Below are 124,480 nucleotides of genomic sequence, written 5' to 3' on the forward strand. Positions count from 1 at the left end.
GAATCCATGTACCTGCCTTCCAGAGGAAATTAAAGATCCATGAATTCCTCACCCAATTAACCCAGAAGCCAAACTTGATAACAGACACCGTAGCCTTAGTTATAGGACCCATTTTTAGATAAGGGTCTGCAAATGGGAAAAGTATAGCTACGGTCACATGCCACCCAAACCAAGGTAAACTAGACCACATGGTGATGCTTAAGATGTTTTTACACACAACAAAAAAACCAAATTACTTAAGAACTGTTAGTCCTTTTTCCCTCTCAATGCCCTCGAGCTGCACGTTGATGCGCCAAAATCTGTCTTGGTTCGACAAGACAGGAGTCTGTGAAGGAGGGCTAAAGCCTCCTGTGCAATGGAGAAGGTAAACCCCCTCCCTCCGAATTTCTAGGAGTTTTAAATTAAAAGGCTCTCAGGCAAAAATATGGGTATGGGAGTAACAATTCTTTACTAGGAGAAAACTAGACAACAATTTAAAAAGGCAAATGCAATCGGTACAAACAAAACCAGTGAAAAAAGTCCACAACCTGAGGATTCGGGGTGCCAGTGGCAGTCCTGCTGGGACGATTGCTCCCCTTGCAGTGGCTGATGAACTGCAGCTGCAGTGGTGATCTTTAGAAGGGTATAGTTTTCCTCTGAAGATCTGGTGGCAGTGGGGCCGGTCTTCCTCTGCGCCGGGGTTGCCTCCGAGCTCCGCCGTCGCTGCCTCCCTGGCTGCTTCGCTGCAAGATCCCGCGAAGAGAGAGAGGGAGCTGCTTCTCTGGGAATCCCGCAAAGAGAGAGCGCGAGCTGCTTCTCTGGGAGTCCCACAAAGAGAGCTGCCTCGTCTCCCCAAAAAGCTACCCCTTTATACAATAATAGAGTGCTTGGCTTCCCCCTCTGGGTGGGACCCCTCACAATGGGATGGTGTTACATTTACCAGCCCGGCAGTGAGTCAGTCAATAGTGTATAAACAAACCATTGCCTCTACGGGGCAAACCATTGTCTTTGGGAGAGATAACAAACCTGCCCAACCTTTCGACAGATGGCAAATAGAATACAAGCTTATCTTACAACCCAGGACAGGAGACAAGAGACTTTAAAAGGCCTGGGGTGTCTGACACCCGGGTCTTTCCTGGGAGCTGGTTTCCTTGGAAACACCCCGAGGTTACATTTACTAAATTGTTGAAACAGTCTCTGGACTAGCCCAAGGCGTTTCCTTCCAGTTGTTCAATTTGTAATTAAATGCAAGCAAGCCTGTTTATTAACTGGCCTCCTTTTTTGTTAAAGTTTTCTTCGTAAGCCTGTCTACAACACGGGCCACACTATTCCTGATCCAGGCCAGGTGCCATTTGGCCTTCTTGGCCACCAGGGCACACTGCTGGCTCATGTTCAGCTGGCTGTCAACCAGTACACCCTGATCCCTTTCTTCCTGAGTACTGTCCAGACACTGTGTCCCCAGTCAACATGCAGGCCAATGTGAAGGACTCGGCACTTGGATGTTGCCTTCATGGAAGACAACGGCGACCTGGTTTCAAGGAACAGCACGGCAGCCCAGTCTCCCCTGGGCCTCTCGGTCTAACGACACACGCAGGCACCAATGTGGTGGACGGTCAAAAGCGTTTATTATCTTATCTCATGGGTTTAAATAGTCTTGGGGGACTCTGCTACGTCAGGAGGGGGTTGGCAGGGTCTCTAGGGTTAGTTAGGAGTGGAAGACTACTGGGTTAGGTGTGGTTACATTCTTTGGGGTAATGGATAACATGTTGCAGGGTGAGAGGGGGATGGGGGTCTTTCTTTCTGTCACATCCCGAAATCTTCCGTTCGCCTGTCCCTATCTACTACATCTCCCCCCTCCTTTTCATAAATAAAATGAGGTAGTCGTAGATATAGGCACTGGAGTGAGGTACAAACTTGTAACTTGGTAAGGAAAAAGGGGTTTGGTAAACCTGAGTAATTCTCGCAAGGTGAGTTTTGAAGGCTTTTGCAACTGACTGTGTTCACAGCTTTTGGTTTACAGCATTTGTTGCTGGCCCACAAACAGAATGTTCGCCCGTTCTAGACGGGCTTGAACAAACGAGACCAGCTTGTTCAGCAGGCATGGTCCTATGGTAACAGCTAAAAGCAGTATTGCCAGTGGACCTACCAGGGCGGAAATTAAAGTGGTGAGCCAAGGTGATTGATTGAACCAGGATTCGAACCAGCTCTGCTGGGTTTCCCTGTCTCTCTTTCTCTGAGCCAGTCTATCTTGGAGTTCTGCCATGGATTCTTTAACGACTCCCATATGATCTGCATAAAAGCAGCATTCCTCTTTCAAAGCTGCACACAGTCCTCCTTGTTGTATGAACAAGAGCTCCAGTCCTCACCTATTCTGTAAAACTACTTCTGAAAGCGAAGAGACTGATTTTTCTAGATAGGAGATGGATTTCTCGATCCTCTGCAGGTCTTCATCGATGGTCATTTGCAGCTGAGAGAGTCTGTGCTGTTGGGTTGCGATGGCTGAGACACCAGTGGCTGTACCAGCTGCTCCCAGGCCGAGCAGCATTGTGATAGTTATACCTGTGATTATTTCTCTTTTGTGGAGTCTGTCAGGTTCTTCGAAAAGGTGGTACACTTCTTCATCTGAGTGGTACAGGACCCTAGGAACAATCAGAACTTGGACACAGAAGTCAATAGAGTCATTAAATTTGGCAAGGAACACACAAGGACTCACTCCGGATCGCTGGCAAACTCACATCCCAGATGCGGATGGGACGATAAGCTTCTCCAGATCTCTTGGGGATTACAAACACGGGGGTGTTTTACGGGCTGGTGGAGGGCTCTATGTGACCCTTTTGCAGCTCGCGGTCGACCAGTTCCAGCAAGGCTGCCATTCGAGGCTTTGGCAGGGGCCACTGCTTGACCCATACGGGGTCTGGTGATTTCCAAGTCAGTTTGATTGGCAGCAGTGGGTGTACGGCAGTGGCCCTTATTATAAATTTGTAATCCTGACTCCTAACATAGCAAGGATGTCCCTTCCTATCAGGGGTGGAGAGTTTTGCAAAATGTAGGGGTGGATTGCTACTGTTTGTTCCACTCCCTTGCGGATGGGACCACCCACTTATTGGTCTTTCTGTTGGGCTTGACAACTTGAGTGCAGAAGTTGCCTTTCTGCTTTGCTAAAGTTGCATTGCCAGTGTTGGGGCCACAGCGCTTGGGGAAAAATCGAGCAGTCTGCTCCTGTGTCTGCCCAAAACTGAAGCCCTATGACATGGGGGTCCTGACTGCCATAAAGGCGGCACGTCCCCCATAGCATCAGGGGCTCCTTCCCTATTTTCATGGCCAGGGCCACCCAGGGGTCCCGTTCTGGGGCGTCCCCTGCTGACCCTGCGGCACGAGCGCTGCTTGTGGTGGTAGTGGGTACGAAGGTACTGCAGGCTGTGTTGCGAAATTCACTGGCAAGGGTATGAAGCTGGCTGCCTCCTGTGGGGGTATGGGGTATAAGGGCACCCCGTCCCACTGGGGGTTGGCATAGATGGGCCGCCTTGCATTCGCGGCGGGAGGAGCTGAGTGCGGCCCGCACGCCCCATCCCTCTCCCGTTTCCCTGGGGCTGGGACCTGCATTCCTTGGCGAGGTGCCCCTTCCTCCCGCAGCTCCAACAGGCTCCTCTCGGGCGTGCTTGGGGTGGAGGCGCCGCGGCGGGCTGCTGTGCCGGCTGGGGACAGCTCACCGCGATGTGACCTGCCTCACCACACTTGAAACACGCCATGGCACTGGTCAGGGTGTGGACGGCTGCCTGAATGGGTGTCAGGTGTTCTTCCCTCACTACATGTCTGATCATGTCAGCCAGGCTGGCTCCGGCTGGCAGGGAACGTAAGATATTTTTGGTGACAGAGTTGCACTGCTGGCGCAAGCAGTCAGCTACCACGGGGCCCTTTGCCTCTGCCGGCAGGGTAGAGGAGTCTATCGCTGCCTGCAGGCGATCTACGAACTGCGTGAAGCTTTCGCTCTCTGCCTGCCTCACGGTGGACCACGGCGACGGCTTGGCCACGACCCGGGAGGCTGCACGAATAGCCTCCCTAGCAGCCCGAGTGGTCGCCCTGACCTCCTCAGCCTGCATCTGCATGGCTTGTTGCTGAGGCGTGATCATATCATCATGCTTTCCCATAAGCCTGGATAACGTCGATCCGCATAGTGGCTGCATCGCGCCAGATGCTTGGGCTAATAGCTTTGTACAATTATCCTCCCATTCCTGTCTAAACACAATCATTCCGGCACCATCAAGTATCATGCGACCTATTCGCTCAATATCAAAGGGAAGCAGGTCGTCATTACTAAAAAGACCATTGATTAATGTGGAGACCATGGCCGAATTGATTCCTTTTTCTGCAATGGCTTTGACAATTGACTGTACATCATTTGGGTTTACCGGGGCATATACCCTCTGCTGGTTCCCTTCCGGGCCGGTGATCCTCACCGGGAAGGCTTGTACGGCAGCCGCTGGGGACCATTCAGCACAGGCTATTTTTATTTCTCCCCAGTTGGTAAACTGGGCTGGTTCGTATTGTGGCTGCTTTTCGGTGCGGCCTAAAGCTTTACTTGGTTTTGTTTTAAATTGCGTTGGCTCTATTCTCTTCGTCTCAGAGTCCCAGCCGGCTCCCGACAGCTCTTCCGAGCTGCCGGAGCTGCTGCTGGACTCAGAGTCGGAAGTCGAATGCCAGCGCACTTCCGGGGCTCGGTGCCGTTTTGCGCGGCTCCGACCCCGCTCCTCCCGCCGGGGGTGGCGCCGCTGCCGCCCCCCGGGCTCGCCCTGCCTCCTGCAGGGGGGGGGTTCCTCCCTTACATGGTAGTGGCGTCAGGCGTGGCTGCCAATTGGCTCCGAGCCCTCTGCCGCTCTCCTCCTCTTTCTCCCGCGCACGCGCATTAGCAAAACTCCGCGCCTCTGGGCTCTTCGCGCCGAGACTGCCCGCGCCCCGCCCCTCTCCTTGGCTGCCGGTGCCATTTTCAAAGGGATACGGGGGCGGCGTGGGTAGGATCTCCTCCCGAGCCGTGGCCTCCCTGTGTCTGGCTTCCCCCGCCAGGCTCTGCCAAAAGAACTCTGCGCGCTGCTGCACCTCCGGTACCGGGTCACTGCCCAGCGGTGGTGGGGCGGATGGGGAAGCCGCGGATTTTTGGGAGGTTTCCGCGGGGGGGTCCCGGACCCCGGCCCGGGGAGGGGGGCGACGTGCCGGGCCCCCCCGGATCCCCGCTCCCGGGTGGATCGTCCTCAGGGGCGGTTTGCGTTGCCACTCCTACCCCTAGCTTGGGTGTAACTAATAAACACGTACGCGCCGCGCTCCATGTCTCCTGCTCTTCTATTGCTCTGCGCAGAGCTTTCTCTACTTTGCCCCATGCCTTAAGGCATTTGCCGCTGCTTGAGGATTTTGTGTCCTCGGCCAGCACGGCTGTGCATTTTTCCCATATCTCCGGATGCAAAACATCCACAGGGCGTTAAATTGCCCCAAGCTCAAGCAGCCTTGCTATAGCAAGATAAAAGTCTTTGAGCTTACACTCAATTCCCCATTGCTTATGAACCTCACTTACGACCCTGGCGATGGCATCCATGACGACCGCGGGTCCTGGGACGTCTCCCCCGCCGAGAACACGGTTTCACCGGTCTGGCCGCTGCTCTTGTCCAGGCGACACCCGCTACCCGAGCGAATTATTCCCGGGCTTCAGCACCAGTTATGTTGCCTTCATGGAAGACAACGGCGACCTGGTTTCAAGGAACAGCACGGCAGCCCAGTCTCTCCTGGGCCACTCGGGCTAACGACACACGCAGGACACCAATGTGGTGGACGGTCGAAAGCGTTTATTATCTGATCTCATGGGTTTAAATAGTCTTGGGGGACTCTGCTATGTCAGGAGGGGGTTGGCAGGGTCTCTAGGGTTAGTTAGGAGTGGAAGACTACTGGGTTAGGTGTGGTTACATTCTTTGGGGTAATGGATAACATGTTGCAGGGTGAAAGGGGGATGGGGGTCTTTCTTTCCGTCACATCCCGAAATCTTCCGTTCGCCTGTCCCTATCTACTACACTTGGACTTGATAAACTCCATCTTATTGGACTCAGCCCATATATCCATCAAACAAGCTGACAACAATTTATTAACAATTGTTTATTAACAATGAATTTAAAATTATTTAGTAGGTAATTAAAGTTATAAGTATGTAGTTAGAAGATAAGCTGGAGGTGTTCACTGGAGCTTGGAAGGGTAGCTGCAGAGGTTTCCAGGTGGGAGACCATCAGCAGCAGGAGGCACGATGGTGCTGGCTCCAGGCGGATGCACCAGCTGACACAAATGGTGCTCCTTGGGTATTGGCTTCCAGAGCACCTCCTTCTTGAGTCCCTGGTCTTCCACTGTCTCCTCTAAAGTTTCACCAAGACTATTCTGCTCCTGGGCTCTGCCTTTCAGAATCACCTGCCCCATCTTCTGAGCCGGATTCAGGTTAGGAATCCTAGGAAGAGAGGGACTGGTATTAACCAGACAAACATTCCAGGCCAGCTGCTTTTCTGTCTCCTTGCAGAGTACATAGTGTTGCATCCTCTCTCTGTGCAAGCAGTGAGCAGCAGATTTAACAGCTGTACTCGCTGCATGGAGGACAGGAACAGGAAATTCCACCTGAACCTGAGGAAGAACTTTCCTGTGCAGGTGCCATGCTGCCAGAGAGGGTGGGGTGTGTCCCTCACTGGAATTATTCCAGAGCCCTCTGGACACAACCCTGTGCCATGTGCTTTGGGATGAACCTGCTTGAGCAGGGAAGTAGGACCAGATGACCTACTGTGGTCCCTTCCACCCTGTCCCATCCTGTGATCGCCCAGTGGTACCCATCAGAAGCATGAGATGGCAAGTGTGTCGATGTTTCCCACCTGCACAGCACGGTGGTCTGAAACATCCCCATGAACTTTGGAGAGAACTGCACATGAAAGGTCTGCTTCTGGCCAGGAGCAAGGATGCCATGGCAGGGGTTGATGGAGAACAGTGGCAGGCCATGAGTGAAATCTGTGAAGATTTCCAGGGCAGAACCAACACGCTTTGAGTAGAGTAGCCTCTTGGAACAGTCCTGCTCCTCGGGCTGCTGCAGCTCCTGCTTGAAATCCTGCTCCTGCTTGGCAGGCTGCTGCAGCCGCCGAGCCTCAGAAGGGTGAATTTGGAAAGGATGCTCCTGCTGCCACCTAAAACGATCCAGCAGCTTTCTGTAACGCTTTAAAGTAGCAGAGACGAACTGACCTGCATAGAGGAAGAGAACACCTTTCAATGACAAAATCCTGTGTTCCCAGCAACTCTGCCTCCTGTGCAGGTAGCTGGAAGAGAGCTGGGATGCACTTGGAGCATCCCTGACCAAGTACTTTTGGCAGGAAATAAGAGTGTCTGGGAGCAGAGTCTCTGCCTGCAGCACACACTCCTGTACCAAAGCAGGAGAGTTGGTTTTAGACAGTGACTTTGCATTTGCCCTGGAGTGGGGAACTGCGCACAGACAGTGGCTGCAGGGCAGCTCACTTGTTACACCATTGCTTTTCACAGTCTCAGACTTCTCAAAGAGATGACATGACATCCCCCTTCCCAGTCCTGACCCAGCACATGGCTCTCCCCAGAGCCTGGCTCAGCTCCTTTGCAGAGCAGAAGTGGCAGAGCAAGAACAGAAGGGGCTGAAAGGCAGATGGGGACAAGGAGAAAACTCTCCAGCTGCAGCTGGGAAGCTGCTGATGAAAGTGGACATGTGGACAAGGATGAAAAAGCAATTTATGTTGTGAAGTGGCAGTCTTCTCCCAGGCCCTCAGCTACCAAGTGAAATGCCCTTACTCATCTGACCAGTTGCGAATGGCTTCTTCACCGCTTCACTATCTGCAGCTTTCTCCCAGGAGTATTCCAGGGCTACCTTCCCCGTGTTGCATAGCCTGAAACTGAAAAGCAAGAAGGAGGAGTAACAAAAAATGTCCAATAAATATAAAGCAAATAGTACAGTAACACTGTCTGATGGACTCCTGGTACTGCTTTCTGCCGAGGAGCATCTTCTTCGCCAGGCAACTCTGCCATGCTTAGACTGCTGTCGTGAGTGGCCCCAAAAAGTATTTCAGAGTCTGGAAGTTTAAGAGGAAAGGGCCAACATGATGTCCAGGACACTGAAGCTAAGGGGCTTACTCTGGCCTTTAGGTCTTGGTTTGACTGCAAACTTATTCTTGAGCAGATGCAGACATGCAGTGAAAGCAAATCCATGGTTGTTCTCAGCAGAAAGGTATGGCAGCACTGAACCTCTCCTGACCACCACCAGCTGCTTGGCTTTGTGTGCACATAAATGGGCCTGTGCTGGTTTTGGCTGGGGCAGAGTTCTGGGAACACGGCACTGGGCCAGCCCTGGGCAAAGGCAGCTCCTGCTCGCAGGGCCCTGCGTGGCCTCCAGCACTCACGTGGTTGTCCTTGTCTGGAAGGGCAAGGTATCCTTGAACTGAACCACGGTCGTGTTCAGCTTGAACTGGGTGTAGGCAACAACGGCACTGAGGTACACCTCCAGCTCCTGGCTGCTCTCCTCCACCACAGTGTGAGCTGGCTCCGGGGCTATCTCGATCACCTGCAAACAGAGAAGGGAGGAATCACTGAGCAGAGCCCAGAAAGTCAGGCTGAGAAAGGAATCTTCTGGCCTCCAAGATCAGCCTCACGGAGGGACTAGAAAGGACCACTCACTTTTACTTCCCTGGAAAGATGACAACATTGAGACTGCTCTGCTACAGTAGTTGTTTCTACCCACGGATCAAAGCAGTCACTAGCACAGCTGTTAATATATCGACGGAGACTATAGCTGTGCTCTAGTCCTGTACTTCAACCTTGTAGAGGCACTGACTCTTTTCCTGGTCCCCTTGAAATCCAGCAGGTCTCAAAATTTGGTTTAAGTTCCCCTGCTGGAGTTCTGTGGATGGAGAACCCCAAGACTGAAGAGTTCTAGAAAGCACCTTTTTCTTCTTGTCTTAGGAGAAAGTGCTTTCCAGATATCTTGCTTGGAGCAACAGCTACGTTGCTGGGAGCTGAGGATGGGCATTTTGGGATGTGAAAGATCTCACTAGGAAAGTCTCCACCCTCACATGTTCTGGTAGAAAAGAGGATGGTATAGAGGCCTTAAAATGGTCCAGAAACTCAGAAAGAACCATCACCCAAGATGAGTGTGTTAGGCAATAATGACAATAAAAGCAAGAAGCTCTGGAGATGATCCTTCTCTGGACTCCTCCATACTGTCATTGGTGCCTGAGCTACTCCATGATGAGATATCCCACACAATACAGAGACAATCAAATTCTCTGGTATCCAGGCAGACAAAACTTGGGGTTCATATGCAGGAGAAGTGGATTTCTCTCCGCTTTGAAAGAAGGGGCAGAGTGCAGCAGACTTAACTCCTTGTTGGCAAAAAGGCACGAAATGAGGTGAAGAGATTTCTAACACCATAAAATGGGATAAACTAAGAAAACGTTCCCCATTCAACACGGGCTGCAACACTTGTGCTTGTGGCACAGACTGATGCAGTTTGGGTGTGGCTAAAGGTCTCTTGCCAAAAGGCTTCCCCCTCTCGTGTGAGTGTATCCAGTCACTGTGTTTCCACCTCTCCCCTGGAATGCACTGCTGGTGAACCTCACGGCTGTCCAATGTCCAGAGAAAGCAGGAGCTGCTCAGCCAACAGTGATGGTGTTATGGTGGTTCTTTGTGTAAAAGCTGGGTTGGCTTTTTTGGCCATTTTGCTTCTAACCTTTTCTTTTTGAGGCCAGCTGGCTGCCAGGTCTTTCTTGGTCGTTTCCTTCCATGTGACGATGCACATTTGGTCATCCCAATCAGGAACCTTCCTTTGTGGCAGCTCAAAGTTAATCTTGGTCACCTTACAGCTCACAAGGTGCCTCCTGAAGGTGGCTGGGACATCTGATTTCAAGATCACTGTGATGCCCTTGGCACAGCCAGGATGGAGGTGTCCCACCTAGGGAGAATCAGAGAGGGAGTCAAGACCAAATTGGAAGCCTGGTCCCTGCCAAGGTGTCCTGGTTTGACAAGGAAGTGAGTTTTCTCAGGAAGTTGGGGTCAAACCAATCAGTGGTCAGATTTGAATGCTGACACGTGGTGTGACCACTGAAGACACTGGAAACACGTCTGAGAACACAGGGGGGTTAAAAGCGGAGAACTCCAGGGCAACTCTCTCTTTTGTTCCAGTCAGTGAAGAGCTCAGACCTCCCCTGCCCAGCCACGGGCTGGGTGCGGGAGGGGAAGCCATGCGGCCTGGGAGAGGTCAGCCAGGGGGCAAAGGGACTGGAACTGGGCCAGCCCCTGCGGACGGTAGGCCAGGACTGACAGCAAAAGGGACTGATGTGGTGAACACCTATGCCAGGAATCTGCACCTCAGAGTGGATGTACACAAAGTTGGATATCCAAAAGTATGAACAGAAGGTGCCACCTCCCATAACATGAAGCCTTTTCTGCAAGGCTGGCAGCCATGGCCCAGCCAAGCCAGGGGCTGCATCTCCTCCGTGGCACTGGAACAGGCTATCACTGGTACGTGAGGACTCCCTGCCAGCTCCTGGGAACACCAGGGCAGGGCTTGAGCAATGGGGAAAGGCAGAGCAGTCCATGCTCACCTTGGGGGAGAACTGGAATGGGGCGTCTGTCTCCCACTCAAAGCGCATGACCTTTGTACGGGTGTGGTTGGTGATGGTGAAGGTCCTGCGGCAGGGCTTCCTGACAGGACAGTACCCAAACTGGAGGTGATTCACTCTGACAGCTGTAAAGGAGGAGAGCAAGGGATCTCAGCATGCAGGAAGCTCCACCTGCCCCCCTCACGTGCACAAACACCTGCATGTTCAATGCTTCCTTGCTCCAAGCCTTCCTCCCTCTGGAGGGAGTGCCCCAGGCAATTCCCCATCCCACCACTTCCAGGGAAACACCCTGACACGTCCCTAAGCCAGCGACATGCAGCACAGCACACGCTGCTCTGCACGCATGGCTGCCATGCCCACAGGCCACCAAGCCCTGTGGGTGACAGCCCAGGCCTGGATAGAGGGAGGACACACATGATCCGACATTTTCCTCTTCCTTGCTACACCTTGGCAGCCTGTCCTCTCTTACCATCAATGATGTCTTTCTTCAGACTGCTCTCAGCATTCCTCTCCTGGATGTCTTCCTCTAATCCACCGAGGGTGAATTCATCCCTGTGGCCTTCACCCACCAGCTCTATTTGGGTCATGCAGATGTCCCCCACTAACAGACAAATCTTCTCTTCCAGACGTTGAGCCAGAGTGGGTTTAAAAATGACATCAAACTTTGTCGATTGCCCAGAACACAGAAGGAAGAAAAGCTTCTTTGGGGGCTTGCTCTCTGCACAGCAACGGAAATCAGATTAAGTGATACAGCTGTACAGAGGAAATATTTCCACAGGATAGATGAGGAATAAGAGGTTGAAACCAGCTGCCTTCTAAGCACAGGTTCTACCCCCAGTGGCCCCAGAACCTCTTCCTCTGTTCACAGGACTGCCACCTCCAGACACAGCACCACTTAAGCAGCTTAACCTCAGGCTGATGCCCAGCCCTCATTCCATTTGCTTCCAGCCATATGCAAAGCTGAGCCAAAGAGTGCTTTTGGCTTCTGCTGGCTGTCTCTGTGCTCAAGGGCTGTGTGTGTTTAGGCTGGTACCTTCCCACATGCAGCAAATACTTCAGAGGGTCCACTGAGGTAGTGACAGCCCCCCACAACTCAACCCACCATGTCTAGAAGAACAGAAGAACTTCCTACAACTTGCTAGGAGGAGACCCTGCAAAAAGTCCCCAAGAAAAGCTTGGGAGACAGAGCCCAATAAAAGAAAGTGTGCCTAACATCTGGCTGCTGCTCGGAGAAGCCAAGAGCAGGGCACAGGCTTTCCCTCTTTGCATGATCACACTTCATGGTTAATGGATTTACCGTTTCCAACGGAGTTCTCTTCCACATCTCCAGTGCGGAATATCCTGAGTGTGGAGGCCCTCCTTCTCAAGAAGAACACTCCATGCTTATCCTCCAGGCATAACATAAACTGAGAAAAGGGAACCCAGAGCACAATGATACTGGTGTGAGTACAGGATGGCACAGGGAGACTGACACCACAGTGCTGCTGATCCTGCATGAGAGCCCAGCACCTCTCCCACTACAAACAGCATTTAGCACAAAAGTTAAGTCAAACCAGCAGGAAAAAAGGGTGTTCAGAAGCATCTGGATAGAACTGACACAGAACCAAACAGGACAGAAAGTAATGGGCAGAATGTAATTAAAGCACAACTAAGTTTACTTAAAAGGTAGTAAACTAGGATCAAATACAATCTAATGGAAGTGGGAAATCACACATGTCCATGAGAACAGACGGTGACCTGAGAGACGGGGGAAAACACCACTTTTCTTGTGTTCAACTTAGAAGAAGAAAGCCTGGATGGAAAATTTCCAAGAACTCTCTTCTTGGAGAACAGATGTCGGTCACTTGCTTAAAAAGAATTCTGACACCTCTTCCCAGGTGTGCCATGTTTTTTGGGACCCTTCCCCTGTGCCACAAGCACTTGCTCCCAAACCAGACCATTCCTCGAGCAGGTCCTCCTCACCTCCACAGGTGCGATGCCATTGTTACGGACGACCAGGGGCAGCGTCTCTGAATCCCCCACCTGGAGCCTCTTGAAGCGCAGCACGGCATTTCCCCTCTTGCTGCGAGCACTTGGGCACACGACTGTCAGCTGTGGCTCGAGCCCCTTCCCGCTGATATGGAAGGTCACGATCCGAGGTTCAATTCTCACAGAGCTGCAGGAGAGACGCAGAAACAATTTCAGCTGGCACTAACTCATTTCTCACGGGCAAGTTAAGCAGCAAGGGCCACCCACAGTGTTTTCCCTGCTTGGTGCTCATGTACCGCACAACACAGCCCCCACCAGCCTCTTCCCAATCCACTCGGGGCCATTCACAAGAGGAATCTGCTCCAAAGAGCCAGAGCCTTCCACAATAACAGTTAAAACTAATTTCACTTAATTGAATCAAGCAGTGCAGCAGGTAAATAACGAGGCATCAGATGAGATATGGCAAATCCCCTGGCTGCAGTGAGATGAGACATGCAACAAGCAAAAGCATAGCTTAATTGTTGTAGTGTGTTTTTATATTCCTGTAACAGTTGTGCAGCGGCTCGCCCCTCCACCCGCCATTTTCTCCCAGCGGCTCCGCCCCGCGTTTTCCCGCCGCCCCCTCAGCGCCGATCTCCCTCACAGCGCTCGGGCACTTCCCCGCTCCCCGCTCCCTGGTCCGTCACTCGGCTCCCAGCGCCTTCCTCCCGATCTGCTCCCTGGGCCTCGAGGGATTGGATGAGGGCCCGGGCTCCCTCCCTTCAGTTTCCCCATTGGTTTTTGTGTCTGTCTATCCTTTCACCTTCCACTGCCCCAAATCCCGCACGGGTCAATGGGCGTTCCCTTCCCCCTGCTACCGCCCCGCTATTTAAGACGTTGCAAAAGCCTCGAGGGCGCTTTTGGCTGCTGGATTCTCCGTGGCACCGGGTTCCCCGGAGCCTGGATTAAACCTGAAATTGTTTCCCTAGCCTTGAGTCGGCTCCCTCGTTATCTCCTCGGACGCCGCCTCTCCGCCACCCAAGGCAGACAGTGAAACTTCTGCCTCAGCCGCTCCCCGGCTCTCCTGGAGATCCAGGGGAGCGTTCCCCGCAGCTGGCCGTGCCTCTGCCGGGCAGGGGAAGCCCGGCGGCTGCAGCTTGGCACGGCGGCACTTAATGAATGCCAGGGAATCAGAGGATCATTTAATTGTACGGAAACAAAGAGCAAAATGTGCCTGCTGACCTGCTGGCACAGAAACTGCTTCATCTAAGCCTTTGTACTTGGAAACGGCCAGAGCTCAGCTGCAGCACATCTCAGTAGCTTCCAATTCGCTACGGAGTATTTCCCTGTCTTCATAGTTTCTCACAGAGAATAAATCATCAGCCTCGTTTTTCTGCTCTAAGAGTTACTCCTAGATCATCTGATGCCAAGAACTCTGCCTAAGGCTACCGAAAGCATTAGAGCTAACAAGAGGTCTGTGCCTTCCCAGGGGAGAGGCAGCTGTCAGCGAGGCCTCCCCCAGTATTTCACAGGGTTAGTTACCATTTTGGGATGACAAGGGAAGCCTTGATAATGCAGTCGTAGTCCTGTTCGTCTGGTGGGGTGAAGGTCACCTTCACAAGAGCATAGGATGAGGCGGCAATGGACATCTTGACTGGATCCACCTTGAAAATGCTTTCGATAGGGTTTTTTTCCTTGGGGGAACCCAGAGAGCAGTGTTAGGAGAAAATACCTTTCATCATGACACAGTTTTATTCATAAATGCATTACTGAGAACAGCCCCAGACAGTGTCTCCCTTCCTGCTTCCCTGGACAGGCTCCCTCCCTCCCAGGGCATGCTGACCTTGTGCTAAAGCATTGTGTGTTTTGAGTCCTGGCAGCTGCCCCAGCCTATATGGGAGGTGGGCACTGCATGGAAGATCCTGCAAATAACCTAGAACTGGCCTTCAAAGAGAAGGAAAAGCCAGGGACCCTGAGAAAATGGTCTGCTTTGAGCCCTGGCATGTCAATTCGTAACTGAGAAAATGCTCTCCTTTGAGCCCTGACATGTCAGTTCATAACAGCCCGTCTCCGAGTGTGCTTCCAAGAGAGGTTTAGAAGGATTCACTTCTCCCACTGAAGACCCAGAGGTGTGAGCCAAAACCTTGCCCCAGACATGCAGAATTCCACACAACTGTTCCCTGGCTCTGCTGCTCTCTCCTGCAGTTTGAGCTGCACTGAGCTAGCCTAGTCTGGGCCACAGGAAGCAATGCATCTGGAGAACAAAACAGGCTCTCACACGGCCTTTAGAGGACAACCACCACCTTGGCCTCAGTTCTTACCTCTCCAGGCAGGGGTTTGATGGAGAGGGCCACATCACATGGCAGACGGCTTGCATTGTAAATATTGAAATGAGCTTCAGCCTCTTGCCCAACCACAACCTTGTGGAAGACGAATTTGTTCTCATCTCTGATGAACAGGCCCGCGCCTTTCAATGACTGCAGCTCGTGGCAGAAGTTGGTGCTGCTGCAGATCGGGTACTCCTTGAAGATTAACTTGACATCTTTAACAAGTGCTGTGGACAGACCAGATGGGTGAGCATGGAGAAGCCTCCCTGATGACCCTGCTGGCCTCTCAGAAGCCTTGATAAGCCCTTTCTGCCTGGGTGACTGCTAAACCCAGCCTTGGGTGGGGGAGCTGGCTGTGAGGATGGAGCTCAGTCAACCTCAGTCTTAGAGAGCATTGCTTTCCTTTTATCCTTCCATGCATCCCTCTCAGCCTGGAAGGGATGAGTCCGCTGGTGGACTTGAAGAGGGCTGGAACCTCTGAGGATTTTAAGGTGGGACACCAGGGCTAGCATGCCTCTCTATCCAAGCAGCAAGTTTAGGTGTTGATCAGCAGCAGGTGTGACTGTGGGCAGTAGGTACCTGGGAAGTAGGACTCGGCCATCAGGGTAAAGGGAATGCCGAGGGGATTGTCCTTGGGGTCTCTTCCTGTGATGTCAATGTAGAGCTGCTCCTCATATATCCCCTCTTGCCTGGCGAAGCATTCCACTCTGATCACCTGCTGGCCCCACGGATGGACAGAGCCAGAGCAGGGGGACACCTTGAACATGCCAAGAATGAGGCGATCCTGCAGAAAAAGTTCCAGGAGAGGCTGATGGCTAATAGCTGTGCCTTCAGCACCCCAGCAAGGAATATGTCCTGCCTTGGCTTCCAGCTGGGCCCAAGCACCCAGTCCCAGGGCAGGGAAGGATGACTGCATGGCCCAAAGGCAGCTCCAGGCTGAGAGCAACAAGCCAAGAGGAGCTGCAAGTCTGTCCCAAGTGGCAGAGAGAAAGGAGTCCGAGTGTTAAGAATGAAGGTGGTAGCTGTGATCCTTCAATCTCCAGAGGTAACATAGGAGAGCAGAAATATCTGTGAGAAATGATGGGAGAGAGGTAGAGACTGGGAACAAGAAAAAGCAATGTTGTCTGAGCTCTGTGGACTGGGAGTTCAGTGGGGGATGTTTTTGCTTCTGTGGTGTTCACAGGCCTATGCTGGCTCACAGCTACCAAACACAGGACCTGCTCCCCCCTCTGTTGACCCTACAACTCCAGGTCAGAGCCAGAGTACAGAACGTTCAGTGGGACTGAGCAGATACTGGACTCCATCCTGCAGACCACGTCCCACCCTGTGGTGATGAGCCCCCAGGCCTGGGCACAGCAGCATCTTCTCACATCCCTTGCAGCAGCACTACTGGGGAGCAGGAGTCATTCACCTGTGTTGAGGAGCTTGATTTCCTTCCTGTTGAGAGCTCTGTAGCTGATGGAGCAGATTCCCCTTGCTTTGAACTGAGGGGAGAAAGCAAAGATATCTGTCATGCTGAGCTCCCCTGCCTTTCTCTGAGGCCAAAGCTGGCCTTCCTTCTCACAGAGGAAAGCCTTCTTGCTCCTGATGGCTCCCAGAGAGCAGCCTGTAGCACCCATTGCTGGACAGAGCAGCTTTATCACCAGCTTTGTACTACACATGGGGATACTGAGACATTTTTTTGTTCCCTCTCCCCTAGCCAGGGATGCAAATGGATGATAGCTGTGGCTGCCTGCCACATACCAGCTGTGGGGTGGTGCCTCCTCAGAGGAAGGGTGGTGCAGGGCTTCTCATACCTTTTGCTTTCCAATGCAGATGCAGCCTCGTCTGCTTGGCGGATGTGGAATTTGAAGTTGACCATGCCTTTGTTCTTCAGCACAAGAGTCCGGCTCTTCCTGGTGCCCTTGATCATGGTACCGAAGTCGGTGGGTGAGGCAGGCTCAATGCTGTACTTGCTGTACTCGGCTCTTGCTGACACCTTCAATGGGATGTTGGCGACAGCCTGGCCTCCTTCCCTTGAGCTGCCATCTATCACCTGTGTCCACAGGAAGGGAGGTAACCAAAGCAAAGAGGCCAGCCTCTACCCCAGTCCCAGCCTCCACCTCCATCCATTTACCCTCCCTGTTTAAGCACCTCCTCCAGAGTCAGATGCTCAGCTCCACTTAGGAAGCCTCCCAAATGGTTTTGAAAGGCTTTGTTTGTGTATGTAGGAGAGAGGATTCTCCAGTAAAGCCCTCCTTCCATTAGACACCTATCCTGTTTATGCTCCCAGAACACCGTGTGATAACACAGCCTGGTCCAGGCAGCTCACCTGGCAGTACAGGATGGGCTTGTTCTTGAGGACAATTTCACTTGTGGGGTGGAAGAGCATCTCAATATTCACACCAGACTGGGAGGCAGTCAGCATGCCTGACTGAGGCTCAACAGTGAAGTGGGATGCCAAGTCTTGCATCCTGGGACCTGCATCCTTCAGCATGAAACTGGGGAGAAAGGGAAGGAATGGAGATCTCTGCAGTTAAAAATATAGGTACCACCAGCACAGCCAGGACTTTGCATTGGACCAGAAAAAAAGGAAAGGGAGAGTCCAGCTCTGCTCAGGGAATCCTGGATCTTGACAGAGAGTGCAGTCAGTCACGAGGTTACTGCAAGAAACCTTAAGACAAAATTTTTCATTCACTCCTTTACAGAGTCTCAGAAAGAGAAAGGAGGTGACCATCAAAGAAAGGCAATGAATCTCAGCATTTCAGTGGCTGACATTTCTGGGGCTCTCCTTTGGGCTCCAGCTGAGCTGTGAAGAACTGCTGGTTTGTGGCTGGATTCTCTGGTAGAATAATTGAGATCAGAGAGCCCAAGTTTTTTATTTACCATGAGGCAGCCAGCATGGAAACAGTTCTAGCCATTGACAGAGGGACAACACAGGCTTGGGAGCCTGAGGAAATGCTCACTACCAGGCAGCTGGACTCACCTGTACTCAATGTTGTATATCCCTTTGCTCTTCAGACTCAGGACTTTCTTCACATTATCCAGGACATTAATGGTTCCAAATTCCAAGCTTCCATCTGGACCTGCAGAAAACCCACAGAGCAAAGTCAAACATGGTTGCAGAATATACCAGGTCACAAACTACATGGAGGTCTTGGCACAAAACCCTTTTCAGCAAGTTTCCATTCTTGGAAGTGTTTTCCAGCTACTTGTCTACCCTTTCTCTTCCCACTCAAAATATCTGCAGGCTTAGTACCTAAGGAGCTTGTCTCCCATTTCCTCGCTTCCAAACACAAATCCAATTGCTTTATATGCTGTGCTGGGCCTGTGGGAGTTGCAACTGCCTGTTCACATCACTGTTGTTTCAAAGCCCCAAAATCCAATCTGCACATGAAGCTGCACACTTCAGAGTTCAGAGGGGAGAGACTTAAGGCTGTCAGTGCGCTGACAATGCTTTATTCCATGCACCTTGCAGGGTACGTGCTTTATGTGTCCATGCCATCCTTGCATCCCATCCCATCCCATCCCATCCCATCTCATCCCATCCCATCCCATCCCATCCCATCCCATCCCAATGTGCTTTGGTTGCCCACCTCCCAAGGTAATGCAGTGCACCTGGACTGCTTTGTTTGGGAGGCATCCACTGACCTTCAGGGATGTCGATGCTCAGAGGAATGTCATAGACTTCTGCAGAGATTTTGATGTTTTCAGTCTGAACAATCCCCAGGATGTTTTCTGTATCTGAAACCTGAGGCAGCAAGAAACAGACACTGTTCATTAATTATTCTTTTGGTAGACAGCCTGACAGTCCTTGTCTCTGCTGGCTGCTTCCCCTACGGCCTCCCTGGCTTCACAAGCATTGGAGGACTCCCAAGCTTTGCTGTTTATCTCATGGGCTGCCCCAGTGGGATTCTGCTGCAGTAAAAAACCCTATCAGCCCAACTCTGCACTCCCACAGCAGGGAATGTTGCTGCTAAAGCATCCTTGAGAGGCACAGAGATGTAAGAACAACCACAAGAAGTGTGAGGTGTCTCAGAGCAGGTGGCATTGACAACCTTCTCCAATCACCTAGCACCCTCTCTGAAATGCAGCCCCTAATCCACGGGGAACAAAATCCCAGGGGGAGAGTTTGTTGCACTATGCAAGAGCTTCAGAGAAAGTCCAGGAGGAATGTAGAGGATCACGCTGCAGTCTGTACAACCACACAGCAACCTTCAACCACTCACAGGGACAAGGTGGTTGTGGTACAGGCTCAGGATGCAGTGTCTGGTTATCTGGGGGGATGTGGACGCACTGCACATTCTGGCAAACGCTGTGCAGAGGCAGAAGCTGGGGTCACAGCACCCTTGTGTCTGTCAGGTGCAGCTCTTCCTGGCTCTGTCCCTAGCAGCACACAGCTGCTCACTGTGCCCCGCTCTGCCAGGCAGGGCACAGCCCCTCTCACCTCTAATTGGAGGCTCTTCTCAATGCTGCCAGGCTGCCCGGCCTTGAAATGCACTGTCACTTCAAACTCTGAGCGGGGATCAATGGTGCCGTTATCTCGTGACAAGGAGAAGTCCTCAGCAAGGTCATCCAGCCCACTGAGCTGCCAGGCCACGGGCAGCAGGGTGTTGTTTCTCAGGACCAAGGTCCTGTTGTCAGTCCTGCAGAGACAGGAAGGCACTTGGTGTCAGCTGCCGGATGGTGACACCAGCCTGGCCACTGAATGCAACTTGGAGCAGCTCCATCCATGCCCTGGAAACCAGGGTCAAATATTTTCTCTTTGTCACAAGTTTTGGAGTGCTTGTGGGATGACTGACCTGTGCAGAAGCAGCTTGTCAAAAGACAGCTCCAGGGGGCTGACCTCCAGCTTCATGTGCACCCCATGGCAGCACAGGCTGAAGACCACTGGCTCTGGGTTCTTCCCAATGCTGCAGATGAGTTTGTCTTGCAGGAAGCCAGGGGAAGTGGGGTATGCCCAAATGGTCAGCTTCTGGACACGGCCCCACAGGAAGAAATTGAAAGTGTGTGAGCAGGAGGAGCAGCCCCTGGGCACTTCTATGGTGCCTGCTCTGCCTGCCCTTCTCCTACCTGCTTCTCCTTTGGTTTCAGCGCCATCCTGTGAGAGTCCAAGCGGAACGTCGCTGCTTTCCCAGCATTCTCAAAGGAGAACTGGACCTCTATGTTCATGGGGGAGTTGTTGAGGATGGTTATTTTCTCCGAGTTGCTGGGACAGTTCTGGCACTTGTACCTGTCCACAAAAGGGGAAAAGGCTGCAGAGCAGACTGCTGCCCTTGTCACACACAGAGGAGAGCACCGTGTGCACCTGAGGAAGCAGTGCTGGAAGACCCTACTCTAACAAACAAGTGAGGGAAATGGATCCCAGTCAGGGGCATGGCCGTGTGCTCAGCCTGGCCTTACTCTGATGCCTTCCCCCAGACTTGGTGCCTCCAGCCCAGAAGCCTGATGATGCTCAGGCCACTTTGAGAGTTTTTGATACAATGCAAATTCAAAGGTGCCCAGAAAAATAACAGTGCACCAGGCACATGCGTTCTTTCCCCTTCTTTCTTGGTGTGCCTTCCCTGCAGGGTATAAAAAAAGGCTTTTGGAAAAAGAGTTTAGTTAATCTTTTTCATCAAAGTCATGAAACTGGTTTGAATTTCATGGGTTAGCTCAAAGTCTGAGAAAGAAATATAAAGCATCAATTTTCAAGAGAAATGCAAAAATATAACAAATGACCCTTCTCTCAGGTGTGGAAATGACTTTGGAGTGAAAGGGTAAAAGAAGCAAACACAAATCCCAGACCATCCATCAATCTGGCTAATGATTGTCTGCTATTTTAAACTATTTTGATTTCATTTCCTTGGGCTGTCAAAATAGACTTAGCCCTCCAGAGTTCCTATGGAGACAAGATCTGAAATATTATTGAAAAAAAAGAGTGACAGTAAAAGTAGAAATACACAATAGCTTCAATGAGAGTGTGTTTAGGCAAACTTTATCCAGCAGTGAGGATGCAACGTTTTTACAGGAAAATGTAATTCCTGCTGTACGTTCCTCCCGATACCCATTGGCAGGTCAACCATAAAATCTTATTAATAATTCCAGATTAAGAAAAGGTTTACAAAACCATCTACAGAATAATTGCTTGATCAGGCTACTTGCAGAGCTCAAAGCATTTCAAAAATCACCATAAAGTTCATTTTCTAAGGGGTGAAGCTGAGATGTGGAGTGGAACAGAAGTTGCCCCCAAATCACTTTTGGACTTGGCAGCAGCTTGTGGCTCTGGCCACCAAGGTGGCCACCAAGGCACCCACTGGGCAGGCAGAGCAGCTCCTCCAAGGCTCATTTGCCTCTTACCTGCTCAAGTTCACACATCCGTGGTCCTTCAAACCCATGTGTCTCCCAGGACTCTGCTGGGGACTGCCCTGGATTGTGCCACCAGGACAGCCTGTTCTCCCTAGGTGTGTCCACAAAAGTGCAAAGCCCAGCAGGCAGAACATACCAGTCTCTTGATTTCCCACACAGCAGCGGTCCAAAATGGAATTGCTTTGTGCTCTCAACATATTCCTTGAAGATGATGTCATCTGCTTCCATGGTCTCCCTCCACTGTGGAAACACCAGCCTGGGCAGAGAAAGTGGGGAAGGAGGAGCTATGAGATGCTCCAAGTAGGAAATGTAGTCAGAAAGCCAAAACCCTTCCTGGTGGCTGAGGCACCATCTGCCTTGCCAGCTCCAGCACAGGAGGAGGTGCTGGGTGACCTCAGGCAGCACGATCTGCCCAGGCAGAAGCCCCAGGGGTCAGCCCTGGCTGTGAGTTCAGGGGCAGCTGTGCTGTGGGGGCTGCCAGGGGCCAGCCTTACCGTGGGTCCTGGCTGATGCTGGGGTACAGGCCAGTGCCACAGCAGGGCAGCTCGTACGGGTGCTTTGTCTGCACAAGCTCAAACCTCAGTGTCTGCTCAAATTTCCCTGGCTTTTTGGTGGAGAAGTGGACCTTCAGTTTCACCTCACCGTGGGCAGGCACTAGCCACTGGTACCGTTTCAGCCTGGCAATTAAAGAGGAGCCTTCAGACATTGCTGAGGAGCAAACGAAACAAGGAGGGTGCACTCGCCATCCCGTGGAGGCACTGGCACAGGGTCACTGTGGAGCTGGGGATGATGGGCCTTGTTTGGCAAGAGGACCAAAGAAGCAGAGGCATCACTTCATCCTGTGCGCCTCACCTGAGGAATTCTGTGGGGTTTGAGGCACTTTCCAGCATACTTTTGGACCTTGTTGCAGAGGAATCCTGGGGACTTCTCTGCTTCTCCTTTAGAGAGCTGTCTCTGCTGGCTGCTGTACCTGTCTTTGGTTGGCCCTCAGCAGAACTGCCCTTCACATTTGGGGCCTCGGCCTAAGGGGAGAGAGAAAAGGGAGGGAGAGGTGAGCCCTGAGACATCCCCATCCTGGAAAGCAAAATGAGGGTTTGTTCACCAACAGAAGAGAGAATAAATAAGTCAGTCCACCTGCCCATGGACTTGGTCTTCCTTATTGGTGTTTTGCCTAGGACACTCCTTCAAACTCAGGACTCTCCTCAAAGCAAGTTGATGGTTTTAAGTGATTTTTTACCTCTTGTCTTACAGAACTGCTCTGTCTCCACAGAGCTGTCTTTTTTGTCCCATCCCTGACAGAAAGGAGACCTGCAGACACGAGGCCCCATCACATCTTCACTACCTCTCCACAATGCTCTTTCCATCCAACCTGTCCCCCATGCCCCCATCCAGCCTGGTCCCTGCCCTGGCACCACTGGAGCACCCACCAGATTGTCTTCCACAGCAGCACCTCGCGGTGCCACAATGGTGAAGGGCTCCACACGCTCTGCCTGGCCCAGCCGCTCCTCTGGGTACTTGACCATGGAGAGCACAGCAGCAGGGGCAAGGGGAGGGCCGTCAGGATGCAGTCCCAGATGTTTCAGCATCTAAATCAGAAGAGAAAATCCTGCTTATACTTCTGTCTCCTTCATCCTTCTTCAAAGGCACTGGGCTTTTGGCAATGGGTTTTTTAACTTATATGAAGTATAAGTGCTTTGCTATGCCCAGTGGGGTGAGCAAGCTCCAGAGCAGAATCAAGAGCTACAAGTGGGACCAGGAGAGAAACCTCTCCCAAGTGACTCAGCGGAAGAAAACAATGACTATGAGCTGCCCTGTCCTGGGACTGTTTATAATGATTTCCGGGCTGGGAAACTCTGAACAGATGGGACACTTGTACACAAAGCACTCACACTTCCTGCCCATCTGAGGGATGGTGATAACCTCCCCATCCACACAGATGGTACAGAGCCATTGTGGAACATCATCAGGGGCCTGGACAAGGCTCTGTGCCATTATCACCTGGGGGTCACAATGCTCCAGGGCCCATGACCATGGCAAGCTCAAGATCTCAGCCTTGCAGGGTTTTACCTGGTCTTCTGTTGGCAGCTTCCCATCCCTCAGGATCTCCCTGATCATGGCCTTAGGATCTGAGACCTGGATGTCCAGGCATGGCACCCCAACATGCTTGTCACTGACTGCCCCTTCTGTAGCTTCACTTTGCATCCCCAGCTGAGATGACTGAAGACTCCTTTGGCCTACACGTTCACGTTCAGGCTTCTTCACCTTCTCCTGAGGCTTACTGGTTTTCTTTAGACCTTTGTTTTCACCTGAAGGCTGGGACTTGTTTCCCTTTTGGATCATAGGTAACTGCATAGTACCCTGAACTCTGTCCCAGGAGGAGAAAACCTCTGCGATGTTCTGCTGTGACGACTCGTAGATCTGAAACCTCAGGATCAAGTTCTCCATCTCAGCTGGGTCCCCTAGGATTTTGGCTTCCCCCTTCTCTGGGGCTTTGGTTTCCTCCTTCCCAGAGGTTTTGGTTCCCCTTTTCTGTGGGGCTTTGGAGTCCCCCTTTTCTGGGGCTTTGGGTGCCCCCTTCTCTGAGGCTTTGGTTTCCTTTTTCTCTGAGATTTTTGTTTCCTTCTCTTCTGGGGCTTTGGTTTCCTTCCTCTCTTGGGCTTTGGTTTCTTTCTTCTCTGGGATTTTGGTTTCCTTCCTCTCTGAGGTTTTGGTTTCTTTTTTCTCTGGGATTTGTGTTTCCTTCTCTGGGTATTTGGTTTTCTTCTCTAGGATTTTTGTTTCCTTCTTCTCTGGGGCTTTGGTTTCCTTCTTCTCTGGGGGTTTGGCTTCCTTCTGTGGTTTTTCAGGCTGCTTCCCCACAGAGATACGTATATTTTCCTTCTTCTGCTTCTCTTCCTCCTTCTGCCTCTCTTCCTCCCCTAAGTCTTTTGTCTCCTTCTCAAGCTTTTGAGCCACCTCCTTCAGCTCCCTTCAGCAAACAAAATAGAAAACATCACGGAGAGTCACCACCAGAAACTTGGGCTCACTAGTCCTGGCTGGCCCTGCAATTCATTCCTTGACCCCGAGGCCAGGCAGAATCATGAGACCATTTCTGTGGATTTTCCTCAACCCACAGAGGTTGGGAACATCCCAAGTGAGTGCCATAGTGGAAGAGGACCTCCAGGACCAGCCAAACCTACGCCTTGCTATCGTAAAGTCTCGACTGCAACCTCCCTCTTTAAGGCACACCCAGACACCTCCAGCCCAATGCCAAAGGCTGATCCACCAGCTCTCTGTGCTGATGCCTGAAAACGCTCTTTGTCTCTTGATTTCCCAGTTTAAAGCAGAACACAGATTGCTAACATCTGCTTATCCCTCCTACAATTCATCCTCCGCTCATTCAGCCCCCTTCTCCCTGGGCACAGCCTGCCCCTTCATGTGAATAATCCTATCAGTCAGAAAGCAAAGGCTGCAGGAATCCTCTCCTGCAAGACAGGCTCCTGTCAGCCAGGTTTCCTGCTGGAATCAGCTGTGACCAAGCAAACCAGTGCTATCTGCCATGCAAACAATTTGAAGCAGCTTTGTCTGTCACCTCGCCATGAAACCAACTTCAGCCTGGGCTGAAAGGAGCCCTGATACACAGGCTTGCTTCAAGCAGCCTCCACTCCCAGCTCCACAATTTTCCTGTGAGTCCTGAGCTGGGCTGCCTTGCTGGAGCAGAGCTTGCCTACTGCTGCAGCGGAAGAGGAGCCTAAAGGATGTGAGCTTTTATGGGTGGTGTCCCACCATAAGGAGAACCTTGGCAGCTCAGCATTGCAAGGACTTCATCTGTGGCAGGACCAGGACCCTGTGCCCCACACCTGCCCATAGCACAATCCCACCGTTTTGGTGAAGAAGGGAGATGATAAAGAAGGTATAAATCAACATCAGGGACTTGAAGAGACTTCTACAGGCAGTGCCAAGGCAAGCCCAGAGCCCAGCTCCCTGCAGGCAGCATGTAAGCCAGGAGGGCTCACCACTAAAATAGAGAAGATGATGTTCTAGCTCAACAGAAGAAGGTGCTTCCTCTCTTGGGAGCCAGGGAGCTAAGAGAGTGGCCATCCTTGTGTTGCTTCTGGCCTTTGCTATCAAATACCTCTGAGCTCAGAGTCCTTGGAAACCCTCTAGGGACCCTGAGCAGTAACCCATGGACGGCTTACTCACCCCTCCGTCTGTATAGTCTTCGTTTCCGGTATTATTTTATCCACTTCTGCTTTCTTCTCCTCAGGGAGGGTGTCATACTCATCCTCATCCATTTGCAAGACATGTTCTCTGTTCCTCTGAATAGCTTTTTTCTGCTGCCGTTCTTTAAACCAGAGGAGAAACCATGAGTGACTGCAAGCAGAGCTGGATGCTCTGTGTCAGCTGCAAGGATTCACAGCCTTTCCTGACCCAGCCTATCATACCAGGAGATATTGGGGAGCTCATATCCCTGCTCCAAAATTCAGACAATCCCCCAAACTATGGCCGGGCAGTGTGGTTCTTGGGCTTTGCCTGGCTTAAGTGCACCAAGGCTGAGGACAGTCGTTTGTCACTGAGCTACAGCAGCTGGCACTTGTGCCCAAGATTTAATGTTAGAGATTAAGGCGAGTCTTTAAACCTCAGATTTCCTGCAGCTCTGAGATGAGTGCTGGTTACACTGAGGCAGAAGGTAAAAAGATTAATAGGAGTACTGGTTACACTGAGGCAGAAGGTAAAAAGATTAATAAAAACATTTCTTACAAGCTCTGCTGCAAATCCAGATACACAGAGATATGGTTGAGGGCTTCAGAGAGATAATTTGAGAGGAGATATCTCACCTTCCTTCTCTGTTTGAGCTTTCTTCCTCTTTCTTTCAGCTTCCTCCTTGGCTTTCCAAGAAGCATAATCCTGATGCAGGTTCACCATGTAAATATGATGACAATTCTTGACAGCTCTGAGTACACAGAGCAAAGAAGATTCCAGGCTGCTTGCAAAGAGGGTCTCCAAGCCATCAAAGACCACTCCCTTGTAGCAGTCTTTACCCTGTGAATAAAGGGAAGAGTAAGTCAGCCATTGCACACAGGGGGCTCGCAGCTGCACTGCAAACCCAGATGTCACCAGCCATCCTTGTTCCAAGTGCAGTAGCTAAGAGCAGCTTGGATCTGTCCGTGGGCTCTGCCAATAAGGGCAGCTGCAGCTTCCCCCAGGGCTCCCTGCACACAGTCCAGCATCCTCCAGCAGCATGTACAGACCTCCTCCTCCTCCTCCTCCTCCTCTCCGAGTTGTACCCCAGTGCTGCCTCTCCGGAGCAGCAATGTCTCCTTTTCCCCCACCCCACACACCTTCAGCCTCTCACTGAGGATGTCCACCAGCAGGTCCTTGGGCAGCACACAGCTCAAGAAGTTCAGCTCTTCCCCACCACTGCTGGTAATGTTCAGCTGCTGCGGCGCAGGAGCAGTGGAAACTGTGAACTGCAATGTGGACCATTGTAAGGAAAAGAAACCACGGTGGAAAGCCCTGAACAACTCCCACTGCTGGGCTTGGAGCTGGGGTTCCTCCCTAGTGGAAACTAGAACAGCCCTGCAGTGCAGGCTGGGGGCTCCAGGGGATGGTCCTGGAGGGCCCATGCCTTGGCCAGCAGACACCCAAGGTTGCAAGCCTCCAGTGCAGCCTTCCAGCACTTTGTTCACTGCCTGCAGCCACACTAGCCAGGACTGCACTTTGCCAGCAAACCACTGAGAAGCAGTGGAGCTGTCTGCCAGAGCACATTCCCAGCCCAAGTCGTGGCACTATGGACCCACCTACCAGGCCGTGGCTGGCACAGAGCCTCCACTGTAAGCAGCCCCTGCTCATCTCAAAGACAATGCAAAGGTCCCAGGCATCAAACAGGGCAGATCATGTTTACCTTGGTGTCCTTTATGTTGGGTTTGCTGGCTGGCACCTTCTTTTGTGCTGGAGGATGCTTGCCTCTGGCATCCTTCTTGTTGATTTTTTCCCCAGGGGCTTGTTTATTCTTGGTCTGAGCAGTGAGGTGAGGCTTTTTACCTGCACAGGGGACAGATGGTTCAGAGGGGCTTTGAAAGCAAGCAGGCACCTTTCCCTACAACAGGCACAACCCTGGGAAGGAACATGGCACTTTTTCCCCAGTCTGCTGGGCACTGGGAGCACTGTTTCCCAGAAGCACCTCCTTCCCTGCTTTTCTTACCAGCAGGTAAAGCACACCATCCCATACTTGATTTTAAAGTCAGCACTATGTCCCTCCTAACAACTGTGCACACAGGTGACGCTGCTTGCACAGCAGTTCCCCTGCAGATCAAGCCAAAGATTCGTCCTCCAGGAGTAATTTTTCCATACACTGCACCCATCCAGCATTCTCCTGTGGAGACCTGCAGCCCTGCCACACTTGCATCACCTGTCTCCACTGAAGCTAAATCCTCCTATGGGAAAAGTCCGGCTGTGACCCAGATTCTTTTCCTTCCCACCAGCTCCCAACCCAGCCAGGTTCAACACTGAGCAGTGCAAAACTTCCCCCTGCACCGAGCCAGGTTTGGCCTCACCCTGCAGAGCTCAGGGTACCAAGTGCCCAGGAAGTTTCATGAAAGTCTCCAGTCTCACATGGGGAACAGCCCAACGAGCTGTGTAACCTGACAGTGGCCATAGGTAAATCTCTGGAGAAAAGAGCTCATCTGGAGCATGTCTCTCATTAGAAATTCCTCTGGGAGGCTGTCCTTCCCTTCCTCTCACTTGCAAGGTTACACTAACAGTCAGTCTTCCTGTGGCTTAATGAGCCACTTCAGAAGACTTTTCTTTGTTAAAGTGCAGGGCAGAACTGCTGCCCACGAGGAGCAAGCTCAATTCAGCTTTGAGGAAATATAAAATACTTGGGAAAGAGACAGGTGTGCTTCACCACCCCTAGAAAAACAACCACATGCCAAGAATGGCAGCAAAAGGGGCTATAAAAGAACCTCTGACTGAGCCCTTAAAATTGATTTTTTTTTTTTTTTAGACAAGCCAGAGATGCACTTCAGCCATGTTCCCTAAGAGACTCAAGGACTGCAAAACTGCTGCTCTGAGTAAGCAGAAGTGGACATTCAAGGTGGGGTTCTCAAGCTCTGGGTCCAGCATTTCTCCTTACCAGCATTACCTTTATCTTTGCCTTTTGGCTCCATGGCAGCGTTGGTGCAGAGCTCCCGGGCACTGAGCCCTGCTGGGCTCCCATCGTTGGCCATGGCCTCTTTCACCACGGTGTCAATGGATATGTAAGCAGCATCATAGTACTGACACAGGCCTGCTGCTATCTCTGTCTTTCCTGAGAGAGAGAGGGGGATGCTTGGTGACACTGGCACAGGAGGCATTGCAGGGACAGGCCCTGGAAAAATCTCCAACAAGATTTCAAAGTTAAAAGGGCAGTGGGAAATCAAGTGTCCCTCCAGGGGAGGCCATGGGGGAGGCAGCTAGAGCGTGGGTACAAGCTCTGAATTCTAGAGCCAAGAGGATCATCTCCACCTCCTGTTCAGCTGAGGACTTTGCCTTAAGCACCATGGCCCACCAGGATACGTTCCTCCTGCCCGCCCTCTCCCTGCAGCCCTGGGCTGCAGCTGACGTACCTGCACGGGGTGGCCCATGGATGATGACAACAATCCCTCTGGGCTGCCTCTCTGAAGATGCATCAATGCTCAGGTGGCGCATGACAGCCCGAGAGACAGGACTGCCAGTCCCTTTCACCATGGACTCAGGACAGAACGTGAGAGTCCTGTGATGTGCTGCAGTGCAAAACCAGGTCAGCCTCCGGCCTACCTTTGATCCTCACCATCCTCCCCATCCCCTCAGATCCCAGGAAAGGAAACTTGGTGAAAGCAACATGTTCTTGTTCTTTTGTTGCTAGGAAGGTGCAAATATCAAAGAGCCACTGATATTAGACTTGGTCCTACTGGCTGAGGAAGTCATTCAATCCTAGTCTTTGTGGCTAAGGGACACAAGGGAATATCCTGATTATTTCCCCAGTCTGTGGCAGGCAGATAGGAGTTTGCTTTGGCTACACACAGGGTTGGTAGAGGATGCCACAGCCCTTCACCCAAGAGCTCCTCTGCCATCTGTGGAACAGACAGCTGCTAAAAACACGGACTTTCCCTGGAGAGCAAGGTGACAGAGAGTTCAGTGTGTATGGACTGGAGTCCCAGCTGTAACCACAGTCAAAAGACACCGCCAAACCCTCACAGTTTTTCTGACCTGGTGCTGCCTTGCCCTTGGCCTCAGCCTCAGTCCTGGCCTTGGTCTTAGTCCTGGCCTTGAGCTCTGCCTGCTGGGCCTTTGTTCTCTTCTCTGTTTCATGGTCTTTTAGCACCTGTGGAGGCAGAGTCTTACCCACAGCACATGGAGGCATTAAAAAGCTCTTTTGATACTCAGACCCCACTGCCATCCGCAGGATCTGTGTGTGTAGGGAAGAGAAACCACACACAAGATTCCTTTTCTTGCCTTTTGATCACACAGACTCAACAAACCCGATTTCTGTCTTCTCCCTTCCTCCCAATAACAAAAACTATTTAAGTCCTTCCAAGGTATGTCAGCAGAGTTGCCTTTGCCCTGGGGATTGCCTCCATCTCCCTGGCACAAGCCTGGGAATGCTGGAGTGCTGTGAAGCTTGGGCAGCACGTACATGGGGACCAGACCTGCCTTCTCACCTTCTTCTCCTCAAGGTACTGCTCATCAAAATCCAGGGAGCAAAACTCAATGGGGAAGTCGCATGGGTTCCTCACCACTGCTGTGGCCTCCACCCCATCGCTGTCCACCAGCACCCATCCCATCTTTAGTGCTGGGGGGTTGAACTCCAACCGTGGCTCCAGACCTTGTCCTGAGAGGTGCAGCTTTAAGTGATTGCTGCTCCCACAAATGTTTAACTCCAGCTCATTCCTGTAAGACCTCTGAAAAGAGAAAAGTGGAGAAAACTCATCCAGGTGACAGGACCCCAAATACAACTCTTGCCCCAAGGTCAGGGTGTTATCAGTCCCTCCAAGGTGAATGGAAACCAGATATTTACTTCTGCTAGGGACTACAGCATCTGTGTCCTGGTCTGAGTAACTGGGATGAATCCTGGTGTGCACTGTAACTGGGTATTTGGTAGCAGATGCATGTACAATGGACTGTCAGACATTTTCCCCTAGTCATGCAGGAGTGCAATGCTCATGGGAAGGGCCCTCGGGGTTACAGTGTCCAGACACTGTCCTGGCACTGCTGCATCAGGCAAACATCAGCTCCAGGAGAGAGGCAAATCAGCTCTCGCTGGCCAGAAATAAGGGTCAACATCTCTGCTTAGTGTTTGGCTCTGGTCCAAGCCAGACAAAAGATGGTTACATCTCTTGAGCAATTAAAAGATCCCTGGGACTGTTTGTGAGCACAGAAGCACTTGTGTCCATGCTGTTACACACTACCAGTTTCCAAGACCCAGCGGCCACAGGCAAACTACTTTTGGGAATGCTCCATCCTTTAAGTTGAATCCCCAGATGCATGGGAGTGTACAGGCAGGCCAGAGCCCCAGGCACTGCTGGCAGCACACCACTACAGGTGACTGTCCCACCATGCCCAGGAAGGTGTGTGGTGGCTGTTCTGTCTGTCAGTCCTGCAGCAGGATGAGCCTTGACTGGCCATTCCAGGATTATCCTCTGCAAGTGGGCAGCTGCTCTGTACTGAGTGTTGCAGCTGCAAATACAGCCAGGCAAGGGGGAGGCTGAGGAGAGTTGGGCACATTGCCCCCATATGCTGAGAGGCAGCCCTGATGCTCTCTGTGCAAGGTCCCTGTGGGCATTTCAAAGCACATCTCATGGGAGTGCTCTGTGGGGTGAACTGAGCCACGCTGAGTATGGGCCTGGCAGAAAGCTCCCTGTGAAGGCAGAGCTCATACCACACCCTCTGCACCAAGCCCTCATTTCCAGACAGCCCTGACAGGCCTCCTGGGCCGACACCTGCCAATCTCACCTCTTCCTTGGGTGTAAACCGGATCTGCAAGTTCCGCCACTTTCCTGCACCAAGGATTCCTTTGGAGGGCTTCACTTCAAAGGGACAGGGCTCATCCTCCAGCGCCTGCTGCTTCTGAGGTACGGCTGGTGTCGTGTATTTGAGGTGATTGTTCTGGGCACAGAAATCAATTGTGTGAGGTCTCCTCGTGCTCTGAGACACTGATATGGTGCACCCACAGCCAAAGCAAGTGTGGCCCCAAAGCCTAGAGCTGGAATTCAAACCTGTAGACAGGGCAGGCAGATAGGGAACTACTGTCGTCAGAGGAGGAGGAATGGGCAAAGATGGCAGAAAAGCAAAGCATCAGCTAATGGAACAGGTCCAGGCAAACCAGCCTGGATCCAGACCCTCAGAAGCTTCCTCAAATGCACTGTAGACCCAAATGCTCAGGCAGCCACAGGAGCAGAAAGGGCAAGAGACAGAAAGAAAACACAACCAAGAAGTTACATGTTCAATGTCGCCTGTGCTTTACCTTCAGAACAGGCTTGGTGCCAGTAATGAACCATTTGCAGGGTACTCGGAACCAGTTGTGGAGTTGGATGGTCTCAACCTGGCACTGCCCAATGAGGATGTCAGAGAAGTGCAGTCTGTTCTTGGAGAGTTCGAGCGACAGTTCAGACACGGTGGCATGGAGGCGGATGTTATATGTGGGGCCTTTTGTCACCTGGAGAAGGACAGAGAATTCAGTGGAGGGTCCAAGTGACATCTGCTGCTGTGCCCAGCCTGCTGGCTGCCCCAAGAGCTGTGGTACCTCTATGGGCAGCAGCACATCCACGTCACCCTGGGGCTGGTGGGCACTTTCAAAGCGCACTTCAAGCACCACGGTGTGGTTGGGGGCCAGGCCCTGCACGTGGTCCAGGTCCACACTGAAACCTTGAAGAGGTGAAAACAGAGCAGCTGAGATGCATGAGAAACACAAAATGTGTCATAAGCATGTTAAGGCCTTACAGGTGTCCTGGCTGAGAGGTCTGGGGAAAGCCCCACACTGTGCTGTGACCTGGACAAAAACTTCAGACTGCACTGAACACACCTCAGATGCAGTGAGCCACTGTGTGATGGAAGTGCAGCCTTGCCTCAAGGCCTCTTTTGGAAGCCTCTTTTGATCCACCAGAGGATCTCACAGGCTGTTTCCTCAATAAAGGCTGAATACAGGAGCTGCGACAGTGTGAACTCCAAACAAAGCACTTCCAAAACACAGCAGACCCCACTGGTTGACAAAACTAGCCCATAGAGTGCCCAAAGAAACTTGCTGCTCGTGGGAGCCAAGGGCAGAAGATGCTGAGAGGTGACCAGGGTGATGAGCCCATCTGGCCCCTGCACAGAAGCATTTGGGCAGTCACAAGGCAGACCAAGTCCCTGGGCATGAGAGTTCTGCCTCTAAAGCTCCCAGCAGGGCCACTGAGAAGAAAAAGCTCAGAAACCTCCCCAGGTTCAGTGGCTTAAGCTAATCTGTCTGAGACACCTCCTTCAAGCTTCATGAAGTGTCTCTACACGCTTACCTGTGTCTGGCAGGACAGATACATCAACCTGGAAGGACACTGGGATCTGCCCTGGGTTGGTGATCTCCAGAGTGCTTCTCTCAATGTGACCCTTATGGACAGGGCCCATGTCCAGGACATACTCGGGCAGCTCAACTCTGCAAGGAGGAGTAAGGACAGTCCTTAAACCACAGCCTGGCTACACATCCAAGTGGATGGAGGATACAAAGACAGTGGCTATTTCTCTATTCACTGCTGTAAAAACTCAGCTCAAGCCCATGAAACCCATGGCCTGACCACCTGGCAATGACTTTGGGAAGTCAGGAGGAGTGCAGGTCCTAGGTTTTATCAACTTCTAATGGTACCTGAAAATAAAATTAGTTTAAAATGGACACTGGCCACAGCTGCTCTGCCATGAAAAGCCAGTGTGAGTACACTGGGTCTCCACTGGTCTCAGTGAAACTGCCTAGCCTGGTATATAGCCTGAGCCTGACATTGCTTTGGGGCCTAGGAACAAGATTTGCCTCCACAGGAAATCTTCATTGCTCTGCAACCAGATCACATGATCTGTTCTGCAGAGCATCTTCTTCCTGAATTGAAGCCTCCTGTGCTTGTGCTGCATCACGATGGTGCAAAGAGAGGGACCAAGTTACCTGGATAAGCCCTGCCACCCCACCAGGGTTCAAGCCATCTGATTTTGGGTTTTAAAGGATTTGCTGACATGTGCAGTTCCCTTCTCCTTTTGTTTAGTGTGCTCTGTTAGTTGGCACCAAGACATCAGCTGGGAGCTGTCTCTTTCAGAGCTAATCAGCAGGAACAGAATTTATGCTGTCTGGAAGGGCTTGAAGGTCTGCACTGGGTCCCCCAGCTCTAGGGACAGAACCCCACACCTGTGGGGAGCTGAGCAGTCCAAAGCTCAGCGTGGTGCTGGGGAAGGGAGAACACTCTGCTGTTCCCATGTAGCGTGTCACAGCCACCGGGACCAGACCCTTTCTGAAGTCCAGGCTATTCCCAGCTCTGCAGACACAAGGAGCTCTCAGGAGAAGGGGACATGGCTGGGTGTTCCCCATGGGGCACCTGGGGATGGGAGTCCCTACTCACTTGACAAGACTCTGGCACAGCTCCTTGTCAGGGAACCTGCTCTTCGGGGGATAGTATGTGAGCTTTTGCTGCAGCTCCAGATCAGCCTTCTCTATCAGCGTCCTCATCGTGTCTATCTGTAGCTGAGAGCTTGGCTAAGGAAAGGGAAGACAGTGGCTGATTAGCAAAGGTCCTTCCCAAGGCCCAGCTTGCACCTGAGAAAGGATCCCTCCCTGCTCTTGTTGAGAGGGGGTGTGGGGGTCCTCCTGGCTGGCTGCTCAGTGTCTGTGACACCTCCTGCTCTCTTAGCCAGGACCTCATCTCCAGGGACACAACTCCAGCATCTTTGCCTGCCCAGACACTGTTAGGAAAACTGATCTGGTCAGGCAGATATAGGATGTCAGATGGGAAGTTATGAGGCAGAAATGCCTTGGGAGGAAACAACTGTGTAGTTTAGGGAGAGAGAATGAACCTTTTTCCCATAGTTCCTTGTTTCAGATGCAAATACTGTTCTGTCCATCAAGTTGTAGTTCAATCCCCTGTTCCAGAAAGTTCAATGTTCTGTGTTCATTCATTGGTCCCTATTACTTGTCATTCATCCCTTGTTCCTCCATTGGTTGTTTTCCAATCACCCCATCCCTGCTCCTCCCATTACCCTTTCTCTGGCTGGTTTCTTTCCACAGTTACCCCGCCTATCCTTTCCCAGTTATATACCCTGGACCCTCCTTCACTCAGGGCTTGCTGCCTCTGAGCCTCTTCAACCTGCCACCCTGCTACCTGATCTCTTTACCTCGCTTCGCCTGGACCCTCCAATAAACAGAGTTGGACCCTCTTCAAGCAGCAAGCCTCTCTCCCTTTTACTGGTCTGCCATTATTACCACATCTAGCCCTCAGAGCATCTGGTGGTTTGTGGGAGCTATCCGCACTGACCAGAGAGCTCGCTCTCGGGAAGGCACCACCCCACCGACACCTGCCCTGTGGCCACAGGCAGACAGACCAGCCAGGAACCTTCCACAGCTCCAGGTGCTTGCCTGCCCACAGCTAGTACCAAGGCAGCTTGGACAAAAACTGCTTTGAAAAGGAACCAGAATGAAGCTGGTGCCTCTTGGAAATGAGCACCACCAGCACAGCCCCAGGGCACAATCAGGCAGCCGCTGTTCAGGTCTGTAAATCTAGCAGGGCTTGGGTCGGGACCAAGAAACTCCCCAGAAATGACCTGCATTTCCTTCAGAGCACCATCTGAACTCCATCCTTTGATCTCTCCCTGGGTTAGAGCTGTTGCAGCCCCAGAAGAGGCCATGAGCAGAGTGGCAGCCCTAAGGGCAATGCTGAGGTGACAAATGGTTGTAAGTGGGCAGGGAGGTCCCAGGTGCAGCAGGGAGCTGCTGTGGGCTGCAAGGGGCTCAGGTGACATGGGGAGGGTCGCATGTGCCAAACAAGGCTGTAGCTGTTCTTACTACAGTGCCAGCGCCAAGATAACGGGGCTTCAGGTCCCGAGTCTTTGGATTCAGAGTCTTCAAGGTCTCAGTCATCAGGGTCTGAGACTTCTTCCGAACAGCTGATATACTCCTCCGACTGTACTGATGCAGGGGTTTTACAAGCTGTTTCAGTGGCTTCTCATGTTTTTCATTTCCTGAAGGAAGAAAATATCCACAAAGAGAAGTGTGGGCAAAGTGCCAGTCCCATTTCAGCTGGGAAGTCCCTGCCTCCCAGCACTGGTTTCTTCCAAAAAGAAATCCCTGAAGCAATCTATGGGAAGTGGATGCTGCTGCTGCTCTCTGAATCCTCATGTTTGCTCCCACCCATCTCCCACCCCCCAAGGAGCATCTCATCCCCTGCAACGTCACAGAATTCCAACCCTGCCAGAAGCCCTGCCAGCCTCTCTTACAGCTTTCCCAAGCCCTTCAGTCTAGCCATCATCCTTCAGGACCCTGCCAGATGTGCTGGCAAGCTCTGCAGGTTGGTTCCCGGGACAAAGCCCACACGGCATCCTCTGCTCAAGACTCATGAAGCAACCAGGGGGCTTGACTTAGTCTGGGAGTCCTGCAGCCCTCCAGGCTCGGTAGAGGTGAGCATGAACTGCCCTACGGGCATATGGTAGGGAACAAAACCAGAGGAGCCCTTCCTGGGGCCAGACAGGCAGTGCCCACCTGTGATGTTCCAGGGCAGGTTCACGCTGATCATGGGACAGGACGCTTCTCCTTTCAGGAGGATATTTTCTGGGTCCAGGTCACCCACTTTAAGCTGGTAAGTCCTCTTGAAGGCTCCTGGTAATCCTGGCACGTAGGAGAATTTCAGCACTTGCTTCTCACCAGGTGCAATGGAGCCCTGCAGGGACAGGAGAAGAGGGAGGGAATGCATCAGAGTGATGGGGATGGCTCAGGGGACAGACAGGCTGAGGAGACAGGTTCTCATCTAGAAGAAGCCATCAGACCACATCACCTTTGTGACAAATACATTACAGTGTTGGCTTTCGCAACTGTTAGAATAAATACTACGTGTTTTATAATGTTGACTTTTGTAAAAGAAGTTTTGCTAAGGTTTAGAATTATTTTAATGCGAATGTTGTGTTGTGATATAAATATTGGTGAAGAGCTGTTGTAATAATAACGTTTAACCAGTGAAGGAATGGAAACCTGTTGAATGTGCTGAAAGGTAACAAATGACTGGGACCAGGACATCTGCACATGCTCCAAAAAGGCAGGACAGAGGAGGAACTATGTTAAAATATTTCAATATGTACAAGCATTTGTAGATATGGATTAGGCTGATGCAATACCCAGGGTATATAAGGGGTGTTGCTGTGTTGCCTGGGTGCCTCTGGCTGTGCCTAAGCACCCAAGCCAAGCACCCAGCGCTGTTACTTCTCCTTTGTTGACTTTGTCCCCTACTGTCTCTTATTAAATTTTCTTTAAATTTTAACTAAGGAGTGGCCTTCGTTTCTCACACCTTCTACCTTCCTTGTGCCCAGAAAGTCGAGCCTCTGACCCTAGGGTGCCGTGTGTCCTCCCCAGGGCTCATAAGGCTGCAGCCCCAGCACAGCCTGATGTGAGCACAGCTCTGCTGCTAATGGGGTTTGCCCTCTGCCAGCAAGAGCCCACCTCATCAAAAAAGGCTCTTCTGCTGCCACTGGGGAAGTCCCCGCACTGAGCAGGGCCAGCAGCTCCTCTCCTCCCTTGTAGGAGACAGGCATGAAGAAATGGGAAAGCAATTGGCTTCCTCTTCCCACTGCAAGGAGGGACAAAGGCAGGAGTGCTGCTTCGCCTCAAAGGCATCCAGGCAGGACTGAGAAGCTTGGACAGCAGTGGGATGCTGTTAATTTTTCTCCCCGCTCTTCCAGCCCTGCTGCTCCCTGGCCCAAAAAGCCGCTGCACAGCAACAAAGCTGGAGGAGGCAGAGACCAGCAAGCCTACTTAAGGGATATGTGATCACACAGGCACGGTAAGGTGACCCTCAGAAACACTCCAGTGCCAACACAACCCGAGATCTCAGCCGTTGGGAGTCCCCAGAGTGACTGTGAGCAACCAATTGCACTTTTAATTATGCCACAACGTATGTTATAAATACACGTTCTGATGTGGGGTGAAAAATTACTATAGGGGCTGTAGATGTGCTGAGAGCCTTAACACATCCCACGTGTAAAGGAGATTGCTGGGAGACAATGCAGGCAGGCTTTGTCTAGGGGGCTGCAAGAGACCTCCCCCGTGGAGGCAGGCAGACCCCAAAGCCCAGGAAATTTTTGCCTGTCTGACCAATCTTCTAACAACTTTGCCCGTTTGACCATCTTCCTAAAAGGGGTGAGTTATGGGAGGAATCTTACCATATCGAAGCAGTTAACACTGCCAGGTTTTCCCCACCATTTTTTGTTTTTTTGTTGGGCTGAGAGCACCTGGAGGGTCCGGCTCCCTGCAGAGCCATCTCTTCCCCGTCTGTCTACGCTGCTGTCGCCGCTTCCCCGCTCGCCACGGCAACCCAGTGCTCCGCTGCCTCTCCGAGGGAGCAGCCGCCGCGCCCCAACCGTGACAAGTGCCCAGTGACAAGTGCCCAGTGACAAGTGCCCGGTGACAAGTGCCCGGTGACAAGCGCCCGGTGACAAGTGCCCGGAGACAAGTGCCCGGAGACAAGTGCCCGGAGACAAGTGCCCGGTGCCCAGTGCCAAGTGCCCGGTGCCAAGCCGCAGCTGCTGAGCCCGGCCCGGCCGCAGCCCCGGGACAGCCGCTCCTGCTGCCGCTGCAGATGGAGCCCCTGCACCGCACGCTCGGTGCTGCTGGCAGCACACTTCCTCCATCTGCCGAGCAGGACCCAACAGAGCGGCCCAGCACTCTGGCGGTAGCGCTCCGTCCCTGTCCTCTGTTGCTGTCTCCGTTGCTCATTTTCTCTCCCTGCTCTCTTTTCTATCCCCTTCTGGTCGGGACCATACCCTTTCTTTATCAATAATCAGTTTTCAGATATAACACTTGCTGCGTTTGTGCCTTATTTTCATCTGAGAAATCTATCAAAAAGAATTCTCCTCTACTTCCCTTACAGCAGAACAGTGACCAACACACTTGTGCCTCCTGCCAGTGTCTGCCCTGTGACAGCAGAGCCCCCATCAGCCAAGGCCTGGGGGAGTCTTATCAGGACAGCTCTTGTTTGATCTCCTCTGCCCCCGGCAGAAATTGCTTACAGCTCTGTCTCTCTCATGGCTGGGTTTGGGGTTTTCCCCTCTGACTTTTTCCCCCTTCCCCCCACCCTCTTTTTTTCCTTTTAACACTCTCCTGGGCCACCTGGCACAGGGCTGGGGTCGTCACTTGTGCTACTTACAATGGTGGGATCGACCAGAAACACACCAGGCAGATGCTCGGCTGCAGCGCTGGGATTTAGGGTCCAGATGAATTCAATCTTGCCAGTGTTCACCAGGGTGACCGTGCTGTGACCAATTTCATTAAATATCTGGAGAGAAGGCACAGGAGCAGGAAGTTACAGACTCAGGCCTGCTGCTGGGAATCTCCTTCCTCTCTCCTGGGCTTGGAAGCAGACACATCATGGGAGCAGGGACCAGGGAGGAGATAAGGGCACTTGGGAACCCGGGGAACCCCCAGACACAGGGCACTTGCACAGGACCAGGGAGCTCTGGCAGCACACAGCGGTGTGGTAACAACCGTGTGAGGGCCAGCAATAAATGAACCGGGGGACACGGGCCCTCTGCACTCTGAGGGGTCACCAACAGCCAGGAGAAACAGAGACAGCACTGAGGCATTGCAGGAGAAAAGGCACCTGCATGCAAGTATTGGCAAGCAACATACATGCAACAAGGGATTCAACACAGGGCAACACCGACAGGGCCAGCAGCTCGAAATATCTGTGGGCTTTCAGTTAAAGGAGTGATGTGGGGATTATTCTGGGACAGTCTCCCCAAATACAGTGACTGGAAGCCCAACTTCTTCCCTTGACTGTTGTGTGGATTAAGCAAGAGCTTTAGACAAGAGCATCTTCGTGGAGGTCAGGCTTTGAGAGTGGATCAGCAGAAGCATGTCTCAGGAACATGCCCCTCAGAGCACCCCCCGGGATCCTGCCTTCCTCAGGAGGCAGTCTTAGGTACCCTGAAAAAGAGGCACTCCCAACATTTTGGAGAGGGTTGGAGATGGCCATTTTAAACCAGCTTGGATGCCAGATGTGTCCCTCAAAGGTTGTACTTCCAAGCCCCAGGGCCAACAAAGAGGCTGGGAAGGGAAGGGAGCCCTGGACCGAGGTGGGCAGGAACCTGCTGGCCGTGGTCCCAAGGCAGCTGTGCCAGGGTGTTGCAGTTCCTGTTTATTTTATTAGTTTATTGTCAAATAATTTGCTCTGTTGCACCTCCATGTTCTCCCCAAGTTGGTTCATCCCTGATTTGTACCCTGCCTCAATGCTGTCTTTCATGCCATTCCCCACCCCTTGTTCCAGCTCTTTTCCCTGCCTGTCAAGGCAACCCAACCCCTTATTCCCAAACCTGTGCCACTTCTTAGCCTGGGCCAATCCCTAACTGCAACACCCCTTTGGAATTCTCCTAAACTTGGATGCCCCTTTGGCCCATGTGACTTTACCCTTCCTCCCCCTGCCCTATCCCAAAAAAATGATGTATTCCCTTTACTCCTCCCCTGAAGATTCCCCACTGGACAACTGCTAGCAACTTCCCCGTAAGTTGCAACAGTATAAAAACCCATGCAGCAGGGAGGGCTCTTTTACATTGCTCCTTTCACTTGAAATAATATCTTCCCTGTGGAGTCTTAAGACAGAGAGCCTCCTCCTTTCTCCTTCGCCTGGTCCCTGTTGTGGCTTGTATCTGGCACTGCAGAGCATGTGGCTCTAATTCTGTCTCTGGCAAATCCCCACACCAAGGCAGTTCCTCACACCTGGCGGCACCAGAGTTTCTAGAGCTAGCCTGGGCTCTGGTGGGCTGTATCACCAGGGGACACGTGTGGTACCTGAGAGCCGCAGTTGATCTCCCGGAGGCTCAGGGAGTAGCTGACACGTGAGGCCTCCCCAGTCACCATCACCTCGTAGGTGGGGCCTCCCTCCACGTGGCACAGCGCCGTGACACTGGAGATGGCGTTGAGGTGGCCAAAGAAGGTGAAGGAGACCTGCTGGCTCCCTCCTGGCTGCAGCACACCTGACACTGGCACAATACTGAAAGCCTGGAGGACAGGAGAGATTGAGGTGTTGAGCATGGAAATGGGTGCAGAAGAGCATCCTGGACCAAAGTGCAGCTGTAGCCACTGCACAAACACGGCCACAATCACCCTAATCTCTTCCTGCATCTGTGCCACTGACCAATGGAGGGACCATGGGGAAAATCTTCTCCCATACTCAGGAATCAATGCATGAATTAACACATTACATTAAAGTGAACTGGGATGTCTCCTGGTAGCAGAAATTCTCTCTGGTGCACAACTTATTCTTTTTAATGCCTTTCAAAAGCATTTCTTACTGCTTTTAGAAAAGGGGAAGACTCAGAGTGAGAGCTCTTGGAGCTCAGGGAAGGACTCTGGCCCAGCTAATCTGACTTCTGAGGCTTTTCCCCTCTCTTTGATTTAAATGCTGCTTTCTCAAGGTGCCTCAGCAAAAGGTCCTGCAAAAATTTCCTACGGACTATCTGATGTGTTCCAGGGGGAGCAATGCCCTCTATAGGTGCTGCACAGCGTCCCTGGAGTGTCCTACAACATGTCCTGCACAGCCCCTCCAACAGCCAGTTGGTTCAGCAGCACTTTGTATGGGCCTGGAGGGACGTGAGGCCCCTCTGTGTGCAGTGCTGGGGGCCACCAGTGGGACTGGGAGCTACAGCCCTGCTTGCCACGCTGGCGATGGATGAGTGAGACGGATTCCCTCTTACCTCCTGCGCTTCAAGGGAAGTGTGCGGTACATCCATAGAGCACCTGAATCCCGTCAACCCTAGTGGGGTGTAATAGCCTGCACGAGTTTGTGGTGGCACCTGAAAAACAAGCCATTTTCTATGCTAGGAGGAAGTGACGGCCACTTTGCAAAGTCTCAGTCTGTAAGACAGCTCCAGGGCCAACAGTGTAATACCAGCTCTTGGGTGAGAGCAGACACCTGGAAACAGGTAGTCTGGCTGGGCTGGGAAAAGGGTACATGGAGATCAGGACTCATCACAGCTTGCTCTGGGAAGGAAGCTGGAGGTCTTACCATGATGATACAGATAAAAGCCTCATCTCACATTGTGAAGAAAACAAAGCAAAAAAATTCCACACTCAACACAGGCTTGTAGAATCTGAGCGTGCTCCTCCAAGAAAAACTCTCATATTTCTCCCTCTCCCCACATCCAGCCACTGGCCCTGCTGCCTGGCCAACTTTCAGAGCACAGGACAACAGGGCAGCAAAAAGAGAGGTCAGCACGAGCATGACTGGTTGGTGGCAGGCTGGGGAGGCAGCACAAGCACTAGGTGTACAAGAAAATCTACCTCTGCTCCTACAGATTGGGCAAGACCCTGCGATTCTTTCAGGGCTATGACTGCCTCCTCCACATTTCTAATCTTGAAGCGTCTTGTTTGAGATGCCAAGGAATCCAAACAGGTTCTCTTCTCCTTTGGCGGTTGAGGTTTGAATGTAGGCAGGTAAAACTCAGATCTGGAAAACAACATAACTATGAACAGGGACCTGCAGTGGGAAGGAGGGAGGAACACCTGCACAAGCAGCTCCTGGTCAGGATGCAGCCCCTGACCAGGGTGCTGGCACGTTGAACTGAGAAATGGTTTGATCCAGCCCTTCCCAATCCAGGCTGGAGCGGGTCTGCTCTATAGGCAGCCCAGGGATGACACTGAGGTAGCAGTGGTACAGCAGCTGCAATTGCTTACATTGAGGAACTAGAGAGGATAGGGATTAACATCTTGTGGGGATGCAAAAAGCACAGTGGGAGGAAAGCAAAAAGGTGAGATCTGAGGCACTGAGGGGCAGACCCGGCCACAGACGAGCCAGCACAGCCCCCCACAGTGCCCAACACCAGAACCTCTGCGGCTCCACCAGGTATTGATCAGGAATGTTTCCCTGACAGTGTAGGGGGGGTTGATTGACATTTTCCAACACTCCAGGCGACTCAGGTCACATTCCCCATTTTAAATTGAAGCAGGTGCCTAGAGTAACTCTGCTTGTGTTTCTAACGCCATGTGAGGGACACCGTCAAGCCGTGCCTGCCTGTCACCCTGATGAGCTGCAAGTGCTCCCCACACAGTCAAACATGACCTGGATGCACCATTCCCAGACAGGCATTCAGGGCCTGTAATGACCTGCTCCCCAAAGAATCACTGCCTTTGGCTTTGTAGCGTGTGATCTAAGGCTGGGTTTCGTTTCTGGATGAGGGGCTCTCTCATCATAACCCCCAAGAGATCCCCTAATCATCTATTCCACTGTCTTTAGTTGAACGAATGGTTTGAGGCAACTTCCCAGGACCATGGTGACCAGAAGACATTTTTCACCCTAACGTAGAAACTCTCTGGAAGGCAGGGATAGGAGATGATGTGATGAACAAGTCCTGATGTCAAGCAGAACAGAACCCATAAGGTACATGTTGCACAGTGGACAAGTCAAAATAAGTAACAAGTGTCCACAAAACAAGGGAGTGAAGAATCCAAGGTGTCCACTGAAAGCTGACCCCTGGGAGGGAAATCATCCTGGCAGTAAAGGAGTTGTCCTAGCAAAGAAGGAAAGGGAAGGTAACAAGATGTTCAGCATCAGCCCAGGCACTAAGTAGCTCTTTCTCTGGTCTTGGGACTTTCTGGGCATCCTGCAGCACAATGCAAGGGAGGAAGGCAAGGAGCAGAGAGCAGCTCCTGCAGAGAGGACCCATCCCAAAGCAGAGGGACCAAAAGGGCCTTCAGCAGCACTGTGGGAGCTGGCACTAGGAGCCCTTCATCAAGGTGGACATTGCCTCAGGCCACAGAGGTCTGAGAAAGCAGCTTTCACCCCAGCTTTCCTTCCCAGGGGAAACCACTGTGGGGGCTGCACAGCACCAAACTGCTGGAAACCTATTCCCTGAGCATCCAGCCTGACCACGGCTGGTCAATGTTATTTGCCAGATCCTAGGCCAACACCTTTGTTCTTTGCCAAGTACAAACAGGACACCAGCAAGAAGAGCTTCAGGGAGAGGACAAAGGTGCACATACCTCAACTTGTTCGCCTGGCTATCCGAATGGAATGACCAGTGATACTTGACAGGAAGTGGGCTGCAGTTGGTGATCTCCAGAGAACGCACTTCTTCAGTGCCAGCCATGATGCAGCCAAACTCCAGGGTGCTGGGCTGGATTTGGAGATTTGGGAAGAGGACTTCTCCCCGAAGGGCGATATGCTCCACAAATGGATGGCCCCTGACCATGCCTATCTTCAGAACTTTCTCTTTTTTCCAGCTCTTAAAATCCAGTTCATAAGCTGGGTCAAATGCAATGTAGAGATGACAGGTCTCCCCTACATCCACTGTCACAGGCTGCCGGACACAAACAGGAATTAATCACCTGTGGGATGATGTCCCAAGGTCTGACAGCACAAAACTGTAAATGTTCAAAGTGACCCCAGCTTGGGCTTCTCAGTTCATGGTTCATTTCCTTACAGCAGGGGTCTGTAGGCACCACAGTCTAGTCCAGGACTCCCTCAGGCCATTTCTGTGCTCAGCCCCAATACAAGGGGGTGGCTGCGGCAGAGCTGGCATGCTTTCCATGAGACACCTTTACTGCATGGCTTGCCCAGACCCAGTTGCCTGCTCCCTTCTCCCTGTGCCTTAAAGGCAGGACGGATCTTCTCAATTCAGGTAAGATTTTGATTCCTTCAGCAGCTCCGCTGATGCAGCTCAGGCCAGCTCACTGCTGATGCTGCAGAATGAACTTCTTGACCCAAGGAGCTCCCTTGAAAGGCACCAGAAAGGCACCACCACATCCCTCCCGTTCAGACCCCACTGCAGGAGTCCAGGGCTGCTCACCTGGCCATCTGGGAGGGGCTGCTGGTCCTCATCACAGACCAGGAACGGCTGCTCCAAGTCCAGCATAAGGTCCAGTGGCAGCAGGCAGGTGTTTTTTAAAGACAAAGGCTGGTACTGCCGAGTCAGGTCATCACTGGGTTTCTATGGAAACAGGAGACAAGGAAAAACAGCCTCAACCAGGCACAGACCTCCTCCTGCTTCTGCTGCATCTCACATTTTTCAGCCCCAGAAACGCATACATTTCTATTTACCCTTTCTATTTATTACCCTTTCTTCCAGGAGGTTTTTCTTTAAAGATACTTCTCATGTTTAGAAACCACAGCATCCTCTGGGGGACAGGGAAACACTCCCATGTACAGATGAGGGAATACGTCCCTGAGAGGAGGTGGCTGCTTCAACAAAATCTAAAGCAGAAAGTGACTCCAGACCATTTGTCTCCAGTTTTGTCCTTCTATTGGGCAGAACAGCACTAGATGGTCTTCACTCACATACAGTCATTTCTCACAACCTTATTGGCTCTAGCAGCCTCATAAAAGCCTAGGCTCTTTTTTCCTGTCTATGCATTGTGCTGGGCTTCTTGCATGGTTAGAGAAACCAGAGACTTTGGGAAACTACTTCTGGATGTGCTGACATCAAACAGGTGCTGTGCCATAGCATGCAATAAATCAGTTTGTGTGTGTGGCATCAAGCAGAACCCAGGCAGAATCAGGTAGAGCTGAAAAGCTTCTAATTACATCTGAACTGCCTGTTCCAGGGGGGATTCTGTACTTCAGTGGAAGCCTGGGAACCAGAGGAGAGGCCTGAAACTGCAGAAACCAAAGGATGAAACATTGTCTCTTTTTCAGACAACTTGCAGGAGAGGGAAAGATGATGCTGGAGTTGGAATCCAGAGACTAAAGGGCACCTGCTCTGCTTCAGTGTTATCATCACTGCAGCTGCAGGATGTCTGGGGGTGTGGGTCTCAGATTCAGTCAAAGAGAGAAATGGAGAGTTTCTAACCAGGCAGAAGCCTGGGAAAGAGTTGGAGAAGAATGTAAATAATTCTTTATCTCTCTTCTTGTTCACATTGTTTATAGTGAAGTTCTATCACTGTGCGTCAGGCACTCTGCACCAATGGGGTGGGTTGTTTCCACTTCAGGACCAATGGAACTGGTCCTCACAGAACTCTGTATAAAAGAGCAGTGTATTCTGAATAAACGAGAGTTTCACTCTCAGCAGCCTTCTAAGTCAGTCTTCTCATTCCCGTCCTGCCTCAACAGCAACATGGGGGGTCCTCTGAAGCAGGTGCAGCTTAGGGAAATGCACAGCAAAGAAGGCAAAGAGACACAGGAGATGATGGGTTTTTCCTTGTCAGCCTGAGGAATTCACAGGAATCTCCATTTTTCCCAGCTTCCTTACAGCATCGGTGTACAGACATCACCGTGCCTTGGAGGATCCTCAAAAGCCTCCCTTTACAGTGAGCAAAGAAAGTAGCATTTCTCTGGAAGCGGCCACGATCCCCCTTGGCAGTGCAGCTGTAATTTTACTTTGGGAAGTTAAATACCAGTCTCACCTCTAAAAGTGTTGTCACTTACTTTACAGAGTGTCTCAGGAAAGGTAAAGAGGAGTTTTAACACAAGCACACAACCCCCTCAGCCATGCTGTTAAATGCCAGGATGCAATCCCAAAACTTACCTTCTCCACATGGAAAGAAAATTGTCTGGCTGATATTTCTATGGAGGGATCAATATATTTGCAGATAAGGACTGTTTCTATTATCTTCTCTCTCCTGCTGGCTATCCCTCTGACAGCTTCACACATCACATAATCCTGCACCTCCTGCATGCAAGAGTCACTTGTCACCAGTGGGTGGTGGCAGGGCACCCTGCAAATGCCCGACATTGGCTCAGCACCCACCATAGGCCTCATTCCTGCCACTGAGTTACGGTCACTGCCCCCTTTTCTTCCTGTGATGCAGCTTGTTTATTCTGTGCTCAATTGTCTGCAACACTGTACCCCAATAACCACTTGGCACTTGTTTAATTCACTTTCTTTTTGGGCTCCTAGTCTAAGTGTAATTTATTTCTCTGCCCTTCTTTGCTGACTAAGCATGCAATGCTGTTTGCCCCGAAACAGCAGTATTTCCTTCCAGCCCTACTTTGGTATCAGCACTGGGTTCTGGTAGCTGTGGAATCACAATAAAGTCTTAGCTGGTCTGGGGGTGGCCAGCAGGGAAAGCAGCTGGTGCTGCCACAAAAACGTGTGGTCTTAAACCAGTTTCTTGAAGGCCCCTGCTCATTTCCCCAGGCTAACGTCGAGGGACTGTGGAGCAAGCCCAGGAGAGGGGATCTGATGGTTGCCCAGGCTCAGCCCCTGGGGGCACCTCACCTGTGCGACGCGGGAGAAGCCTCGCAGCACCAGGTCCGCAGACTCGCCTGGCTGCAGTTTCATCAACGGTGGCTCCAGCGCAAACATGGGGGCAGCACGTTTGGGGCTCTGGGAATCATCTTTGGGGCTACTGAGGGCTGAGATGCCCTGGCCCCCCTCCTCAGGTGGGCTGTAGCATCCCACGCTCCAGAAGAGCTGATAGAAATGGTGGCCACCGTTTGTCACTTTGAACCGATGAATACAGGGAAGGAAGCTAGAATAGAAGGCAGGATGGAAAATATTATGGGAATAGCTATTTCCCTGGTCATCAGATTGCTCCCAGTGAGCAACCTGAGGTGTTAATAGCTTGGAGAAGGTCTTCATTTCCAGCTCTTAATGTGGACCAGAAATAGTATCTGATAAGCTGCCCTTCTGATGTCATTATTGCAAAGAGAAATGTGTTTATAATGGTAATGTAGCATTTTCCAGGCAAGGCTAACAGGACCTGGTGTTTTCCTCCAAAATGTTTGTTCTGGGGTGATTCATACTGTTGCTGTACTTTGTATTAATCTGTGCCCAAAACTGTAACTGAGTTTTGAGATCCTGCACTTGGGGACTTTGTGTGTGGGGGTATGATTGCAGGCATTCCCAAAAGCCAGCTCAGAGGTAGTTTCTGGATGATCCCAGTAAGCTGATATAAAAATTGTCTGCCTGCTCCAGGAGAGGAAACCAGGGAAGCAGGGCCTCTCTCGTTGGTAGCAGCCTTGGTTTTGCACTGGTAGCCATCTGTAGAAACTTCATTTTGCAATAAGAAACTGTTTGGAAGTGAACTTTGCAAACTCTGCTGGCAGTGAAAAATTGAGCGAGGTCCTGGGCAGAGCAGGGCAGCAGCAGAGCCCATGAACAGCGTGAGGAAGCAGCGGTGCAGACCCCACACAAACCAGAGAGTTTCCATCTGCCTCTGGGACTGCTCTGTGGGTTCCTGCCTTCCCGGTGGGAACTGTCACCCTCCTGTCTCTTTGTTCCCGGGGCCCCTGCATGCCATTTTGGTGTGATGCCATCTTCCCTTGGTCCCTCAGCCACAAGGAGAGACCACCTCATCTGGGCACCATTTCAGGAACCTTTTGTGAGCCTGCCATCATCACTTGATCATTACTCACTGTCCTGCTGACAGACATTTATGTCCTCACTTGATCAAGTAATAATCAAGACACTAGAACTAAAGAAAATTCAATGGCAATTTAGCAACTTGTTTCTCTGACAGTGGCTTTTGAGGGTGTCCAACAACTCTCAACTGGCCATCACAGGTTTCTAAAGGAATCTCTCTGCCTTCAGGGAGTCAGGGCTTTGGACACTGAAGACCTTGCCTGAAGGACTACAGCAAAACTGCTCCTTGTTGAGACAGGAGCAGAGGTGGGAGTGGAGAGATCTCCTACCTGAATTGGTATCCCAGGTTGAGCTCTGGGGCAAATGGTTTGTCTATGACAATTGTGCTGCCAGTGCCCAAAGCCACCAGCCGACAGGCAGTCCAAAGGCTGTCCCCAGTGAACAGCTGGATAGTGTCAGCAAAGAGTCCAGTGTCATCCAGGGTTGCTGTGACAGTCACAGGCACCTGACCCCTAGCAGGGATCACTCCTTCTCTGGGTTCAATGGTGTAACAATGGGGTTTGCAAGGCTGTAAGACAAGCATAATATGCATTTAGGATGGGAACCATACACCCTGGTGTCTTGTGGAAAAAAAGACTAAAGAGGGGATGATAAAAATCATAAAGGCTTAAAATCCCTAAAATAGAGTATTGGGCAACAGCAGAGCTCCTACAACTTGTCTTTTCCCCTCCTTTAACGGACTCACCTAATTAACCCAGTTCTGCCCAACCCAAGTGATGCTTATCCTCAGGAGAGTGTTCCTTCCCCAGTCTTTCTCTGGAGTGTGTGCCAAGGAAAGCTGCTTTCTCTCTCCTGGCTTCTCACAAAGGCTCAAGGCCAGAGGAAGCCAGGACTGCTCCAATCCCACTCCAGAAACCACACAGCTGGAGGATAATGCTGAGAGCCTGAAGAATATCTCTGCAAAACCAGTTGTGCAAATCCCCAGCACCAAACTATTCTTTCCCAAGGGGCCATCAGTGCTTCTCAACATCCCCTAAATGACTGAAGCCCTCACTTCCCACCAATCATCAGCTGTAGAGAGGTGCCCCAGTACCCTCTGCTTTGGAAAAGTCATCTCCAAATGGTAAGAGCAGAGCAGGAAAACAGGAAGCAGAAAGAAAACTGGACAACATGTGCTCTGTGGGCACGGCTCACTCTTCCCTAAAACTCTTGTCATCTGGTTTTTCATGGATTTCACATATTGGGTAAAAGAGCTGGAAGCTGCCCAAAGAAGGGAGGAAAGGCCTTGCACCAGCACAGCTGTGCAGACACAGCTCCCTGCTACCAGCATGTGAAACCCATCCTTTACACACCACGACCACCCAGCCAAGGTGCATTGCTCCCTGCAGAGGCTGAAAGCAGAATTCTCTTGTGGAGTTAGAGAAAGCTGTCCTGGAAAAATCCCTCACTTTGAGGTTACATTTATCCCCCAAACGGCGGGAATAGCAGCAAGAGGAAAATCCATGCCCCTCCTTGGCCCAGGAGGCTGTGGCTGGACTCTCCCACGTGGCCTAATGCTTTACCCACAGCCACAAACAAGTCCTTAGTATCAGGTTTTAACCAACCCCACAAGTCCAACACACCCAGCATGAAGAAAAACAAACCTCAAGCCCCTCATGGATCTCCCCATCCAGCAAACATCCCACCCAGCCGCAGGCCCAGCCTACAAGGCCTTCCTGGCTGCACCAGCCCTGCTCCCCCTGCCAGGGGAGCAGCCCCAGCTCCTTCTGCCCTCTGCAGCCTCCAATATTGAAATGCCTTTCTCTGCAGCTGGTGCCCAAAGATGCTCTTCAATGGCACAGAGATCACAGACTGCAGGGGTGCACAGCCCCACATGTCTTTGTGTGGACAGCCCAGCTAGCCTGACCCACAGGAGGTGTGAAAAATGCCTCCCCACGAGCAGTCTGAGGACAGACCCCGCACCCTGCTCTCTACTATGAACAGCAGTCTGGCACAAAGCAAGTGAAGATGGAACAGGGAAACCATGGGGAAATCCATGCTCTCTGGGGAGCAAAGGACCACAGGTTTCTCTTGATATCAGAGCTAAAGACAAAAGATAAAATTAAGGGAGAACTTGTCAACACAATCCAGACTAAATTCTGCTCCAATATCTCTGCAACTGATTTCATTGAGGGGTGCCCCAGCTAACACCACTCCAGAGCCAGGTTCCTCTTGCCTCGCTCAGATAGAATATTGGAGTATCTTGCCTCCTCTCACACAGGGCAATATGGAAATCTTACATTTAAAAACCAAGTCATGGCTGCTACTGACCAGTCTATTTCCCTGGAAAACAGCCCCACAGATACTTACAATGTCTATCCTGAAGTCTTTAGGGATGAGACCTTTGTTGAAGAGGGTAAAACTTCGAGAAGTAGGCTGTAGTGCTGGGATTCTGCCAAACTCTATCAGCCTTGGACTTGGGTAGATTTTTGCCAGCTGTCCAGAGCTCCGTAATTCTGATCTCTATTCCAGGAAGCAGGCAAGAAAGATTAAAAAAAAAACAAAAAAACAAAAAAACCTCAAAAAAACAAAACAAACCACAACAGGGAAAGCTAAAAAAGTTTAACCAGCTCAACTCCACTCAAGTTATTTCTTTAGGGACAGCTACCACTCTTCACCTGAAATGCTGGGCTTTTTGGGGGAAAAAAAAAATACATATTCACCTCCAAATTTAAAAGGATTAAGGTAAGAGAACCTTTTAAACTACAAATTGTTGGTCCACAGGCAAAATCTTTGCAAGAAATCTCAAGTTAAGACCAGGCTGATAGTTAAACAACTGGTTATTCTGGTGGGGAGAAACCCTCCTCTTTAAGGTAAGCAGCCTGATAGTTGAAAGCAACTGTTTTTTCAAACTTCAGGCTCCCTGGCACAGCCTGCACTGCCTGTCCTTTCTGCTGATTTACATGCAGTGCCACAATGGCCCAGGTTCAGATGTTTGGCACCATCATTTCCATGTCTTATATTAAAACATGTAAGTTTAAGTCCTTGCAACCACTCTTCAAATGCCAGCTTTCTTTTCTTTTACAGAAAGCTCAAGGTTCCCAGAAGTCTGACATCCTCTTTTGTGCTCAGAGAGATGACATTTAAAAACAGATGTTTCCAAAGTTAATAGCATTTTAAAGAACAATTAACTAAAATTATCCTTGATTCCTGCTTAGATGAACTACCTTCTGTGTCAGACACTGAGATTACCACCTCTAAGGTGTGAGCTGTTTGTGCCACCGATCCCTCCTGTCCTCCTCAGCAGCCTGTGCCTGTTTTCCCCAGGAGAATCCCTGTACCCTTGCACCCTGCCAGGAGCAGTTGCACAAAGGCACACATCTCCCCTTGCACTCACCAGTGGGTTTCTCTCATCCCCAAACACGCCGATAAGAACGTTGGTGCGATGCTTGCCCACTGTTTGGACTTCAATTGTAACTGGAATCTCTGCAATGCTGTGAGGCTGGACAATCCCACAGGGTTTGTGGCTGGAGTAGAACACAGGAGAGTCCTCCTTGCGTTCCTGGCAGGGACAGAATCAAATGCAGCTTCAGAGGGACCTCTGAAGAAATTTTAGACTCCTTAACATCCACCGCAACAGCAACTTACACACATTTTTAAACATCCCCAGGACAAAGGTAAAAGGCACAAACAAGATGCAAGAATTGTAGGCTTAGCATTCTCAGGGGCTCCTGCAAGGAGGCTGCCAGCACAGGCACTGGTGTCTGTGGATGCAGCAGCTTTTCACAACCCTCTAATATCGCCCACAAGAAAACACCCTGAAGACTGGAACATCAACTATCCTCAGGAAGTTAAACTACATCCTGAAGTTTACATTCAGGTAGGATCCTGTTCTCAGCAGATCTTTAAGACAGAACAGAAACCAGCAAGGCCTTATCCAAACCCTTTTTTACCCTAATGTCTCCTCAATAATATTTGAGAGGAGGAGGAGGAGAGGAGGAGTTGGATGCGATGCCAAACCTGGGGAATAAGCCCGTAGCAGCCAGGAAGATTGGTGCTATTTGCAACGAGGAACTTCCTCTGGTATGGCACCTTCGGCTGGCACTCATCGTACAGCAGGACTTGGGGGTACACGTGCAGCTCAGGAACGAGACACCTGGGCAAAAGATGACCCCGGGCAATGAGACACTGAGAGAATGGAGAATGTTTACCCCCAAAGATTGTGAAATGGAGCATAACACATTTGTCACTGTCAAACGGACATTTAACAACCCTACAGTGGTAAATTGCCTTCAAAGTCTTCCTGCTCAAACATGTCTTGTAAAGGAGGGGTAAACCCTGAGCGGCAGCGCCAGAGGCTGCCAACTGCCCCAGGCAGAGCACTTTGTTCCGCAGGGGCTGCCTCAGCTCCTCCTTTACCCAAGGGGGCTTGCAAGGACTCCTGTAACAGTCCTAGTGATCTCTGGGGAAGCCTTCTCAACAAGGATCAGTGCTCACTAGGGCTCAAGGAACACACAACTCTAGCAGCTCAGTAAAAATCATTCTCTTCTCTCCCACGGTGCTGCTGCCCTGCTTGAGAACTCAGCTGTTTGCCCCAGCCTTGGAGGGCACGAGACACCCCCTGCCCTGCAGAGTGGGTGATCTCCCCTCCCAGGTCCTACAGCTCCCTCGGTCTCTCACTCCACAGCTCCATGCACTGACTGTCCCCAGTTACACTTGCTTGACAAAATGGCAGCCCAGGCACTGACTGGCTCTGCCTGGAACAGGGAACAGCACCAGGGAACTGCATCCCTCCTGTCATTAAATGACAGCCAGAGCAGCATAGCAGGATGGAATTCTGCTGCAGCAAGAACGACTTTTGGGTTGAGTCTGAGAACATTAAAGCTCAAAACAGGAAGCAGAGGAAGGAGGAAAACTAGAGCTGACCTGCCTCATCAAGGGCTGTTTTCCCCTCCTAAGACCTTGCCTTCACCACTCTTGCTGTGAGCCACTTCCCCCTGCCATGTCCCTCATTGACAGAACCAGACCCTGACTCTCAGCAGGCTGCTTGGTGTGTCCCAAACCAGTGCAGGGTGGTCACAACCAGCACAACTCCACCTCTTGCAGGAAGAAGGAGAGGAGGCCTCAGGAAATTTGCTCCAGCTCAAGCACCAAAACCCAGACCAATAAAATTTATCATTCCTGATCCCTTTAGAAAAGGGCCCAGGACCGTGCTGGGCAGTGAGCAGGGGTGCTTTTCAGCACAGGCTCATGTCCAAGCACCGCTGTTCTCATGTCCAGCTGGGCACAACAGGAGGTCATTAGACAGCACTTCTCCTTGGGAGCTCCAGCCAGCAAACCCCGTGCAAGGCAGCGGCTGGGGGAGGCCAGGGAAGGGCTGGTACCTGGCTGTGATGACCAGTGATGCCACTCCCTCGCCAACACCCTCCAGGTCCACCAGCATTCTCCGACAGAATTCCATCACTGTGTTGGAACACAGGGTCACCTGGTGGAAGAGAAGAGCAGTGAATTCTTCCTTACAAAAGCTCATTACCCACGTGTGATATCCTCCAGCTCTTGTTTCATGGTAAGGAAAGGGCAGATTTTGCCTTTATTCTTCTGCTGGCCCATGTGTAGAGCACAGTCTCAGAGTAGCAAAAGTCTTCTGGCAAGACCAGATTTGTTAAACACACCTTGGTATCAGGGCATAGGTCAGCCAAATTAAAACATTAGACTAAAGCTCTATGGACCACTGTATTCAAATTAAGAGGCCAATTTTTCATCTGACTGCAATGACATAAATGCAGAGGAAATCTGACTTGAACAGAATGAGTTCAGCTCTACAGCAGGAAGCTGAGGGCAAAGTGGGGCCCAGCAGGTGCTGGGCAGTTCATGGCTGCATTTTTTTGTCTCCACTGGAGTTCCCTGCAGTGAGCACAAATCATTCTGCTCCCCAGGAGAAGGGAAATGAGACCGAGAAGCAAACTGCTTTTTACAATGACATTCCTCTAACAGCCACCTTCTGTCCTCATCCTCCCTCTGCCCACTTGCAGTCAAAGAAATCTCTCTCAAAAAGCACAAGAATGGCTTCAGTACTTGACCATATGGTATGTGATCTCAGCTTGTGATTTTGGAAACAACAGGGTGCTCCTTGAGGAACATCCCAAGGAAGCCAGCCAGCAGAGGCCTTTCACCAGTGCAGATCTCTCACTCACACAGGGCTCCAAGTGCTCAAAGCTGGCACCAGAGCTAAAGCCCTCCCACACTCCAGGGAAGCTTCAGCCCTGATGCTGAAGCGTCTGTGGCTGGGCTCTTCCCATACCTCGATATCCTGGTGTCCCTGGGGCAGGATGGTCCCTTGGCTGGGATTCATTGTAAACTCCTTTGGCTCCACATAAAAACGAATTCCCTCCCTCCAGGACGGGTCACTGTCGCTGTGTATCTGATCAAACACGTTCACAGCAGGCTGGGTGCCATCATCCAACACGCGGAGCTTGAATGTCACTGGCACCGAGGAGGTGTTAGTCAAGCGACAGCTCTGGGTGTAGGGAAAGCCTAGGAAAGGACACAAATATCCATTTAGGCACCAATTATGACATAACCCTTGGGGTGAGTATCCCGGTAGGATGAAAGTGTGACTGGAGTTTAGCTCTTTATTGCCTGAACTACAGCTCACTGAGAAGCTGCAGGAAGAATTCATCATCACTTAATTGCCTTTGACACTGATTCCAAACTGCAGCCTTGAAAATGCCTACTCCTAGCCCTGCTGAATACTGCAAGCTTCTCTCTTTGTGATGGGGAAGAGCTCCCTCACCTGCCTCAAACCAGCACCAGTTATTTCTCAGTGATGGGTCTGCACCCAGACCGAGGATTTACTCTGAGAATTCAAGCTGTAAAATTCCCTGTTAAGGCTACCAACACTCCCACCCTTTTCAAGATCTATAAACAGTGAGTCGTCATTGAGAAGAGGCTACAGCAAAAGAAAGTGAGGATGCTGTCAGGAACTAGAACGTGATGCAAAGCACCCTAACGCAGTTCTCCTTTGCAGGACCCTTAAGGCAGCTCTTGGTTTGGGCCAAACAGACTGAGTACTTGACAGCTCAGAGCCCACTCAGCTGGGGGCAAACCCGAGCCTTGCTTTGAGATTAGCAATTAGGAACCATGGCCCACCTCACCCAACAAACGGGGACATCACACCCGTGCTGCTCACCGTGATTGCTGCCTGCAAGGGCTTACCCCACTTTAGCTCTGAGATTTGCTTTCTGTACTGGAAAGTCAGATCCAGCCAGGCATGGTGGGGATGTCCTGCAGAGCCTGGACAGCAGCTATGACCTGCTCTGCAGTGGACATCTGGCTGGGCTGGCCAGCCCTGTGGGGAGGAGGCTTCTCCCTGGACCTGCTCACCCAGACTCATTGGAACACAGATGGGGAGAAACAACAACTGCAGGTACAGCCCAGAGCTTCTCTGTGCCCATCAACAGTGACCACTGCCAGCTCCAGCAATGACTCCAGCAGGGAGGCAAGGGAGGCACAAAAAGGACAAACATAGATGTCAAAACCTCAAATGAGACTGAGGTCACCACATGCAGACAACAGCCAGCAGTTAAAAAGAAGTAAAGATACAACAGCTGCCTTAGCTGAAGAGGCTTTAGGAATGAAATCGGAACAAGCAGGATGAATCTCTTGTTTCAGAACCATATTTCTACCTGTTGCCTTTCTTGTTTCATTTATTCAAAAGGCAACTTAACAAGTTCCTCAGTGGTGATGCAGGGTGGAGAAGAAGCAGCTCAGGAAAGGCAATTAGTTTTCTTAAAAAGTTAATGAAAATCATTATTATGGGTTTAGGCTTCGTAGTGAAGAGGGGGGATAGGGGTCTTGGGGGGTTTTGGCTCTGGGGGTGGGCTTCTCCGTTCGGAGTTTTTGGGAGTTGTGGCGTGATGCCGTGGGCGGCTGTGAGGCCGGACCCGAGGTTCGGCAGGGAGCGGAGCTTCCCTTCCTCCCGCTCGGGATGGAAGGTCGGCTGCTGCTGCTGCGGGAGGTTGTGTGCTTGGCCCGGGACTGCCCTGGGCTGCGGCTCAGCGCTGGGATCCAGCCTGCCTGCCTTCCCCGCTCCTGCCTGCTGCTGCTGGGCAGTGCCCAGATCCCCTCTGCCCGTGAGTTTGCAAAAGGAGCATTTCCCATTTCCTTCCTTCCTTCCTTCCCTGCCAGTGCCGGCTGGGAGGGGATCACTGCCCTGCCAGAGCCTTCACCTCCTCCTGCTGTGATCATAATTACACCAGAGGGGAAAAACACTGTTTGACAGGTTGGAAACTTCTGCTTATTGTGGTGTTGTTTGTGCTGATATATTCTAGTAAAGAACTGCTATTCCTTTTCCCATGTTTTTGTCTGTGAGCCCTGTAATTTCAGAGGTATAATAATTTGGGGGGAGGGGGTCATCTTTCCATTCCAGGAGGATTCCCACCTTCTTTGGCAGACATCTGCCTTTTAAAGCAGGACAGAGACACCAGAAAATACTGACTTTCTATGCCTTGGTTCTATTAGATCTCACAATGGCAGAATGCTACCTGAGGCACCAGCCCTGGAGTTCACACCCTGAAGAGGCTGCTGTGGCAGAACAAGAGCGAGGGATGCTTTGGATGTTCAAGTGCTCCATTGTGGAACACACAGATCCCTCACGCTGTGTCCCAGCCCAGGGAACACTCACCAAAGGAGATGTCCCCGAAGCTGAGCTCATCGAGGTCGAAGTGTAAAGTTGGTCGAGTGACATTGCCCCTGCAGTGGCGAGGACAGAGGAGGACATGGCTTGGTTAAAGGGAATTGCAAAGGTCCAGTGTTGTGGCTTGGGGGCATAAAACCTGGTGTCAGGGCACTGCGGGGCTCAAATCAACACACCACCATGTACTCGGCACAGGGCCCCTGTGGACAGGAGGCAGCTAAAGCCAAGTGGCCAGCAGCCAACAGCCACTGATGGGGCTTTGGGCTCAGGGCAGGCAGGAAAAGCCCCATGGTTGCTGGTGGCCCCATGAAGGACCCTGAACACACACCCAGACATTGCCCTGTGCCTCAGTTTCCCCATCTGTAAAGTGATGGACATAAAGGTGCCTCCACAAACTTCTGTAACCAGCCTTTCCAACCACAAGTTCCCTGCTTTGCTACTTCTGAGCTGGAACTGCTGCTCCCATGGAGGAGCTTTCTCAGGAGAGTTTGACCCATGCAATTATTACAGACAGTTTAGAGACAGGAATCCAGGGGAGCCCCAAACAGCCTCTGAAAAGAGCAGCAACAGTTCTACGCAGTGGACAGATGAATCCTAGAGGAAAGGACCAGCTTGTCAGCAGTGCACCAGCTGGCACAGCCAAGAGCAATAGCTTCAACAACCAAACAAGGGTGTCCTGCATCTAGCACAGCACCTCACCTGTCCTTGACCTCAGCAGACAGACTCCAAAAGTCACCAACTGAAAATCAGCACTTGAAGCTGCACAACACTCACGAGTTTATTTCATGGCAGATGCCAATCAATGCCCACTCTGCCTTCTGGTTAAAAATCAAGGACCAGTGAACTGTGCCTCCTATTGTGTTCACAGGACTGCCACTGGCTCTGCTCTACACCTCTCAACAAGAGACACCTGCCCTTGCTCAAGGAGAAAGCTGCTTATGTAATAAAATCCCATGAGCAATCTGGGGGAGGGACAGAGGAGCATCAATTATTTGATGGTCAAAGGTTCCCTCTTGATTTCCAAAATAAAAAAGCATCACTTTTCCTCCAAAAACAAAGCTAGCATGATTGTTTATCTACTATAGGCAGACCTACTCACCACTTTTCTCTTGCTAAGTAGTAACTTTCTTGCTCTTTTTAATCCATCTCCCTTATTGGTATAATTGACTGCAGATTGCTTTAATTTCTTTACTGCCTTGACCCAGTGCCTCCCAAGAGCAGCAGCCCAGCTCCAAAGCTCCAGAGCAGCCAGCATCAACTCTCCTGGCTTACCCTACATGATCCTAGCAGCACGTGGCTCAGGCTAGCAGGGACAAGCCCTCATGCTGCTGTGGTGCTGAGGACTGAGCTCTGCCTCCCCTCGTATCAGCCCTCCTCCCTTTTGCTGGGCCAGGATTATCTCTTGCCATGGCACCAGCCCATGGGATGACGCCCCTGTCCTTGGCACAGTTCCTGCTGCACAGTTCCCTGTCTCCCACATCAGCCCTTTCCTGGCTGTGGAAAGGAGCTACCAGGGCACTCTCTGCACAGGAGCTGAGAGCACGGCTTGTGCCCCACAGCATGGCTGTGAGAGGTGAGGTGAGGCTGCTGCTGCTGCCCATCTGGGATGGATTATTAACACAAGTTTTTACAAACACTGCTGCTGGTGCAGAATCACCCAGGCTGGCCCACCTCCAAAGCCCTGGGGGCCTTGCTGGCTGTTCAGGGGGGACATCCCAGAGCAGCTACTGCCCAAAGCTGATCCATCCCACTGCCTGCCATAGCCCAAGGCAGAGGGAGATCCCTGCAGGGAAGATTCATTCCAGCTCCTGGGTACCATACAGGGCAGGAGGCATCCTCACACTAAGGTAACTCCAGGATCAGAGCAGAGATTAAGACCTCAGGAAACACCTTTTTTCTCTGCTCAGCCCCCAAATGAGGAAGGTGGGGGATGTCCCAGATGTGCCCACCAAGCTCCCACAGTCCTTACTTGATGGTCAGGATTGCAGGCACAGGAGATCCAGCCACACTGAACCGGACTTCTTCCTCAAACCTCCCCAGCACGGTGGCACTGAAGGAGATCTGAATAGTTTGGATCTCGCCTGGTGTAATGATGCCCTCCTCAGGTGCAAACTTGAAGAAGCCCACATTTGTAGTTGAAGGAATACAGGTGAAGGGAGCATTAATAGCTCCTTGGTTAATCAGCTTCACCTGCAGCAGCAAGAAAGCAAAATGGAAATAATACATGGAATCTTGCCTTTTTGTGAGAGTTGTTTTCTAATGATGCAATTAAGACCCAGAAATGGCAGAAGGTGCTATGTGCTGCTGAATGGCAGAAGTTAAAAGATACAACAGGACAAGCTCTGCCTTTGGGTTTTCATGCAAAGCCCTGGTAACTCCACATAACTGCAGTCACCCTGGGGTTATCCCATGGACACAGAGCAGTCACCTCTGGTCAGCACCACCAAGCTCATTCAGACCTGGCCCTGACAGCAACGTGGGGTGACTGCAGCTGCGTAGTGAATCACCACAGAGCTGCTGCTGCCCCAGCGAGCACAGCTCCAACAGTACCATCTACTCATTCACCTTTTCTCACACCATGAAAACAATACATTGATTAGGAGGCATCAGTGTCTAAATATATAGACAGCACCACCTTTTGGTAAGAAAAATCTGTGTGTCTTTGCCTTCCCCAGCCAGGCTTTTGAAAGTGTCTGGCATGAGGCAGTGCTTCATTTTCTACCTCTTTCAGTTGCTCTCTCATGATTTTTTTGTAAACTTGATACCATTGTCAGGGGAGGAAAATAGGTAGAAAAATCCTTTGCTTTATTCCCAGGAACACGTTTCTCTTTCTAGAGTCAGAAATACACTAAGGCCAAAGCGTGGTGAGGGATTGGTCAGCAAGGGAAAGAATTCCCAAGCCCTTTGCAAGGGCCAGCACTGAGCCAGGAGGCTGGATGGCTTTCCTGTGGCTTCCAGGAATGAGCAGCAGACACTTGACTGGAAGCTGTTTGCAGTGGACTGGAGTCCAAACGCAGCCAGTTTGTTCCAGCTGCTTCTCAACAGCCCAGTACAAAGGTGCCTTGTGTCAGGCACTGCCACAAAAGCCTCTGAAGGTGCAGCTGTCTGACCCGCTGTTGCTCTCATGTGCCAAGGGGTTGTTTTGCAGGAAGCCTCCCAGCTGATCCCTAAGGAAGGCTGCCCAAAAGCAGGGACTGGGGCTTCATGAACAACAGACACACCTTTCTGACCCCTCCAGATTTGACCAGTACATCAAATATTCCCTGCTCACAACTGCCCAGGTTGGCAGGAATTCCACAGCTCCACCAGCCTTGCTGCTGCCTCAGGAGCCATCAGGATCCATCCCAAGCCCTGCTGCTCACCTCACAGATGTGGGGGTTGTTGACAAGAATGTTCCCAAGGTTCACTGAAGGACAACTGAGTTCAACCAAGGGTCCTTGGCCTTCCCCTCTGAGGTGCAGGGGCAGCCTGCTCTCACGGCCTGGGGAGAGATGTCCATTTCAGTACAATAATTCCCTCTGTTACACTGCATTTTCCAGGCTGCCTCAGTGCTAGTCCCCGACTCTGAGCTGGATGCAACCAGCTCCTGATGCTGCAGGAGAAAATATGGACCCTTCTCTTCCCTCAGGAGATATCCCTTGGGGCTGACTTGCAATTTCTAACCCGTTCCTTGGGCTGGTTTTTAATTTTAGCCACCAGTCTGCTGCGTTAAAAACGTTTCTGAAGTCCTGTAGTCATAGGCCAAGGTGTAATGGGTATAAATTGAAAGAAAGGAAATTTAGGTTAGATATTAGGAAGAAATTTTTTACTGTGTGGGTGGTGAGACACTGAAGCATATTGCCCAGGAGTGTTGTGGAGGTTCCAGCCCCGAAAGTGTTCAGAGCCAGGCTGGATGGGGCTTGGAGTTACTTGGTTTAGGGGGAGGTGTCCCTGCCCATGGCAGGGCCCTTGGGACTAGATGACCTTTAAGGTCCCTTCCATCCTTACCATACTGTGATTCTGTGGTTTCCTTCCCATGCACTTAGAGGAGCTCAGAAATCCATTCAGTGCAGGCACAAAGCTCATCAAGAGTTTGGCAATTACCAAACTACCTGGCCCAGTGGCACACAACTTTGTTGCCAAAATCCTCAACTTCTGGCACTCAGCATTGTGTTCTACTTCCACAGACTGAGCTGCAAGGTGACAATTCCCACACAGGGACAGAAGCAGGTGCTGGCCAAGGGTGCTCCTTCTACAAACACCCTGGGCTCAGTGGGGCTCAGCCACTCTGGTCTGGTGGTGCCTGGGCAGTGGGAGCGATCCAGGGTCAGGGAGCCCATTTCTAACTCAGCTCCTACCACCTGATGATGGAGCCATGGCAAATGGACCCATCCTGGAGGTCAGTGGCCTAGAGGGGCTCAGTGCCTGTTCACTAAAGCTGTTGTGCTCTGCAGCTCTTTGGCCTTTGAGGGAATGCTGGCAAAGCCATGGCAGGAAAACCTCTCCCTGCACTGCCTGGGTTGTTCTGGGATCAGTAACCCAGACACAGGATTCTGAGCCCTGGCCTTGCACAGGAGACTCCCTGGAAGCTGCAGGGCCAGTGGGGATGTGCCAGCACTGCCCTGCTGACCAGGGACTCTTCCCAGCAGTTACAGGGGAGCCCAGTGGGCTCAGGCTTGCACCGTGGCTTCACTGTGGCTGAGAGCAGCAGGGGAAAGGAGCTGTACCTGAGATGTTGCAGTAAGCCATAATTTGGTATTCCAGTGCCTCTAAGGGTTTGAAGGTCACCTTGATTTCAGCCCAACTATATGGCTGAATTTCTCCCTCCTAGAACAGAAAAGGGACAGCAAAACACTTATCTTCAAACTTCACATTTCTTGTTTTCAACCACAGTCCTGTAAGCCTTTATTTAGAGCATCAGCGATGAGTGAACAACACAAGGAAGCACTCCAAACCCAGCTCAGCACACCGCTGGAAGCTCTCAGTGCTCAGCTGATCAGCTCCCACTCTCCACAATATTCCTACTGCTCTGACACAAGCTCTTGGTCACATCATGCTGCTGTCACCTACAGTGGGATGCAACTGCCACTGTGCACTGGTGGCTCTTGGCCTTAGATGGCCATAGGAGGCCAACAGAGGCCATAGGAGTAACCAAGAAGAGAACATGATCCCCTTCCTTGGAAATAAAAATATTAGTTTAACCTGTTTTGAAAGAATGCAGAGGTTGGGCTTATTCTGGGGTTTACTCCAAAATGAGAAGGGATTTTGCACTGTGCAGACACCAGGCATTCATCATCTCTCACAATGCCAGTACTCAGACTCAGGGCTCGGGTTGGTGGGAGGACGTGGCAGTTTGCTTGCACAAACAGAAAAGGAAAAGGTTTTCTGTCCCTGTGTGCAAGAGAACTCTAAAGGCCCATTTCAACCTTCCACCCTTGTGTCCATGCTCTCAGATGACACTGGAAGGGACACTCAGAAATAGTGCACGACATGGGGATGGGGATTGGCATTTCTAGAATTAACCTTGGGCTGAATTTGGCCTCCAGCGAACCATTGCAAGCTTGAGGTCAGTATGTGAACTGGCAGAGGTGCAACAGCCTCTGCTGAGCCCCACGCACCACGTGTCGGGGGAGCCCCTGCCTACAAGAACTGCTCCCTGTGGACACTGCAATGACAGCACAGAGCACCCTTGAGCTCGAGCCCTGGCAGCAGAGCTCGGCTCTGTCAGGCTCCCAGCCCTGCCTTGAGCCTGCAGGGCAGAAATGCTTCCAGCAGGGAGCTCTGCAGCCGCACCAGAAACTTGATGTCCTCCTTCTCAGCACACCCAGCCAGCTGAGGATCTGCTGAGGGGCCAGGGATAGGGTGGGTGGGAGAAAGAAGAGGAAAACGGGGAGGAGGAAGAGGAGGAAAATGAGGTTCTCAGCTATCACTTACCAATGGCTCAATGCAAAAAATGGCACTGGAGAACAGCATGGGGTCTTCTTGTATCTTTGCCATCTCCTCTTGGACCACATTCCTCATGAGGGAAGTATGATCTTTACAAGAGCCCTTCTCCATTTTTCTCTCCTCCATGAAGTTTTCCAGGCACACCGCTTTTCGGCGCCTGAGCAAGTACTGCCTGCAGCCACAGGGAGAGAAAAGGCCAGCAGATCATTTAATAAGCCACATATTTGCAGAGAAAAGTGTGAGTGCAGGAGAGAAAGCACTTGGGGAGGAGCAGCAGCAGCTCCCCAGCAAGGGCTGACCCCAAGCCATGGGGGTCCCACATGGATCAGAGGAGAACTTGCTGTTCACTGGCACAGCAGGTCGTTTTACTCCACACTTTCAAGCTCAGGAGAGGTTTCCAAAGCCAGCATCCTTCAAGAGAACCTCCTGGCTCAAAGGCTCTGCCACAGCTGAGGGAGAATCCAGCAGCCACCTCAGTTAGCTTTTCCTACCACTGAGCTGCCTGGGGGAGGCAGATAATAATCATGGAGCAGGACTTCCCTCAGAAGGGGAGGTGAAGCTGGGCTGCAGCTACATGTTACCAGCATCACTCTTCCTTTCTGCCATTTTGGACCTGCCCTATTCCCTACTCTGCTTTCACAAGAGCATCCCAGAGCACTTCCAAAGGAAATGGATGAATTCAGGCACCTCATCCCTTCAGTGACAGTCAAGGTTTTAGATGCAATATGCATGAAAACAGAGGCTCTGAAAGGGGAAGGGACTTTGTTGTGCAGGAGGAAACAGCAAACTCCTGGAGAGGCCTTTTCATGATCCAGAGCTGTTTGGGTCCCATCCCAGTGCATGCTAGTAGAATGTCCTGAGAGGGAAAGGGTCCTGCACTATCTCCTCTCATAAAAAGTCCTCTCTGCTCTGAGATCTCAAAAGCTTCTCTGACAGCAGGACAGTGGCCCTGGAGCTAAAACCATCCCTAAGACCAGAAGTAAGGAAGAACAAAATGTCCTGGTGGCACTCTAGGACACAAACTGGCATGAAAACACATGTAATTGGAACAAACCCCACAGAACCAAAGCCAAGTTGAAGTTTACTCTGGGTAAACATAGTTGCTTCTGAGGGGAGAGTGGCTCACCTGGGGTCCAGGCTGAGGCAGGCAAGTGGGAAAAACATGAAAATAACAGCCCAGGGAAGTAGCCAGAGAAGGATTTTCTTTTAACATGCAGAGCTTGTATGGAAATCAGACACTAAGGAGATAGAGAAGGAGGAAAGGAGATCGAGAACAGAGGAAAACCAAGAAGCCCAGGGCACCAAAGGACCCTCTCGCCAGCCATTCAAGCAGGCGAGGGTCAATCTCCTGGTCCATTGCAGGCAACGTGAAATAGCTCCGGGGAGTGAGAGCAACCTGGCCCGCAGCAACCAGGGGCTTGCCACGGCAGTTTTGGCACAGCAGTTTTGGCACAGCGTTTTTTCAGCTTTGGCGTGGCTGAGCAGAAAGAGTGCAGCCACCCACCCTCCTTGTGTAGTGGGTTGTGTCTTTTAGCTGGTTTTGAGGTGCTTGCCTTTTTTTTCCCCCTTTTTTCTTTCTTCTTCCTGCCTTTTTTTTTTTTTCTCCAGAAATGGCTTACAAACGATGGAAAGTCATTGCTGCTGCTGCTGCTGCCAGCAGGAATGTACTAACTCATACTGAACCCCCCAAGAAGGACGCAGCTGTCCAGGCCCCTGGCTGCAGGGAGCGTCTGAGCCTGGTACTGATATCAGAGAACAGTGTGAAAGACACCTGTGTGTGGTGTCAGCAGGAGAACGATCTGCTCTGTCCAGTGTCAGAACTTAAGAAGTGGAAAGGCTGAGGAGCATCAGGGAGAGCGAAACAGAAATAAACTGGTGGAGTTACACCTGTCCAATCCTGAGAGAAGCTCAGCAGAAGTCCTGCCCTTCTTGTGATCAGGCAAGAGGAGACCTAAGAGAAAGTGGGGAATGGAAATGGGTCTCTACTGGGGAGGTAATAAAATTCTGTCCTGATGCCCATCACCTTCCCAGGTGCCCTGAGAGAATAGGTATGAGGCCCTGGCTCTCGAGTGTCTGGCAGATGACACTAAAGAAAAAATTCTGTCTGGAGAGTCTCCCAGTTGCACTTGTCTGTCAGACAGATCACAGCCTCAAGTATTAAGAAGAAGGGTAGTGGTAGTAGGTGACTCCCTTCTAAGGGGAGTTGAGGGCCCTGCAGATCGACTGGATCCATTCCACAGGGCAGCGTGCTGCCTCCCTGGGGTCCAGGTACTGGATATCACCAGGAGATTCCCTAATGACTAAATGAACTTCATCTGTTCACCATACAGTGACCGTGAAAGAATAGAGTTCTCAATATTCAGCGAAATAAGGACAGGCATCAACAAAACTTCCACTCTGGACTTCTGGAGGGCAGATTCAGCCTGTTCAAGAGATGGATTTGGAGAGTACCTTGGGAAACAGCCCTTAAAAACAAAGGGGTCCAGGAAGGATGGATGGACTTCAAGAAAGAAGTCTTGAAGGCACAGGAACAAACTGTCCCTGTGTGCTGAAAGATGAGCTGATGGGGAAGACAACCAGCCTGGATGGGCATGGAGCTTCTAAGGGAACAAAAGAGGGTGCATCACCTTTGGAAAGAGGGGCTGGCAACTCAGGAAGTGTTTAAGGATATTGCTGTGTCATGTAGGAAGAAGATTAGAGAGGCAAAAGCCCAATTAGAACCTGAGGAAATCCAGTCATTGCAATCAACCTTTCCTTCCCAAAATGCCATCCTTGGCTGGAGTATAAATGGAACTGGAATGCTCAGTGCTGAGCTCCAGAAGCCCAGGGACACACACCCTAGGGCCAGGGATGGTTTACTTGGCCTAAACCATTCAAAAACACCAACACCCCCCTGAGGCCACACGCCAGTTTCAGTCTTGGGCCATGTCTCTCACTGAAATGCATCTTTCAAACCAACCTCCTCTTCTCTTCATTCTCGTATTCCTCAGTAGGCAAAGTCTTCCACTGGAAGTGGGCTGTGATGTTACTCCTGTTTTCAATGAACACGGTTGTGTGGTTTGACATGCCAATGAAAGTCTTGCCAACGTCCATGGAATTTGTGTTCAATCCAATCTTGAGATCTACAGCTTGTCCATGGAGGTTTGTCTGGATATTTTCTTCACCTGGAACAAAGCAAAGGAGTCTTTGCTCAGCTTCCTGGCTGACAGAAACACAAGGAACAGAGCAAACCACAGGTCGCAGAAGAAGGTGTCACAGTTTTTAGCTGAATGAGCAGTTCTGTGGATCAGTACGTTTAGCACATCCTGACAGCTCTGGGTGTACAGAGTGAGGATGTCCTGGGCACCTCCTTAAACTCTTTATTTCTCAGTGTGTTTGTAGAGATTTGGCCCCTAGGTGACAGTATGTACAGTGAGGTTGGTCCATGTGCTCCAGTGACCCACTCAGATCACCAGGATTTCTGCATCAAAGTCCTTCAGGTGATGCTGAGGAGCCCTGTTCAGTCCTGGCCTGCCCAGGGTCTCCCCTGAGCATCCCATGAGACTCATGTCTCTCCTGATCCCTTGGATCCCTTGTTGCTGACCAGCAAATACACCTGGGGGCATGTAGGCAGGAAAAGGAGGCCCAGAGGAACAAATGAAGTGACAGCCCACAGCAGGAGGGGACACAGGTGAGGAAACACAAGCAGCCCAGCTCTGTAATATGACAAAGCACTACAAAATGAACACCATGAAAATCATCATCATCTCCCTGTCCAAACCCACAGCCACATCAGTCTTGAAATATTTTATATTGTTCTGATCTCAAAAACCAAGCTGGAGCATTGCAAATTAAATAAAAAAGGGACAAGGGAAAGATTAGTAAGTACAGAGCAGCTTCTGTATGATCACTGAATGGGATTCCTCAGTCTAGAAATCAAATGGGAGATAGATGTGAGAGGTTTGCAACAGCATGAATGGCCTAGGAAATGGAGATGAGGAAAAATCTGTCTTGATTTGTCACCAATCAGGAACTTGAGGGCCTGAAAATGTTATTAGGCAAAAACTACATATATGTGTAGAGGGTGACAAGAAAAAGGGTCTGTGACATGCCAGTGGAGAAGCACCATATGGGACAGAGGTGTGCAAGCAACACATTGTATGGGAGAGAGTCTGATGGAAACCTCACACCTCACATTGCCCAGGAATAAAAACTTCACCCAGGCATAACCACATGACAGGGGAGAATTAGGGATCCTCCTTCTTCCACTCAGCAACTCCCAAAAACCCCTGTTAGAGGGGATCCACTTTATCAACTCCCTAAACACCAAGGAGTTCTCAGTTTTCTCTGGGGCAAAGCTGAACAGGGGAGGGACCTCTAGAGGGAATGGAGGGGGATGGGACAAGAGGGAGTGATGGTGCAGAACTGTCCCATGCCCCGTGCAGGGCCCAGCACTCACCTGTGTTGCAGCACACTACCAGGGACCCGGAATGGTCGCCAGTCTTCAGCGGGTGAAATCTCACTGTCACCTGCATGCTGTCACCAGCGCCCAGAATTCCTGTGGTTGGAACCACGGAGAAAGGACTGCAACACAGAAAGAGGGATCAGGACTGGGGGCACACCTGGGGATGAGATTCCTTCTGCAGTGCAGCTCACTTCAGCTCACTTGGGCAAGCAGGGAGAAAACCAACCACAGTCAGCAGAAAACAGACAGAAAAGACTGAATCAGAAACAGCCACTGACCCACCTCTAAGAAGATCCAGCCCTCACAAGATCCTGTGGGATAAAATTACTTAATGTCCCCCATACTCAGCCCTCTGCAATGAGACTCAAGGGTCCGACTGCCAGCAATCCCATCATGGTTTGTGAAAAGCACAGAGAGGGTTCAGAACTATCTGCATGCACAACTTGACACTGACTGCCTCAGGAATTTCTCTTTACCTGCTGCCTATAAACCTCATCTCAAGAGATGCAAATGTTAGGGCCCTACCTGTCCTCTGAGATTACAGCCTAGGAATCAGACAGGGAGAGGGAACTTCTCCTTGAAGACCAAGGAATAATTACTGCTCAATTTGCAGTGTGGTTCTTTGGTTTATTTTACCTTGAAAATGTGCTGATTTAGGCACATTTTATCAGCATTTCGATGAAAGCTGTGCTAAGAAAAGGAGCAATCAAAGCTCTGAAAGAGTGCAAATGCAGATTAGAGCAACACAGTGACATGGAAACCCAAAAGGAGGATGCCATTTGCAGACTGAAGGATCTAATCCCAGCTAAATGAATCACCATTAGCAGCAGCACATCAAGGAAGTGGAACAGGAAGTTTTGGTGTATTTACCAGCAGTGCAGTCTGGCACTCTGGGTTGTCATGCATGCTGGTAACTGTTTGCTTGGCCCAGCAAAGAAACTCTGTGCTATGTGTTGGTGCACTTTGGATTTAACAGGAGCAATTAGGATTGGTCACCAGGTAAACAGCTCTTGCCTGACAAACACAGGACTCCATGCTTTGATGCTCAGGGAGAGCTCAGGGGAAATGTGCTTCTGCCCAGCAGCTGCTGCGCATTATGCTCTTCTACAGTCCCACTCATGAAACAAAAGTTCCTGGCCTTGGGGCTTTGCTGGTGGCCAATCTGTCACTTAAAATGTGTGTTCTGGGGAGTTGGGTGATGAATGCATCACACACAAAACCAGAGAGAACATCTGGCAAACTGAACTTCATGTCAGTAGTGACAGCTGATGAACTTTGCTTCAGGTTCTGCTCATTAAGTATCTATTGCTGCAATGATGGGCCTGACCTATTCCCATTACCACTAGTGAGAACATCACTACTGGCTGATGGGGAAGCCTTGGGCCAGCAATGTTTATGTGCTGGATGTGAGACTTTGGAGGGAAGGGAGGAAAGACAAGGCCCCACCGTCCCCAAAGCCAGGCCAGTGTACGTGCTCCTGCATCTGCCCCAGGGGTGATGCCAGGACCGCTGCAGGTCTCTGCTGGGGCTTGGGGCGATCAGTGCCTGGTGTGGGCAAGGCACGGGATTTTTTCCTATTCTTTTGCCAGGAATTTCACCAGAACAGAGAAGCTGCCAGTTAAGGGAATCCCTGGCCACACTTCAGCACTACATTCCATTCCATTCCATGCCATTCCCTTCCCACTGCTGCCACATGTTACATGCTCGTGCCCTCAGATGGCAGGATGGGAATAACACTCCGAGGGGTGACTTCAGGGGTTGCCTGAGAAAGAAGGTGTCTTCTTATTTTCAAATTATCAGGAGAAGAGTATCCAGCCAAGTTCAGGATTCAGTTTCAGGACTGAAAAACTGAGTGCAAATCAGCCTCTGCATCTCCTACATCCCACCCTGGGCTGTACCCAGCAGACTCCTCTGTTACTGCTGTAGCAGTCATCTCTCACACAGACCTGGCTCCCCAAGACCCAAGGACACAAGCTCTACAGCTAAACTTAACTTCTCTGAATTTCAGCCAACATCATTAAGCTGTTCCCCGAGCCCACAGATAGAAGAGCTGTGAAGAAGACATCCCTGACACTGTAATAACCAAATGAAAACCACTGCCAAGAGATGGGGCTGGTAGGCTCAATTTTGGCCTTTTATCTGTAAATTGTGAGCTTTCCCTTAAGACAGTTCTCATCCTGTTAGATCTGCCCTTTCAATGAATCACTGCTGTACCCAAAAGGCAGAAAAAGATAAGGTATGGAGGGGGTTTTAACAGGTTGCTTTCTTCTGCCTTTTAACTAGGTCCATTTGTATCTTTGTTTCCTTGTACAGCATCTAAAGACAGGTCCAGATCTCCCAATGGCACCTTGCAATCCCCAGACACTGCTCTTGCTTTGAGCAGTGTGTCTGCTCAGATGATTTCCAGAGGTCCCCTCCAGCAAGTTATTCTATACTTTTAACTTCTAAATCAGCTCAACTGCTTTTCACATATTCCCCAAATATCTCTTATTTCCTAGACACCTGTGCATGTAGCTATGAGCATGTGGTATATTGATAGGCATTAGAGGAGCTCGACCTTCATGGAAGCTCCCAATGAAGAATGCATGATCTTCTGGCAAACATTTAAGACAAAACAAAAAAGAAAAAACAGCAGAAACAGAGGAACTTCAGAATATTTAAAAATAAATCTCAGTGAAAGGGGGCTCAACCATATTCAGAGATTTAAATCATCTGTTTGAAATTTTAAACTGGCTTTCAAAGGTTTATCATGGAACAGAAGAGGTGACTGATGTCCTCAGCTGACAAGGGAAATCAGATCAGCTTTAAGTAACAGGAATGCACCAGATGCCTGCAGCACAGCTCAAGCTGGGCATCTGATGCAGGGACCACTGGAAAGCCACGTGCCTGTGGCCTCCCAGAGAACGGGTCTATTTGGCTGACAGTGGTGAGTAAGCATTTCAGAAGCTGCTTGTGCTCAGGAGGGTGCAAGCCAGCTACTAACATGTTCCAGCACCCTGGAGGAAATCTGGGACAGAGAAAGCTCAAAGGCTGCATCCTGCTAAGAGCACTGAAAGCAAGAGCAGATGCCATTCATCCTGCCCATTTCCAGCCAGGCTGCAGGGCAGCAGCTGCGATGCTCTGGTTCCTTTTGTTGCTCTTTCCCAGCCCTGTTATCACCCAAAGGTGTTTTGGACTGCCTCACCTCTGGGTGCTCAGCTGGTAACGAGCTGCCTGGTTGCTGACATTGCGAACCAGCAGAGTCTTCTGGCTGCTGTACTTGACCGGACACACCGGGAAGTCCAGCTGGTCAGGGAAGTCCAAGATAGCTCGGGCACCAACTGCCCGAATTGGCACAACTATCCTTTCCCTTGCACTGCTGCAGACAAGCTCGTGGAAATAATCCTGCAGGAAAAGAAACTAGCTCAGCACAGGATATTTAGTGCCATCCCCGTGGCAGAAGAAAAACCATTTCCTGTAACTCATCAATGGCATCCATTTACCTATCCCACCCTAAAATGAACACTAAGTCCTACTAATACGTCACATTTTAAAGGCACCAGTGCACTTTGCAAAACTGATCTCTGTGGCATTAAGCTCTTGTGTCACTTGGATCATACAGAGAACTACCCTAGGCCACCATAATTTTTACTCTAAATTTTAATAATGTTAAATAATTCCTAAGTCCCTTCTAAGGAACATGGAGGTAGGGAACACAGGACATTCCTCTTTAGGTTTCTAGATTCCTGCTGTCTGAGAACAGGACGAAGTGTTAAACTGACTCTAAGCAGCAAAAGGAAGATGAGAAAACAGCTGCACCCAAAGAGCTCCTGCACCTCTGACCTGGTGTAGAAACATTAGTTGGCTCAGAACTCCCTTCTAACTTTGCCTCTCCAACCAAGTCAGGAGAAGAACAGTGCTAAGGGGTTGAAGGATGCTGTTGGAAAGAGCCTCTCTTTGTTTCCCTGCAAGGCTTCCTCCCTTCCATACCATGTCCTAAACCCTTCTGTATGAACAAGCCTCCGGATCACAGCACTGACATCAGACTTGCCAGGGCCCCAGCACTGGTGTTCAAACATCCTCATAAAAGCAGGTTTGGCAGGGAATGGGTGCCAGTTGACAGAGCCACCACAGTGACAGGCATGAAGACAGAGCCACAGCAGCGTCACTGCCACAGGCTCTGGGCTCATGGGTCTGCCTGCAGGTTGTACCTGCCCTACACGAGCTCTTTCAGGCAGGTGTCCAGAGGTGTCCAAGTCCCCTGCAGCTCACCAACCTCCTGCTGGCTAAGGGCACCTAGAGCCCAGTGTGGCTGTGCCAGGCCAGGCTCACAGGCCCAGCACATCCTCTGCCCTGGCCCTGCAGCTGTATCATGGTCAGCTGTGCTCTGGGACAGCACAGCTGCAAGGCTGGAGAACAGAGGGTGTGAAAAAGCATCATCTTTGCTCCAGCCCCGGGTGAGGCAGAGAAGCTGCTGCCAGTCAGGAAGGAGGAAAGCTCTCTGACCTCTTAATTCCTCTAGTATTTTCCATAATAATTAAGCTCTTTTCACTGTACCTAGAAATGACTGAACATCTGTCAACACCCCTTTGTCATTTTCATACTGTTCCCTGTGCACCTTCCCTTGGGAATGCTCAGGAATGTGCAGGGAGGGGAAGCAGAGCCTGTCAGGCCTGGATGCAGTGCCTGACAGCACATGCCAAGGTGTGACTGGCAGCAAGCTGCCTGCCCATGGCCTGGAGCCAAGCTCACAGCATGGAATGGGGTGTACCCAGGGTGCAGGGAACAATGGCTTTGGAGATAATTCTGTTTTGGCTCCTCCAGTCTCACCTTGTTCTCGTCAGGGGTGAAGCGGATGCGCACATGGGCAGGCACACCCGGCGTCACAACACGGTACACGTTGTTGGAGCACATGAGCTGGAAATAAGGTGAGCTCTCCATGTAGATCTTCACCAGCTGAGGAAACTGCAGGAAAGATATGAAACGATGATTTTGCCACTTGTGGAAACAGGATGAGACAAGACCTGTCCGTGCCCTTGTGACATCCCTCCTTGACTCCTTTTCCAAAGCACTTTCAGCTGTGGAGGTACAGGCACGTAATTCACAGGGGTGAACTTGAGTCCTTTCTGTCTGGGTCCAGCATTTTGGCCAGGGGCAGTAGGGCAGTGCCTGGTGGGAAGGAAGGGCCAAGCAGGTCAGCACTAGGATGGAGACACAGCACCTGAACCAAGTCATCTGCATATTCAACAAGATCAAAAAACCTGCTGGCTTCTGCCAGCACACAGCCATGCAGTCATGTTCCAGAGGGGGAAGGTGCTGCCTGAAAGTAAAACAGCACATTATCCTGTGGGAAGGAAGAAAATCTCTTCTAGCAGATCAGGTTTGGGTAGGGCAGTTCTGGGGATACAGACAGGCAGACAGACCAGCAAGAGAGAAGACCAAACACTGTGCCCTTACTGAGAATAAAAGCAAAGGAAGGAACACAGCAAGACGATTCCTAAACCAAGGAGATGACAAAGAGAATTTAAATGGGCAGTAAAGCAGCAAGGAAGAATCAAAAAATTATGACAGCAATCAACTTGCCAAAAGTGACAGAAACACAGACAGGCTGTGCCTATCAACTATGGGCTTCAAAGGCATTTTATGCCTGGAGAAAGATGACCAGCAGTGACTGACAGTGTGGTTCCAGCATTTAAAGCCAATCTTGGCTTTCTAGGGGTTCTTGCTGCCTGTGCAGGCAAGCTGGGCTGTTGGGCATTCCTGCCTGCAGCCAGCAAGCCAGGTTCTGCCCTCTGGGATAGACAGACACAGCATACATGCATTTTCTAGCACAGATATCAACCCCTGAGCACCAAAATGCTCTCCAAAAGTCTGAACCAGATGCTTTTGATTCCCTCCTGTCTCTTCCCACCAGGCCACTCTTGGTACAAGCCTTATTTGAGAAACTGTTTCCTTGACTGGAATTCAAATGGTCTCAGTTGTCCTTTTACAGTGGAAGACAACTGCTGACATTTTTCAACTTTTTCTCTCTCAACTCTCTTGGCAAACTACAAAACAATCACAATTTCTTCAAGTGAACAGAAAACCTCCAGGAGCACATGGCTTTGGATGTGCTGTGGTTCTCCAAAGGAACAGCAGAGCACCATGTTGCTTTTGGAAAACCTGAGCAGAGCTGGATGAAGTTTGGCAGGAGCCTGAAATGGCACCTAAAGGCCTCCTCCTACTTCTGCTATATCAGTCTGATTCCAGGGCTGTTTCAGAATGCATTTCCTGCAGTGCCAAAGCCATTAATGATAAGTGATTCTAGCAAAAAGTGGAGAAGGCACAGCCCCTGAGCTTTGACTGTGAGCTGCACAAAGGGAGACAAACAGGCTGAGAAAGGCAGGGATTCCTACAAATTTTAGGAGCCAAGATTACCCAAGGAGACACAGGATGTGGTACAGACTCAAGGCAAAGCATGAGAGCAGGTAAGAACTGCACAGTACTCAACATTCCTATCAATCCAGAGCTTTCAAGAGAAGGAAACTCCTTTGGAATGAATACCATCAATACATGGCCAAAATCAGGGGACAATTCCCTGCACAGGAAATGTCTCAGCTCCATCTTGCAGAACAAAGGTGCTGAGATATTTTCTTCTATATCTCCTGCAGTAGGTAACTTGCTTTGCTGTACACTAGGGGAATTACACCACCCTCCTCTTCCAGCACAATGTTAAACCTTCACACCCCAGCACTTACCTTGCTGTTATTAATGAGAGACACCACCATTTCACAGGCCTCATGGGTAACGAAGTTCTGAAATAACATCTCTGGTGGGGAAACCTGAAACAAGCTCTGTTTCAGGGGAGCTGATGGCAGCTGGAGAGGAAAGAGAGAACACAGAGAGGTTCAGCTGCTGGGAAGAAGGTTCACAAAGGAGAATCTTACACTGACCCCCAGTGAAGTCCAGGCTCTGGGTAAACACGTCTGCCCAGCCCACACTGGGCAAACAGTAGCTCACCTACTGAGCTCTGAGCTGATCAAGAACTGCTGGGCAACACAGAGCAGGTTCAAGGCAAGCAAGGCAAGCTGCTCTTTTGGCATGTATTTCTCCAGGTTTCCTTCTCCAGAATGCCAGGTAGCACTTACCTTAAGCACAGCCCTGTGCCCAGGTGGTCACAGAGCTCTGCGACACTCATGGAGTAGAAAAACCCATGGGTTTACAGGAGTCTCCATGGGAAACAATTCTGAGATGTCCTTTACTCTGAGACAGGGAAACCGAGGCCCACACAACTGCAAATATCTTTTTTGCTCTAGAACTTAGACATCAGTAAGAAGTAAACAGTACCAGAGGAAGTGTGAGAGATGAGGCGATATCTTGCTAAAGCCAAAAGGTTATTAAGCAAAAGAATGGAATTTGTTGGTTCTATGTGTTGTTTATGGTTTGGATCTGCTCAGGTTGGGTGTTGCAGTGAGAACAGGGTTGAAGACCTGACCAAAAGGAAGTAGGATGAGAGGGGAGGGGACAGGAAAGTTGGTGGTCAGTAGCGAATGGAAGCTCCTGAGTACCCATCCAATAGGAAAGGGGACAGGGACCGCCCCAGCTGGGTACAGAGGGGATAGAAAGATTGCCATTTTCTCCGAGGGTGTGTTTGCTTGTCTCCAGCGGATGGGAGACACGCCCAGCTCAGCTGAATCGGTACTAATAAACAGTTTTCTTTTGCTTGGATGATTTTGTCCCGTTTAATTGTGCTTAAAAGATGGTGCATTTCAAACAGAGGGAAAGACAAGAATAAAAAGACAAATGAGGTAAATGCTGAATGAGGATAAGATTCAGTGGTTTTCTTGGTAGAGTTGGTATCTTCTTTTTCCATGTGCTTTAAATGGGCGCTTTCTTGTAATTATTGCTATCGTATTTAATACCATTGTAGAGGCATGTCTGGAATGACACAACAGCAGCAAATGCTTCTGGAGCAGAGACATTGCTTTGTCTGCCTTCTCCAGCCACACTGCTGTCACTCCAGAGACTCAAGCAGGTCTCCTGCGTGACTTCACGGGAGACACAGTCTGCTAAAGGGCATGGCTGCAGCACCCTGCCCCTGAGGTGCTCCCAATGCCCCTCTCCAGGGCAATCCTTAACCAGACCCCAAGCATTTCATGGTGACCACACCAAAGCAAGAGGTGGCTATTTCAGCAGGAGAATGGCAAATGGCAATTTGGTGCCCTTGTGTCCCCAGCCTTCCTCCCATGAGCAATGGCAGCTACACTCCAGCACACCCCAGCAGCCTCAGCAGAGGTTATTTGTGTTGGCTTAGTGAAGATCAGGACTCCTGTTCACCACTACCAGCAGTTTGCAATGACAATAGAACCTGGACACTGAGGTATTTTGCTGGAGGCAAGCCTGTCACAAGCATACACCCTCTTAAACTTCTAAGAGAAAGGAAAAGAGCAGGAAAAGGCTACCTTTTGATGAGGCCCACTCACGTCTCGAGATGGGCCAATTCTGGGCAGAATACTCCCCCCAGTGCTGCTCTTCGTGCTGACAAACTTCTCCCTCAGGAACTTAGAGGGAAGCAGCTGAAAGGCAAAAATACACCAGCTAGAGCCTCAGAGATGTCCTTGTTCAGAAAGGCTTTTCTTGAACAAGTGGCACTGGTGAATAATTTGTGCTCACAACCACTCGGACAGTCCTAGAAGCCCTGGAAGTTTCCTGCTGAAATACTTAGCATCAATAAATTAGTAATACAAAGTGGAATACACATACTCCAACCACATGGCTCTGTCCCGTTAGCTTCTTTGTGATCTGATGCGACATGTTTGGGGTTTTCTGTTCTTTGGGCATTTGTTTCCTCTTATGTTTCATTGGATTGAGGCAGTGATCTTTTCTGAGTGGGGAGGAGCTCTCAAAACTCCCCTAACTCCATCCCTGCAAAACACTCAAAACTCACAGCAAGGAGATAGCACTGCTGGGTGAGTCCAAGAGAAGCAAGAAAGGAATATTGTACCAAGAGTGAGGTGCACAGGAATGTGTCCAAAATTTAGTTCTCCCTGTCAATTAGTATTTGTTTTCTCTGTCTGAGCTCACAGGCTCCTCCACAGAAGAAAACAGAGGGATCTCCTTGACAGAGCCTCAGCAGTGGGGCATCTTCACTCCAGTGAGCTCCAGACACCAAGGGACCTCTGTGGCCCTGACTCCAGTGCTGCCTGCAGGGCTGGATCTGTGGCCACACAGGAGATGAGAGAGAACAGCTGGCCTGGAAGCTCTTCCAGCTGGGACCAGCCGTGTCTCTCAAGGCTTTGGGCAGAGTTTGAGCTTCCCCCCCCACATGCCCAGGTGCCCACGGGCAGGTTGGTCAGAGCAGCACAGGTGAGTGTCCAGCCTGACAGAAGGAATTGCTGTGGCAAAGGGAAAGGGAAAGAAGAACTTGCTCAGGGCTTCAGCTGCACATTGGTTTCACTTGGCTCTGGTGGCCCAGCCAGGCAGGATGCTGGACTGTCCCTGAAACATCACACAGCCTTCCCTGCTGCACCAGGACAGCCCCCACCAAGAGCCAGGAGCAGGGCACAAAGAGGTGGCGAGGGGGTCTGCAGCTTCACAGCGCTGCTGACAACAGGGGCAGGGAGAGGAGAGACACGAGGGGAGTTTCCAGCTTTAACACAGCCCCAGTGAGTACTTACAGTTAAAGATTTCATCATTTCCCGCGACAAAAGATGAGGCGTCAGTGTCGTTCTCGGGAATCCAGAAGCCATTTTCAAGGGAGAATGTCACAGATGAGCGACAATGCCTCAACAAAAGGAGCAACAAGGAACTCTGAAAATCCAGAACCCAACTCATGGCAGATGCAAGGGATATACTGGTGCTAAAAATTTTATATGATTTGAAAGTAGCTGAGAGCTTGTTTAGCATAAGTAGCCAAACTTTTATTGTTAGGCCTCTAGCTGGACTTTATTTGAATTATATGGCTATGTTGTGCAATTCAAAGATGGCTCATACTGAAACCTGGAGCTAAAAAGCTGAACACTAATAATAGTTAGGACAAAGCTATAGCTTAAATATTACTTAAAAATAGCTCGAGTGGACCTCCTCTTCTTTAGGCTAAACAAGCCCTGCTCTCTCAGCTGCTCCTCACAGGACTTGAGAGAGACTGGAATGTTATGGCAAATGGCTTAAACATTGCTATAACAGACTTTTTGCCCATTGTGACAAAACTGAATAAAGAAGCTGAGACCACCCAAGCCCACCCTGCCCTGAAAATGCCTCCTGACTGGAATTCAGGACTGTGAGTTAAGCCACCTAAGGGAACTTGAGACAAGATAAAGGTGACACTATTGTCCTGTTATCTCAGGTCTGGGGAGAAGTAAACAAGGCTAAGGGAGAAAAATGTATCCACAATAAAGCCAAACCCAGCAGCTGTCCTGAAAATCAGCTCTGTCTGCCTTCAGGTTGGAGAAGTCATAGCCACAGACTCATTCTGCTGAGGTCAGGTTTGCACACAAACCTCCCATCAACAGAGGGGAAGAAGGAAATTTAGGGTGTGTGGTGCAACCTCTGGTAAGAGGCAGTGGACACCCATCCTCCCTCACACAAACTGGCTCAGCTCCAAAACCCCCCAGCCCCAGAAGGCCACATCCAGGGCACATTCCCACGAGGGGCAGCTCAGGGGGTGTCATAACCCATCAAAGACCTCCAAAGTGCCCCCAGACCATCCCTGAGGCCTCGCACCAGATGACTGCATGGCAAGCCACGTAACACAACAGACCTGAAAATCCACAACCCAATTCGTGGCAGACCCAAAGGATATACTGGTGCTCAGGATTTGATATTATTGAAAAGTAGCAAGAGACAGAGTCCAACTTGCCTGCCCCAGGGAGGTACCTGGGCAGTCCCACCTTGCCCAAATCTGCATTAATCCACTGGAGTCCTATGTTTTGCGAGACCTCACCACAGAGAAGACCAGAAGAGGATTTCATGGTTTCCAGAGGGATCCATGCAATGTAGACACCTTCTACTTAATCTGTCACTCTCTTTCCCTCTCCCCAATGCCGTTCTCCATTTCTCTCTCTCCCTTCCTCACATTTACATAAAATCCAGACTACTGACTTTGGCATATGGTCTCATTTGCACCTTAACTCAGGGACATCTCCCTAATAATTTTAATAACCAGATCGTAACAACCTACTGAAACTTGAACAGAACTCATTCAACTTTAAGCAGTTGAAGTAATCGTTGTAGGAAAAAAATGTACAGGCTGCTATACTTAGGAAATTTTGCCTTTCTTCAAAGGCAAATTTTGAAAAAAAAAAAGCACAATCAGTGGACCATCTATCATTCATCCACTCGGCTGTACATGCCACTGAACTGCTGCACCAGAAGACTGGTATTATCACACCCTGTATTTCCTTCTGGAATTTCTCTTTCAGAGCACAGATGTGTCAAAACCAAAAGTACAACTTTAGTCAATCTTTACCTTCAAACGAGATTCGGGACACCCTCGCAGACACCAAGGGTCTGCGAGTTCAGGACTCGCTCGCGGACAATTAGTTTGGCGAATCGCCGAGTGCAGCCGCCTACACGAGCCCAGGCTGCGAACCAGCAGCCAGGAGCGCGCTCTGCGGGCACTGAGGCGGCGGCACCTCACAGTCGGCCCGCTCGCGTTACCCGGCAACCGCGGAACCGACTGTGCGGCCGGGCCGGGGGCGCCGGGCAGCCCTCGGTCCCCGCTCGGTCCAGCCTTGCTGCCCCTCGTCCCTGGGCGGAAGCGGGAGGAATCCGCTCCGGGGCCAGAGCCTCGCCCTCCGCTCCGGGCTGCTCCTTCTCCACGGGAAAACCCAGGCTCTCAACAGTTCGTGTTCAGCGCATAGCACCGGTGGCAATCAGCCAGCTGCAGGTGCTGGCAGTGACATACAGCTTCTCCTTCTTCTTAGGGACACGCAGGGAGCAGAAGCAATTTCCTGGTGTAATGGTTTATCACCTAATCAGCACCCAGGGATTAGTGCTCCCGAAGAGGGATGTTATCACATCCTGTATTTCTCTTTGGCATTCCCTTTCAGAATGCAGATGTGCTAAATGGAAAAAAACCCTACAATATTTATCAACCTCTATCTTCAAGTAAAAGGCAAGACTTTCAGATGTATTCCCAGCATTGTAATAAAAACACATTAAAACCATAATTGTTGCAGGTTTCCTACTTGCAGTAAACTCAAAATTTTATATTCTTTTCAAGTTTATCTGTAATATATAGGTTTATATATTCTAAAGAACTTAGGTTTGTTAAATTACTGCATACACCTTCCTGCTGCTGAACAACAGCACAGATTGTCTGTGTCTTCAGCAGAACTGGTTTGTCTTAGTAAAGAGACTTAGAAGTGAAAAACTTTCCAAGTTAACCAGAATTAAGAAAGTGCTTTTGAAAACAAAGGAGGAAAAAAAGACCAACCCTATTAGTTTATGATGTTTCCAAGTCTACTACTCTGTGCAGCCTAAGGAAGCTGTAATGGAATAAGGGAACAGAGATCTTACAGCCATGTTATCCAGAAGTGTATGGAAAACCTTCACAGAGAGTCCCTGTATGGCTGCTTTAAAGACTTGGTGACAGAAGAGCAACATAGGACTGAACCAAGACAGAGAAATATCCAATTAAAGTCAAATTACAAGTTATTTTATTTTCAGATGTGGCTGCAGATTGTATGCTGCTCACCATCCTGGGGTTCAGAATGTCCTGCAATTATGAAAAGGTGAAGCACAAACACTTCTTATGCACCTATATTGCATTACCAACTCAATTTAAATCTCTGAAGTATTCATTAGAGTCAAGAGCATATCCAACCACAAATTTATCTGGAATTTCAAAGCCTGTATCTATAAGAAAATACAGTTCTTTTTATACTTCAGTGGTGTAAGCAGCTTTTAAGTGCACAGTTGATATTCAACACATACTTGAGCTAAGAATAATAGGCATCATCTCTTTCAGGGTGCTTCCTTAAGATCCTGAGCTGCAAATTGATGACAGAGGTTAGAATCCAAACCATTCCCATGAGTCAGTAATATAATTAAGGTGTTAAGAGAATGATTCTTATTGACAAAATAATTGTTTAAAACCTAGTTATGAGTTAGCCCGGGGAGAGGAGAAAAGGAGTGAGATTTTACTTGATTGAAAGTAGATCAAGTTTGATTCAGTAGGACTTTTCCGTTTGGAAACAAGGCAAGTTTAATAATACGGAGTCAAAACAAATGCCCTCTAGGGTCAAAGCAAAGCAAAACACAGTTAAGGTTTGATTCTGTTTCTGCTATAGTTAAATTAAATAGCTAAATAGGTAAATTTGTATATCAAATAACTAAACCTGCACTCCAGCCAACCAGGGGAAAAAAAGGTAGCCATAAAGTCTCAGGATAGCATAGCTGGCCATTAGCTTTATGTGGTTTCTCCCCATTTCTCTTGGCCTTCATGAAACTTAGGTGACAGCTGTCACATGTGCCACCTGAAGTGAAATTGCAGGACTGTGTTTTGGAAAATACAGAAAAAAAATACAAGAACAACATGATACTTACAGTCTGGTCTGTAACCTGGACTCTGGCATGTCCTTTCAACGAGCAGGCTGTAAGGCAGAGCACAGAAGGCTGGTTTTTAAAACGTCTTGCTCTAAGCTCTAGTCTTCCATTCTGCCACGTCTCCCCATAAGCATCTAAAATCATGCACTTAAATTAAAACAGTGAGATTCTTGCAGAGAAAGAAGTACTTTTCAGCCTCATAGTGGAGGGAGAAGCAAAGGCTCTGATTTAGGTTCATTCTTTATGTCCAAGTGGCTCGACCTTGCATTCAGCTCCCTTCAAGCCTGTGGCTCTGTGATCTTTCCCCTTCCATGCAGCAATGCCTCAGGACACTAGAATAGCATGTCCAAGTGGCTGGTAATGATTTTAGTGGGGTGGGAGGGAAGGAGGGAGAAAAGGACAATTTCTTCTGAAAAATTACATCTATTCTTAGTTTGCCTGTGCACTTCAGAGGAAATTGAGAACCTCCTGGACAGTCACTAGAAGAACTGTCTGAATAACTGATGCTTAAAGCAACTGTGTTTATAAAGCATTGCGGTTACTTGACAGACACAGGGATATTCCACAAAATTTCCTTTAGAGATCTACTAAAAGCAGATATAGAATGCTACTTGAAGTTATCTTCCCAGTGCTGACAGACTTTTAGATTCTGGAAACTTCTACAGTTGAGGATATCAAGAAATCTTCTGAGTGTTGTCATTCTAGTATTGATGCAACTGAGGTGGTGTTAGAAAACCTATGGAAAGAGATTAATTTCCTTTAAACATAAAGAAACAGGGAATCCATCAGACTTTATGGACTACATGGAAAGAGCCATAAAACCTTGTTTTTATTAATCTGAGCAGTGAAGATGGTCGTGCACGCGTAAATTAATTTTTCAGAAACTGGATAAGGATTACTTCCTGCAATTGCTTCCTCCCCTTCCAAACTTCAAGCCAAACAAGCACCTGTCAGCATACACTGACTATTCACCCAAATTATTTGAATATGTTAGTTACTGGCTATATCCTTGTACCTTACAACTTTTACCATTCTGGGTTTTCTAGTATTTTTCAAAGCCGAGCTTTCAGTCTCAATAATGTCCTGAAAGAGATAAAAAATAAATACTCCTTCATGTTTGAAAGAAAAACCAGACTGTCAGTGGATAAAATTACAGCATACCAACCTTGCAGCACAGTAACATAATTAATTAGTATTTTATATGTAATATGTATTAATTTGAAAAGGGAGAAAAAAAATCATTGTCATTCCACCCCTCCTTCAGTCATTACCTACCTCTACTACTGACACATTTTGGAGGGGAGGGGAGGGGAGAGGACTTGTAGCAAATTATACAGGCAAGAAAAACACACTAAAACTCAGTTACAAGGAAGTTACTGATTTTCAAAGGAAATTGTCACTTCAACTATTGACTTTACTATAGCATTTTCTGAAGAGTCTTTCTGTAAGTATTTATGAAAGCTTAAAATATGGTGATAAAGGCACCTGTGACAGATCTAGATATTGCTCTATGTAAAGTATTAGTATTCTAGAGCCACACTGAGTGAGTTAGTTTAGGTTCATTTCTGGGCATTCTGGGATAAAATGGGGAATAGGATCTTTGGGAGCAGTCATCACTGATCACTTCAAGTTTCCACTATTATCAGGGGAAATGATTCTCTGTTTCAAATCTCAGCACTTTAAATGTAAGTGGCTGGAAGTATGCAGTATCAAAATCTTCATAAAGATGGATTTTCTGGAAGATACACAAGAATAGTTGTTTCCCTTCAAAAAAGCTGAAGATGGTAAATCATACCTTCCCATTTAGTGCAGACAGTTCCTCTCCAAAAAAAAAACAAAACCCTGTTTTGTTTTTTTTTTTCAGAGAACCATTCTAGAAGGAGAAAAAAGAGATTCATCTCTTCTTTGTATGAAGTCATACAAAGCATGCCCAAAAATGTTATCCTGTATTTGTTTGTTGAAAGGTGTCCTACTCTTGCTTCTTGCAAGAGGAGGGAATTTGAGATCTGCCCCTGGCTTTGTCATGTTGGGTATTTGCTGTATGTTTATTCCAGTGAATGTATAATATCCACCCTTTGGGGCAGATCAGTAAATCAATTCCTACAGCTGTACAACCCTGAGCATTTCATGCATGCAAATAATACAACTATAGGTTTGAATGTCCAGCAATTAAAAATTAATTCAACTTCTTTTTCTATCTCACAGAAAATCTGGGTTTACAATAAACTAGAATACTTCATACAATACAGATGCCTCCACTCTCTGCACACCTGTAACTCAGTATGATCTACAATAATGATAAAAGTTGCAGGTTGTAGCTTCACACAAATCCAACGTTTTTCCTGAGTTTTTTGCTCACACTGAAATTATCTTAAGGATTTACTCTTGCTTTCTCCTTAAACTCTGGAAAGATATGATTCGTTTATCCTGTGTTGGCAAATAGGTCAACCTCATCGTACTGTTTTTCAATTCAATTTAATTCTGTGTAAAATGTATTTTCTTCCAGTAGTTTTGCAGACATCATTTTCTGACCTGCACATCCAATTCTTCTGCATTGTTCACATTTAACAAGTTATCATATAATTTCAGAGACAACTGTTCAGCTTTCTAAAATATGGAACAACATTAAAAATTAGTATTTTATCAATTAACATTTTAAAAATATTGATTACATTTTAGTATGATGAGGGCCAGCCCCAACAATTTAATGCAAAAACCAATTTTTATAAAACACAGGTTAATACATAAATGTTAACACACTTGAAATATAAGCTGCAGTTACAAGAGGTGAGCTTGCAATTAGTGTTCCTATAAACTGTTTGCACAATAATACTGTGAAAAAAAAAAAAAAAAGACCTTTTCACTGACATAACACTGGGTTCTTGACTAGTACCAGTCTCTGCATTTTTTAAAAAATACAATTCCATATTCATGGACACTACAAATCCCCACAGCCCTGACAGAGGCCACAAGACTGACACCATGAATGCTTGCAAGCATCAGCACTTCTTTATTCCCCACTGCAGCCTTTTATACCCCTTTGCCCTATGCATAACACCCGTGTGCCCTTTTACCCCCTTGTCATTGCTCAGTGCACTTCAGCATTCCAGTGCTCCTTTCCCCTTGACATGGTCACCTGTTTTACACAGCTGCACCTTATCAGGGGTGAGCTTGCCTGCAGCACTTTCTCTATTCTCTTACAATGCATTCTCCCACACACCCCCCAGTCTTACACAAACCTCTCAGTTGTGCTTGCAGCACAGAAATGTAGATACAGGTTTGGTTTTCCCTGATTAGCAATTGCACACCCTCCACACTCTAGAGATTAGAGGACAAGGTCTCTCTATTTCATGGGTGGTATTGTAGAGATAGTTAATAAAAAACTGAAACAGGGGGCCTAAAAATACACCCTGCTTCAGGAAAAAAAAAAAAAAATCAAGATTTCTTAATATTGGAGATTAATGTAGACACAGTGGTTTCAGGCTTGATTATCTCCTGGTTTGTTCTCTCCCTCTAATTGTACATCCCCAGGAAGAGAGCATCCACTGGGTATTGAATGACAATGTTCATATTTTCCGCACAATTTATAGACGGGAAAGCTTTAAGAACTGGCACTACATGGGGAAGTTTCACAAATGCATTTTTTGTAACTCTGTTGGAATTTTTCCTTCTCTTTTTTTCTGACTAAGTCAGTTCTTGATAACAAATAAACAACTTTCTGTGCAGAAAACAAACATCTTTTGGAGTACACAGAATCACAAAGGAGCTGCAGTTAAAATCACTTGTGGAATCAGCAGAACACAGAGATGGAAACAATCACTGTCATTTTTAAAGCGGCAACAGCAAGCTTACTCATTTGTTTGCAGTTCTGCAGCACAAAAGTAGCAGCTTTGATGAGTTCCTCGTCCTGAGATTCTGTCAATATCTGAATCATAAGTGGCAGACCATTGTTCTGAAGCAGCTCACACTGGTTTTCTTCTAGAAAAGACATGGTAAGGAAAAGGTTTGGTTTCAGCCCCACACACCTTAACCTTACAGTAATTTTAGGAGCCAATACTGGCAACTTTCTGCAAGTTTCTGTAGAAAGAGAGGTTTTCATTACAGACCCGAGCCTGCTGCAGTGACAGCAGGAGAGCTTTCCATCACACAGGATGATTTGACCACAACTCAGATTTCTGTAAGAGAACTGAGGGATTGACACCACTTATTCGATGGAGTTCCAAGCTCATTTAACTGTGGCCTAAAACATTTCAATAATGACTCCTGTATTTCTTCTGTTCCATTACCTGCTCTTGGAGTAGATAGGTGACATTCCTGTGAGGCCTGAGATGCAGAAATATCAAAATCTCAAGGTTTATAATTATCAAAATTAAATTAGTAGTTTAATCCTGGTCTAGCCAATCTGTTCCTCCTCATTTATTACATAATTAGCTTAATTTTCATTATGATCTTGTTCACATATATATTCATATAACTGATAACTTGCTGAACATAGTTCTTTCTTGCTTAAACTTAATTAAAAAAGGAAATTAAAAAATTAAACATTGTTGGAACTCTGGATGCTGAGAATTTTCAACTTTCTATGCTGAAAAGCACAGACCCACAAGAGAACACTGCGTTTGACCTGAGGCTGTGGAGAAGACGTTAAAAATTGATTAATAGTACCGGAATCACTGGGTATGTAGTTGGTTAGAAGTGTGTAATATCACAGGGTGGAAAACTTAACAGTTTGGGGATTTAGAATATAGAAATAAATATGAAGCAAGATGGAAGTTTTAGGGTGGAGACAGGTTGCTCTTCTTTACTTTCTTCTTCCTTCTTCTCCATGTGTTTGGGTGATGTTTTGTAACTGGACAGAAAAGTCGACATTGCAGGCTTAGAGGGATCAGTTATTGGGTTAAAAAGGGAAAATAATCTAGGCGTCATTTCTTAATTGGATTGTTTAGTCTCAAAAGACTTTGTAACAAGAGATAGTTAGCCATTTTGTGCCTTGCTAATGAAAGACTGCACAACTCATGGTTGTGAGACTATTTCACTGATATGAAATAATAAACACCTGAGTGTCTTCAATCCCAATCTCGCGAAACCCGTAAAACGTTTTTTATTCCGATAGTGTTGACATTTAAAGAGGAAACTTTTTTCTGTTGGTTTAATCATCTTTCTATTCAAAAGACATTTTTCATTAAGTCTTGTTTCACTAATTCTTCCTGAAAAAATGTCTGCTCAAATAAATTTATGACCTATTGAGCTAGTTATTGAACATGATATTGGCAGAGGATGAAAATCAACCAGAATTTTTGAACATAAGGCCTTTTTCTTGTTAATCTAAACATACATGAGAAAAAACAAAAGTACAAATTAACTTCCCTATCTCTTTGCTTGCACTGCCACAAAATACCAACTGAAGTGCTGTATTTGCACCAGATATGCTTGGGCAAGCCCTGAGGAAGGTGACAAAAACATTTCAGGGCTACCTACTGCATCTGTGTCTTAAAGACCAGTGCTCTTACAAATATTACTGGCCTTGTAAGTAGTGGACAGAAGCTGTATGTGCTAAGGACCATGAAAAAGAGAGCTCAAGACAACTCATTTGCTATGTCTGGACTGCAGTAGCTTTCAGGTCTGGATTAATTATTCCCTGTGACCCCTAAACACAGCTCTGAATTCTTGCATGTTTAGTCTACTTTTTCAAAGCTACTAAAGACACTTCCTGCTAACAAGCTTTAAAATTTAAGGATGGAACATTACAGAAAACTTCTTATCCAAATATTGACACCGTATTGTTTAATCTCTCTCATGTTCCAGTCTTAATGAAGTGATCCCACTGGAGGAGTCAGTCTGTAAGAATTTAGGAGAAGCTGACAGAAAGGAAAAAGAAAAAGCAGATCTTACCACAAACTTCAGTACAGTGTCCAATTGTTAGAATGATACTGATTTTTTCCCCTGTGCTCAGTGTCTCATTGGACAGCAGCTTCAGCAGCTCTGACACAGTGTGATACTTTGCCAAGACAACACCCATGGTAGCTGTTTGTTAAAATAATTGGAAGGAAAATAAATCAGATCATGAGTGTACAGAAATTATCCAAGGACAAAATGCTGGGGTTTGAGGGAACCCTACAAACCCCTCAAAACCTTGGGCCTGCTCAGCCCTGCCCTGCTTCACCTTTACCAGCTCAGATTACCCCATCCCCCTGTGCTGCTCCCAAATCCAACCCTGCCCATCCTCCCGGCCTGTGTGCTCCACAGAGATGAGGCAGAAGATCTGATGAATGAGGGCTTTGCACTGTGCAAGCTTTGGAGATCCCTGCTGAGTTTCTCCACGTCCTTTATCAGCTCCAGCACGGAGCCAGAGAGATTTGGATCAGCTTTGACACACAGAGTATCTGCCATAAAAAGAGCAGGGGCCAAGCCCTTCCTGGCACTGGCAACACCACTGCTAGTCCATCCATGCTGAGGCCCAGTCCTGTCACACCCAACTGATCTGAAACTACCCTCAGAACTGGTACAGGTTTATGCTTTTAAACATTTGTGAACTTCCATTTGAAGCTCTTACTGCACAAGTGTGAGATACAGCAACCATGGCCACAGCACAAGCTCCTTAGGGTCGCAGGTTTCTGCAAACCTTCTGTGGAATACAAAAGACCTCATCAGGAGAGCAGTACCCAGCCAGCAAACCGGAGCACAGTGTGCTGTGCAGAAACACCACATTTGTGCAGCTCCACCTCTGAATTACTAAAGCTTCCTAAGGCTACACAATTTATTTTTCAGGCATAGGCCTAACTCCAGTATCCAAACTGACTGGCCAAATCCAGGCCCAGAGCACAGCTTTACTTACCCAGCACAAGCTGAAGCATCTTATTTTTAATTTTCAGTAAGGTTTAAATTTCACTGTATTGATTTTGGCAACAATGGGGCAGTAATCCACCTCAGATGAACTGAATCACTCCCCACTTACACCTTCCCCAGCACAAGACTTTAAAAATTGCATTTTTAAATTACCATAGATAAAAAGTGTCTTTCCACTCACAGTTATCAGCAATGCAGGCATCCAGAGTCTTTGTTACTACCACTGCAAGTTTCATGCTGGAGTGACTCAAACAGGAATCATGCATAAGCTCAAGAAGAACTTTGGCTAATGTATCCAATCCTCCGATAGAAGCAAAATATTTCTGCACATATGCTTAGTGGAAAAAAGAAAAAATGTGATTTGAGTGACAGAGTTTGCAAATTCTTTTAGCATTTCACCAACTAAGTCCATCAGAGTTCTTCTGTGCTAGTCATTACATTTCTTAAACAACAGAAGCTGGATATACATCAATCTCCAGAAATGTAGTAACTGCATATAAAACAGTTACAGGAAAACATGACCCTAATATGTGCACACAAATGGCAAACATCATGCCTGAGTTCTACCTAAGTCATTGCTTTCAGCCATGTAATGAGGACTTCAATTTAGACACACTTTGAATCCAAACAGTTTTACTGAGCCTATGAAATGTGACCAGATGGTGGCTATTTGTGGACTTGAGCACAGCGTAGTGTAAGTAAAGATGGTGGAATACAGTGGTCAGAGTAAAAGCTGGAAGAACAGCAAATGACTTTGTAGAGATTGACAAGAAAGAAAAAAATATTTAGCTCTCTAATTAAACCTCCTTTTATCAAATGCAGACGTGTGTAAAACTTCAGCTGCACTTACAGTTATTTGCAACTGTGAGGCCAAGAAATGAGCAAATGGGACGAACTATCTCAGGCTCCGTGTGACTCTCAAGCCACTCTTTGGCATAGGGAAAAAACGAACAGCAAATGTTTTGATTATCTTCTGGAAAAGTAAAAAAAAATTACCCCAAATCAAAAGGCAATGAAATGAAACTTCAGCTGAACTGTAAAAATGAAAGCAAGGTGTTACTAATTTGGAGAATGCCACGCTCCCCCCCCGATCCTGCCCCGGCTAGCTGTCCGGTGGGGCGAGAGGGGCAAATGAAGCACCCTCCGCTGGACCCCCAGGGGCTTTGGAGAATGCTCCGTGGGTCTTCCGAGCGCTGCTGGACCCCGCGGCGATGAGAGAAGAGAGGCTTCTAGCAGGGGTATAGCCAAGATTTATTGTAGCCCAACCGGGGCTAACAACACCCGAACAATCCTGCTGCCAGGAGCAGCTGACAGGTGCTTGCAGCGCCTTATAACCGGGGAGGGAGGGGAACCGGCTGACCAATGGGGATGGGGTGAGGAGTGGCTCTGGTGTGGGGTGATGTGTATGGGATCCAATGAGGGGCAGACGTAGGAGGGGTCCCCAGACCCCTGTCCAACCACCTGGCACCCAGGGTAGAAGCTTCTAGGTGTCCGGGAGGGGATGCCGAGTGACTGACAGGGCGCCTGGGAGGGGGCAAGGGAGTGGGTAGGCACTTTAGGGGAGGATTGACATGTGGGGTAGGGAGGGAAAACTGGGGGTAAACCAAATAGAACATGGGGGTACAGAGGAGCAAACCATTATATAATAAAACTTATAATAACACAACTCCACAGGAGAATATCTTTGGAGTTCTTTCACAATGTTCAGAGCAACACGTACCATTCTGGGGGTTGTTGACACAGGCACAGAGAGTGCTGCACACCAAGGACCAGAGCTGATAGCAGGGATCAGTGTTTTCATCTGACACATTCTTCTCAGAGGTGGAGAGAGTTGTTCTGTTAAGGACAATGCAAACAAGTCCCAGAGAGTCAAGGAAACATAGCTGCCAACCAGTCCATTATTTGTCTGTTTGAATTTCAACCCTCTTTACCTGAATAACTGCAGCAGCAGGCTGATGCAGCCTGTATCTCTGACATAGGTTTGCCCATTTTCTAAAAGAGAATACACACAAGACTCCAGAGACAATTGCAATTGCAGACAAAATCTTAACATCAAGTTTAGTTTACATACATACATTCCCTTTCCTAAGCACATATCCTCCCCAGAAGGAAATACAAAATCATATCAACATAATGGTAAATAACCTTTCTATGTCTCTCTCTTTCTATACACTCTCAGAAATAATGGGTTTGCATTGGCAAACTATATTTTTAGAACTAAACCACGTTCTGCTGTTTAAGGAAATCCCAGTGAGCAATGACCTACTGCAACAATTCAGGTTCAGGTACATGCAAACATTCATCTTTATAAACTAACTTCACCAAAACATTACTTATTGAATGTTCCAAATTTTGTACTGCAGAATGGAAAACAGAAAAGGAGTGCTGTTGTAACACAGAAAAAAACCCAACTTACTATTATTTGAAACCAGTACTAAGATGACATAAACAGACATTCTTTTCAAGTTCACACCAGAATCCTTTTTCATTAAAAATAAAATGACGTCTTCAAACAATGCAGAAGTACAAAAAGTCTGTTGACAATACACTGAAAACAGAAAGTGAAAACCATTAAGTCCTAAAGTAAGCCACTCATAATCCTAAATTTTTATGTCTCAGTTGTGGCCAGTATGTGGGGAGTGGAGGCAGGCAGGACTATGAAGTGACTGAGGGCTTCCCCCCACAGTGAGCTCTACACCAACCAGGACCCTGGCAAGCTTTGCAACAATCCTGCAGCCATTGAACACTTGCTGCTGAGGGAGAGGGGGGGTGTAGGTGTCTGGAAACTTGAAGACACCCTGTGTGCACAAGTCAACAAGGTACTGATCAAATCTGGGGATGGACAGGGCAACTGGTACACCTTCATTGCCCTTGCTCCAACTGACAATCTTGTAGTCTCATTTTGTGAGACCAAAGGAAAATGGAGACAAAGCACGAGCACAGGTAATGACAGGGGCTGTGGTGCACTCAGAAATACAAACAATACTATTTTTTATTATTTGTATTACCATTACTCTCTATAATAATCCCCAATGTAAACAAAGCTGCTTCCTTTACGATGCAATGAGCACTCGACTTGGCAAGGTCATTTATAAACATCAAACCACCAATTTCTCGAAAGTATTCACTCGCTTCACCTACAAGAGGAAAAAAGAACAGAAACTTTTGCTTTTGTTTCTCTGCAAAATGAAAGGCTTCTAAGATTTTCCAACATCTCCAACCTTATGTCCTTTGGACATTTTTACAATGCCCACCAGTTTCTTAGCATACATGGTGAACACAAATGACTGCATTGTTTCTAAGGAAAAGCCTTCCTTACTGTTTTGTTGGCAAATGGAATAGATAGTGATCAAAGCCTCCTTCTGAGACAGAGGGCAGTCCATCTGATATTTAAGGCATTCAAGCCTTAAATATCAGTTTTCATGTCTAGGAGCAAACACAAAAACCTTCATTAAAATTGTTATATCTTCTATATGTTAATCTAGTCAGTACTACAACAAACCTGTCCCAAATGTAGTGTGCACATGTATTTCAAAAATAGGGGAAAAGGGAGTCAAAACGGAGCTACATCACTTCTATTCAGCCCCAAACAACAAACCAAGAAATATTTCTGTCTATAGTTTGTTAGTTGAGCATGATTTCCTTTGCAGAGTAACAGCCTCCTTTTAACATTTCTGGCCTTTATTTACTAGTAACTCTTAGTAAGTCAGATGTCAGCTACTAAATAGTAAATTCACAATTGCAAGGTGCATTAAGTGTAAATAATACACAGCCATTAAAATATTCAGAGTGCAAATACAGTTGAAAATCTATGGAGTAGTAAGGAAAGAGCCCAAGAGCACAAGGCTGCTCCAGGGTACTTAGTTACAGGAGACAGCAGCAGCACCACAGCAGCAGAGCCCTCAGTCAGGTAGTTGGAGACATAACACAAAATATCCTCGTACAACCCTAGGCGGGTAAACAGACTTGGAAAATCTGCTTCTTAGTCTGTAAACCCTTACAAGGTTTGGGGGTTCTTAGAGAAGTTAAAATACAATAACAATGTGGATAAATATTAGCAAATAAAAAAAGACTTTATGGGGGTGTGCTTTACTGTATATGTAGGTTTGTCATTTGATTTACCCTTTGCATATCCAACACAGTATCCAAAATGTGGCAACTAGGAAAAAGCACATTTTCCCAACTGCTCACCACCCCACAAGAGGCCTATCACAGTCTACTAAAACTTTGTAAAACTGATGCAGACTATAATGACAACTTATATTAGGTTATCTTACCACACTGATTTATCTGCACATTTTGAGTGTTCATTTTTGTTTTATCTCTGTTCTTGTTCTACAACAGCAAGGAAAAAGTGTTTTCAGTTCTGATCAGATTAGCAGTGTTATGCTAATAATGATAATATATGCAGTATAAATGACATCATTCTTCTAAAATGCACTTTTTCCAGTTTTCTGCTTTTACTCTGGCATCTCACACACACAGTTTCATGTATTCTTGTATGGCAAAGTTTTCCTTTGGAATCACAGTATTTTATAAGAACTCTGCATTTCTAACTACCAGGTTATCATCTGAAAGTGGACATTCTGCAGAAATCAGGTCATTCCATGTTACCATTGAGGGGCACTGTCAGGAAAGAATATCCCCTGCTCTGTGTCACTGATCACAACAAAGCTGATCCAATTTTCCTTACAAGAGTGGCCAACTTTGCCATCAGCCAACAACTGGCACTAAGACCAAGTAATGTTACTTAGGGCGTGAACACTAGAAGACAGTCAGCCTCCTGCTGCTCAAGGAGCCACTAAACCATCAGCATTGTTCAGCCATGACTGATCAAACCAAAGGCTATGAGCACAGAGACATATTCCTTACAGTGAGAACTCATTAAACTCACCAAAGACATTGTCACATTACACGAACCATGTAACCCACAAAACCCCACAGCGTTGATTCTACACAAACCCAATGTGGCAGCCTCTGAGAGCAGAGCAGCAGAGTGACATTCAGCTTTGGAGGCAGAAAGATGCTCCCTCAAACATGCCCTGTTATAAACGAGAGTTTATTTTAGCCAGATTAAAAAATAAAAATAATTTTATTAGCGGTCAAATTCTATCTAGCCAGCCACACAGAAAGGACAGAGCCGAGCCCGGGGTCGACCCTGGGTGTGAAACAAGGAGTTAGCCTCAGCAGAGGTTTTCCCCTATGCCCACACACCTCCATCCTGGCACAGGTGGTTTTTATAGGGAAAATTCTGCCTGAGGCCAAGGTTTTAGCAATCAGTCCTTTCTTCTATTCGGAGTCCATATGTTAATAAGGATTTCTTTTTGGTGATGAGGAGAAAAATTCAATGTTGGGCGTTTACGGGAAGGCTTCTTTCACATGGATCTGTCTGAGTATTTCCATGATATCCATCTTGGATGATCAGCACAGACGATCAGCAGACAACAGCCCATCTCCCGGCTGAGCCACATCTGTTTATTTGTAAATCAGTTTCCAGTATACACTCAAGTCTCACCTACAAAAAGGGGGGGGAAGGGGGGAGGAACTAATACAACGGGCATGATTTAACAAGCATCCAATATTACATATTTCATACAAGGAATGGCGCGAATTATATTTACTATACATAACAATCCCCCACCTTTTATATTGATTAATTAATTTGCGCCCTAATTTCTACCTCTGTTCATTCTTGAGACTGGCTTTTAGTCTACATTTGGGATATCTTGGTAATTTTTGTAGTTTTGTTCTTTTCCCTTTATTCGCCTTTCAAATTTTGCTAAAGCCTCAGCCGCCCTGCTGTGAGGACTTTCCCCCCATTATACACATACTAATTTTATTCGGATTGTAACACACTGGGTTAGCTTGGAAATAAGCAACAAAGATAGACTCCTGTCTTCCCCCAACCCATACAGTACGGTTACATTCATTACAAACCGGAATTGAGATTTCCCCTGTGCTCCTTCGATGCAGTTGATGAGCTGACTGTCCGTTTTCACGGTATGTTTTTGATTTCCCCTTTAATTTGTATACCCCTTGTTGAGTGTTTGTCTCAAGACACGGTTTATCAGGCTTACCCCTGCTGCAGTTCCATGAGGTGAGGGATAACTTCTCTGGGTATTTATCTCTAAGTTCCCCCTTGAGGCATGTGGCTAGGCTCAGGCTCACTAAGACTACTCCCACTGCTAGGATCCCTCTGCTGTTCCCAGCGCCCACTGGGGTGCTTCCAGCGGCGGGGCAAACCATCTTCTTGGCAGCAGGAATCTTCGTCTGTGGTTTCATGTTCAGGCTGAGCTGCATACCTGTTTAGAAATGCCTCCCTGGTGTAGCTCAGCAGAGCCTGTGCGTTGTTCAACCTATGACACTCAACAATAATAATTTTAATTTTCCAAGTAATTTTTCCCTTAATCCGTTCTAATATGGGAAAACATCAGATTATTGAATTTAATTTGAAACAATCTCAGCCTTGTGGCTATTACCAGAAAACGGATAGTCAGCTCTAACTCCTGCTCAAAGCACTCCCACATAACCCACTTAGTTGGAGCAGTCTAACAGTATTCATAGGGGAAGCATACAAAAAGGATAATAGTTACACTCTGGCCCAGAAAATTTGATTGGGATGTTTTCAGCCAGTTACTTTGCCGATGCAGGGTTATCTTCATATCTCCAGGGCGGGAGGTGATTTTCCACTCTGGTGCTTGATCCTGGAGTTCGACTTTCTTTATCCTTGATGCCTGTGTCCACCCCTTTTCTGCAGTTCGTATAGCAGTATCTGTGGTCAAAAGAACAATGAAGGGTCCCTCCCAATGAGGCGTTAATGGAGATTCCCTCCATGCTTTTACAAGCACTTTGTCCCCAGGTTGTATTTTATGTATCGAGAAGCTAAGAGGACTGTGCTGCATGATCACCCCCTGCTTTCGCAATTCTTCAAGATTCTTATTTAATGCTATTAGGTATGGTTGTATTTGTGTATCCTCTAATCTCGGATGCCCTACAGGCATACCGTGGGTATTAGGCATCCCATATAACATTTCAAAAGGTGAAAGTCCTGTTTCAGAGTGAGGCATAGTCCTTATATTTAATAAGGCCAACGGGAGGCATTTTGTCCATGACATTCTTGTTTCTAACATCAGTTTGGCTAATTGGGCTTTTAGTGTTTGATTCATCCTCTCAACTTGTCCTGAGCTCTGGGGGTGCCACGGGGTGTGGTATTCCCACCGAATGCCTAAAGCATATGCCAATTGCTTAATAATTTTTGATGTGAAATGTGTTCCCTGGTCTGAATCAATGTAGCTTACTAACCCATATCGTGGTATAATTTCTTCCAATAAGATTCTTGACACTGTTTGGGCTGTAGCCCGAGAGCTTGGGAAAGCCTCTACCCAGTGGGTTAGTTTGTCCACTATGACTAATAGGAATTTGTATCTCCCGACCTTAGGTAGATCAGTGAAATCTACCTGGACCCTTTCAAAGGGCCGGTAAGCTGCTGGGCGACTCCCCATTGTTAACTTTTGGGAGTTTGCTCGATTTATTTTTCTGCAAATTATACACCCCTGTACCTCTTGTTTAGCCAATTCATAAATACCTCTACAGCCAAAGAATCTTAGGAATTGTTCTGCCAGAGCTCGGGCTCCCCAGTGTGTTTGTTGATGTAATCTTTTTAAAATTTTCCTGGTGTATTCCTTTGATAACAATTCCCGCCCGTCTGATAGCTTCCACTTACCTTCTTCTAACCGTCCCCCCATCTCTTGATAAGCCTTTATCTCTTTTTCAGAGGGGTGGTGGGGGAATTATTCTTGAGCTTTTCCTTTCCCAAGTTCTGGGGTACTCAGTTTTAACAAAGCAGCACTCTTTGCCTCTTTGTCGGCTAAATTGTTTCCTCGAGTCCTGAATTGCATCCCAGTTTGATGTCCCTTTACATGGACCACAGCAATAGCTTCTGGTCCCCTGATGGCTCTTAGGATTTGTCTAATTATTTCTTCATGAATTAGCCCTTTTCCCCGTGTGTTTAGCAGACCCCTTTCTTCCCATATTTTTCCAAAGGTGTGTACTACCCCAAATGCGTATTTGGAGTCAGTGAAAATTGTTCCCTTTTTCCCTTCAAGTCCCAGCAGAGCCCTGTATACTGCATACAGCTCACAGGCCTGAGCCGACCACCCTGCACTCAGGGGCCCGGATTCTACCACCCTTCCAATCTTCCCGTCTATGACTGCATATCCTGACTTTCTTTTACCTTCCACAATTTTTGCAGAACCGTCCACAAACCATTTTTCCCATTCTTCGAGTTCTTCTTCTTCCAAATCTGGTCGTATTTTGGTCTGTAATTCTACTATCTCAGCACAGTTATGGAGGGGGTCCCCTGGGACTGCCGCAAACAGGAATTGGGCAGGATTTTGTGCCGGGGTAGTCTTTAGCTCCAGGTCCTGGGAGTGGATTAGGATGGCTTCATATTTCAGAAGCCTGGCGTCTGTCAGCCACTTGTCAGCTTTTTGCTGCAAGATGCTTCTTACATTATGGGGGGAGTAGATGGTTAATGAAGCCCCGAACGTTACCTTTTTGGCTTCTTCCACTAATATTGCTACTGCCACAATTGCTTGTAAGCAAGTGGGCCACCCCCTGCTGACAGGGTCCAGGCGCTTGGATAGATATCCGACTGGTTTCTTGGCCCCTGCCCAGTCCTGGGTCAGAACCCCGTGGGCAGTGTGGTTACTAACAGCCACAAAGAGCTGAAAGGGCCTTTTTATGTCAGGGAGACTTAGTACTGGAGCTGCTATGTATGGAGAGTTTTGTGGATGAATGGCTTCGTGAGAAAGGACATGACTACGTGCAGTTAGTGAAGCAGTAGCTGAAAATTGCACAGTGCAGCAATAGCAGATGTAGCAATAATATCTTATGTCCTTGGCTAAGCTGGTTCCCAACAGTAGAATGTTCAGCAAAAAGATAAATGTAAGGGAAAACAAAGCAAGCTTAGAAAGCTCCAAAGGCAGGATTGACCTGTTTTTCATACACCAAGGATGAGCTTAAATTTTGCAATATGCATAAGCTTCATTATAACGGGTATAACTATACATGTGTGCTTGAAATAAACTGAGACTTGTTGACATTATAGAATGGACTTGTCTCCCGTCATTTTTCCACAAAATGGTGACCCGATCGACGTGATAGGCACCACGGTGGAGTGACGAAAAAGGGTTCGGGTCCTGATGCAGCCAGGACGGCAAAAGTGCTGAATTGAAATAGAGTGCACCGTGCCCCAGGTGACTGCACAGGCAAGCCTGGCCGATACGTGCTGCCGACGACCTCGGAGGGCTGCAACAGCGCTGACAATATAGGTATGGAGAGGCAAGCAGCATATGATTTATTTACTGCATTCTTGCAGAGAAGGCAGATTAAAGGCATTGATTTGAAAAAAGATCTGCCAGGATTATTAACATATGGGTATTCTAAGGGGTTCTTTGTAAATCCTTATACAGTACATGAGTTGTCTGAGTGGCGTAAGTTCGGGGATAAACTGTGGGAGGAAGTTTTAGATGATGATAAGACAGCTAAAAAGTTGGGAAAGTGGTGGAAGGTAGTTCACAATGAGTTATTACAACATCAGTCAGAAAAGAAAGCTGCCGAGCAGAGAACTTCAGCACTAGAGAAAAATAGAGGTTTTAGCGGGGAGGATTGGTTGCCTGGTGTTTCCATGCCACCTGCTGTGTCTACAGTGGAGTTACCTCCATTGCGACCTGTTTCTGAGGACACAGAAACAGAGTCACGTTGTGAGCCCACGGCTCCTCCAGCCCCCTCAGAACAGAAATCGACAGTTTGTCAAAGTTTGTCTGTCAGTAAGCCGACCCCTAGGGCAGAGTCTGACCTAACGGAGGCTCTAGCCAGGGAACGGAGGGAAGTTTGGGCGATTTTGGCAAGAGAGGAGCTGGACAAAGGAGATGGGCAGGCTTTGGAATTAGCAGCGGAACTGGCTTGTCCTGTAATTTTTCAGCAGCAGGCAGGCGGAGGGTTAACAGCTCAGATTACACCGTTAGATTGGAAGTTGTTGTCACAGTTGCGAGCTACAGTGAGTCAATTTGGAGTTACTAGTGAACCGGCTAGGCAGATATTGGATTATGTTTGGAGTACTAATATATTGCTACCAGGAGATTGTAGAAGTCTTGCTAAGCTTATTTTCTCGCCGCATCAGAGGCTTTTGTTTGGTGCACACTGGCAGGCAGAGGTTAATGAAGCTGTAGCTATACAAAGGCAGCCTGGAGATCCTCTTCATGGAGTAACTGTAGATGAATTGATGGGCTTAGGACCATATTTTCGCACTGAGGCACAAGCTATGCTAGGACCTGAGAAGTGTCGAGAGGCAATGCGACTGGCTCGAAGGGCTATAGATAAGGTGAAAGACCTGGGAGGTTTGCCAGCGTATATGGGAATTAAACAAGGAAGGGATGAGACTTTTGGAGCGTTTATTGATAAGGCAGCGGCAGCAATAGAGAGAGCTGGAGTGCCTGAGTTTATGCGTGGATCATTGTTGAAGCAGTGTGCTTTGCAAAATTGTAATGCTTCTACAAGAAGTGTGTTAAACACATTAGGAGCTAATTGGACTATAGAAGATGCACTAGAGAGGATGGCTACTATACCAACGGGGCAGCAGGCATTTTTAGTTGAGGCTATTAAAGAGCTGGGGGAGGGATTAAAAGAGCAGGCAAAAGCTTCACAGACACAAGTGTTAGCTGCTCTTGCACCCCTCCAAGCGTCAGTAGCAACCCAGGGAAATGTTTACGGCAGCCGTATGAGATGTTTCCGATGTGGAGGGACAGGACACGTTCGGCGAGAATGCTCTGCTGCTGGAGTATGGTGTCCTAAGTGCAAATCGGATACTCATAACATTGCTGCCTGTAAGAGGAGACTGGGAAACGCCCGAAACAGCGCGAACAAGAGCAGCCGCGCTCCGACACAAATAGCTGCTCCAGCCTTTCCAACAGGACACCTTGCGTCCAGCCACAAGAGGGAGCCTCGGGATGGACTTGGCAGCTGCAGTAGAAGTGACTTTAATGACACCACAGCCACAAAAGGTCCCCACTGGAGTTAATGGACCTATTATAATAGAGGGCAGGACAATGGGAGCTTTGTTATTGGGAAGATCATCGGCCTCTATGCTTGGATTATTTGTGCTGCCTGGTGTCATTGATGCAGACTATACTGGTGAAATTATGATTATGGTTCATACTCCATTTCCTCCTATTTGGATTAATAAAGGACAAAGGATCGCTCAATTGGTTCCTCTGGAGCAAGTTACTAAGGCTGTATCCTCACGGAAAAGCCGTGGAGGAGATGGATTTGGATCTACAGGAGGCTTGACTCTATTAACTTTGGATCTGAATGACAGACCAAGAAAAGAGGTTTTGTTGGAGTATAAGGGACAAAAATGCATGCTTACAGGTTTGCTGGACACGGGTGCTGATTCAAGTATTATTGCACCAGTGTTGGCCTGCACATTGGCCCTTACAGCCAGCTGCTACAGCAGTAACAGGAGTTGGAGGTTTAACTCTTGCAAGTCACTCGCCACCTCTTACTGTCTCAATAGATGGTAAAGTCATAAAGGCAATATTTTCTGTTGTTCAGTTACCACCTACGGTGCAATGCCTAGTTGGGCGAGACATTTTAACACAGTTAGGGGTTGTCCTGACAAATGAGCACCCTTTGGGATAATAGCCATTGCTTGGACTTTCCCGATTCCCATAATTTGGAAAAGTGATGAGCCTATATGGGTAAAGCAATGGCCTTTAAAAAGGGAAAGTCTGCAACATGCTCATGCCTTGGTCATTGAACAATATCAACAAGGGCATCTGAAATTGTCTACAAGTCCTTGGAATACCCCTATCTTTGTAATAAAGAAAAAGTCAGGGAAATATCGCTTGTTACATGACTTGCGGGAGGTTAATAAACAGATGGAGCCAATGGGTGCACTACAGCCAGGTCTGCCTAATCCAGCAATGTTACCTGAAGGATGGCCTCTATTGATAATAGATCTCAAAGATTGCTTTTTTACAATAGCTTTGCATGACAGGGATACAAAGCGCTTTGCATTTACTTTGCCAGCTCTGAACAGAGAAGGTCCAGATCAAAGATTTGAATGGACGGTTTTGCCTCAGGGCATGCGTAACAGCCCTACTTTATGTCAACTTTACGTAGATTCTGCATTACAACCATTGAGGCAACAGTGGCCACAAGCTATCATTTATCACTATATGGATGATATTTTGATTGCTCAGCCTAAATCATTTACGAGTCAACAGGTTAAACATGTACAAAACTTGCTGGGACGTTTTCAGCTTGTTGTGGCCCCAGAGAAAATACAGTTAACTTCTCCTTGGAAATACTTGGGATGGACATTGTCTCAAAGCTTGGTAACGCCTCAGAAATTAGAACTGAAAACACAGATTGTTACTTTAAATGATGCTCAGAAATTACTAGGTGATTTACAATGGCTTAAACCTATAGTGGGCCTTCCAAATGAACTGTTAGATTCTCTTAGACCCTTATTGAAGGGCACAGACCCAACAGCACCAGTGACCCTTAATCCTCAGCAGAAAAGAACTCTTCAGCAAATTACAGACTGTGTGGTTCAGGGTCGTGTACATCGGCGAATACTGGGAATCCCGCTTAATCTCACTATATGGTGTGGTGAAAAACATTTGCTGGGAGCTTTAACCCAGCTAGACACAAAAACGGGGGAGATAAGGGTGTTGGAATGGCTATCCCCTCCACTTCAGCAAACAAAGACTTTAATTCAAAAAATTGAACTGTTAGCAGCTTTGATAAAACGAGGTCGTGAGAGAATTTTGCAGGTTGATGGGCGAGAGCCTGAATTAATACAGATTCCAATGAAAAAGGACTCTTTACAATGGTATTTGGTCAATAGTGAAGAACTGCAGGAAGCTCTGCTAGGAATAGGAGGTGCTGTCATAACTCAAAGTATTAAAAATCCTCCATTACAGTGGATTGGAAAATTGAGTTGGATGGTTCGGCCAGAGCGAGAAAAGGAGCCAATTCCTGGTGCAATAACAGCATACACAGATGCAGGGAAGAGGTCAAGAACAGCAGCAATTACATGGCAGGAGCAGGGAGTTTGGAATCATGAAATTCTCACTGCAAATTACTCAGATACCCTTCAGACCTTGGAGTTAGCAGCTGTGGTTTGGGCTCTAACAGTCTGTCCTGGGTTGTAAAATAAGCTTGTATTCTATTTGCCATCTGTTGAAGGCAAACCTGTCGGACAGGTTTTGTTATCTCTCTCAGAGACAATGGTTTGCCCCGTAAAGGCAATGGTTTGTTTATACACTATTGACTGACTCCCTGCCGGGCTGGTAAGTGAGGGGGGTCCCGCCCAGAGGGGGAAGCCAAGCACTCTATTATGGTATAAAAGGTGTAGCTTTTAGGGAGAGAAGCAGCTCGTTTTTTCTCTCTTCGCGGGATTCCCGGAGAAGCAGCTCTCTTCGGCGGCACTCGCAGCGAAGCAGCCGGCGTGCGCTGAGCCGACGGCGGCGGAGCTCAGAGGCAACCCCGGCGCAGAGGAAGACCGGCCCCACTGCCACCAGATCTTCAGAGGAAAACTATACCCTTCTAAAGATCACCACTGCAGCTACAATTCATCAGCCACTGCAAGGGAAGCAATTGTCCCAGCAGAACTGATACTGGCACCCCTCAGGTTCTGGACTTTTTTCTTTCACTGGTTTTGTTTGTACCGATTGCATTTGCCTTTTTAAATTGTTGTCTAGTTTTCTCCTAGTAAAGAATTGTTACTCCCACTCCCATATCTTTGCCTGAGAGCCTTTTAATTTAAAGATTCTGGTAATTCAGAGGGAGGGGGGTTTGCCGTTCTCCATTGCACAGGAGGCTTTGCCTTCTTTCACAGACTCCTGTCTCGTCGAACCAAGACACAGTCCTGAAGGGGCCTTTGAATATTGTTACAGATTCCTTGTATGTAGTTGGTGTTGTGGAAAGAATAGAGGATGCTGCTATCAAGGAAGTACAAAATCAGAGACTATTTGAACTGTTCATACAACTTCAAAAAGCAGTAAAAATCCGAGAACATCCTTATGCTATCATTCATATAAGAAGTCACAAATGGGAAATTGGCTTAGGAGAGGGTAATGCCCGGGCAGATAAGCTCGTCACAGTGACTCAAACTTCTCCTTTATCAGGGCAAATGCTTGCTAGGGAGGCACATTCTATGTTTCATCAGAATGCAAAAGGGTTACAACGGGAGTTTGGAATATCCCATGCAGATGCTACTGCTATAGTGAGAGCTTGTCCTACCTGTAGTCATCATAATGGGGGTCATGGCATGGGATGGGGAGTTAACCCACGAGGTCTTTCATCTAATGAACTCTGGCAGATGGATGTTACTCATGTAAATAGTTTTGGTCGCTTGAAATATGTTCATGTTACTATAGATACATATAGTAAATACATCTGGGCAACAGCTCAAGCTGGAGAAAAAGCATTACATGTTATAAGGCATTTGTGTAGTTGTTTTGCAGTAATGGGAGTGCCAAAGCAGATTAAGACAGACAATGGTCCTGCATACATTGGTGGCAGGGTGAATAGATTTTTAAAATCATGGGGAATTAAGCACATTACAGGAATAGCACATTCTCCCACTGGACAAGCAATTGTAGAAAGGGCAAATGGAACTTTGAAGAGATATCTGGAAAAACATAGAGAGATTGGAGATGTTCAGGAAAGATTAATGAAAGTGCTCTTTGTTCTTAATCATTTGTGTGTATTTGGGGATTCAGAGGCACCACCTGCAATGGTACATTATGGACAAAAAGAAATAAGCAAAAAGGGCAAAGAAGTATGGGTCAGGTATAGGGACCCTAAAACAGGTATTTGGCAGAACCCAGCAAAGGTCCTATATTGGGGAAGGGGATATCTTTGTGTTTCCACCCCTACAGGTTCACTCTGGGTGCCAGCAAAGTGGACCAAACCAGCTCTGGATGAGTCGTCTCTTAGCTCGCCTGACGGATCAGGACCAGAGGAGAATTGAAGAGAAGCTGATTCGCACAGTGGGACCTATTCTTCAAGAGATAAGAGGACTTTCCCCAGTGATTGATCAATTTTTGCCTTCAGAGTTAACTTTTACGGCAATTGTTACAGCTATTGAGGCTTTACAGACTGTTCATATTCCAGGACCAAAGAATCCTGAGTGTCTTAGTTGTGGGAATTTTAATTGTAACAGTTGGATTGCTTTTGTTTGTGGGGGTTGTGGAAAAACATACTGGGAAGATCAAGTATTTTTAAAACGACATTTTTGGTGTAAACATTGTGACTTTCGAAAACGAGGAGATTCTTGGCAGAAAGATTTAATACGAGACACAGGCTTAGGAGTTGCTATAGCTTTACAGTTATTTGAAGCACCAGAACAAAAGATATTAGCTTTTTATAGGTGGGAAGCAGAACATGCTTGTGATAGATTAATTAAGCAAGCAAATTCAAAAGTTTTATCAACAAGGTGTCAAAAGCAAGTGAAGGTATCTATAAGATCTTATTTAGGAAAACCAGTAGTAGGAAATCCAGACATAGAATTAGATAAGCTTATTAAATATGCGCAGACATTAAAATTAAAATTCAAGCAAAAGAAATCATGAGGGCGATAAGGTGGATAATTTATCTTGTTCTTTTGACTAATCTTTGTCACGGACTAATACAATTTAATCAGCCCAGAGAAAATATTTGGGTAACCTTGGCTAACATGACTAATCAAAGTTCGCTATGCCTTAGCTTGGGAGGAGTGACAAATCCATTTCGTACCTGCCTAACAGGTGTTCCTGTCTGGAGACCAGAAGAATTTTGTGGATTAATAAGGAATCAGATGCTTTGCAAAAATCTTGCAAAGGTGAAAGGGCCAGACAAGAATATTGGTTACACAGAAGCTCAACGAGATGGCTATAGGCAATGTTTGTTGGTACTGTCACTTAAAGAAACATTGCAATCTCCACCAGAAGAATTAGATCTCTTTGGAAGTGCTAATGCTAGTTTAGGGAATGTTTCAACAGGAGGATGGTTTAGCTTTGTTCCATTGAATTTGCAGAGTGTAAATAACCCAAGAAACAAATGGGCTTCTCTGGACTCTTCACTGGACTCAGGTAGGGTAGCATCACAGTTATATTCTAACTGTGATGGTTCCAAGATAACGAAACCCTTAAGGTTGCCAAAGGGTGTATTTTTGATCTGTGGAGATAGAGCTTGGAATGGAATTCCGGTAAAACCACAAGGGGGACCCTGTTACCTAGGAAAACTAGCGCTGTTCCATCCTAATATATCATTGCTAATGCAATGGGACAGGCTAGGGAAGACAAGGAAGAGACATGATGTGCATGACTTAGAATGTGATCAGGTTGGACAACCTCAATTTTGGAGTACTTTAAAACAGGTAATAGTGGCAACCCTGTTACCAGGAGGAGCTGCCAAAAAGGCTATGGTGTTAGCTGAACAATTGGGATGCTGGACTAAAGATGAACTTAACAAAACATCAGAGGTTTTAGCTATGCTTGCTATGGATGTACAAAGTGTAAATCATGCTGTACTACAGAACAGAGCAGCAATTGATTTTTTGTTGTTAGCCCAGGGACATGGATGTGAGGAATTTGAAGGAATGTGTTGCATGAATCTCTCTGATCATTCTGTATCAATACATGCTAAGATTAAAGAACTACAACAGGGCCTTCATCAATTAAAAGAAGAAGATGGTCTGGGGATAGAAGAATGGCTTAAAGGTTTAGGGATCGGTCCTTGGCTAAGAACTTTTATCATGTATGCAGCAGGAATCTTGATTGTTGTTTTCCTACTCTTGCTGATTTTGCCCTGCCTGTTTAACTGTCTTCAGAAGCTGGTAGAACGCATGGTTCAAAAGATGTGGACAACTAACTTAATGGTCCAAAACAAAAACGGGGGAAATATGGAGAGTTTTGTGGATGAATGGCTTCGTGAGAAAGGACATGACTATGTGCAGTTAGTGAAGCAGTAGCTGAAAATTGCACAGTGCAGCAATAGCAGATGTAGCAATAATATCTTATGTCCTTGGCTAAGCTGGTTCCCAACAGTAGAATGTTCAGCAAAAAGATAAATGTAAGGGAAAACAAAGCAAGCTTAGAAAGCTCCAAAGGCAGGATTGACCTGTTTTTCATACACCAAGGATGAGCTTAAATTTTGCAATATGCATAAGCTTCATTATAATGGGTATAACTATACATGTGTGCTTGAAATAAACTGAGACTTGTTGACATTATAGAATGGACTTGTCTCCTGTCATTTTTCCACAGCTATGAGGGTCTCTTTTAATCCTTGGTAACTCTCTTCGTCTTTTTCAGTCCACTTAAGTCTGTCTGTGGTAAGTTTGTCATATAAAAACCTTACCATTTCACTGTATCTTTCGATCTATTGTCTGCAATGCCCAAAAGTCCCAGCAATTGCCTGATTTCTCTTTTTGTCTTAGGGGAGGGTAATGCAATTATTCCTGCCACCCGGTCTGGATCTAGTTTCTTTTTCCCTTTTGTCAGCCAGTGCCCCAAATATTTTACTTCAGGTTCAGTGAATTTTAATTTAGACTTTGAAACCTTTAACCCTTGTCCTCCCAGGAAGTTTAATAAAGTTATGGTTCCAGCCCTGACTTCTTCCTCCTTAGAGCCGGCTACCAATAAGTCATCTACATATTGCAATAGTTTGGTCCCGGGGACTGGCACAAATTCGCTGAGCACCTTTTCAAGGGCCTGACCGAAAAGATTTGGTGAGTCTACAAACCCTTGAGGGAGGGAAGTCCATCTTAGTTGTTGTTTTCTGTGGGTGTCTGGATCCTCCCATTGGAAGGCAAAATAATCACGACTTTCCTCAGCTAGAGGACAAGTCCAGAAGGCATCTTTTAGGTCGATCACACTATACCATTTATCATCCGGGGACACATTGTTCAGCAAAGTATATGGATTAGAGACCGTGGGAAATAGGGTTTACTGCTCTTAAGTCTTGTACTAGCCGATAATTACCATCTGATTTTTGAACTGCCAAGATAGGTGTATTATGTCTTGACATGCAAGGCTCTAAGGTGCCTCTTTTTATTAAATCTTCGATTATTGGTTTTAATCCTTTTCTTCCCTCTAGAGGGATGGGATATTGCTTTACCCTTATGGGGTCTTCTGGTCTCTCAATTTCAATGTGGATTGGTTCCATGTCTAATTTTCCAGCTTCCTCGGGAGTGTGCCAGACCCTGGGATCAATTTTATTTTCATCTTCGGTAGTTAGGTTGTATAAACTTACCGTGAGTTGTGAGTCTTTTGCAATTATACTTATTCCTAATGTTACCATAAAATCCCTTCCCAGTAAATTGTATTCTGTTTCTTCCACTAATAAAGTATCTCCAACACAGATTTTATTATCCGATTCTATTTCTACATTTTTTAGGATAGGGACCTGAAAAGGTTCTCCTTTTGCCCCGATCACAGTCATAAAATCTTTACCTTTGATGCACCCAGGAGGTAGTTGTTTGACTGTGGTTTTTTCTGCTCCAGAGTCAACTAAAAGGTTAGTTCTTGTTTTTGGGGTCCAACCTTTAATTTTATCAAGGGCTCTCTAGATGTCCTTGGCCCCAGATTGTAAAGCCCCTGACACCTCTATTCCTCTTGAAAGACTATTTCATCCTTTATTCGTTTCTTACAATCCCTCTTGAGGTGTCCTTTCTTTTTACAGTAAAAACATTCAGGAGCACTTACCCGTTTCTTTGTCTTTTGTGTGTGCACCGGCTTCCCCTGGTGCCCCGGGGCTGGAGATGACGTCCCAGCCGTTTGTGCTTGTGCTTCCCTTACTGCTGCCACCAACACCCTGGCTTGTGTCTTTTGTTTTTCCTCATCCCTCCTCATATATACCTTTTGCGCTTCACTCAATAGTTGTTGTAAACTTCTTTCTTGCCAATTATCTATTTTTTCTAACTTCCTCCAAATGTCTTCCCATGATTTAGCCACGAATTGTGTTTTTAAAAGGACTGCCCCCACGGGGGATTCAGGATCTGTACCAGAATACATTTGAAGGCTTTTCCTGAGCCTCTCCAGCCACTCAGTAGGAGTTTCATCCTTCCCCTGGCATTCCCCTAATGCCTTGCTAAAGTTTTGTCCCTTGGGGACTGCTCCCCAAATACCTTGTATAACCATGTTCCTTAATCCGATCATTTTTGCTCGGTCTGCCTCTGCCTGAGCGTTCCATGATGGTCTTTGTTCTGGCCACTTTTCCACCCCGCTCCCACCCTGGGGGTTTCTGAATTCCCAATCCTTTATGGCAGCCTGCCTTATCATAGCTCGTTCTTCAGCATTAAACAAAGATCTTAATATAGCCGAGATGTCATCATATGAATATATACTATTTCCCAAAAATTCATCTAACCTCTCCGCCACACCCAAAGGGTCATCCATTAATTTCCCCATTTCCTTTTTGAAAGCCCTTACATCCCCGGTGTCGATGGGAACATTTACAAACCCGATGATTCTGGGAGCTGTGGGGACTTCCCTTAAAGGGTATAGATTAGGTCTGTCCCTTTCTCTCCTCGTTTTCTGCCGGGTCCTACTGGCAGGAGGAGATGTGTTTTCCCCGTTGTGGTGTGTGTGTGTGTGCGTGTGTGTGTGTGTCCCCGTGCTGTGTGGAAGGGAGGTTTGGGGGCTGAGAAGGTCCCAGAGCACCTGCATCGGGACTTGTACATTATGTGGCGGTGCAGGCTGAGCCGGGGGCGCTGATGGGGGAGCTGCCGGGACCCGTGCTTGAGCTGGGGGAACCTGGTATGGGGGGGGCAGGTTTTCTAGGGGTTCCCAGGTTTTTTCCGAGCTTACCCTTTTACCAGAGGTCTTAATAGGGAGCAGTCATGCACTGGCATACTCCCATAGCCTGGCATAGTCCAATTCCTCATCGTCCCACTCCTCCTCCTCGTACAAGTGGTCCGAGAGTGCTTGGCAGAGCTTATTTTCGAAGGTACCAAAAATGGGCCAGTATTGGTATTTTCCAATTTCCATATTTCCCCATACTTCTACACAATAGTGTACCATTTTTATTTTAGACCTTTTCCGTCTCACAGAGCAGTCCTCCCAGTGTTCTAACATCCACCCCAGGGGACTTTCTCTTGGAATCTCAGGGAATTCCTCTGTTTCCCCTCTCCTTGGTTTTGAGTGCTTACCTTTTCTTGCTGTCAGGTGTTTACCCTTTCCTGGTTTAGGATTTTTTCCTTTTGGTCCCCCCTGCACCTTACTGTTTTTTTGTCCCATATTAAAGTTTTCCTTACCGTATTCCAAGTCAGTGTCTGCCAGCCGTTCCAAGAAGTTGGCAATCCGCGCGCTAAAATGTGTATTTTGGTCCTGTCCTGGACCGAGTCTTACCAAGTGTTTAAACCGGTCTGTTCCTGACCAAACCTTGCCAACCTAGTTACTGCACAGTGAACCGATCCGTGGGTTTTCAGTTGGAAGAACAGTGAGCTCTCTTTTACCTTTTTGTCGGGCTCCCCGAGCCCGGGGCCAGTGAGGTTTACCAGTTTCTCGAATCCACGAGAACGTACCTTCCCTCCCCCGACCCGTCCGTGGGTGGATCCCCGTAACTCCCTGAGTTTCAGGTCATATGCATGTTGTGAGTATACCGAAATCCTTTCGCTTCCCCCGTGGCCAACCACCTCCCTCTCGGGCTAGTGGAACTGCGGCTCGTTGGGGTCCGCTCTCGCGCCGTGACTATGTCACGTCTCACACACACCCACTCACGCCCCACTCAACCACGCGATACTCACGGCTCCTTTTCCCGCGTGGATTCTTCGTGCACGTTGATTTTACGAGTGAAAGTTTGCTGCTGCAGCCTCGGAAATTTAGCTCCGAGTTCCGAGAGCTCTGGGCCCGTTTATACCCTTTCCTTAACATGGCTTTTCGGCTGTTTTCGGAATCTGGTTGGTCCCGTGGAGTTTCTCAGTCCTGTCCGGCCGCTGAAATCAGCGGGGCACCACCCGGATCAAGGATAGGGGAACTCCTGGATACCCCCAAACCAGATCACGTCGGGGTCACCAAGATTGTTATAAAAGAGAGTTTATTTTAGCCAGATTAAAAAATAAAAATAATTTTATTAGCGGTCAAATTCTATCTAGCCAGCCACACAGAAAGGACAGAGCCGAGCCCGGGGTCGACCCTGGGTGTGCAACAAGGAGTCAGCCTCAGCAGAGGTTTTCCCCTATGCCCACACACCTCCATCCTGGCACAGGCGGTTTTTATAGGGAAAATTCTGCCTGAGGCCAAGGTTTTAGCTATCAGTCCTTTCTTCTATTCGGAGTCCATATGTTAATAAGGATTTCTTTTTGGTGATGAGGAGAAAAATTCAATGTTGGGCATTTACGGGAAGGCTTCTTTCACATGGATCTGTCTGAGTATTTCTATGATATCCATCTTGGACGATCAGCACAGACGATCAGCAGACAACGGCCCATCTCCCGGCCGAGCCACATCTGTTTACTTGTAAATCCGTTTCCAGTATACACTCAAGTCTCACCTACAAAAAGGGGGGGGAAGGGGGGAGGAACTAATACAACGGGCATGATTTAACAAGCATCCAATATTACATATTTCATACAAGGAATGGCGCGAATTATATTTATTATACATAACATGCCCCAAGTCCCAAACACAGAAGGTTGATGCAAGCATCACAGTAACCTATTACAATTTCTCAAAAATTACTTAGTTCAGGTAGAAACTTTAAATCAATGCTGAATCCAGCTTAAGAATGGATTTGTTTTCCTTCTCAAAGTGGAGCAAAGGCTCAAAGCAGAATCATTGTCATCTTAAAGAAGACAGCCAGCCCTGCTTTCTCTTCAGAGTTACTGATCACCCCCATAGAATTGAGAGAGTTCATCTCCCCGCAGCCTTTCAGAAGTGAGAACAGACATGCATTTCATTTTCCTGCAAATCCAACCCTGCCACATCAAGGAAAAGCTTGCAAGCCTTCCTCACCTCTTTTTGTCCTACTGCCACCACCCCACCAGCCTAAGAAAAAACAAAAACCACCCAAACAAAAGGAAGGCTGTAAAAAAGAGTTCACTCTGGAGCTAACTGCATTTCAGAAGAGTTTAATTTAATACATGTTTATACAATTATACAATTTAGGAAGCACAAAGGGTTTAAAATTGAATGTATACAAGGACACATCCTGGCCTCACCTGGATCGTTTTTACTTTTGCAACATACAGAAAGTACACAAAATAGTATTTATAAGCCAGCCTACATTAATTAGATGCAAATAGCTCGCCCTCTGTTGCTGCATCACAGGGCTAGGTAGAAAGACAAGAAAGTAAATTTGCTTCAACAAACATCGCACAAATGTTGCATATAAAACTCTTCTCCATCAGTTATGCAAAATAACCCAGTAACATCGCTTCAAACCGCAGAAACCACTCCTGGAGAAGTGCAGATCTGTCAGTCTGTGTGCTCAGCAGCCCTAGAGCACATGGCTGGCACGGTCAGTAGACCAGCCAGCCTCGGCGGGACTTGTCCTTCGAAACCCAGGGACCAAACCCCAGAGGGGAGAAGTGCGGGTTGTTGGCGTCCTGTGGAAACCAAACCCCACAGCAGCAGCGGAGGCCGTGAGGACGCTGCGCTGTGCAACAGGACTCGGGAATGTCCTGGCCTATTTCAGCTCCCTCGCACCCTCCTCCCTCAGATGAGCTGTGTGTGATTTACAGCTCATTATCAGAGCTCCACTCTGAAGTCTTAGCAACCACTCCAGATCAGCCCAAATACAAAAGGGAAAGAACATATAAAAGATTGAAAATAAAAAGGGGGGTGTGGGGGGAGGCAACAGTCTAAAGATGAAACAGCAGCTGCATTCTTTTGTGGGAGGGCTGGGGAGTCCCGAGGGGGAAATGGGCACAGCTCAGGTACCTGCGACCCGGCGGCGCGGGCGGCTCGGGGCAGACCCCGAGGCGAGGCGAGCGCTCAGTGCCGAGCGCTGCCTGGCTGAGGGCTGGGATCTGCGGGATGAGGGCTGGGATCTGCGGGATGAGGAGTGGGATCTGCGGGATGAGGGCTGGGATCTGCGGGATGAGGAGTGGGATCTGCGGGATGAGGGGTGGGATCTGCAGGATGAGGGCTGGGATCTGCGGGATGAGGGGTGGGATCCGCGGGATGAGGGGTGGGATCTGCGGGATGAGGGGTGGGATCTGCAGGATGAGGGGTGGGATCTGCGGGATGAGGGCTGGGATCTGCGGGATGAGGGACAGCGGAGGCCCCGCCGGGCTGAGGGCTGGGATCCCCGGGCTGAGGAGCGGGCTCTCCAGGCTGGAGCACAGCGGAGGCCCCGCCGGGCTGAGGGCTGGGATCACCGGGCTGAGGAGCGGGCTCTCCAGGCTGGAGCACAGCGGAGGCCCCGCCGGGCTGAGGGCTGGGATCCCGCGGGGCTGAGGGCAGCCCCCGGCCCGGCCCCTCAGGAGGCGCCGCAGCCGCAGCGCCGCCTGAGCGCCTCCGGGCTGGGACAGCTCTGAGCATTCCCCTCAGCCAGGCGGGAAGCGCTCGGAATTGCAGAACCGGCAGGGCTGAAAGAGATCTTTGAGATCATCCAGTTCAACCTCAGCCCAGCACTGCCACTGCAAACCCAAAACCATTTCCCGGTGTCAGATCCAGAGGCCTGTTTAGCACCTCCGGGGATGGCAACTCCACCACCTCCCTGGGCAGCCTATTCCCAGGCCTGAACGCCTGAACAGTGAAAAATTGTTTTTGTGAAATCTAACCCGAATTTCCTCTCAATGTGAGGCCACTTCCTCTGGTTCTCACTGCAGGCCCAGCAGGAGAGAGTGGCCTCCCCCCACTGCACGCTCCTGTCAGGGAGTGGGAGAGAGCGGTGAGGTCCCTCGCTCTTCTCCAGACTGAACAAACCAGCTCCCTCAGCTACTCCTCATGGGACATGTTTTCTAGTCCCTTTGTGAGCCCTGCTGCCCTTCTCTGGACACGCTCAGCCCCTCAATGTCCTTTTCCACCATGGCCCAGGGCTGGGCACAGCACTCGAGGTGCAGCCTCAGTGGTGCCCAGCGCAGAGGGGCAGGCACTGCCCTGGTCCTGCTGCCCACCCTGCTGCTGAGACAGGCCGGTGCCATTGGCCTCTTGCCCCCTTGGGCACACTTTGGCTCACACTGAGGCGGCTGGTGACCTGCAGGATGTGCCACTTGGCCTTGTGGAACCTCACACCCTTGTCCTTGGCCCATTGATCGAGTCTGTCCAAGTCTCACTGCAGAGTCTTCGTGTCCTCCAGCAGATCCACACTCCCACCAACTGAGCATCTGAAAATTTACTGAGGGTGCTCTCAATCCCCACCCCCAGATCATCAATAAAGATGTTAACCAGGATCAGCCCCAAAACTGGAGAACACATTTCAGTGCAGCTCAATTTGCGTACTTTGCAGTTGGAGGCTGCAATGCCCCCACAACAGAAAGAGCTGCCATCCCTTGGCATTGGCCACACACACCGGTGCAGGAAAAAAACCTTTTACTAGGTGAATATGGCTGACAGAACTGAGCTTGCAGGCACACACTCCCTTTCCCTAATGACCCTGAACTCATTGAAAGGTATTTCACCTTCCAGCTCTTTGCACCATTGGATCCTCAGACCATCAGAGCTCCACCAGCCTCTCTCATCCTTTGCACCTTCTCCCCACTCAAGCTGATGAGCAGCTTTTATAAGAAAAAATGCAGTTCTACTGCCAACAAGGTGATCCAATTTGTAAATGCAACTTACCCTGCCAAAAACAGCTACTGCCTTTTTCTTTCAGAAATGAGTCATCAGAAGTAATGAAAATGTATTGCATTTTAAACCAAAAAGGAAAAGAACAGAAAGCACTCACAGAGGATTCAGCAAAGCCAATATGGCTTATCCTGTTGGCTGCTCAGTTATTGCAGCCCTTTGCTACTTTACCATTTGTCTTGTTTGGAGATTGTGCTCAGATAATTCAGTGATGGGCACAACAGAAATTAAATAAATCGTAGCTGATCGTGAAATAATACAACATAGGAATATTTAAATAGACTGTGAAGTATTTACATCATGGTGATGACAGTTGTCACAGAGACCAAAAAAAGCCCTTTTAACAAAACTTAATTTATATCCTTGTTCCTCAAGCCCTACTATCCATTTTTTGGCTAATGTAGAATGATGTAAAAATATCGTTCAGTATCTTGTACTGTTTATTCTTTCTAGGATTTCTGTTGTGTTTTCTAAAAGCTCTGAGTATTTTTTAGTTTGAAAAAAATATATATCATTTTGGTAGAAACATTGCAGTTCTGTGTTTTCTTTTGGTACTCAGCTGAAGAAATAAAGAAAAAAAAGAGCAGAAAATCTGGAGAGATGGATAGTAGATCACAAGGAGAAAAGTTACAGGAGATGAGTACATTGCTACTGCCACTGCTTTAGAGCATGTCTCACAAAAAGCAGACTGGCTACATTTTCCCAGCTCCATCATTTCAACTCTCCATGAGTTGTTTCCTGCTTTGTAAATCTGAGTTGAGCCATTTTTACCTAATATGAATAATAACTATAATACATATTTACAGTTCTCTTGTATTACTGCACCAGCATTGGGTGCCCTTGGAATATTTTAGAGTATTGCAATGCCATCCTTTAATTTACACAGGTTCAAGATATTATTTGTAGCTTATTCTTTCATTTGTAGCAAAAGTAAAAAAATTACTGCACATGATCAGTAACAGAACTGTTATGTGTATGGGATGCACATAAGGATTTAAGTACTGCTTCATTCTGTGTGACTCCAGGCTTTGAGAAAGAGTAATCCCACTTGGCATTTTGACTCAGTTTGGTCTCAGTAATTATGGATCCAGAGTAACTTGTTAGAAGCTTGTGAAAAAGTGTCTCTGAAATTTACAGCAGAGCTCAAGTGTACAAAAGGATGAGAATTCAATGAATAATTCAATGAATACTAAGAATAAGTTTGAAAAGCATATACAGTTATTCTACTGGCCATGTCCAATTGTTACCCACTGTTACAGTACAGTGCACAATATCACCAGGAAAATTGTGAATGTCATCTTCAGAACGATCTATTAACACATTTTCTTTTTGATCAAATTTATGTTCTACAAATTACCAAGCTGTTTTGCCTTTTTGAGGCACTTGTCTTTTCATGTTAAGTATTTACATGTATAATTCAGGTGGTTCCTGAATCTGCTTGAGGAACCCAAAGCGAGCTTTTAGGTTTTCAAAGATAAGGTCTGTTTTGCCTATTTCTGAAGCTTCAGTCCAAGAGCAGTGACAGAAAGGTAGCTGCTCTGGGAGCAGGGATTCTTGTAGCTTGAATTTAAACCTGAAGGCATTGTACCCATTTACACCTCTTACAAGAGCTCTGTCACTGCACAGAATTTCCATAGGCATTACAAGTCCCTTTCAACAAAGAATTCTCCTTCCCACCACAAGCTCTTGATGCAGCTTTCTGTGCCACCCTGGTTATGCCCTCTGTGATGGGCCTTTTGCAGAAAGGAGAAGGATACTCTTTAGCATAATTGTGTTTTCTGTGGAGTGTTTTGTCGCTATTGAGTGAGAAATGACACAGACTCTCCAGAAGGCTGGCTTGCACAAAGTGCGAATCTTTACTATGGATCCTCTCTTTATACATTGTTCTGATACAGATAGACTTGGTTGGTCAATTAATCAATACATTTCGCCTGATTGGCTAATTAACAAGATGCCTTTCTTATAAACCATCTTTGAGAAACACAAGGAAACAGAGAGCAGGAAAACACCACCTGCAGCTTGTTTATGATAATAAGCTATCATTGTTTCTCTTCAACTCCCTAAAGACTCTCAGACCGATTCTGGGAAAATTTACCTAGTTTTCTTGCTTTCTGACCAGGCTCTCACATCCACAGGTCCCACTTTGTGTTTAAAGGAGGAGGCAGTGTTTGTAATCCTCTGTGAGGATCCTTTCAGAAAGCAAAACAAACACAGCTCCAGAGGTTCCTCTATCAGTTGATAGTTACCAATCAGAACCTCAATCGGACACCATTTTGAAATGGTTGGACAGATCAAATCTTGGGATTCCCTCTTACAAGAAATACACTATTAATCTTAAAATATATTACCTATTCTAATACAATCTCAATACTAAATCTAATACAGTAACAACTTATCATTAATTTGTTCAAAGAACTGACAGTCTTAGCCTGTCAACAGTCCTTTTTAGAAACAAAGGATGGAATGTTCACTCCCCACTCGTGGAGGGGCCATGTGATTGATGATTGACAAACATCTCGATCATTGTTCAGAGGTTGCCTGTTGGCCATATTCTGGTTTTGGTGTAGCAAATCAGGGTGGACACACCTCGCAGGTACCCAGTGTACTCCAGTATCTTTGGAAACACATGCATACCTGCGTCCTCAGGTGATAATGTCGTACAGGCCCTCCCATTTACTAGTGACTAGGTCCCATATCTGGATTTTCACTCAAGGTAGATGCGTCTCACCTGAAGAGTGCAATGAGAGAAAATTATTTAGACTAACAGGATTCTCTGAATTCTGTGGCACTGTAAGATGATTGGTTGTATATAAAGCTTTTTCAAATTGACTATGTGGGGTTTCCCCAGGCATTCCCCATTTTTGTTTGAACAGAACATGCTTCAAGCACTTTCAACAATGGCCTGGCCCATTGGAGAGTGCAGAATACCAAGTTTGTGTGACACTCCCCATAAACGTAAAAACTGCTGCATCTTCTGTGAGACATAGGCAGGGCCATTGTCAGTTTTCACAGAAGAAGGTATTCCCAAGATTGCAAAAGCCATCCTCCAATGGGCAGTCACATTGTGACCCTTTTCTCCAGTGTGATCAGAGGCCCACATGGCAGAGAAAGTGTTGATAGACATGTGCACATACTTAAGTCAGCCAAATTCAGGGCTGTGAGTAACATCTGTTGGCCGAAGCTGCAAGGCCTTTACGTCTCTGGGGTTCATCCCTGCTGGTAAAGGTGCAGCAAGTCCATGACAATTAGCACAAGAACTGACAATGTCACGAGCCTCAGCTGGCATTAAGTGAAATTGTTTCTGCAAGGTATGTGCACTTTGATGGAAAAAGTCATGCGATGCTTTGGCTTGCACAATCTTGTCAGCTGAGGCGCTACCTACTCAGGGTTAGCCAACCTGTCAGCCCTGGCATTACCTTCTGTTACGAAATGTGGCAACTTGGTGTGACTCCGAATGTGCAAGATGTAATATGAATGAACTCAGGCCTGAAAAGCACTCCACACGGTTCTCAATAACTGAAACACAACTGCATTATTTACTTCCTTCAGAAGTGAACAATCCAAACGCTTGGTTCTGTCTGCAAAATAGGCAGAATCAGTGGCCAAGTTCAGAGGCACGTGAGAAAATTTCTGGAGTGCCATGGCAACGGCTTTTAACTCAACCAGTTGGGCCAAGCTCATGGCCCTCCAGCATTTGCCATCCAGATTCATCCTTCCAGGTAACAATGGCTTTGACTGTTTTTCCAGAACCATCAGTGAAGACAATGGGCCCTTGCACTGGCACCCAGCTGCGTTTTGGCAGCAACAACAGATTGGTCTTTTTTGCCAACTTCAACAACTTGTGACTGGGCATATGATAGGAGATCTGCCCTGAAAAGTTTTGCAGCACTGTCATGATCTGCTTGTTGCGGGGTGTCGTGATAGTTCGTTAACCGATCCCAAAAGTGCAAAAAGGCAAACAGCAGGGGACTATCAGTTTAATCACAACAAATGCACTTTTATTAGGAGCCAAAACAATAAATGTGATAGTGGGGTCAGAAAGGAGATAAAAGCATAAAGAGAGAGAAAAGAGGGGGATGGAAATAGCTACCAACACAGGCAAGATCCTCACTGGTCCGGAGGGATGGGGATCCATCTTGTTGTGTCAGGGAGAGTCTCCAAAGTCCTGCTCAACCTACTGGTTCAGTTATAGTCCACCAAGGAAAAAGGGGAGAACATACAGGACAATGAGAGTCTATTGAAATTGCTGCGGGGGAACAGGTGAGTCCACTGAAACCACCCAGGCAGGACGAACACAATGAAGAATAAGTCCATTGGAGTTACTGGACAAGAACAGGTCATGTCAATAGTGGTCACACTACCATTTCCCTCATTCCCTGTGGTAGGGGTCTCAGTCTCAGTCCTCAGGAGGAGGGTCATCAATCTCGGTCTGTCATGAGGTAACAAGGTAGATGAGGGGTCTTCAGTGAGAGACCACCAGAGTCACCCCAAAAGTTCATTTGGCTTAAAGGCGGAGAGTGAAGCAGGCATCGCAGCAGGCTGCCCCATGCTGGGTCCATGTCAGGTCTTTGCCAATTCCTTGCCAACTCCTTGCCAAGTCCTTGTCAGGCCTTGTTTGGAACAGCAAGTGTGACGGTACAGTGGCTGCACCTGCATTGTCATCTCCTCCAAGTTGGAACTGCAGTGGGGGAAGGGGCTCCTACTCGTGGCAATTGGAAGGCAAAAGGAGAATGAAGGAGGCTTCAGATGACCTCTTACAAGCGCACTTTGCAAAGAAGCCCTGTTAGCAAAGCTCCATTCAAAGTCTTCTCATTTTACCGGCAGAATGATTGTTGTGGGATCAGCTGCCATTAATTGCAAACACCGTTGACAGCATTTGATTATCAAATGAGTGATCAGCTCAAATAATGAGGGTGTGGTCTTTTTTAGTTGATGGGGCAAGAAGACCTGTTCCAAAATGTGCAAAGGATCAAACCATTTGTCACTCAATTGGCCAATGATACCCCATAGGATAAAAATCTGGATTGGTAATAATGACAGTGATATCAATAGAAAGGTCAACTCAATGAACTCGACAACGGGAGGAAACAGCCTTTTGAACCTCCCCAAGCATTCATCGCTCCTCAGGAGTCAATTCCTGAGGTGATCTCAGGTCAGGGTCCCCCTTTAGAGTATCATACAGTGGGGACAGTTGTTTATTGGTTAGTCCCAAGTAGGGATGCAAACAACTGATGACAACCATCAGTTTCTGGGCATCATTCAAGATATTAATAGAATCCAAGAATTGCACATTCTGATGCTGAATAGTTTGGTCAAAAATTCTGACTCCCAGATATCTCCAAGGAGGGTGCTGTTGAACCTACTCCGGAGCCATTTGCAGCAACTCATCCTGGGTGGGTGCTGCCGCCAGAATGTCATCTATGTAATGATAACAACACGTGTCAGGAAACTGCTTGCGGACCCCAGACAAGGCCTGAGCCACATACCATTGACAAATAGGCTATTTTGACAGCTCTGTGGCAAAACTTTCCATTGATAGCTCTGTGTCTTGGTTTGACAAGACAGGAGTCTGTGAAAGAGGGCAAAGCCTCCTGTGCAATGGAGAAGGCAAACCCCCCTCCCTCCGAATTACCAGGATCTTTAAATTAAAAGGCTCTCAGGCAAAGATATGGGAATGGGAGTAACAATTCTTTACTAGGAAAAAACTAGACAACAATTTAAAAAGGCAAATGCAATCAGTACAAACAAAACTAGTGAAAAAGTCCACAACCTGAGGATTCGGGGTGTTGGTAGCAGTCCTGTGGAAATGATAGCTGCTCCTCTTGCAGTGGCTGATGAATTGCAGCTGCAGTGGTGATCTTTTTAAGGGTATAGTTTTTTTCTGAAGATCTGGTGGCAGTCGGGTCGGTCTTCCTCTGCGCCGGAGCCGCCTCTGAGCTCTGCCGCCGCTGCCTCACCGCGCTCCGGCTGCTTCTCTGCGAGTGCCGCTGAAGGAGCTGCTTCTCTGGCAATCCCCCAAAGAGAGAGCTGCTTCTCTGGGAATCCCGCAAAGAGACAGCTGCCTCGTCTCCCCAAAAAGCTACCCCTTTATACAATAAAAGAGCGCTTGGCTTCCCCCTCTGGGTGGGACCCCTCACAATGGGATGGTGTTACATTTACCAGCCCTGCAGTGAGTCAGTCAATGGTGCATAAACAAACCATTACCTCTACGGGGCAAACCATTGTCTTTGGGAGAGATAACAAACCTGCCTAACCTTCGACAGATGGCAAATAGAATACAAGCTTATTTTACAACCCAGGACATTATCCACCCCTTATTCTATTTCCATCTGCACACCATGAAATCTTGCACCCAGTTCTCACTTAAGACCAAGTTTCCCTGTGGTACACAGCGGGTCTCCCCATCTTTCTGCATTACCCACCAAGTGTAACCAGGTCCTTGAGCAAAGACAATCCCACGAATGGGTTGGTCTTTGCCTGAGGTGGGATTAATCCAAACAGTTTTCCCTAAAATACCTTTCATATGTACTACAGGGACCTTATCTCCATCTACTGTGTGTAAGGGTTCTGACTGGGCAGGGCCAGCTCGATTGACAGACCCTCGGGTGTTGACCATCCAGGTTGCTTTTGCCAGGTTAATTTCCCAGTTTCTAAATGTTCCCCCACCAAGTGCCTTCAGGGCAGTCTTAAGGAGTCCATTGCACCGTTCAACTTTGCCGGCAGCCGGAGCATGATAGGGAATATGATATATCCATTCGATACCATGTTCTCTAGCCCAGGTGTTGATAAGGCTGTTCTTGAAATGGGTGCCGTTGTCAGACTCAATTCTCTCAGGGGTGCCGTGTCTCCACAGGACTTGCTTTTCCAAGCCTAAGATGGTGTTCCGGGCAGTGGCATGAGGTACAGGGAAAGTCTCCAGCCATCCAGTGGTGGCTTCCACCATGGTCAGCACGTAGCGCTTGCCTTGGCGTGTCTGGGGCAGTGTGATGTAGTCAATCTGCCAGGCCTCCCCATACTTGTACTTGGACCACCGCCCACCATACCATAGGGGCTTCACTCTCCTGGCCTGTTTGATGGCAGCACACGTCTCACAGTCATGGATAACCTGGGAAACACTGTCCATGGTTAGATCCACCCCTCGGTCTCGTGCCCACTCGTAGGTGGCATCTCTGCCCTGATGACCTGAGGCATCATGAGCCCATCGAGCCAGGAACAACTCCCCCTTATGGTGACAATCTAAGTCTATCTTTGACACCTCTATTTTTGCTGCCTGATCTACCTGCTCGTTGTTTCGGTGCTCCTCATTAGCCCGACTTTTGGGGACATGGGCATCTACATGACGGACTTTCACCGTCAGCTTTTTCACCCGAGAGGCAATGTCTTTCCATATATCAGCAGCCCAGATTGGCTTTCCTCTACGTTGCCAGTTGGCCTTCCTTCACCTTCCCAGCCAGCCCCACAGAGCATTGGCTACCATCCACGAATCAGTATAAAGGTAGAGCTTTGGCCACTTCTCCCTTTCAGCAATGTCCAGAGCCAGCTGAACAGCCTTGAGTTCGGCGAGTTGGCTCGATCCACCTTCTCCTTCGGTAGCTTGTGCAACTTGGCGTGTGGGGCTCCATACGGCTGCTTTCCACTTCCGGTTCATCCCTACGATGCGACAGGAACCGTCAGTGAAAAGAGCGTAGCAGGTCTCCTCTGCTGGTAGTTGGTTGTATGGTGGAGCTTCTTCAGCCCTTGCCACTTGTACCTGCTCCTCATCATCAGTGAGACCAAAGTTTTCACCTTCTGGCCAGTTCGTAATTATCTCCAAAATCCCAGGGCGATCCAGGTTTCCAATATGGGTGCGCTGAGTGATGAGGGCAATCCATTTGCTCCATGTGGCATCCAGTGGCATGGTGGGTAGAGGGAACCTTTCCTTTAAACATCCACCCCAGCACCGGTAGTCGGGGTGCCAGGAGGAGTTGTGTTTCTGTGCCAATTACCTCCGAGGCGGCTTGAACTCCTTCAAAGGCAGCCAAGATTTCCTTCTCTGTGGGAGTGTAGTTGGCTTCAGACCCTCTGTAACTTCGGGTCCCGAATCCCAGTGGTCGGCCTCGAGTCTCCCCAGGGACTTTCTGCCAAAGGCTCCAGGACAACCCATGGTTCCCGGCTGCAGAGTAGAGCACATTCTTGACCTCTGGTCCCGCCCTGACCAGTCCAAGGGCTACAGCATGAGCGATCTCCTGCTTGATCTGGGTGAAGGCTTGTTGCTGCTCAGGGCCCCAGTGGAAATCATTCTTCTTTCAGGTAACCAGATAAAGAGGGCTCACAATCTGGCTATACTCAGGAATGTGCATTCTCCAGAAACCTATGGCACCTAGGAAAGCTTGTGTTTCCTTTTTGCTGGTTGGTGGGGACATAGCTGTGATCTTGTTGATGACCTCAGTGGGAATCTGGCGCCGTCCGTCCTGCCATTTCACTCCCAGGAACTGGATTTCTCGGGCAGGTCCCTTGACTTTGCTCTTCTTGATGGCGAAGCCAGCTTCTAGTAGTATCTGGATGATCCTCTCACCTTTCTCAAACACTTCTGCCGCTGTGCTCCCCCACACAATGATGTCATCAATGTATTGCAGGTGTTCTGGAGCCTCACCCTTTTCTAGTGCAGTCTGGATCAGTCCATGGCAGATGGTGGGGCTGTGTTTCCACCCCTGGGGCAGTCGGTTCTAGGTGTACTGCACGCCCCTCCAGGTGAAAGCGAACTGAGGCCTGCATTCTGCTGCCAGAGGAATGGAGAAAAATGCATTAGCAATATCAATGGTGGCATACCATTTTGCTGCCTTGGACTCCAGCTCGTACTGGAGTTCCAGCATAGCCGGCACAGCAGCTCTCAGCAGTGGAGTCACTTCATTTAAGCCACGATAGTCCACAGTCAATCTCCATTCTTTGTCAGATTTGCGCACAGGCCAGATGGGGCTGTTGAAGGGTGAGTGGGTTTTGCTGACCACCCCTTGGCTCTCCAGCTCCCGAATCATTTTGTGGATGGGGATCACAGCATCTTGATCCGTCTGATACTGCCGGCGGTGCACTGTCGAGGTCGCAATTGGCACGCGTTGTTCTTCCACCCTTAGGAGTCCTACTGCAGAGGGGTTTTCTGACAGTCCAGGCAAGGTGTTCAATTGCTTAATGTCTTCTGCCTCTACAGCGGCTATTCCAAAAGCCCACCTGAGTCCCTTTGGGTCTTTGTAATATCCGTTCCGGAGGAAGTCTATGCCTAGGATACACGGAGCATCTGGGCCAGTCACTATAGGATGTTTCTTCCACTCCTTCCCAGTCAGGCTCACCTCGGCTTCCACCGGAGTCAATTGTTGTGATCCCCCTGTCACACCAGCAATGGAAACAGGCTCTGCCCCCACATGTCCCGATGGTATCAGAGTACACTGTGCACCAGTATCAACTAAAGCATCATATTTTTGTGGCTCTGATGTGCCAGGCCATCGGATCCACACTGTCCAGAAGATCCGGTTTTCCCGTGCGTCTCCCTGGCTAGAGACAGGCCCCCTCTAACACTGGTTATCATTCCTTTCCTGGGCATACATACTAGAGGTCCCTTCAAGGGGGTCTGACAGATCGTACCCACAAGCTTGGTCACAGGAGGTTGAGGCTACCTTCACTTTGGTGGAACTCCCCCTGTTAGAGTTTCCCTCCTTAAGTTGACGGACCCGTGCTGCCAGGACAGAAGTGGGTTTCCCATCCCACCTCCCCATGTCTTCCCCATGGTCACGCAGGAAGAACCACAGATTAGCCCTTGGGGTGTACCCTCTCTCTCTAGCTGGGGATTGTTGGGCGCTGATTCTGGGGCCTGTGACTCTCACGGGTGCTGTATTAACCTTCCTTATCTCCTCCCTCATCTCCTCTTTAAACTCCTTAATCACAGCTGAGATATGAGCCGGCATTGGGCCATTAATCATACTCTCATAATTCCTAAGTTTGTTGGCAACAGAACCCACTGTCTCCCGGTGAGCGTCAGCATTGATTGTTGCAATGAAGGTGGTGTATTGAGATGGCCCGAGATTTGCTAGACTCCACAGCATTTGTCCCGTACACCTGACCTTGTCGGGGTCATTATTGTGTCGTCCATCCCTCCCAAAGAGTACCTCCAATACTGCCACTTCCCTCAGCTGTTGGATCCCTTCCTCGAGGGTCTTCCAGCACATTCTATGATGGTGCTCTTGCATTCTATCTCTGTGGACAAACCTCTCCCTGACACTCATTAAGAGCCGCTCCCAGAGAGAAAGGGACCCTGGTTCCCTTACAAAAACCTGATTTATACCTGAGTCCTGGGTCAAGGGTCCCAAGTTCCTTGCCTCACCACCGTCCAGCTGCACGCCTGTACCCATAAGATCCCAAACCCGGAGTAGCCAGGTAGCATAAGCCTCACGCCCTCGTCGCACAATGTCTTTATGCAGATTACGAAGACTTTCGTACGTCAGGGACTCAGTGATGATAGCAATCTCTGTGCTCCCCTGTGGGTTGTGAGGTTCCTCCATTCCTGTCCCTATCTGCAGGGTGCTCTGCTTTCACCTTAGACTTCCTTGTTTCTACCGGGGCAACTGCTGCTGACCGTGACTGCCTTTGTGGTTCAGCTGGAACCTGGACAGTTGTAACATCAGTGGGTTCCACAGCTGTACTATTAGACTGTCCCTCCTCAAGGCAAAGGGCCGGTTTCTCACCAGCTGGGGAAATGCACTCCTTCAGCATCTCTCGTATCTCCTTAACCAGAACCCTCACCCAATCTGGGCGGTTCATCTCTGAGGTGGGCTGTGAGGCAGGGTCAGGCTCTGGAGCAGCAGCATCTCGAGTCTGTGGTGTAGGTGTGAGGGTAGTTATCCAGGTTAATCTTCCCTTATCTCTGAATGCTAAATATAACAGGACTATCAACAACACCACCCATTGTATGGTATCATTAGCACTTAGAAAGGATCTTAACCCTTTGAGAACTGGTGGAGCAAACCCAAAAAGATGGTTAAAAGGTTGGGAGAAAGTTTGCCCACGTGCCATTTCCTTGCAGTAGGTACCATTATTAAAGTAACCCAAAAACATACAGTTAATGTGTGATAGCTATGAATCCATGTACCTGCCTTCCAAAGGAAATTAAAGATCCATGAATTCCTCACCCAATTAACCCAGAAGCCAAACTTGATAACAGACACCATAGCCTTAGTTATAGGACCCATTTTTAGATAAGGGTCTGCAAATGGGAAAAGTATAGCTACGATCACATGCCACCCAAACCAAGGTAAACTAGACCACATGGTGATGCTTAAGATGTTTCTACACACAACAACAACAAAAAACAAAACCAAATTACTTAAGAACTGTTAATCCTTCTTCCCTCTCAATGCCCTCGAGCCCCACATTGATGCACCAAAATCTGTCTTGGTTTGACAAGACAGGAGTCTGTGAAAGAGGGCAAAGCCTCCTGTGCAATGGAGAAGGCAAACCCCCCCTCCCTCTGAATTACCAGGATCTTTAAATTAAAAGGCTCTCAGGCAAAGATATGGGAATGGGAGTAACAATTCTTTACTAGGAGAAAACTAGATAACAATTTAAAAAGGCAAATGCAATCAGTACAAACAAAACTAGTGAAAAAGTCCATAACCTGAGGATTCGGGGTGTTGGTAGCAGTCCTGTGGAAATGATAGCTGCTCCTCTTGCAGTGGCTGATGAATTGCAGCTGCAGTGGTGATCTTTTTAAGGGTATAGTTTTTTTCTGAAGATCTGGTGGCAGTCGGGTCGGTCTTCCTCTGCGCCGGAGCCGCCTCTGAGCTCTGCCGCCGCTGCCTCACCGCGCTCCGGCTGCTTCTCTGCGAGTGCCGCTGAAGGAGCTGCTTCTCTGGCAATCCCCCAAAGAGAGAGCTGCTTCTCTGGGAATCCCGCAAAGAGAGAGCTGCTTCTCTGGGAATCCCGCAAAGAGAGAGCTGCCTCGTCTCCCCAAAAAGCTACCCTTTTATACAATAATAGAGTGCTTGGCTTCCCCCTCTGGGTGGGACCCCTCACAATGGGATGGTGTTACATTTACCAGCCCTGCAGTGAGTCAGTCAATGGTGCATAAACAAACCATTACCTCTACGGGGCAAACCATTGTCTTTGGGAGAGATAACAAACCTGCCCAACCTTCGACAGATGGCAAATAGAATACAAGCTTATCTTACAACCCAGGACACTCTGCACAGGTTTGGCATTGTTGATTGAAAGCACTGTGAAGGCAAATTTTGGCTTGTCATCAGGATGCAAGGGATTTGTAAAAAAAACAGTCCTTCAAATCATGATCAAGATCTCCCATCCCACGGGGATCATGGTGGGTGAGCATACTAGGCTGCAGTGCCCCCATGCTTTCCATCACTGCATTAATTTTTCAGAGGTCCTATAAGAGCCTCCATTTCCCAGATTTTTTCTTTATCACAAATATAGGAGTATTCTAGTAGAAGGCTCAATGTATCCCTGTTGAAGTTGCTCCAGAACCAAATCATGAAGGGCAACCAGTTTTTCTTTTGTCAGGGGCCACTGGTGAATGCAAATGAGTTTGTCCACCAGCCACCGTAAAGGCAGTGTAAGATATCTTCTGCCATTCAACGCAGTGGCCCCAATTAAAAATC

At 48.5% G+C, this 124,480-nt stretch overlaps 1 protein-coding gene across 1 annotated transcript; it reads right to left on the reverse strand.

The window, feature by feature from the left end:
• Nucleotides 1-4,744: 4,744 nt before the first annotated feature.
• LOC110482787 (axonemal central pair apparatus protein HYDIN) lies at nucleotides 4,745-86,246 on the reverse strand. The gene is made up of 69 exons (XM_085589372.1): nucleotides 84,064-86,246; nucleotides 80,212-82,814; nucleotides 76,341-76,473; nucleotides 75,126-75,239; nucleotides 73,422-73,541; nucleotides 71,515-71,649; nucleotides 69,890-70,089; nucleotides 66,700-66,824; nucleotides 65,221-65,425; nucleotides 62,250-62,433; nucleotides 61,043-61,142; nucleotides 59,699-59,817; nucleotides 58,306-58,526; nucleotides 56,325-56,392; nucleotides 53,943-54,175; nucleotides 53,026-53,126; nucleotides 51,662-51,797; nucleotides 51,039-51,203; nucleotides 50,012-50,164; nucleotides 47,992-48,230; nucleotides 46,577-46,829; nucleotides 45,884-46,027; nucleotides 44,210-44,350; nucleotides 43,404-43,720; nucleotides 41,706-41,871; nucleotides 41,120-41,218; nucleotides 40,215-40,424; nucleotides 38,575-38,703; nucleotides 35,922-36,099; nucleotides 35,229-35,404; nucleotides 33,793-33,926; nucleotides 32,713-32,849; nucleotides 31,965-32,086; nucleotides 31,684-31,877; nucleotides 31,175-31,304; nucleotides 29,884-30,123; nucleotides 29,432-29,630; nucleotides 28,810-28,965; nucleotides 28,347-28,511; nucleotides 27,108-27,247; nucleotides 26,545-26,673; nucleotides 26,041-26,245; nucleotides 25,406-25,547; nucleotides 23,291-24,191; nucleotides 22,651-22,809; nucleotides 22,076-22,245; nucleotides 21,718-21,900; nucleotides 21,360-21,479; nucleotides 19,949-20,108; nucleotides 19,678-19,850; nucleotides 19,323-19,521; nucleotides 18,527-18,626; nucleotides 17,862-17,961; nucleotides 17,208-17,376; nucleotides 16,693-16,931; nucleotides 16,308-16,380; nucleotides 15,476-15,680; nucleotides 14,891-15,123; nucleotides 14,112-14,263; nucleotides 13,812-13,814; nucleotides 12,585-12,777; nucleotides 11,920-12,028; nucleotides 11,092-11,340; nucleotides 10,605-10,747; nucleotides 9,731-9,952; nucleotides 8,406-8,566; nucleotides 7,801-7,901; nucleotides 6,867-7,227; nucleotides 4,745-6,454 (listed from the first exon to the last, which is right to left on the reverse strand). Exons 3-69 carry the CDS (start codon nucleotides 76,410-76,412, stop codon nucleotides 6,193-6,195), a joined length of 11,736 nt encoding a protein of 3,911 aa, XP_085445498.1. The 5' UTR covers nucleotides 76,413-76,473; nucleotides 80,212-82,814; nucleotides 84,064-86,246; the 3' UTR covers nucleotides 4,745-6,192.
• Nucleotides 86,247-124,480: the final 38,234 nt, after the last annotated feature.

This window comes from Lonchura striata, chromosome 11, assembly GCF_050655825.1.
Source record: "Lonchura striata isolate lonStrDom1 chromosome 11, ASM5065582v1, whole genome shotgun sequence".
NCBI classification, from domain to species: Eukaryota; Metazoa; Chordata; class Aves; order Passeriformes; family Estrildidae; genus Lonchura; species Lonchura striata.

Bases quoted from the DNA above. Each gene is read 5' to 3' on its own strand.
- LOC110482787 (XM_085589372.1), bottom strand. From the start codon at position 76,412: ATGGCTTCTGGATTCCCGAGAACGACACTGACGCCTCATCTTTTGTCG. The intron at 62,434-65,220 runs GTTGGTTTGAAA...CTGTGGCTGCAG, and splicing joins GAGAATGAAGAGAAGAGGAG to GCAGTACTTGCTCAGGCGCC. The intron at 31,305-31,683 runs AAAGCACAGGCG...CAAATACACGAC, and splicing joins ACCAAGCCTGTTCTGAAGGT to ACCAGCCGTACCTCAGAAGC.